Genomic DNA, 121,896 nt, shown 5'->3' with positions numbered 1-121,896 from the left:
TGTTTTCCGGAGGGGGGGGGGAGGAGGACACACAATGAATTTCAATTTTTGTAGGGGTGCAGCTTGATGCTCAAGAGGAAACAGGTGCAGCTCCAATATTGAGGGGGTCCTCCCTCCCCAAAGTGGCAGCACCAGGTGGCTGCCTCTCTGGTCACTGTTAGGATGCTGCCATTCTAAGTTTCCCACAATGCCTTGGAGCACATGAGAATGCACTGCTGAGATTGCACTGAGGAACTGTGGGAAATTCAAATGGGGGCTGCCATTTTATGCCCACGAATGATACATATGACAGGCATTCCAGAACCTTGTGACGATGTTTTAGGGGTGGCTCATAGCCGATGGGCCCTCCTAGGGCAGGAGAACACAGCAGCTGCCCATGGATCCTGGATGCTGACCTCAGCTTTCCACAGGACCAGCACTCTCCAAGGCTGGCAGTGTGATGGGTTGCCTAAACTGTGCTGTAAAGAAATAATTCTCTTTTTCATCCTCAGGAGAAGCAGATCATCTCCTTCTAACTCTCCCTAATTCTTCCAATTTTGATCTGGCAACCTCAGCCACAGAGGATCAAACATGCTTATTGGATCAGCCCTTAAATTGAGAGCATGTGTTCATAAACAGCTTGGACTTGGGAAGGGAGGAGGAGGGGGTTGGGGTGGGTGGGAAGGTGATTGGCAGCAGTTCCTGAGCTGTGTGGCCACATGCCATGCCCAGAGGGCTGCACTCCACACGTAAGGGTGGCCAGCTCCTGGGAAGGAGCCAGAAGGAGAAAGAAGAGGGCTTTGCGGGAAGAAACTGGGGTCAGTGGAAGTCTTCAGAAGACCTGGGAGGAGCTGTGGGTTGGGATGAAGGGAGCGGAGGGTTGTGTGGGCAATAGATAGAGAAGGGCCTCTGCAGAGCTGAGTGAGTTGCAAGGGAAGCGCCGTCTCCAGAGGTTTCTTCAAGCAAACATGTCTTCTCATCTGGTTCCACGATTCATAACCACATGCAAAGGCTGTAAGCTGTTGGCATTGGCAACCTTATGATGTGTCCCCATCCTACCCTTTTATTATCTTCCCCCCAAAATGTCCCCCACCCCTCTCCATCCCCCCATGGTCATTGAGAGCAAACTACAAGTCCTAGCTGCTGCCTGCTTAACAGAATTAAGGTATTAGGTAGAGCAAGAGGTCTACTGTGCTGATTTTGCAGGGAATGTCTGAATCCAATGGGAGAATGAGAACAGAACCTCTTTCTCAGTGATGGACTGACCACAGAAAACCAAAAGCTCAAGCAATTGTCTCCCATTATCCTCTTCCCCATGCAATTGCTTTTCTCTAACACATTAGTGAGCACTAGCAAAACTGACATTCTTTGAAATGTATTTGTATCACTTGTTGCCAACTGATGACTATTTACGTTTTTTTTTAAAAAAAGTCACACCTGTTATGCACTTCAGTTCACTTTAACACTCATACACTTCAGTCATTCAGTGGTGTTTGGCTAATGTTCATGGCTCTTCAAAAGACAGGCAAGATCACAGAAGCATAGAGTTGCAAAGGGCCTTATAAGCCATCTAGTCCTAGCCTTTGCTCAGGGCAGGGAATCCTAGAGCCAGCACGCCTTCAGCAGACAGTCCCCAGCCTCTGCCTGAAGACGCCCCTGATGAAAATCAAGAGGGCAGACTGATGAGATAAGTGGGAGATGGGTAGATGCAGACAGACAGGGAAGCATGTTGTCATTTTGCCTTTTCTGTATGTATAGTTTCAAAAGGAAGAAGGGGGAATAAGATCAGATGTTTAAACATTTCCTCCCCATAGTTTCAACTGCCATCAGTGGGAGAAAGTCACTGCAGCTGGAAGCGTGGGTCACACAAATGTGAAGCCTGGCAACATTTCAGAATTCAAATTCGCAATGTCAAAATGTTTTGAGACGCTTTTAAAAACTAAGCAAAACGCGTAAATGTTGTTTATTCATCCGAAGCAATACTGCTAAACACCACCTGCCAAATTCAGTAGTGCAATTCCATTTTCCCAGTGTGTCTTTGCAAAAGCACAATAGGCTGCAAACCCATGAACAGGGTTGCCAGCTGACCAGAACAAAACGAAACCAGGCCTGATCTTGTGCCTTTAACAGATGGCATAGAAGGGTTATCATCTGCTAATGTCTGCTGTTTAAAGTGCAAGAACATGGATTGATTAAAAAAACCCCAATGGCAAACCAGGATTCACTGAGGACAACAGACAACTGAGAGTATCCAGGGAAGGTTCTAGGCATGGTCTCCCCTCAGCAGCTGAGTGAGCCATCCACACAAACACACCGCTCACTTTCACATCCCCTTTTTCATGGTGGTTGGTTGGTTGCTGGGGAATTTGTTTGCAAACAGATGTCTGCCTGCTGTTTCCTGCCAGGCCCAAGATTTGCCATGGCTGCCACCACCACAAATAGTCCCAACACTTTTGCTCATAGGAGATGCTCACCATGCTGGGGGCAGTGAGGGTGTGGCAGGGTAGCTCAGAGAGGGACTGACGGAATCCTGACAATAGCAAAGAACCAGACACACCGAGAACACTGGAGTAGAAACATAGGTGAGGATGACCACCAGCCTAGGCCATTTTAAGCAGGGTGGCCAGACGCAAAAGGCAAGAGGGCTCCTGGAATGGCAGCTTCCACCTGCTGAAAGTCTCTTCTATGCAACGATTGCAGGTGCAGGAGCCCCCTGCCCTCTTGTGCATTGAGCTACCTCAGCTTTCAAAGGGCGACTAGGCAGTGATTTAAAGCAAGGGCAGGGAACCTTTTTAGGACAAGGGCCAGAAACGCATTGTCTGGGGGCCACATGCTGGCAGAGGAAAAAGTGGACAGAGCACCAAATGTGGATTTTACCTTCTGTTTCTTCACACTCACCCCACTGCCCCCCCCCCGGCTAAGACCATGCCCCCTGATGTTGATGGAGGACAGTTTGCACAATGGCGGAGCATATGCTACCTTTGTGGGGGGGGGGGTTGTGCAGGGGGCAGGGAGTGGAAGGAGCCCACTGCAGCTGCACCAGCCCAGCCCTCACCGCTGCTTCAAGGGCACCCAGACACCTCGCTGGCAGCCCTGTGTGGCTGAGGTTGGAGTGTCCAATCCACTGACCACTGTGGTCCATGCATTGGTCATATTGAGGCTGGATTACTGCAGTGTTGTCCATGTGGGGCTGCCCTTGGACCTGGTTCAGAAGCTCCAACTGGTACAGGCCTGCTGATGGAGGCATCTGAGAACATGGGACGCCATTGTTAAAACAACCGTACTGGAAGCTGCAACTACTACAGAGTCAGGTTCAATGTCCTTGTATTAATTTACAAAGCCCTGATCTGCCCTGTGAACTTCGGGTGAAGGGTCATACGGTCTTTCTTCTATTGTTTTATGCAGTGCCTTTTCTTCTAAAAAAAATGTTTAGGGGTATTCTCATTTTGACTCAAGAAAATCACCATTTTATAGTTCAAATCGGGAAAATAAATACAGTAAATGGATAAAAGTACAAAGATTCACAAAATGTTTAGGGGTTGAGCCCCAACCCCAGAGTGGTCCGCGACTGGACCTAATGGTCAGGGATGCCTTTACCTTTACCTTTTATGTGTCCCCCCAGAAAAAAGCACTGGTTTTATGAATGGTTGTTTTAAATCGCTATGATATTTGTTATGAAAAGAGGAATATAAATGTTTTCATAAATGAATAAGTCAGGATCCATGGGCTGGAAATGATGTTCTCTGCCTCATTTCCCCCTCTGGGTGCTGGCCTGTACCCAGCCATCAACACCTCCTCAGAGCCCTAATTATATATTTTTGTGAGCTTAATTGTGAGCACTTTCAGGAACCAATCTTGACAGAAGAGTGGTGTATGAATAAAATAAAGACGCTCCCTCCCTCCACAAGAGAATGCTCCTCGTGGTCTTTCATCTTTAAAGAACAGCCAGCCTCTGCCCTATCAATACTTCTATGGGAGACTCTCTGCAAACACCTATAAGACCCTAAAATGAGCCCTGCCAGGTCAGGCCAATGCCCATCCAGCCCGGCATCCTGTCCTCCCAGTGGCCAAGCAGGAGAGGCAAACCTGGAGCGTGTCTGGCCACAAGGGCCACGTGAGCTAAGGGTTTGTAGCAGGAAGGTCAGTGGGCCAGCTGCTCTGACAAGAGGGGGGGACCATCGGCTCCCCAAATGCTGCGGAAGTACAGCTCCCGCCATCCCAAGCCATTTGCCATCCTTGCTAGGACTGAAGGGAGTTATACTATTATGGATATGGCTTCAGCTACACAAATAAATAACAACAGCAACAACGATGGGAGTTGTAGTACAGCAACACCTGAAGGACATCTCCTTCTCCTGGGCTGTGGCATCAAAATCAGGGCTCCAGTCTTGCTCCCTCTCCCTCTCAGCTGCCCAGAGATAACATTGCAAACGGCACCCTGCAGACGTTTTGTGCCCTGAAGTTACATTATCTCATACTTTGGACTTGGCTGGGGGTTCCCTTGCCAAAAAAGCTGGCCATTTATTGCCATATAAGCTGCTGTGAACTTCCTGAAGGAAGAGGCGATATATGTGTGATAAATAAATAAGTCATAACTTCCTGGCAGGCTCCAGGCCTGGCTTGTCTTTTGTATTCTGTAAACTTTGGAGCCTGCATCTGTCTGGTACAGAAGCCTCATCCCAAGAGCACTGAAGCTCTTTGAAGCAACCATGGTGGGCATCCCACTGCAGAGGTGTGAGAAATGGCCACTGTATGTGAGACAAGAGGTGAAGTATATTTGAGAGGGGCTATATTTGGCCTTGTTCCAGAATGGAGAAGTTGTGGCCCTCCAGATATGGTTGGACTGCAACTCCCATCACTCCCTGACCATTGGCCATGTTCACTGGGGCTGATGGGAGTTGGAGTCCTTCAACATCTGGAAGGCCACAGATTCCCCATTGCAGGCCTACTTCTTTCTGAGTTGGTAAAAATGTTTTCTTGGGGGGCGTGTACCACTTCTGACTACCAGTGAGGGCTCACATGCTTGATACTTCTTGCAAAAAAACCTTCCTGTTGACCATGGTCACATTCACACTATCCATTTAAAGCACATTTAACTTCAGCAGTCACAGCTTCCCGTAAAGCAGATGTGGGGAATCTATGGCCCTCCAGATGTTGCTGGACTACCACTCCCATGAGCCTCAGCAATTATAGATAGTGGTCAGGGATGACAGGAGTTATAGTTCAGTTGCATCTGGAGAGCCAAGGCACCTGCCCTAAAGAATCCTGGGGACTGTAGTTTACCCCTCACAGAGATACAATTCCCAGTACCCTTAGCAAACTGCAGTTCCCGGGATTCTTTAGGAGAAGCCATGGGCTTAAATTGGGCAGTGGCAATGTGATCCTGGAATAAACAGAAATTCAGCAGCAGAGGGGGTGGCACTTGTAAAGTCTGGCAACTGGGGAGTGGCGTCTAACACCTTTGCTGCTCCCTCTCTCCACTTTCCACAGAGCCAGAAGTTGTGAGAGGCAGTAGCTATGGCCCTCAAGGAACTTACTTCTTCAGCAGCCATGGCCAGGCCAGGAAACTCAGCTGCAGAGGGACTGGCAAATGCATCTGAACTCAGAGCATTTGGAAACTGCATCAGTCGTGGCATGTCAAACGGCTCACTGCTCCTGCGCCACCTCCTGCCTGGGGTGGCATTGACATGCACTAGGTCCGGAATGGGGCAGGATGGGGCGGTGGTGTTATACAAAAATTGGGGGTTGGCTTTTACAGCCCAGCTCCCCCAAGGGACACATTATCCCCTAAGTCCATTATTGGTAAGAGAAGAATGGGTGGAGGCAGGAATCAGTAGAAGAAAAGCAAAGAAGATCCTTATTTCCCATTGCAACAGAGTTCCCACCCCCCAGTAGTGGTGAGGGCATGTGAGCATCAGATCCACAGCAGTGGATGCAGGTACACACACTGCAGTATCTGCCCCCCCCCACTGCTGGGAAGGGCTGTGGCTCAGTGGCAGAACATCATCTTTCATGCAGAAAGTCGCAGGTTCAATCCCTGGCATCTCCAGGCTGTTCTTAACCTGAAGCACCACTTTAGCTAATGGGGCCTCCCGCTGCCACCGCGCTGCTGGAACACAATTTCTGTTCTCATCCTGAAGCAAAGTTCTTAACCCGAGGTACTATTTCTGGGTTAGTGGAGTCTGTAACCTGAAGCGTATGTAACCCAAGGTACTACTGTACTTAGCCAGATGGACCAATGGTCTGACTCAAGCTGTGTCTGCATGGCATTTTGTTCTAGAATCAATGGGGACTGAATGCTTTCTTATCTACTGTTGTAAACAAAACTTGCCCTTATTCCCTTGTGGGGGTCACAAGAGCCCTTATAGAGCCCTTTGTAGGTTCTCCATCGGTAGGAGAAAATAACATGAGGCCAAGCAGAGAATATGGAGAAGCAAAGCAGCTAGTAAGCCTGATCTTTATTAAAGCTGTTGCAACTGGGTGCTCCCCTCACACGCAGGAAAGGAGGAGGACCCCGAACAAAGGTGTGCCTGCCCTTATATAGACTTTTTAAATTGCCCACCCTCAAACTCCAGACCACTCCCAGAAACATCATACATACATCACAGAAGGGCTGTAGCCCAGGACCCCCTCCCCCAATACATCATCCATACATCACAGGGGGTGGACTAAAACAGAATCCTGAGTGTGTTGTTTATCTCCTGTCTGGCAAGTCACCTGATTGCATTATCTGGGTTTTGGCCACTCTTTTTTCTTTTTAATTTTTCAACATTTTAATAAATAACATTATGTTGCACAATGGAATGAATGAGCATGTAAGTTAAGTGAGTTAGTTCTTGAGGACACAAGAGGCCTGAAAGCACTGCACTTCTGGTAAGCATGCTGGGAGAAGGGTGTCTTCTGCTCTTCACAGGAGTAGGAGTTGGTTTCATGGCTTTTTAAAGATGGTGATAGTTTGGCAGGATTTCCATTAGGAAGTCCAGCTGCAATGTTTGTGGCTGAGGCCACTCAGTCTGCAGTCGCCGAAGACAGTCAGCTCCATAGATGACCATGTTTTCAGGGATGACTTTGTAGGTGTTGACATTGCAGCAGGCTCCAATGATGCAGCCGCTCATCAAAATCACGTTCCTACCCACAAATGCTTTGGACTCAGTTACATTGTTGTCACCTATTTTCATTGCTTGGGAATAGCAGCCAACTTCAAAGACATTGTTGGTGCCAATGATCATTGGTTTGGCTCCAACCTCCTCTGTATCAAGAGTAATGTTTTCAGGATAGTCATTTATGATCATTGCCTGTTCTTCTATGAGGTTACCTTCCCCAGTTACTATTGATCCAGCTTCTGCAATGATCCGTGCTTTGGGGTGAATCACAGTCCTAGGCCCAATTGTCACATCACCCTTGATTTCACTCTCAACACAGACAGCAGCTCCAGCAGCAATCTTTACACTCTTCTGCGCCTTCTCTGCCATCTTGACCGCCCTCTCCTTTTGGCCACTCTTTTGTTATTATAACGACTTAATTCCTGAATCTAGGTCACAGGTCACAGGCTCACCCTATTCACACCTTAAATGTGCCCTTAAGGCAGGATTTGTGGGCACAGAGACAATGGGGAGGGGTTTTTTTCATTTCTTCCCTCCTTGCAGAGAAACATTTGGTCAGTTTGGGAGAGTCAAAATGGTTTCAGGACTGTACTGTTTCCGATATGTGGTTTATGGATTTATGTACGTGTTTGCCTTGTACATTTAATTTATATATTTGAGACCTTAAATTCTTATAACACTACACAGGCAACACACAGGCAAGACCTACTGCATATTTCCGCCTGCCTTCTTGAGAAAGCAGCTTTCTTCCAAAAATAAAAGCTCATCGCAGATTGATTCTGCACTACCGCCCCCCAGCACAGATGTAGGCACCTGTGGTAACTGTGGGTGTATCTGCACTGGTCCAGTGATTTTGTGGGTGGGCAAGCACCTTGTATTAAAATAACAGCAATTGTATCAGCTTTCCAAAGCAAATGAATCCTAACTCAGATTCTGGTTCATAGATAAAGACGTCTGTTTGCAGCTTGCAGCTTCTTTCTCTTTGGTTTCCCAGGATGCCAGAGCAAGATTAGGTCTTCATGCTGTCTCTGAGTAGCTGCTCAGTGGAATGCCATCTACCACACCCTGAGCCCCCAAAGGAAATGGGGGGTGAGGTGTGAAATTCAACACGCTGCAGCGCCAAGTGAAGCTGACCCCTAGTGGCCACGTTTGGAATGACGCGTGTTTATTGCAGCCGCCCAGAACCATTCTAGAGAGGACAGAGGGACTCTCAGCGATGGGAGGAGAAGACAGTTGGAGTAACAAAAACCAGAACCTTTGGACTCAATTAAGGAGGGCTGGCGAGATGGAAAATGAAGCCATCCACAGCCGAAGCGGATGTGAGGGGACGTTAAGCAGTGTGCGCAGCTGAAGAGAAAGAGGGTTTGCTGCTACTGTGTGCCTCCAGAGGAATTGCCTACGAGTACAAAGCCTGGCGGGAAGTGGTCCCTCTTCCAGAATGAGGGGGGAATTGCGCCTATGATGGGAAACTCACAAAATAGCTAAAATGCTGCCCTGTGGTTGTGTGTGGGAGCCAGCTTCATTTAATGTAGGGGTATACATACAAGCTTTTGAGTTACCTGTCGTTCTTTATTAGTAAGTATGGAAATGCAGTAGTGAGAGCAAGAGGCCAAGGGCCGCATTAGCTGCAACTATGTTTAGTCACCTCAGTTACATAGATAGCAAGTTTAACACACACACACTCACATGGTATACAATTATTATTATTATTATTATTATTATTATTATTACTACTACTACTACTACTACTACTACTACTATTACTATTATTTTGCTATATGTTACAACTGAGCAGCTGCCCTCAGCCCACATACTGTAGCACCAAGATATTTAATGGTGCATGTCTGGTGATGAGATTGTAATGCAGGAAGCCTCTTCTGTTTTGTTTTCTGGAGTCCAAGGTAGGCTTGGGGTGGGGGCGCTGAGCCCCTGCCTGAAGGTGGGGAGGTCAGAAATTGTGCTGACTTGTGTGTTCATGGTCAGACTCTGGTTCTGCCGACATACACGACCCCTGGCACTGGACCGTCACCTCCCTGGGACAAACACCTTGCAGGGGGATGATCAGGCACGTCACTTATCAATGAAACATGCAAAGAAAAGTGCCAGGGATGTTGATGGCTCAGTATCAATAAATAATAAGACAAATGAAATCACTTCTCCTAAATGTCAACAGACACACCCAAGTGAGCTGCCAGAGCATTTTTCAGAGCTATGGAGGCCATTCCAGTAACAATCAGAGGCAGGGCAGAGACTTGGAGCCAGAATTCCTGGCTTTCTGGAAAGGGAATGGGGAGGGTGTAGTTTCTGACTGATTCAAAAGGTGGGGTGGGGCGTTTGTTTCCCTTGTTTTAGCAGCCCCCTTTTTGTGCTCTTCAATTTAAATTAACATTATTAACCACTGAAGGGGACTGCAGATTAATCTGCAGTCCAAGGGGAGGGAGAGCAAGCTGCTGTCACTTCTTTTAGTAGACACGGGCTCTTTACAGCAGGTGAAAATTCAACAGGTGAAGCACTCTTCTCCATGACAGGAAATGGAAAGAAGCAGAAGTCCTAGAAAAGGAAGAATGGATACAAAAACTTATGGAATATGCAGAAATGGTGAAACGTGCCAGAAGAATAAGAAATCAAAATAACAAACTCTTTAAAAAAGAATGGAAACAGATAAATTGTAAACAGATAAAAACATGAGCAGGATTATTGTAATAACCTGCAGTTTTATAAGAGTATATATTTACAGTAGATAATTAAACAAGTAAATTAAATGAATTTGGATATGCAGAAGATATGAAAAAAATTAAGGAACTACAGAAAGGAGGAAGGAAGTCAGATTTTGAAATGTTGAACGGATTGTAAAATTAATGAAATGTATAAATTTAAAAAGTATAAATAAAAAAGGAAAATATTTTCTTTTGTATTTTGCCTACCACCCATGGATACTATAGGATCCATGAAAGGAAAATATGAGTAATGACCCCAGTTGCTTAGATTTTCAGTAGAGAAAGGAGTGCCCTGCATTTAGTTTTGAAAAAGTTTTCCTTAAAACCACACAGGGCAGCCTAGACGCAACCCTTGACCCTCCTAGGTCCAGAAGTGAGGAGATTGCCGAGGGTTACTTCGTATTGAGAGAAAGAGTGTCGTGCTCACATGGGGTATTTTCTTTATTATTATTTCTCATGGAGGACTAAAAAAAGAGAAGAGAACTTGGCAGAATGCTGCAGAAATGGATGGTTGCCCAGATCTCCCCAAACGGGGGACTGAGCTAGCGCTAGAAAAGTAAAGGTGAGAAAGTCATCAACCCAGCAGGACAGGATGCTCCTCTCAAGTTCTCCAAGCTCCAGCAGGGGAGGCTTTGTCTGCTTGTCCATCCTTTCCTAGTCAAGCCCCAGGGCGGGGTGTCAGCAGGCAGGATTCTGCATTTGACTCTGGCTAACTGAGATCATGGAAAATAATAACAGCAACACACCCACCCTTCTAAATGTTGCAAAACATTTGCTTAGGCAAAAGCCTCGGGGAACATTGTGAGGCTGCCTGGTGGGTATGAGAATCTATTCCCAGAGCCTGCAGATTGTGTGGCCCAAACACAGGTGCCATGGATCCCCACCCCTGACTCAGATGCAAAGCAGCATGGGAAAACATTGTTGCCTTCTGATGCCCTATCACCCCACATCCTGTCTTAGATCAGATCAGACTATTCAGGCACCCACCTCAGAATGGTCTGCACTGGCTGTGAATGTCTCTGCAGGGTTTGAGGCAAGGGACATTCCCAGCCCTGCCAGGAGACGCCAGGGACCGAACCTGGGAGCTTTTGCATGCAAAGCAGAATCTCTACCGCTGAGCTATGGCTCTTCCTCTGCTTTGAATGTCTGTGCACAGTGTCATTCGGAAAGGAAGGAAGGAAGGAAGGAAGGAAGGAAGGAAGGAAGGAAGGAAGGAAGAGGCATACTCCTGCATGCGTGCAGAGTGCCTTTCTCAAAAACTTGGAATACACTGGGTTTTCAGTCATAACGTTTGGCATTGAGATAGTTCATTCCAAAAGTGCTGAAGACTCAGCGGAACATGATTCCAGCAGAATAGCCTCACCAGAACAGTCCTGTAGGGCAGAGCATTATTATCACCATATTTCAGGTACAAGGTCAGGAGGACAGGGGTTAGTTGCCTCAGGGCTCCCTCACACTTCCTTTTGTGCTGTCTTTCTAGACACGGTTCTGGGTTTAAAAGCTCCATTCTGTGATTCTGTGCCAAAGTAGTGTGTGTTTTTTGTCCTGACACTTTCCCTGGGAAAACCTGCATTTTACCGCTCAGTTGTAGCCGTTTGTCTCATGCAGTGGTAAAATGTGGGTGTTCCTGGGGAAAGTGCTGGGACTAAAACAAAAGCAAAACCAGTCAGACAGAGAGCTTTAAAACGCAGACCTGTGCCTGGAAAGCATAGTTAAAAGGAGTGAGAAGGAGCCTTTCATCTCCCTAATGCTACCTAGTGGCCAGCCCGTGGCTCACTGGATGTTGCTGGACTCCAGCTCCCATCATCCCTGATCACTGGCCATGCTAGCTGGGGCTAATGGGAGCTGGAGTCCAGTGACACCTTGGGAGCCACAGGCTCCTCACTCACTGACCAGTGGCATGTGGTCAGTGGACTAGGGGGACTAGGCTACTCCTCTAAATGCTCCTGGTAAATTAGAATATTAAAGTATTAAAGCCTGACACCTCCTTCCCAAAACCCAGGAAGCTTCTGCCCAGCCCAGGGAGGGAGGTGCAGTGGTCATGCGCACGACATCTCCCCCATTGCCCCCACAAGCCTCTGGCCCTAACTGTTCCTCTATGAAAAATGTCACTGCATGCCACTGCCCCTGAGCTAGTGAGGTCATAGGTATAAACACTATCTAAAAACAGGAGCTGGGGATGTGCAGTGCACTAGACAAGGAGCTGCACATCCTCTGCCTCTCCTCTGTAATTCAAGCAGTACCCTTCATCGCTGACATCACCTTACTTAAACAGGGCTATACAGAACTTGCATCCTGCCAACCCAGCTGCCTAGATGTAGAATTTAGAAGCAGGAGAAGAGATGTCTCATTAGTTACTGGTTTAACCAACTCCAATTCTGCCTTGATAAGAGGTAAATTCCTGAATCCGAAGATAAATAAGGGTTTTCCAATCTGACCAAACTTCCTTCCTTATGCTGAATACAGTAAAACTTAATTGGAACAAAGGGACTTAGTCCTGGAGTGCACCTAAGCATGTGCAGAGTACCATTGTCAGTTCCCTCATAACAAGGCTATAGATGTAATGATGTGTGTGATGAAGCATTAGAAAAAGCCTCACTTCTTTTTTAAAGTTTTAAACCAAGGAGACCTCTTAGGAAGCTAGTGTATTGCTTTTATTTTATTGTTCTTTTTTATAAATAAATAATATTCCCAAATCTCAATTTTAAACAGATCGCAATCTGACAGCACTATATGTCTCCTCAGAACCTCATTCAAGAGAGATCATACCCAGAAAAAGTGTGCATAGGATTTTAACCTGGGAGCTGTTAACCATCTCTGCCTCTCAGATGTGGTTGGGACTCCCACTCCCATGAGCCCCACTAGGCATGGTCAAAGATCAGAGATGATGGGAACTGTAGTCCAATGACATCTGAAGGGCTATGTAGGTTTCGTATCCTTGCACTGATTAAAGGAGAGGGTGCCTAGCTCAGTGAGCTATGGCTTCTCCAAATAGAAGGATTTGGATGCCTTGGGCTGTGTGCACACTGTACTTTTAAAGCACACATTTTCACTCAGAGAATCCTGGGCACTGTAGTTTGTGAAGGGCTGGTGGAGATTGTAACTCTGCAAGGGATAATCTCAGGGCTTTATATCAGCTGGAACTCACCGGACTCAGTTCTGGCCCCTCTCAGGTGGGCGCCATTGTTGTTATAAGAGAACAAGGGAGGCATTCGTGGTGATAAACTACAGTGGTACCTCAGGTTACAGACTCCACTAACCCAGAAATAGTACCTCGGGTTAAGAACTTTGCTTCAGGATGAGAACAGAAATCATGCTCCGGCGGTGCAGTGGCAGCGGAAGGCCCCATTAGCTAAAGTGGTGTTTCAGGTTAAGAACAGTTTCAGGTTAAGAACAGACCTCTGGAACGAATTAAGTACTTAACCCGAGGTACCACTGTACTGGATAAACTACAGTGCCCAGAATTCTCGGGGGGGGGGGTTCACATGCTCCTTCAAGCTGAGCACAGTGTGAATGCAGCCTTGCCCCTGGAATCCAACAACACTTGGAGAGTAACAGGAAGTGAGATGACCTGTGAACAGAGCCACTGGGGGCTGACTGATCGTTCAAATGCGTTTAAGTCAGCGAATGTATCACTGGGAAGGAAAACTTGGTGCACAGGGAGTGGGCAGGGTTGTCCAAATCTGGTTATTAGACACATGCGTCTAATACAGTGATCAGATTGTCTAGAACCCCATCGTCATGCAAATGGCACTCTCCTCTATGCGAGCTCCTGGTTATCCGAACACTTTAGGATTTGGGGGCATCCCTCTGCTCCATCAACATCCCCCCCCTAAAAAAACCCCTGTCCAATTCAAACACAGCCCTCTAGATTTTTATTTGAGGGGCGGGGAGTTAAAACCTGACTCGGTTTATTAAATTTCGTTTCACTCGGTTGACTCTTAACTGCGTTTTCATGGTAACGCAGGGCAACCAATCACAACCAAACCCTTTCGACCCAAAAAAATTGGCACAGAGTGCTCGATTTCCTTCAAGCAAGGAAAACCCCAATGTGACATCATCAATTCTTGCAAAACCGGAGAACTTTACCACCGCTTGCAAAACGGAGCAGTTAATTTTTTGGGGGAGAACTTGCTTTGTGTGTGCGCGCGCGCGTGGCTGTTGTTGTGTGTGTTTTTAGGTGTGTGTGGGAGTTTAAAGCCAAATCTAGAACTCAAAACTTTTTCCAAATATTCATCAGAGCTGTTCCTGGCTCCCCTCCAAAATTCGCAGCGCTGGCAGTTTAATGAGATCCATCCTGCCCACCCCCTGTCCCGTCGAGGTGGGGGCGGGCGGGAGGGAGGGAGGGAGACTCCTCCTTTTTGTGAGTCATTCTCGGGCAAGGGAGGGAGGGGAGGCGGCGAGCCTCCGGAGCACTCACGTTCCGGGCGGGTTGGAGAAAGAAGACTTGGGCGAGCGACCATCCGGAGCGCCGGCTGGGATTTTGCTCCGGCCTCTCAGCCCATCCACCGAGACCCCCTTCTCTCCACCCCGCACCCCCAGGCCCAGCTATGTTGCCCCGGGCCCTGCTCTTCCTCTTCGGCGTACCCTGCGCTTGGGGCTTCAACCTGGACGCCGAGGCGCCGGCGCTTTTCCGCGGCCCCCCCGGCAGCTCCTTTGGCTTCTCGGTGGACTTTTACCTCCCGGACGCGCAGAGGTAAGGCGAGGCAAGGGCCGGGGGACACGCTTGGTGGGTGCATATTTTTTGCGGAGGGGCATAGTGGGACAACTTCCACTCTCTTCACATACACCCCCGCATTAATCCGGGGACTCGGATTGTCTGTGAAAATGGGAGTGGAGGTGGGGATACTTGATCGAGGGACGTGCGCGCACATCATCCAAGGTGCAGGAGATTTAGCAAAGCTTGGATCACAAGTTAGAAGGGGAAACGAAATGGAATTGGCTCCGATTGAATTGGCTTCGGAAACTGTATTCTCTCTCTCCACTCCCCCCCCCCCCGCCCCGCACGACTCCACAAATCACGCCTTCCCCCTCCCTCGGCTGGCCCGCCGCCCGTTCCCTCTTCCCAGCCCCACTAAGTGGTTGCAGACCCACCGTGCCCCGCCTGGTGCGTTTCCTCCCAGCCCGCTCCCGTTACTCGGGATCTCCGCCCCGCGCACTCCCCTTGGGCGACGGCGCCGCTGCTGCTGTTCCGCGGGAGAGACGCGCGCTGGCCCAGCCCGCCGCAGGCGAGACGGGAGGATTTTCCGTGCGCGCCCCCCTCGCCTCGCCGCTCTCCGCGCGCCCCCAACAGGCTCCCAACGAAGCATTTCCTGTAATCGGAGCTCCGTCCCGCCGCTCTTGTTCCAGAGATTGGGGGGGGGGGAGAGAACAGAAGAAGGGGGTCGGCTTGGGGTTGAATGAGTTGGAGTTGGGGGTGGAGAGAGAGAGAGAGACGCACAGTCGGTACCAAACCTTTTGTCGGGACCAGGACTAGGGAAGTGGGTCTCTAGCCTGGGACAAAGCAGAGGAGGAGGGTGGGAGCCTGATTGTTTCTCTTCTCTTCTCTTCTCTTCTCTTCTCTTCTCTTCTCTCTCTCTCTCTCACACACACACACACAAAGGTGTGCTTAGTGAAGTAGCAAAGTTACTGTACTTACTTTCCTTGCTCCACTCAGTCTTTTCATATGGTGTTTTGGGGGAATGGGCAGGTGGGTGGGGAGGAATTTGGCAAGGCAAAATGCTGAAGATCCTGCTCTGGATCTCCTCTCCCACATTTGAGAGAGGGGCCTTATTTGCATCTGCTTTGGACGCAGCAGGTCCCAGGTGTTCATTCTTTAGCATCCTCAGTCGGGCTGGGAAAGACTGCTTCTCTGAAACCCCCAGGGGAGCTGCTGCCAGTCAGTGTAGACAGTACTGAGCTAGATGGATAGATGGGCCAGTGCTCTGATTCAGTCGGGTGTCGAGGACACATCCGCATCCTGGTATGGTAATCGGAAAAGTAAGGATGCTGCTTGAGACAGTGGGAATATTGTGACTGAATATCTCTCCGTCTGTGACAAGGAGGGGCAAGCTGAGTAGGGCAGCTCCTCCTCCTTGTGCACACACCAGAAGTCTGGAAGGCTTGCGCAAGTCAGAGGTGGGGTGGGTCATGTGGCCCAAAGGGGAGTACAGGTGGGGGCACATGTGCGTGTATGAGATTTCTTCCACCTCCCAACTGAGCTGCTGCTGCTGGGCAAGTGGGTGGGATGTTCCAGTGGTGCCATTAGACAGAGGTGTCAAGCCCCCTCAAAAAAAAATTCAATGAAAGAGCCAAACCCCCCCCCCCCGTTGGTGGGCATTGCCATTCCAATGTTGTGTGTGTGCCATGACATGTGATTGATTATGTGGGACCAGGGCCGGCTTACCCATAGGCGCTAGGGGTGCAGGGCATCCGGGCGCTGGGCTCTTAGGGGCGCCAGGCCCAGAGTCTGGGTCCGAGATTTGGAGTCCGGGGATTGAAGAGCCAGGCCAGCCGACAACCACTGCCGAGCAGAGCAGAGCCCGTCGGAGCACTGCAGGCTTTTCTGCTGCGGGTGCCGCCCTCCTGCGCACGTGGGATTGGCCTGCCCAGCGCATGCACGCTGCTCACACAAGGCCCGCAGCTTCCCTCCCAAGCCTCTGTGGGAAATGCTCTCCTTGGGGACGCTGGGCAGTTTTTTGCACCCGGCGCTGCATACGCTAAGGACGGCCCTGTGTGGGACAGGGCTTACCTGCCCCTCCAATATTTTATTCAAGTTGGCACCCCTGCCATTAGATCAGGACGTGATTATTGAAATGTTTAATTAAGGGCTTCCCCATTACAACTAATAAATCTGTGGTCTAAAATTACTGTATTTTTCCATATATAACTCAACCCCATGTATAAGACGACCCCTATTTATTCTTTTGTAAGTTCGCTGAGCTGTTCTGTTGAGCAGCTTTTCAATGAGCCCCCAGTAATACACCGCATAGTGGCACTCACTAAATACTCTTTCTAAGCCGGGAAGAGCGGCTAAGCAGCCTCCTCTCTTACATTTCCCTGCTACTGCCGCAGCACCAGCCCTTGCTTACTTAGCATATTAACCCGTATTAAGAGGACCCTCAATTTATCACAAAAAAATTCAGAAAAAGGTCGTCTTATACATGGAAAAATACGTTACCTAACTTCACTTAGGTTTCCAACTAGTGCCACCAACAGTACACATTCAAATATATCATTTCTTAAATTTTATATACTGTCCTTCCACCCAAAAGGAGCCCACTAGCTATGTAGTGGGTTTAGTCCCAAATATCTCCTTTTGGCCCAGCTTTCCAGAAGGACCTTTAAATGCTGGTGCAATACAGTGTGCAGTGGCTTGGAATAAGTTCCATTTAATTCACTGGGACATCCTCCCAAGTAAACATGCATGCAATCAGCTTGAAAATCTCTCAACTTGTATACATGCCTAGGTTTGCACTCTCTTCTAATTGACACACAGGGAATATATGCTGTATACCCTGAGATGAGAGCTGCCCCTCGCTCACAAAAGTGCACCAGAGGAGAGTTGGGAAGGAAAAACTCCACCCTTCCAAGTTTCTTTCAACATCCCCTGATTGTGTAGACGAAAGAATGGTTTCTGAGCATTAAAAGAAAGAAAGCAAGCAGTAACTAATCTGCCATGAGCGGTACTTGGGACACGCCCTTATAATGTGGCAAATGGCGCCTGATGCTTCAGAAGAGCCAGCGTAGTTCAGTGATGAGAGTGTTGGCTTTAAGAGAGCTAAGAAACCCAGGCTCAAAGTCCCCACCCTATAAAGCTTGCAAGCCCAGGTTCCACCTAATGTAGTGAGCCATAAGGTCACTGGAGGAAAGGAGGCCCTTGCACGATTCTGTGTAGTTTGTGCTGGAAATTGTTTAAAGAATGGCCTCCCTCTGAGGTCAGGGATAGGGAACATGTAGCCCTCCAGATGTTGGGCTTCAGCTCCCATCAGCCCTAGCCAACATGGCCAGTGGTTAGAGAGGTGGTGGTAGGTATAGTCGAGCAACATCTGGAAGGGTCATTCCTGTTCCAGGTGCACCAGTCACTGCTTTTGGCCTGGCTGAGATTGCCTTGGTGAACCATCCCACATCTTTTGCTAAGTGCTGCAATCTTTGCTATGTATTTATTCTGCTTTTCCAAGAAACTTGGGGCACCATGCATGGTCCCATCCCCGAAGATTATCCTCACAGCAACGCTTTGAGGCAGGTTTGCCTAAGAGAAGGGGACCACGCCCGAGATAACCAAGTGAGCATTTGTAAAAATTAAGCTCATGTTTTCCCCAGTGTAAGCCCATCACTCTACCCACTGCATTACATCGCACTAGGTGGTGGGGGTGGGCCTCTCACTTACTGGCATCTGGTTCCATGCAGCCAGGGCTGGTTCCGGGTTTGAAAGGGCTCTGAGAATGCCAAGCAATGCTGAGCAGCCTGGGTGTGGACGCTCTTTTAATTTCCCACAATGCTCCGCAGCCAACACTATCCTCCAGATGTCGCTGGACTCTGCGGCTCCTCTCATTGCTGATGATTGGCCACGCTGGTTGCTGTTGATGGAAGGAGGAGTCCAGCAACATCTGGAAGGTAGCAGCTTGGTTACCCAGAGTGATGCTAGGTTGGGGACTTTGCAGGAAATTGGCCTGGTGACTAGATCCAGCTGATGGATGTGCTGGTCCAGAAAAATAACAAGTAAGGGAGGCATCACTTTGGGCCCTGCCAAGGTTTTTTGGGCCCTGGCAGCTGCCCCAGCATGCCAGGTGCTGACACCAATCCCATCATGCCCTCAGGACTTGCCTATCTGCATTCTCTTTGTCAATGAGTTGTTGTTTTTTTGCTTTTTTGCGGGGAGGAAGGGGAAATTAGCTCCTCCCAGATTGGTGAAACTCCCCATGCCCTCCCATTTCCCCCATTTAATCCATACCATCCCAGTAACACTGTCACACAAGCAGAAGCAAATGAGGCGCCCTTCAGTCAGATGTCCACCCGCAGCCGAGGGGCAGAAATGGAACAATGTGACATCATGCCAGATTCCAGATATGAATTGGTGGATGTTCCTTTTCAGGCAGTTCCCAGTAGTGCTTGCACTTGTCTGGAGAAGTTCTCATTGGGCTCTGCCCTCTGTGAGCTTGCAAGAAGCAAATGCAGCATCCTTCCCAACATTACGCTGCTCAGAAAGAGCCCAGTCGTCCTGGGCATCTGGCAGGCTGCCTTGCTTGGTGTTGAGCCCTGGCTCTGAGCCAGACACTGAAACCGCCAGGCCCTCTCTTCTCCCCAAGAGACAGAGATAGATCCCATGAGTCCTGGCCCTTCGTGCCTCAGCAGGGATGGGCTGGCATGTGCAGCAACTTGATTCTTCGGGCTCCCACTTTCTAGGAAGGCTGCCTGAAAGCCAAAGCACGGTGCTGTGTGTGATGTGTTTTCTCCGCCACCACCACCGTGGCCTGGTTTAGGCTTCTCCACAGGAAACAAGATTGTCTTTGGAGTACTAGCAGGGTGTTTCGAGATCTAAAGCAGACTTTGGAGTGAGGATCTTTCAGCTGTGCTTAGCAAGCACAGTGGCTGGCTCAAATGCGATAACATTCCTATATACGGGATGCATTTGCATGCAGGAAATAAGATGCAGCCCTGCTTGTGGATCTTTATGTGTGATGTTTGCACATAGGCTGCAATGTGCATGCAGACTGGAAAGCCACAGGCTGCTTACAGGGGTGGGTGGGACAGCCTTCAGTAGCACATTGCACATATACCAGCCATAATGTGTGCACTGGTTGCATGTTATTTACCCCACACGTGGGGTTCTCTTTTTTGTCACATTTGTAGCGACTCTTGATAATGAGTGGATAGGACAGTTCTGTGGTCCAGTTTGCTTTATCTTTCATCTGGATGCTTGTTTGGTTCTCTTCATGCCAGTAGTCAAGAAGAGAGTGCAATGAGTTTTCTCACTCACACCACCTTGTAGGATGCTGGTGTTTCCAAGATACCAAGCGGCTTCTCTATGAAGGAATAGAGCAGGGATAGGGAACATGTGATTCTCCAGAAGTTGTTAGACTTCATCTCCCACCACCCCTGGTGATTGGCCATGCTGGATGGGGCTGATGGGAGTTAGATTGCAAAAATATCCAAAGAGCCGTAAGTTTCCCACCCCAAGATATATTTGTATGGTGTTAGTGGTGCTGTTGTGACCCACCTTAGATCAGGCCGGGACTGCATCTGAACAGCCACAAGTTCCCCAGCTCTGGAATAGAATAGGGATCTGAGTTAATAATATCTGTCTGTCAAGTGTGGAATGGGGACAGCCTGACAGTAGCTTAGGATCAGGCCTGTGAAGATAAAATGAGGCCGTGGCAGAGAGAGCATGGATGCTATTTTGAGGCCCCTGGAGTTGTTGGCATCCATCTGTCTTGAGAGACAATGGAGGGAGGGAGCTTCCAGGGATGAAATTAAACTGCTGTGTTAGCAGCACTGAAGTGCCCCCCCCCCAGGATGCAAGCCTGGACAGTGTGTGTGGAGGTCCTGGCCTGCCCAGATGATGTTCCCCCTTTCGGCCTTGCTGATGTGGTTCAAAGGAAAGCAGTACAATTGGCACCAGCTGGGATGCAGGAGTTGCTGGAAGGAGGTGTGCAAGGCACCATCCAATCGCCTTAGGGATTCCAATCTGGAAAACCTAGCCTTCTATTCTGAAGATATCCCACAAGGCAGCAGAGGTTTAGGATCAGCATTTCTTTCTGCTTGGTGGGCCAGATTCCCAGGCTGACAAGCCCCACCTGCCCCTCACTTCCCTCTACAACACATGCCTTCTTGACTGTTGGACTCACTATTGGCCCGCTCAATCCACCAGAGCCTGTCTTTGCATGCAGGGCAAGTTCCTAACTCACTGAGGGATTGAGACCCATCAGCTACCCTCACCTGGTTTAGCCGGCCAGTCGAAGCCATTCCTGGGGTGTGGCTGCTGTCGCATGCTGGCAGCTTCTAGGAGCCACAGGGGAGCTGAGTGCAGGGTGGGGACCAAAGGTGGGCAGACCACTCCAGAAGGAGTACAATGTGTCCCCCACCAGAAACACTACCCTAACACCCTATACACCCCTGTCCCTGGGAAAACCTGGTGCCCTCCAGACTATTGTTGGACTACAACTCCCATGATCCCCTGCCATTGGCCATGTTGGCTTGGGCTGATGGGAATTGACTCCAGCAGGTTCTGTGTCTCTGAGCAAGCACTTGGTCTTGCACTGACACCATACATTTGAGCTTCCAGACAGCCTTTGCTCCTTGACTGATTCCAGGGCTCTTAGGCAAGGACCAGCAAATTCAACTGCAATGCCCAACAGCCCTCTCATTTCTGCTGATCTTCCCCTTCCCCTCTTCTCTGTTTCCATACTGCACTTGAGGGGCCCGAAGCTGCAGAAAATCAAGGCTGAGACAAAGAAGTGTCTGCCTAAGCAGCTAGAGCAGGTGTGCAGTGACCACAAGCCCACCATGGTTGGCTCCCTAGAAACAATCCAGCCAGCAAGATGGTCCTAACTGCTGCATATTGCAGAACTCAGTGGGGGTCTCCTGGTCAGGCAGCCCATTTCATAGCATTTTATAATTCTGAGCACAAGACACAAGGTTTGAACAGATCAACATTGGGCCATGAAGATGATTTCTCTGCTAAGTCATTGCTAAGAAGTGGCAACCTTTCCAGGTACTGCACAAGTTCACAATGGCTGGCTTGGCATCTGAGTAGCAGTCACTAATTAATTACGTAAAGTGAAAGGGACAAAGAACATTCCATGCATGTGTTTGTCCAGGCTGTTGCTTGAAATTCTTGGCAAAAGATTTTGGTCTAGGATCTAGATTTGGACAGGAGACAGGAGGGACGTGCATTGAACCCTAAAGAGTTGGCAGTTGGCCCACAAGGATCCCTCAGAGATGTTTAATATCTCTGGTTCAGGGTATTAGTAAAGATGTAGTTATGCTCATTCTGTCTGGGTCAAGGGCAGTTCAGAATTAGCAGAGGATTGTTCCCTCAAAAGGCCCCTCCAAACGTTATTTTCCTCATGGTGATTATCGGGGAGGTTTTGGGCAATTCCTCCTTTAATGTTTCAAGGTGGAGAAACTGCTTCATTTTCAATCAGTGCATGATCCTGTAAGTTTCTGCTGGACTAATGTAAATGTACTAGAAATTTTGCTGGTGGTGATGTTCTGTATTTGTTGCTTTAGTGCAGGAGTACTTTTCCTGACAGCCATAATGTGTATTGTTGCACCAAAAGATGTTGCAGAATATGCAGCAAAAAGCCCACCCACAGCAGCCTGCAGAGGCTCAAAATCACTCTTCTCAAGCTCCTGCTCTACATGTATGTCGTGGTCTCAGCTGTGTACAGTTGTAGGGAAACAAATTCAGCCTCTTATATGTAGGCTTTCTTAACAGCTTAGAGGCAAGCCCTAAAAAGTAATTTGTTTGCTCCCCCAACCCCTGCTTCTTTCAAAATATTTGTTTTTCAGTTTGTGTGTTCTAAATGGATGAGTCCTTTGTAATGTCCTGATGTCGTGTGTTATGGTGATATAGCATCATTCCATGCTTTGAGTGGGGTCTCATTGGCTGTCCTGAATGACATGGCTTGATTTCCTTGAAATGCAGTAATGTCAGGCATTGCTACATAATGGCAACCCATTTTCTCAATGGTACTAGGTCTTCTGTGTAGACACACATGATGCTCTTCACAGAGGTTGTCCCCTTGCTACAGAAGTCCTCTATAGAAAAAAAGAGGACCAAGCCCATGATTCTCCCCCAACTCATTGAAAAAGGTACTTTTCCAGTAAAAAGTCCAAATGTTTCTTGTGCTCCCCCTACCCCCACCCCCCGCAAACACTGGTGGATCTTTGTTCACAACCATTGTAACATAGGATGAAATGTCGGAATGAAACAAGAGACTTAGGGCAAGATGTGATAAGTCCTCCAAGACTCTGGAGACAATTGGAAATAGGTTCTTATCAACTACAGACAACAAACATAAATACATATCAAAAGCTGCTTTATACAGAGTCTAGCTCAGTGTTATTTACTCTTGACTGGCAGAATCTCTCCCAATATCTCCAGCAGAGGTGTTTGCTCAGCTCCGTTCCCTGAGGTCTCTTAAACTGCAGGGGTCTGGATCTGGGACTTATACATGGTAAGCATATATTCTTTCACTGAGCCATAGCTTAAAAAAAAGGAAAAAGTGCAAAACTCTTTGCAGCTCTTGCAAATGTGACCTTTTTATGGATCGCCAAAACAAAGTTCCTTGCCGAGATTCCAGGGCGGAAAGTGACAGCATTAGCTTTTTTATTGCAGGAAGGGTTGGTTGGTGCAAGGGGTGGGTTCTGTACACAGCATTCACTTCCTGGCAGGCTAAGCAAGCCTGGTGCTTCAGCGCCAACTGTCCCTGTTTTATGGTTCCTGTCCCTGCTAAATCACTGTCCTCCTTTTGTCTCTCGGAAAAACACTGAGTGTACATTGCAATACACACACAATAGATCTTCCCCCGCCCAGGGGAAGTTAAGTCTCTGCTTTTGGGAGGAGGATGTGTGCATGTTGAAGTTGGTGCGCGCGCATGTAAATGTATGTGCATGGACACACAAATCTAGTTTATTGCTTCCTTTCCTTCCTTCTCCTCTTCTGTGCCTATCCAGATAGTAAATGTGTCTGAATGTGGCAGCTATTCCAATAATAAGTACAACCAGATCCACTGAAAGACGTTGTATTAAGTTTTTATTTAAGCTGGGGGTGGGGGAACTATGGCAATTTTACAAAGAAACTGCTTCCAAACCAGAGCAAGGCAGCTGCTGCTGAGTATACAAATACACTGTATAGCTTCAGGCTCCACTGGGTCTGGTAGTTCAGTGGGTAGGGTAGGGGCATGTTGCCGTTAAAACCACAAGGCTGTGGGTTCTAGACCCATGGGGTAGAAGGACGGCTGTAGCTCAGTAGTAGAGCACTTGTTTTGCCAGCAGAAGGTGCCAGGTTAGGGTGGCAAGACATAAAAGTGAACAGGGCTCCTGCATTTTTGTGGAAGGAGGAATTTCAGAGGCTTTAGTTTGCCCGGGAAGCTCCAACTTTTGAAATTCCCTCTTCTGGGCAACAGCTGAAGGTGCAGGAGCTGCTGTCTTTTGCATTTGAATATTCAGTTCTAGGTTTGATCTCTGACACCTCCAGGTAGAGCCTGAAAAGACTCCTGGTCTGAAACCCCGCAGAGCTGCTGAGAATCGATGTAGACAATCCTGAGCCATTTTATGGTGGGTGCAGCGTTAGAAACTCAGATATATAAGCTAGGCACCCAATGGCACCTTAAACCAAGGTTATGTTCACCAAAACGGAACATCTAGTTTCCATTTTGGGGCAAGAGGGCTCTAAAGTCATATTTTTCAAAGGGTGGACTGATGGTGATTGATCAGGAAACATCTGGCTTGTTCAGATGACAACCTTGAGCTCAGTTAAGAGCTTTGAGAACTTAAAGAAGAAAAGTCACTTGATCCAGGGGCCGTCCACATATATATTGTTCTATTCCTAGTTTTTATTAAAAGTTTTTTTGTGTTACAAAACAAACAGAAAAGAGAAGGTACATCAGTTGTCTCCACTTTCGATTTGTAGTTTTTTCAGAGTTGGTTCACATTTAGTGATTGACACTTTTGCCATATACATCTTGCATTTGAGGGAAGGAGACATGGGGTATTGTTCTTTCGTTCTATTGTGTATTATTAGTGTAGGGCGGTTGTGTCAGCATCACATTGGTAGGTCCTTTGTTTATGTATTTATTTATTTATTTATTTATTTATTTGTATTGATAATGCAAGAGGTTAGGGGGTCCTGAGCTTGGCTGGCTACGTTCAGTTGATTGCAGTGTGACTTGTTTGCAGGGGGGAGGTTGTTGCCGACCTCTTTTTCTTAAAGGCGACTGCTCCTAATCAGGCTGCACAGAAAAAGCATTTTGGTTCCAGAAATTCATTCCAATTGTGCAGATAAAATATAATTGATAGAATTCTACAGGGTGGGGCATTAGTGTGTGAAAACAGTGCAGATCCAATGATCCCCAGATAGTGGAGATGTCAGGTGCCATCCTGGTGCCCAGGCATCTTCACTTGGTCGCAAGTGGTCAAAAGCCAGGTGCAAAATGCTTGGCTAATATCAAACACAGGCCAGGGTTAGAAACTGGGATACAAAAGCTAGGAGCCATATGGCTCCTGGGACCTGGATTGCGGGTGCTAAAACAGAATGTTTAGTTACCATTTGTGTGTGTGTGTGTATGGGGATTTCTTTTTTAAAGACAGATAGCAGTATTTTTATTTTTTGCTGCTGGATGATTCAGGGGGTCTGCAGGGTAGCGCAGCAGCAAAAGATTAATCTTTTACTACCCCCCAAAAAAGCTGATTTGAGTGGCAGTGCGGCAGCAGCAAAAAACAAAGACTTGTCTTTTGCTGCTGCGCTACGGGTGAATCAGCTGTTTTGCGGGGTAGCGCAGTAGCAAAAGATGTGTCTTTTGCTGCTGCACTACCCTGCAGACCCCTTGAATCACCTGCCCAGGCAGGTGGAGATGCTAGGTGCCAGCCAGTCGCAAAATGCAACTACCGCTCGGCTAATTTTGAATGCTGATTATTGCCACCCAGAGGGGCTACAGTGCATCAACTTAAAACCCAGACCATTTGTGATATGAAACATTACAGGAATTCAGCAGTAGGGTGCACAGATTGGAAATTAAATGTGTCCTGGAACCTTTGCAAGCACAGTATTGAAAGCAGGTCCGTGTGGTCAACCCAATATAGCACTGTGGACACAAAGCATCATGAATGTGCAATAAAAAGGGTTTCCAGAGGAGACCTTTGTCCTGCACAATTCCGGTTAAGTTATTGAGTGTCAAAAGCCCTTAACAACTTGGGACCACTTTACCTACGGGATCGCCTTGTCTTACATGGACCCATTTGACCACTTCCATCGGTGGAACTGGCACTATGACAGGTGCCACATAATCCCCGTTCCACATTTGTAAGAACTCAATTCTTTACCGTGGCAGCGCCTGCATTTTGGAGCTCCCTGCCTATTGAGACCAAGCAAGCGCCTTCAGTGTCCTCTTTTTGGCACCTGCTAAAAACATTCCTGCTTGGACAAGCCTACCCAGATGCTTAGGAAGTTGGGGCAATTTTAATTTGATGTAGTATTTTAACTTTTGTATGTTTTAAAGTGTGGCTGTACATTTTTCTTGATTTTACTATTTTACCTTTTGTAAAATGTTTTGAGGGGGTTTTCTTTGCAATCAAGCAGTGTATTTATGAAATAAATTAAGTGCAAAGCACTGTGCACAACATTGATGAGACTTGTTTCTGAGATACTATATACTACTATCTTAAGGAGAGCAAGACACGGATGGGGTTGTTTGGAGTAGATTTTGGGGGCTGCCCAAGAGCAGATGGGATGGGACTAGGGAAATCCAGTGGTACCAAAGGTGCAGTAAAGAGCAGTGGCTGAAGCAGAGGGGTCTTTTGCAGGGCAGTTTAAAGTAACAGAGGGGAGAAGTGACTGTCACATTGGTGTTGGTGGCATCCAGCCCCACTGCAGAAAGTCTGGCTAATGTGGTTGAGTGACTCCCTTCCTCTGATTCAAGGGGGAGAACCCTTCAGAGTTGGCAGGGGTGGAGAGAAGAGAGCTTTGATGGCTTTCTGTCTGCTCCTGGTTTAGTCTAGAGCCAGCTTTCCTCTTTGCTCATCAGCCAGGGGTGTGCCCCTCCCTCCCTTGCTCAGCTGGCAGGACCCCAGACGGCACCAGGCCAGAGGCAGCTTTGAGCCCCCCCCCTCTCTCTCCAGTTGAGTTTGAGGAACGCAGGGTCCCTGGTTGATGTGTTGAGAGACCAGGAAAGGTAGTGACACTTACAGTAAGGTTCTTAAGTCTTGTGCAGATCACCTTTACTAAGTGTGGGTGGGTGTTATTGAAAGTTTCATGGACATTTTGGAAGATGTACAGCAGCTTGGATGAAACAGTTCTCACTGACTGCTTCTTCAACACATTTCTGGAAAGGAAAGGAAATAAGGAGAAGGTTTATTGTTTTAGATGTTGCCATCAAAGAAGGGACATTAATCAGTGTCCATTTCCAGGAAAGGCTGCCGTAATGGAATGAAAATGGTCTAGGCTGCTGCTCCAATTCTATCACAGAAATGTAGGAAGCTTCCTTGTACTGTCCCATCTAGCTCAATACTGTTTACTCTGACTGGCAGTGGCTCTCCACACTTTCAGGTGTGGGGCATTCCCAGTGCTGACTGGAGTTGCTGGGGATCCATCCTGGGACCTTCTGCATGCTAAGCAGATACTGTACTGCAAAACTATGGCCCGGTGTATCCTTGATGCTTCTTGCATGCCTGCGACGTGCTCACACTCTGGCTCCACCCTGACAAACAGAACTGCTGCAACAGGCAGGACTTGTGGAGAGGCAGTATCTCTTCTGCCTCTCAAGAGACTCCTCAGCTGCGGCCGAAGGTCAGCCTGCATGGGAGGTCAGGAAAGGACCTCTTCCTGACCCCTGTCCATTGGCTGACCTCTCCCACTTCAGCCCCTGACCTCTGCCACCCATTCTCATCTTCTTGGTTGAAATGCAAGCCCTCTGGCTCAGCCTTGTGACAGCTTCTGTATTTTTTCCGGTGCCAAATGTCTGTGGCTGTTTGCTTCATCTATGCTCACCAGCCCCAACTGACTTCTTTGCAGGGACCCAAAGGATGACTTGGCAATGGCTGGGCTCACAATGCTAATCATGCCGGTGAGATTTCAGTTGCTCTGGAATCAGACCCCTTCTGTTGTCTCTTAAAAGGGTTCTCCATGGCAAACCCAGCTTGACTTGCTCAGTGTCTGGATTGGCTGCAAAGGGCTTAGGTCCACGCTTGGATGCCATCGTCTCCGGGGACCATGGGAACAGCAGCACCCCATATCCATTTATTTATTTATTTACAGTGCCACCAGCGCTTGACAAACCCAAGCAAAAAGGCAGCTCTCTTCCCTTAAGGAGCTTACATTCTGATTCATAGGGTTGTCGAGTTGGAGGGGATCCCAAGGGCCAACTCCTTGCAATGCAGGAATCTCAGCTAAAGCAACCATGGCATATGGCCATCCAATCTCTGCTTAAAAACCTCCCAACGACGGGGAGTCCACCACCTTCCAAGGAAGTCTTTTCCATTCTTGAAAAAGTTCTTACTGTCAGACAGTTCTTTCCAATGATTAGTCGGAAGCTCCTTTCTTTCAACTTGAAGCCATTGGTGCAAGTCCTACCCTCCAGGGACGGAGAAAACAAGCTTGCTCCATCTTCCATGGAACAGCCATGGAGATATTTGAAGATGGCTATTATATACCCTCTCAATCTCCCCTTTTCCAGCTCCCTCAACCATTCCTCATAAGGCTCTGTTTCCAGACCCTTGATCATCTTGGTCGCCCTCCTCTGCACACGGTTCAACTTGTCAATATCCTTCTTAAATTGCGGCACCCACAACTGGACACATTATTCCAGATGTGGTTGACCAAAGCAGAACAGAGCAGGGCAAGGGCGAGGGAGTTGGGGCCCTCCAGACTACAGCTCCCATCACTCACGACCACTGGCCTTGCTTGCTGGGGCTGATGGGTGTTGGAAGCTGGGCAGTCCTTACCTTTACAGTGAACAAGTTGCTTCCTCAGGTGACAGATGCTGGGGGGGCACAGCAGATTCCTGCACAGGCTCTGTTGAACAGTGGCAAGCAGGGCAGACCAAGATCAGAAGGAAAAGGAGGTGGTAGGCAGCAGAGCTGTGGAGAGATGCACATCTGTGAAAGATCCAACTTTGTGGCCACAGGGTAATGATATATGTGCCAGTACAAGCTGACCCTTATTAGCTTCATCTCCTCAGATTTGTGAAACAGATGGAGAATTGAGAAGGTGGTACATATACACAGGCCAGCTCACTGAGGAATTCTCCTTTAGGAACAAACGATGCCAGTCTTCTATAAAATCAGACCATTGGTCACCCTGATTCTGCCAAGCTGTGCATAGGATTCCATGGGTCATGGCTCTCAACCAGGGTCTGCGCTCCTTTGGAGAATTGAAGATGTGGTGGAGACTGTCATAGCTCCAAGCTATATCTAGCACAGTACTGTCTACAACAGCCTTTCCCAACCCTACCAGGAGATGCTGGGGATAAAATTTGCCGGGGAATCAAACCTTTGCACTCTTCCCACTGAGCGGTGTCCCTGCATCTTCCTTTTTACAGCTCCAGCCTAGCATAATCCACATTCCTTTTCCCAGGGAGACGGATGTGGAGTGCCAGCTTGGGTTGCTGCCTCCATTATCATCATCAAAGGCCTCAGAGTGGGACCAGCTGCCTCTCCAGCAGGTTGCAGATTAACCAGCCCTGCTTATTGTTGGCTATTGATTCACCCACCTGAAAATAGAGGCTGCCTTCAGAGGTCTAGGGAATGGCCATGGCCTGAGGGCTGGTGCAGCCCCAGACTGTCAGATTTGTTTGGACTCCTGGCATTTGACCAAATGGTCCCCAGCAGGAACATGCAGCAGGAAAGGAAGGCAGAGCCACTATCAGATTTATTTCCCCCTTCAGTTGGCTGCCTACGTATGCTTCTTGACCCTCCTTTAATAGTGAATCCTGTATATTGGAAGCCACTAGAATCCTATCTACCTGCACAAAGCTGGCAGCGTGTGTTGCATACGTTGCTAGAAGGTTGTCTTTTTGCCTTCTGGTTTATTAAGAGGCAGGAGCAAAGGACTCTGTGCCTTTAATGACCAAGGCCAGTGTGGTTCTTTCTCCAGCAGCTGGCCCATGGGTCATTGCCCCTGCACCCCATTGTCTCTGCAGCCAGGCTGCAGCCGGCCCACCTGTGGCTCACGGCACCTGTAGTTCTGAGACGAGATCTCCAGATATGCAGTCCTTATCTAGGTTTGAGCCCTTCAGCCATCATGCCTCACCTGTGCAGTAGCCTTGAAAGCATGTTGCAACAAAACTCACCCACAGCACTGAGTCAGCAGGGTGAGGAACAGATTCATTGTTTTTCCTCTGTTGACAGCAATCTGTGTGTTGCACAGGGATAGCGGGGAAATGGGGGTGGGTGGGATGGGAAAATCTTGCAATGCAAGGGGTGCAATCTATCTCTCACACACACACACACCACTCTATATTTCAGAAACTTGTTTGTTTGCAGTGCGTTTGGATACCACTTGAGCTACTGTAACCAACTTTTGCATTACAGTTCCCAAGAGCAAGAAACAGGTTGTCAACTGCATCTGGATACAGCTGGGCACCATTTTGAATGAAGATAAGGGACTGAACCTTTAGAAAATGCCACTGATTTAAAAACTGGCCTGACTTCTTTGGTTTCTTAGAATTCTTAGACCATGCTGGACACAAGGTGCTACATTTGTGTGGTGGAGAGAGTGAGAGAGATTTCTATGCCAAGCTCAGATGCTTACATGTTGAGCACAGTGGTAATCAACCACAGCAGTAGTCAGCTAGGAAGGTTTCTGCTATTGCCAATTCTGCTTTTGTGTGTTGCTGCTGGACATTTCAGACAATGTGTCTTGCATTTCATGGCCTTTTGGCTTCACCATTTATCAGTTTTGCTCTCTTCCATACTCACACATATATGTCCCTGCCAGTTGAGAGTAATACCTTATGCATTTAATGACACATGGCTTTGGTCCACAAAAGCTCATGCCGCAATCAATCTGTGAAGTCTTTGAAGGTTGCTGCAAGATTGCGTTGCATGTTGGCTGGGGCTGATGAAAGTTGGGAGTCCGACAATATGTGGAGAGCCACAGGTTTCATATCCCAGAAGCCTCTGCAATGTGCAGAAGATCCTTGATAGATGTTCAGAGGTTTCATGCCCCATGTGTTTCCTCTTGAGGCTTTGTTGTTGTTGTTGTTGTTGTTGTTGTTGTTGTTGTTGTTGTTGTTAACACCTGCAACATCACAGTTTCCTCTTCCTCTTGAATCAAGATACTTTGACTGAGCTGGAAGTTTGAAGGCAAGAGAGAATGAGGGACTTGATTTGGGCCTGCAAAAAGTTAAATCTACCAGGACAGTGGTGAAGCTAGGATGCCGGCGGAGGGGGGGGGCAGTACTGCTTCCTGGAGGGCAGAAGGTTACCCCATCAGGCCAGAAATGGTTAGCCATCCCAGCTCTGGGTCTTGCTCCTCTAGGTTATGTCTGAGCCACAAGGGACTTTGCTTGCTTCCTGTTGACTGTAGTTGCGTGCCTCTCTAGATGTTGCTGGACTACAACTCCCATCTCCCCTGGTTATTGGTCATGCTTTCTGGGACTGCTGAGAGTTGTACTTCAGCAACACCTGGAAGGCCAAAGGTTCTCCACACTTGATAGAAAGGCTTTGTAAGTAGAGCTCACTGGGGAAAAGAGACAGTTTTAGCTGAAAGTCTCAAATGTTCTGCCTGGGACCTGGCATGTCTGCAGTGGAAGGAAATTCCATAGCAAGGGGGCTGCCAGTGAGTGTGATGCTCATGCAAGCTGTTTTGGGCCCAGGTGTCGTACAAAATGCATGTGCTAAAGGTCATTGTTGCAAGTGTGTGTGTGTGTGTGTGTGTGTGTGTGTGTGTTGATTCAGCCAACACCAATCTTGTTTGAGCTATTCTTCAAGTGTGTGTGTCTGTACATGCACACACATACACACCCCTTAGACTGGATTATGTGGTCAGAAAGGCAGCATTGCTCTGACAACACATAAGGGAGAGAGTAGTTTCTCAGGAATGTGAGACCTGAGCCTTTCAGTGGCTTTATAAATCTACAAACAGCACCTTGAATTGTGTCAAGAAGGCAGTCTGGGAACTTATGTGGATGTTGCAGCAGTGTTGCAGGTGCATTGCCAGATCTCTTTGTAAGCAAACTGCTTTTCCGTGGGTGGCTCCTCGTGCCCTGTTAACACACAATATAAAATGTCCTGCTTCTGAATACCAGCTGCTGAAAACTGCAGGATGGAACCTTTCGCCCACCCCTGCAGATTGCCACATAGATCAGGTAACACAGAGAGCAGGGGTAGCCCATATTCTGGCCATTCAGATGTTGTTGGACAACAATTCCCCCAACCCTGGCTGGGGCTTAAGGAAGTTAGAGCACAACATGTTGGCTATTCCAGATGTAGTCCATCCATTACCTGCCCAGCCTGTCTGGAGGGCCACAGATTCCCAATCCCTAAAGAAAGAAGTATCTGATCACTCAATGCAGCCTGATATTCCCAGCACTGCAAAATATTTACAGGCAGCTGCAGTGCCTGTGAGATTGGAGAGCAGGTGGCTTGTGAGCAGTACAGTGCTGAAGGAAACAAACAGTGCTATGTCTTATGCCCCCCCCCCCACTCTCTGGCTTCCTGAGGATGTGACAGGGTGACAGCCCCCAAAGGGTATTGTTGTGTCATTTGTTGGGAGGGAATGTTTTGTGTTTGTGTGTAGCAGACCAAACTGGTTCACACATGCAGCTACTTTGTTATCTTACCACTTGACAACACAATGACTTGTAACTGATGGGAATAAACAATGCTGTGTCATTTGAAATCTCTCTTTCCACCTGCTAAGAAGCTAAGAACTCAAGAAAAGCCCAGCTGGATCAAGCCCAAGATGGGCATCTGGTCCAGTGTCTTGCTCCCGCGATGGCCAACTAGATGCCTATGAGAAGCCTACAAGTTAGGACTGTTCAGTGCAACAGTCCTCTCCTCCCTTGTGATTCCCAGCTTCAAATAATGAAGACAGGAGGTAGCTAAACCTGTCCTCTGAGCTGTCCTGGATGTTTGCCCTCTGCCGGCTGAGGAGTAGCTTACTCCCAATGCCAGTGACACCTCTTGACCCTGTTTTGTATGATCGATTCCCCACTCCCAGAAAAAGGATGGACTAACACAGGGGTCAGCAAACTTTTTCAGGAGGGGGGCGGTCCACTGTCCCTCAGACCTTGTGGGGGGCCGACCCACTGCCTCCCGAAAGGCCCCCCCCCGCCTATGCCACTCACGCCGCAGCCGCTGACGCTTCCTCGTTCTCTGCGGGGTACAGAGCCCACACCACTGGCCTGGGCAGCAGAGGCAGCCTCCACACCGCTGCCGCTTCCTCCCGCTTGACCACCTTAGCGGGAAGGAAGGGGCGGCGCCCAGAGGCGTCCACAGCTTCTGATTGGCTGCAGTAGCTTCCTGCAGCCAATCAGAGGCCGTGCCGCGTCGTGGAAGTCAGTATCTGCACAGTGAGGCCTCTGCGCCATGCCTGATAGGCACGGGGACTGACCGAGGGGGCAGCAGGGTCCGCAAGGTTTGCGGGCTGGATTAACAAGCCTGGTGGGCTGTATCTGGCCTGGGCTTTAGATTGACGACCTCTGGACTAACATATCCCATTGCTTATTTTGGTGCTGAGAGGATAAAAAGGAGCAGGTTCTGCAAACAGAGATTAGATAAAGGCCTTCCTACCTACCTGTGAAAATATCATCAGAGAGGCTAGTTGAGGAAGGGAAGAATCAAGTGTGTACCTAGCCATTATCCTCGGGTTCCCTGTTCCTTATGGGACTGCAACTTCATGGCAGGGGCAGATATTTCAAAAGGCATGTTTGTGTTGTAAATGCAACCCCCTTTAAAAGCCATTCTGCTCCAAAAAAATTCTGGCGACTATGTAAACTAGTGATCTGCAATACTTATCAACAGGATCATGGGTCATTACTCCCAGATGAATTAATCTGAAATAGCTAATACTCCTGGGGTCTGTACTCACAGACCCTACAGGCAAATCCCTGATAGAATTTGGGGTGAAATTATTGGATTTTGTGGGGCGTGGTTGAACAAATATACAAATGAACCAAGACAGACTTGAGAGAAAAAGTTCTGGAGTTGTTGGGACTTAACCAGTTTTATTACCCAGAGAAACGAAGTTGACAGTTGAAGACTGTGAAGCTCCTCAGTCATGATCTTCTTCCATTATTTTTTTTTGTAATTTCCCTCCTCCAAAATCCACAGGAATTAGGGCCCATGACTTCACCCTCCTGATGTAATGAGCTCCAGTCTCTATCTTATGCATTCCGTGAAAAAAACACACCTTCCTTAGCTTGACTTACCGTTAGCTTTCTTTCGCTGATGTGTTGGGAGATTGAATTTTGATGTCCTTCATATTTTTTCCTGCAAAAATTGCCCTCACTGAAAACATATCCATGGATGCAGAACACAGGCGGCTTGTTCAAACATTACACTGAATGCAGGTACAAGCTGTCTCTGCACAAGTGTTTGTGTGGAAGGGCGAACACTTCCTGATTTGTACAGCTCAGCTATTTGTGTAAATGGCACACTTGTTGAATGTTACATGTGAATAACTACAGCCATACAAATCAACTATTGTGCACATAGATTGTACACTCGTTGAATGCAATGTGAGAATAGCCCTGGTTTTTGGTGCCTTTCAGTAGAGGTCTTAGCTCCCAGTGGGGTTGGTTTTCCTTTAGTAAAGAGAAGCCCCACACAGTGTATTAGTGTTTTCATCAAAACTCTGCAGATGTTCCCATTCAGTTTAGCATCTCCAGGTCTCAAGAGCTTATTGGCCAAGCCCCCACAACAGGACAAACCCACACTCCATGTTAGAAATCAGGGGTAGGCAACCTAAGGTCCGTGGGCCGGATGCGGCCCAATTGCCTTCTCAATCCTGCCCGCAGACAGTCTGGGAATCAGTGTGTTTTTACATGAGTAGAATGTGTCCTTTTATTTAAAATGCATCTCTGGGTTATTTGTGGGGCATAGGAATTTGTTCATATTTTTTTTCAAAATATAGTCCAGCCCACCACATGGTCTGAGGGACAGTGGGCCGGCCCATGGCTGGAAAAGGTTGCTGACCCCTGTTAGAAATCATGAGATGCCTTCCCACCCAAGTTTCTTTGGGTTTCCCCTCTTTCACAGCCAAGGTGGAACTTGAGCTGGGCAGATTCTCTTGTTAGGTTTCTCCATGGACATTTGGTTTGTCCTGTGGCTGCAGTTTGGCTTCTCCCTGCATGGACGCCTGCCAGGGAGAATGCTCAGCTGATTTTGTGGGGGTGGTTTGGGGGTAGATGTGCCCCTGCTGTCTCTCCTTCCCTTTCATTCCTCCTTTGGTTCTGGAGGCAGGAGTGGTGGTGTTGTTTTTTAAATCATTCTGCTGGTTCTCACTGGTGTGAGTTTCTCCAGCAGACTTTGAAGTCGGGCTGGGAATCCTGGCAGGCTTCTCTTTATCCCAGTTACTTTGGTCTGGGCTACGAATCAGCAGTCGGCTCCCTGCAGAGATTCGAAAGGGGGGAGGTGGTTTTGGGTTCCCACCGATTCCCTCCTAGCAGTCGTTTGCAGCGCTGCGGATGTTCTCCTTGCTCTGTGCCACCCGCCCCCTCTGTTCCGATCTTGTGGGGCTCTTGCTGCCACTGCTGGGTATCTTAAGCTCTTTCCCAGGCCTCTTTCTGGGCCCCAGGAGGGTGGCTTCACTGCCTGCTTGCAGCTGCTGAATTGTACACCTGGCTGCCTACACAAGGGCCCTTTGTCCTGCACCAGGGAGCTCTGAAGAGTGGGTGGGGGTGGGGTGGGGGAGGGGAAAGGGAGACTAGGGAGGCTGCCAGGAGGTGGGGAACAGAATGGGAGAGAGGAACCTGGCATGGATATCGTTCCAGGCTAAATAAGCCGGAAGCAATAATTTGAGCCTGCAGGTAAAACAAACAGACCTGCTAGTGGGCTGGGGGCTCTCAGGAAGACCACTGAGATGCATCATTACAGAACACAAGGAGAAAGGCTACTAAGGAGTGGGTTTCTCCTATCAGAACTGCCAGCAGCTCACAGTATTTCTTTACTGCAAGCCCACATTGTTCTGGACTCCAAAAATGTATCATTCCATCTATTCCCAGTGTTCAGGTTCAGGTGTGAGTGCCATTCCATTTGTAGCCAAAATGACACTGTCCTCCCAGGAGAGTGTTACAGGAATTTATGTAAAGGTTGCGGGGGGTTGCCCCTCCAGCAGACATAATACACACACACACACCATCTACCAAACTCAGCACAATCACTCCTGCAAATGTCCCCGCAAAACACTTCATGACAGTTTTTTGCCTATCTCTATTCAAAGGGCCTCCCGCTGCACATTAGCAAATCCAACAATTCACTGATAAATGTGTCTGTGTACTGGCTCACTGGGAAAACTTTAGAAAGTCATATAAAGTCGCACCAGTATGGATTTGCACCATTCCAACTTTGTTCTGTTCAGGAAACGAAGGGCTACCAAGGGGGGACTTATTATGGGATGTGAGCAGCCATAATCCCTCAAGCCTGAGACCAGGTACTCAGCAGCCACTTGCACAAGAGATCATCACTGGCAGGTGGGTGTCAGACAGGCAGTCATCCCATGGACAATGGCAAACCACCCAGGAATGGATTAGGAGTGTGATAACCTGACCAGAAAACCAGGAACTTGTAAATATTCCTACTGCATCACTTGATGGGTGTGTGGTGGTGGGTAAGGGAGGTTGGGGGCAAACCTGATGAACCGGTTTCTACCAGAAAACCCCTCACTGTTTGTGACATATTTATGATGTATCTGTGATGTATGCATGATGCTTCACCTGAGTGTTCATGAGGAAGAGGGAAAACCTATGAGGAAACAGTGACAGCTGGAAGGGATTTTGCGGGGGCACAAAAAGGCAAGTTGTGGGGCTCCAATTTATGGGAGGGGAAAGTGGGCCCCAAAGGTAGAAACTCAATGAGCCTGAGGCAATCTGTGGGTAGCCCCTTCGGGAAGAGGAGTTTAAGGGTAGGAGGAGCTTTGCATCTGGCTTAGACTCATCCTTTTGCTTCCTGCTCCCTTCCTTTCCACAGTGCCAGTGTCCTCGTGGGAGCACCCAAGGCCAACACAAGCCAGGTGGACGTTACAGAGGGGGGTGCTGTCTACTACTGTCCCTGGCCCCTTGGCGAGAGCAGCTGTATACCCATTGAATTTGACAGCAGCAAAGGTAAGCGGGATGTGTGGGGTTGGGAGGTGCCAGTGGTAAGAGCTGGCTGGCTACTTGCCCATCCTCACCCACCTCCAATTTTTACTCTGATTTTCAGTCATAATAATAATAATTTATTTGTACCCTGCCCATCTGGCTGGGCTTCCCCAGCCACTCTGGGCGGCTTCCAACAAAGATTAAAAATACATTAAAATGTCACACATTAAAAACTTCCCTGAACAGGGCTGCCTTCAGATGTCTTCTAAATGTCAGGTAGTTGTTTATCTCTTTGACATCTGATGGGAGGGCATTCCACAAGGAGAGCACCACTACCAAAAAGGCCCTCTGCCTGGTTCCCTGTAGCTTTGCTTCTCGCAGTGAGGGAACCACTAGAAGGCCGTCGGCGCTGGACCTCTGTGCCCGGGCAGAACGGCTACTCCAGATTCCCCGAATTCCCACTTCTTCTTTCTTCCCTACTTAATTCAGAAAATAAAGGCAACTGTGTCAGTCTATAAGAGCAATTACAAAATCCATAGTAGGACAAACCCTCTATTAGGCCAACCAGAATTGCATGCAAGCTTTTGAGTTCCCCAGAACGCTTCATTGGCTTGGATGGTGAACAGGGGAATGCAGCCGGCTTCTGTTTATGGTCACGGTCTTAAGAGGTTTGTTAGACTGTGATCAGAGGTGCCTGCCCAAATTCCCCTTGTCAGAAACACCAAAGCCCAGCTCCATACTCAAATCAGGCAACTGCAGGGGCAGGGGAGTCTTTAGCATAGAATCATAGAATCATAGAGTTGGAAGAGACCACAAGGGCCATCGAGTCCAACCCCCTGCCAAGCAGGAAACACCATCAGAGCACTCCTGACATATGGTTGTCAAGCCTCTGCTTAAAGACCTCCAAAGAAGGAGACTCCACCACACTCCTTGGCAGCAAATTCCACTGTCGAACAGCTCTTACTGTCAGGAAGTTCTTCCTAATGTTTAGGTGGAATCTTCTTTCTTGTAGTTTGGATCCATTGCTCCGTGTCCGCTTCTCTGGAGCAGCAGAAAACAACCTTTCTCCCTCCTCTATGTGACATCCTTTTATATATTTGAACATGGCTATCATATCACCCCTTAACCTCTTCTTCTCCAGGCTAAACATGCCCAGCTCCCTTAGCCGTTCCTCATAAGGCATCGTTTCCAGGCCTTTGACCATTTTGGTTGCCCTCCTCTGGACACGTTCCAGTTTGTCAGTGTCCTTCTTGAACTGTGGTGCCCAGAACTGGACACAGTACTCCAGGTGAGGTCTGACCAGAGCAGAATACAGTGGCACTATTACTTCCCTTGATCTAGATGCTATACTCCTATTGATGCAGCCCAGAATTGCATTGGCTTTTTTAGCTGCCGCGTCACAGCATATGTGCTGCTGGGGTGCAAAGATCCGCCCAGCACCCCACAAGCGCTGCCATTGTGATCTTTGGTAAATGAGTGCATAAAGTCCTTTAGTGAAATAGTAGGCATACATTTTGGTAATACCTACGTATATATGTATTTTGTTTTTCTAGCTCAATCAAAATTATTTATTATTTCATAACAGGTAGATAGTTAAGAGCTTAGGCTGCTTCAGTGGTGGGTGCCTGGCAACCCCCAGAATTCTGCGCCCAGGTGCCCTGCACCCCTTGCACCCCTGTGCAGGGATTCTTCATGAATTTATTTGCGAGTGTGTTGTCAGGGACCTGTGTATTCCTGACACATAGAGCTTATGAGTGTGAGAGTGCAGTCCTGGATTAAAGGCACAGGAGCCAAATCCTAGGGGCTAAGGTCCCTTTGCCCCCCCCCCCATTAAATATTTGAGGTTGATGGGCATTGCCATTCAAATGGTGTGTGTGCACCGTGACATGCACACACCCCAATATTTTATTCAAGTCACAGGGTAGAAGAGTCATGCAGTCCCTAGAGAGCTGGGGTGATGTTGTGGTTAGGAGAGTCAGACATTTGCAAATTAAAGCAACTGTGGTGAGCACCACACACACCTTGTAGCTAAGCACACACTGCAGGCTGTTTGACTGACTACAACAGGAGCAGCAGGGAGAAAGAGTGCCTCTGTGGCAGTATGGGCATCCACGGGGGTCAACCCCTGGATTAAAGTGTTGGACCCAAGTTCTGATGAGACCCAAATTCTAAGTTCCCCTGCAGCCATGAAGGCAAATGTGGATGATCAAAGGAAGTTGCCTTACACCAAGTCAGACCAGTGCTCCATGTAGCTTCAGTATTCTCTATCTCAGGGTTTCTCCAATTGTTGTTTTTTTGGACTACAATTCCCATGATCCATGACCACTGGTCCTGATAGCTAGAGATGATGGGACTTGTAGTCCAACAATAGCTGGAGACCTAGGTTTGGGAAACCCTGATCTACACCGATTCTCTAGGTTTTTGGGTAGGACTGTTCCCCAGCTCAACTTGGAGGCACTAGGGATGGAGCCTAAGACCTTTTCCATCAAGAGCATGCGCACTACCTTCGAACAGCTTCCCTTCCGCACAGCTGGGCAAGCTAGGCTGATGATAGGCTGGTCACTGTCTCTCAACCCATCCCACCTCACAGGGTTGTTGTGGGCGGGGGGGGGGGGAGAATGGTGTACTGTGAACTTCTGCAGGAAGGTTGGAGTGAAAATACAACAAAAACACAGAACTAATCTTGAATAAAGAGATCAAAAGCTGCCCACAGGCAGAGTAAAGTGCAAATGTTGACAGTTCAAAGGCATTCTGTGTTGTGGGAGAAGGAACGGGTCCAAACCAGGGGTCAGCAAACTTTTTCAGCAGGGGGCCAGTCCACTGACCCTCAGACCTTGGGGGGGCGGACTATATTTGGGGGGGGGATGAATGAATTCCTATGCCCCACAAATAACCCAGAGATGCATTTTAAATAAAAGGACTCATTCTACTCATGTAAAAACACATGCTGATTCTTGGACCGTCTGCCAGCTGGATTTAGAAGGCGATTGGGCCAGATCTGGCCCCAGGCCTTAGTTTTCCTACCCATGGTCTAAGCTGCCCCCACCCGTGTAACTTTGTGGCTCAGAAAGGCCTGGACTTCAGTTGGCCTGGCCTGGCCTGGGGCTTTCCTGTCTGGCCGCATGGCTCTGTGTTGACTTGGCTGGTCCCCAGTGGCCGTGGGCCAGAGAGAGTTTCCTTGGCTCAGCTGAGAACAAGAGATCAGATTCCAGCCAGAGAGCCAAACAGGCCATTGCTCAGGGAGCCCTACTTCTGCGTAGGCCTGAATCTGGGGAACTACTCTCCAGGTGGCTGGTAAAATCTTGGGTACTGGTGTGCTGTGAGCAAGAGAGAACAATACTTTTCTTTTTTAATCCTCCCATCAGTGAGCATTTTATTTCCACAGAGGTTTCTTGTTTTCAGGCAGAATTGCTGAAAGCAAAAAAATGAGTCATTACAAGGATACTAATTTCTGGAGCTTTTAAATTGAATACTTCCTCCCTCCCCAGAAACTACAAATAGGGCAATGCAAAAAAAGTGAGCTAGAAAATCTACAGCTGAGCTGGGGAACCTGTGCCCCCTCCAGATGTTGTTGGACTCCAACTCCCATCAGCCCCTGTCAGCACGGCCAGCCGTCAAGGATGCTGGGAACTGCAGTCCAGCAACTTCTGGAAGCCACAGGTCCACCAGCCCTTGTCTAGGGCAACTGATTGGTAAGGCCTTTTGTTTTCCTACACAGTCTTCTCAGAAGTAAATCTCAGTGAGGTAAATGAAGCCTATGCTCAAGTACCTGAGTATGCAGGATAGCTCTTAATGAGACTTTTAATCTGGGGGTCATGGGTTTGAGCCCCGTGTTGAGCAAAGAGATTCCTGCATTGCAGGGGGTTGGACTAGATGACCCTGGTGGTCCTTTCCCAGCTCTACGATTCTATAGTTCTGTTGAACTGCAGCCCTGATATCCATATTTGGAGCCCATATAATCCTTGGAAGGCGAAGAACTTTGTTAACTGAATAAGCAAAATGGACTGAATGTCTTATAAGAAAGAGTAAGGGTTGCAGGTTCGGTGACAAAAACACAGGCCAAATTCTTATATATACAGTATGTCATGGCATTTTGAGATATGTGTTCCTGGGTTTGATCTCATGCCCATTTGGGATGAGGGAGGGCTATGTTTTGTTTTGAACTGCATTCACAAATGAAACAAAAGTATCACAGCAGCTGTCAAAGTAGCATCCAGAGGTACCACTGTACTGAGCTAGGTAGACCCAACAGTCTGACACAGTCTATGGTAGCTTCCCATGTTGTGGCTTCCTCGTGTGTCTATGGAGTAAAACAGATTTTTGAAAACTTACTTTCTTGAGGGAATCCTTTCCACATCTGTTTCCCAGCTGAGGACTCCTTGCACATTGCAAAGGCTTGTGGGTAATGGTCTGGGGCTCTGTCTTAGGAGCACTGGTCAGCCTGCTCTCTCTCATCGCGGCCCCTGCTTCCTTCGGGCTCTGAGTTGCAGGAAGATCAAGCATGGCAAGGAAGCACGTCTGCCATTGCCAATCATCTTCTCACTGCGGAAACCTTGAGAGACATCCAAGGCACCTCAGAGTTTCCTGGACTGGAGTTTGAAGAACCACTGGAGTGGAGATCACACCATTAGGGAGGGTTGTGGGGCCTAAGTGGTTTTTGACTAACAAGAACAACCTCCCCCCTCCCTGGTCCTGCCCTCCTCCTCCTCTTCCAGTCTCCTCTTCCCCACCAGATGGGAACAATGGGAAATCTTGAAGGGGAAAATGGGCAGCAGTGCTATGTTATGAAATATTTTCTCTTTCTGAATAAACAGGGGAGGAATTTCTGGAGCATTGTTCACAGTGGCGGTGTGGGATTTTTGAAATTGCAAACTGCAGGGATTGTTGATTTTTCAGGCAGTGATGTGAATTAAAGAAGGGTGGAGGGGCGGGCTGGAAATGCCCACGTGGAACCAAATTGTATTTTTGGCAGTTCCTTTAGTTTAGAGTAAATTGAGAGAGGGAGAGAATTGGAAATGCCCTTAATGGACGAGAAGTAGCTTGTGTGACTTGGCATTTGTTTTATACCTGGTCTTCTGGGGTCACTGCCTGACGGTTTCTTTTGCAAGAAAGGGATTAAGTGGTGCTCGTTCCTGCAAGATCTGAGGGTATTATCACTACATCCCATTGGATTGATATGAAGGGCCTTGTATGAACCAGAGCCAGTGGGCTGGGGATGCCTCTTCTGGTCTGGATCAAAACCAAAGGCAGCAACTGCTGGGAGAATAGCAAGCTCACAGCCTCAGATCAGGCTGTTTCCCACAAGCTCCATCCCACCCCCTAAATGAAAACGGGACGCCCTCTTCCCTCTTAGCACTCCACATGGATTTAATACATTTTCTGCATAAGCTGCTGATCTGGACCTGATTGGAAAAAGTGGAGAAACATTCAGGGCTGTAGGGGGACAACCTTTCTGTGGGTGGGCAATTCTCTGCAGCAGGAGTGATGGCAGGATCCTGTCGCACCTGAGGCTGAGATGGGGCAGAATTTCTAGAATTTCCTAGGCTCTCCTCGGAGGCCGGAGCCATGACTAGTGCAGGGGTGTATGGGCTGCCACATCTGAGGGTGACCACAAATCACCTTCATTTAGTTAGTTTCTGGCAGTTGCCTTGTGAAAGACAGTATTTGTTGTATTGGTTATGGTTTTTTATAGTCCCTCCTCCCAGTGCCGCCCAGTAAATATAAAAATACAATACAATATGCCAACAACATACATATTGCAATATGTTGGTTATTCTTTATGCTTTTATTTAGTTGATATCATGACCTATAAAACACAGAACCATTAACACTGATTTTCATGATTTAAATTAAAAGTAGTGTGTCCTGGCATGCAGTTTGGGAATTAACCAAATGGGGCAATGATCACATCTTAGGAAAACAGTGAAAAAGTGGAGATTTTGGAAGTGTTTGTGGTGGTGGGATGGAGCCAGAGAAGGCAACAAGTCAAGTAGATGGGGAAGACATAGGAGGAGTAGAGGCTGAAGAGGCCGGGAGCTGCAGTGCAGAAGTCCCAGGTTCCCATCCCAGCATCTCCAGCTAAGTCTGGGAAAGATTCCTTCCTTGTCTGAACTCCTGGATGGCCGCTACCAGTCTGAGGACAATATCAGGGTAACAATAGTGCTTAGTGTTCAAAGTGCTTTGCGTTACCTTGAAATCTTTACAACATCCCTGTAAGGCAGGCCAGCATTGTTATTCCCAAAATTATAGAAAAGGGACGGGCTTCCAAGACTGAGAGACAGCAGTTCACCAACAGCCAACCAGCAAATTCACAGATCAGCTGAGAGTTGAACTGCTCATAGCTCATGTTCTGAACCATTATGTTCAAGTGCAGACTTGTGGGGAGTGATAGAAAATGCAGTGCAGAACCACCGTGGTACGCGGCGCTTGCTGGGCCTGCTTGCCTTCCTCACTGGTCAAAGAACCAGTGCTCTGACTTGGTATAAGGTGCCTTCCTATTTACTCTCCCACCAAGAGGCCAGGAATTCTCAAATTATATGCTGTGCTCTGAGAGGAGCTGAGTTGTGCCTCGGTGGGGAAGGGGAAGGCTGTTTTTAAATGCGTCCATCAGTCTAGGCTTCTTGTTCTCACTCTCTTTCTCTGCCAATACAGTGGTACCTCCAGTTGGATCCTGAGGTTTCTGCGACCAGAGGGACCGCTTCCGCACATGCGCGCGTGGCAAAAACCCAGAAATATACTTTCGGGTTTGCCGCGTACGTATCCCAAAGTTTACGTAAGTGGAGGGATACGTAAACGGAGGTACGACTGTATGTGAGTAGCGGCATCAACTCAGTCTCCTCATATTGCTTTGCACCTGATGGATGCTGGGGATTCCCAGAAACATCCCCCTTGCCCCCAAAGAATGGTCCAGTCCCAGAATCCTGATGTGCCTGGCCAAAGGGGAGGTCAGGATACCTGGGGCCAATAGTCCTTGGGTTATCCCATAGAAAACACAGGAAAGCAGCATAGCAACATGGAAAGCTACCTTGTACTGAGTCATATCATTAATCCATCTAGTTCAGTGTTGCTTACACTGATTGGCAGCAGCACTTCAGGGTTTCAGACAGGAGTCTTTTGCACCTAGGACTTTCTGCATGCAAGGCAGATGCTCTTGCCACCAAGCTACAATCCTTGTTCTAGGGGCTGACTGAAATGATAGTGTATATGATTTACATCATCTGTCTCTGCCCACCCACCTTCTTTCAACAGTGAGAGTAAAATTTTATCCAGAATGCTGGAAGGAAGCTGTGTCCCGGGTATCTGAAAGCCTTTGAGGAACACTGATCCAGACCCCTTTGTGTTCTCTGTCCAGCAGGATCCCGCATGGAGGACTTTAATGGGATGGTGGAGCAAATGGAGTTCAAATCGCTGCAGTGGTTTGGAGCCACAGTGCGGTCACATGGCAGCTCCATCCTGGTAAGAGCGGAGTCGTGGCATGAATTTGGCAAAGCGCATAAGCAATTGGTTGACCGGGGGAACCCGGACCATCTCCAGATGGTCACAGTTTTGCAGGAAAGATTTAAGCGCATACGAGAATTCTAGGTCTGCATATTGGAAATGGATTGAAGTGCTCTGTCACCCTAGCACAACAAATTTGCTTTTGGGAACTTTTTGCAGTTTGGGTCATGACAGAAAAGTGTGATGAAAAATGTGTGATAAATGAATGACTAATGGGAAGATGTTTAAAAGACCCCACAAGAAGATCGAGATGAATGCACATTGCCCTATAACCTCGCTGCAAACAAACCAGCATGAAGGCTCAATAAAGACCGGATATAATTTAGCCTTTGCATAAATGTTGTGGAAACACGTCAGGATGAATGAGCAAATAGCTTGTCGCCAGGGTGGGGTGCGGGGCTCAGTAACAACAGCCCATGCCGGTTCAGGTTTTGTCTTTAGCTGCTTCTTTCTTCTCATCACAGGACCCCTCTGCAGCATGGAAGCTGTGAGAGCTCCTGCCTCAGTGGCTTCTGGAGCTGCCATAGCTAAGTTCTAGGCACTCCTGGCTTGTGTGCTACACAGATGTGATCTATGTGCCTTCAGTGGCCCAAAGTCGCATGTTTCTTGAATATTTGATAACCAGGGCTAACGGTGCCTCCGTATTGGCACTGGTGAAACCAGATCCCTCTGAACTGGAGAACGAAAACTGTCACTTTCCCAATTTTTCGCTGGGTTCTTTTAATTAAGGCTGCTATTAACCACAGGAGGGGAGAAGGCTCCTGTGCTCAGGTCATGGATGCAGATTTCTCAGAGCAGGCCACTGGTTGGCCACTGTGAGAACAAGATGCTGTTACACTGTTGAGTAAACATTCATAGGATTGCACTGTAAGAAACCCAGAAATCTCCAATGCGGCAACGCCATTTCTTCCCTTCTAGATTTCTTGCATATCTAAGTCCACCCACCCACACAAACACACAGAGGCCAGGTATTCCCAGTGTCAGAAACCCCTGTTTTGGCTGCTGTTGTAATGCTGTGTCCTGTTGTGATCAAAGTCCATTGATAAAGTTTGTGACAAACTGATGTAGACTTGAAGGAAGATGTCATACAATAATACTGATCTTCTTCTGTCTAAATATGATGTCTGGCTCCTCTAAAAAGAGATGGGTGAGCAGGGGGAACTTGATCTCCTTATTAATCCCCTCCCAACCAAGTTTTATTTTCTTTCTTCTTAAAAAAAAATGTCCTTTTTGAAATGCACACCCCAATCTCCCCAGTACTAAGAGTGTCAGATGCTCATTTCCAGGTGTTGCTTTAGGGTTGCCAGAGGTTTTTTTGGGGGGGGTTGCTTCCCTGCAGTTTATTATTTACCTTGCTGAACTTCAAACTGTGCTTTGAACTCCTCAACTTTCCAAAATCTGTCATATGGGGGCAGGGCAGGAAGGATGCAGCTAGTAAGAACTGCAGGAAATGCAAAGTGTGGTGGTGGTGGTGGTGGTGGTGGTGGTGGTGGTGGTGGTGTGTGTGTGTGTGTGCAGGTGGGTGTTGGCCGTTCTTCAAGCAACCCTGTGGCCTCACTAGGACACCCTGTTTTTCTCTTTGGTTTCCCCCAAGATGCTCCCTGTAGTCCTTTCCAACTAGCCTGCTGCAGGGCAGGGCTTCCTCCAGTCTTTTGACATCTAGGACATACCTTGTTGCTTTCTTTCTAAATTAAAATGAGAGGCACACTTCACTCCAACCTTACTTTATTTTGCTTGAAACCTTTTTTTAAAAAAGGCACCCTTCATCCGATTTGAATACAAGGTTAGTTTACAGAACACAATCAATTAAAGTACAAAATGCAAACAGTGCGTATGTGACAGGAACATAGACAGCTTCCCCCACTGCTCTGGCTAACTCAGGACTCTCTACACCAGCTGGCAGCAGCTCTCCAGGACTTCCCTGTCCCTCCTGGAGATGCTGGTGTAGAGAACCTGGGATCTTCTACATGCCAAGTAAATGATCTACCAGTGATCTATGGCGCTTCTCCAAATGGTGGGTGGATATCTTGGGTCCCAGGACAGCAGGAAGGCATCCTCCTTGCAACTGAGGGGAACCTGGGTCAACATTGCCTCCTGGCCTGGAGCACCCCTCCTCTTTTCCTACTTAGAGATGGGACTCTGCTTTTTGTCCAGTGTTGGGGCTTCTAGGATTCTGTTATGCTGGTTAACTACAGCAGAGGCTGCCTTAGGAAATTCTAATGCATCCTGGATTCTTTCCTTTGGGACAATGCCAGTGCTTGTGTTGGTGCAGAGAGTGACTGGTGAATGTATCAAAGAGTGTGCCTTAAATCACCAAGGAATTCTTCCACCTTTTTCATGGCTCTGACACAGTTTGGGACTCTTTGCTGTAGACTCTACAATGTAGAGCAATGTCCTGATCTGGCCACATGTGGATAGAGATGCTGGAAAGGGTGGTGGCCGCAAGATAGGCCTGGATGTTGCAGGGCAGTCATCTGCAGAAGGTGGCACATCTCTACAGAGGTCGTTGGCATTGCTGAAGCTGCAGTGTTTGACCCTTGAATTGTACAGGGCTAGTCTGACTCCAGCTGTGAGAGCTTTGGCCACAAGTCAGAAGACCATCTCGCTCCCAGCTTCTGTACATTAAAACTGAAAGCTCGTGGTTGTAAGAACTTTGTAACATTAACATTAAGAGTCCGTGCATGAGGTTGCTTGTTTTCATCTTCCCTCCTGACCCCTTTTCCTTTTTGTGCCATAGGCCAGAGAGAAGTGTGGGGGTAGAAATGCTTTGCATGAATGAAGACTGTGGAGCCCTTTCCATTTGCTTACCAGGCTCATCTTCTTCCTCTAGGCCTGCGCCCCCCTGTACAGTTGGCGAACCTACAATGACGAGCCTGAGCATGAGGTTGTGGGCACCTGCTTCTTGTCCATCAACAACTTCACCAAGTTTGTGGAATACGCACCTTGCCGCTCAGGTAACAAGGGGCTCTGGAGAGGGTTCCTGCCTGGCAGGGGTTCAGCACTTGCACAGGACCTCAGCCTTTCTTTCTTTTTAAGAAAACTGTATTGAATTTGTGTAGAAGTACATTAGAAGATTCCACTGGACACCACAAAAAATACATATAAAACCATAACAACCAACCAGCACATCTGCTGAATAAAATAAATGGTTGGTAAACATAAGGGGGACCATGAGGTTTATTAAGACAGTTGGCAACCCTTTCATGCAGAGGTTCCATTCCTGACCCCTGTGCACATCGACCGAGTGCATGGAAGTCCACCCCTTTTATGACTTTTTGTGACATTTTCAGTCACTTCCAAGTTTGGTGCTGTGTGTGATTACATGTCTTTCTGACATGTGCTAATTGGTCATCGCCTGTATAACTAATGGAACATTATCTTTAAGGTAACTTATTGAATGTGCCCAAAAGGTTGCATAAAGGAGGGGCTGACCACGTTTTCTCCCCTTGTTCATCTTTAAACTGGATGTCTAAATCAGTTCCCTATGATTTCCTCAGTCTTTGAGAAAGAAGGAAGGGGACACAGTAGTGTCTTTGCTGTGTTGGTTCTGGGTTCCCTGATCAGTAGCTATTCCTCCATGGAGGTGCATCAGTGTGCTGTTAGGCTTTTTATTTTACCTTGCCTTAGCTGTGTGCCACTGTGCAGCTGACTTGCGCCTGGTGATGGGCAATGAAGGTATGGGAGCTGCATGTGGGGTAAGGTTTGCCATCCACTGGACTAGGGAGCTGGAAGAAGTATGAGTGACTATAGAGGTCCCTTCCTTGTCCCTTGTACTAACCCCTTTTAATGAGCCGTCCCTCCTGCTGAAAGAACACGGCAGATGAACCGAAGGGCCAGCCAGCCAGCTGCTTCCTAAGCATAATCTGGAGCAGTAGGAAGTGGGTGTGGGAAAAGCTGGGAGCGTTTCCCTGGGGACACCCATACAGTGATCACCAGAAGGCTGCTGTGCCACCAGCAGAGCCCCCCCCCCATAAGAAAAGCCCTGTTGGATCAGGCCAAAGACTTAGTCTAGCATCCTGTTCTCACAGTGGCCACTCCAGTCTCTAGAGAGCCAGAAGAAGCAGCTCTTGCTGAGTTTACTGCATAGCTTGAGGTCAGCTCTGGAAGAGGGACTTCTGGCAAAAGCATTCCTGGTCCCCCACAGATGCACACAAGCAAGAGCTGTCCTTCGGAGCTCTGAGGGAAGTCATATTGCTGAATTGAAATGAAGAGGAGGAAGATTATGAAGATGAGTTCAGCTTATATTCTGCCCTTTATCAAAAGATCCCAAGACAGTGTGCAACATAACACATTACAGAGCACCAATAATAAAAACAATAACAGACAGCATAGTAATAGAATACAGCCAATTTGCCCCTTGCTGTGTTGTATCTTCCACCTCACCCACCAAATTATTGATGCTGAAGGTTTGCTGTTGTGAAGCAAAGGGAGAACAGGCTAAAGCAGGGCAGGGTGGGCACAGCAGCCGGGGTTCTCTTATTGTTGTCATATTCCCCCTAGGGCCAAGCTGTTCTCTTAAGATGAGAATCCTTTCCCAAGGAATTATTATTATTATTATTATTATTATTATTATTATTATTATTTGCTGTGGCCTCTTGATAATTAGCATAATTAAGCTAGGGGGCGCCTGCCTGAAAGGAGAAGCGCCTGTGGCAGAAAGAGAATGCTGAACGCGCAGCTTCAAGCCCCAGACTCCCACTTTGCCAAAGGAAAAGACTGTTCCCATCTCCAGAGACCATACTTGGTGGATAATTCACATGTCATCAGAAGACGTACCCCACCCTCTGATTGGGTCGCCCCATCCACTCTGGGTGGCTTCCAACAGAATATATAAAAAAGAAAACAAAAATCAGACATTAAAAATGGAAAGTCATTGTTGTTTATCTCTTTGCAGCTGATGGAGAGTGAATAATAATGGGGATTCCTCTTCCCTGCTCAGGGCTGGGATTCCCTGCTGGACCTCTGGTGCTTCGTCACAGCTGTAGTACTCCTTCTAAAGTATATGCCTGAAAGTCTGGCTGTGATCAGGCAAATGGCACTTTGCCCATGCTCTAATGCTGTCTTGGTTGCCCATATTTTGTGAGGTTTTTTTGGAGGTGAAAGGCTGGATCATTTATTTTATTGTAACAGTTCTGTTGTTAGAAGCTACTCACAACCTGAGGCATATTGGCTTCCTGTTCATGTGTTGTCTGACAGAACAGTTTATTTAGGGAGGAATCAGCATCACACACTCACAATCATTCTGTCAGTGCAAGCATTTCACCCCCTTCTCTCTCTCCTCCAAGTGCACTGATCTGGTGGTTCTCCAATAATTCATCTGTAAGCCTGTGGACAGGACCACCTTCTGATGGACTGGGATATTTTTAATAGCATATTTATTGTTTGGTGATTTCTGGCTCCAATTAAAGGGTGGCTTCAGTTTGGTGGGTGAGGGGAATAGGACCCTGTAATTGGAAGGGATCATTTTGAATGCTGGTTGCAGTAGGCCCTCTACCCCACCATGCGTCACACATTTATTAGTCATGCAAATATGAATAAATATTTGCAACAGGCAAATCTGAAGCTTACCAGAACATATTCAAAAACTCCGATTGCCAATGCATAATTCAGCTGCAAAAGGCATGATCCTCTCTTGTATCCTCAAGCTTCTATACTGTAACTTTTTCCAGCACCTCTGAATTTCCATTTCCACCCCCCCACCCCTTTTGTCTTTCCTTCTCCTGCCAGAAAAGAGCGGGCTCAGATTTCAAGGCTACTGCCAAAGTGGCTTTAGTGCTGAATTCACAAAGGTGAGTTTCCATCCCTGCCAAGAACATGGGCGGAACATGGGTTCCTGTATTTGGGGGTTGGGACAGAGATAGTCTCCTTGGCATGAGGGGGGCTGGCTGTGGATACATAACAGGCACTGTAGACGCATCCACATGGCAGCTGTCTGCAGCCCCAGCTGTAATGCCAATCTGGAAAACAGTATAGCCTGTGAAGCCCACAGGAGGGTGAATTGTATGAGTTGTATGGGTAAATGCTCCTGTGCTTAGGTCAGCCTTCCCCAATCTGCTGCCCTCCATAGGTTTCTGGAGTACAACTCCCACCTTCCTCAGCCATGCCGGCTGGGGCTGATGGGAATTGGAGTCCAATAACATCTGAAGGGCAGGGCAGAAGGCCAATTATTTCCCCTCTCTGTCAACCCAACTCTATGGGACACCTGGCTGCCGTTTTCCTTGCTGGTGGTGCTCTGGTTATATAGAACAGGGGAAAGACGTGCTGAGAGTTTGCAGGGTTCTGCTTGGGAATTCCTTCCCTATCAAGCCTGTGCACATATATGCATCACCTGTGGCCGTCTGCATATTCTGCACCAGTCTTGTACTTGATAGCTCCCCTGGTCACCCCAGGCAACCCAGGACTCCATGCCGGCGAGTGAGAGGGCTTGTAAAAGTCTGGTAACTTCTGATCTACAAAGCTGATCTAATGTTACCTAAAATATTGTTTTCTAAGACAATTTCAAAAATGCTTTTGAGTATTGCTGCCAGTCTTACAGCTCCTCAACTATGTTCAGCTGAGGCTTGCCAACACGTACCTCCTGAGACTGGTCCAGTGCCTAAAGCCCCTGCTTTTCTGACTGCATCATTGATGGCTCCTGTGTGACCTTTGTGAGTCACAGCCTGGTTGCTAAGAGAGAGGGTGCTGAGCTGAGGGTGATCCAATGTGACCCGGGTGATCTCTGAGTGAAGTGATGGGGATGTCAGTGGGTGGGTGTCAAGAGGGAGCGTGATGTAGCAGGTATGGGAAGTGGAGTCGTTCAAATCCCCTGAACAGCCACAAAGCTGGCTGGGTGATTGTGGGTCAGCTACCATCTCTTGGCCCAGCAAACCTCACAGGGTACTTGTGAAGATACAAGGGGAAAACTTAAGGCAAAGATCAGGTGAACTGGGTCAGATACCTCTGAGGAAAACTAATGTTTTTCGTTGTCTTGGCAGGCTGGACGTGTTCTCCTTGGTGGCCCCGGAAGCTATTACTGGCAAGGTGACCCCCTCCCAGCTTCTTTGTTTCTATTATGAAAAATATTACTATTTTGGCAATATTTATTTGATCCTTATTTCACTGGTCCAGCTGATTGAGATTTATATATTTATTTAGCTGATCGAACAGCTCCTTTTCAAACGCACCTTCTTAACCATAAGGGCTAGCAACATACTCTTTTCTTTTCTTTTTTCTTTTAAGGAAAAGAAAATGAAAGCTTGAGATTCCCAGGAAGAGCAATTTTTCTGTGTTCCTGTGGAATCACAGCATATCCATAAAGCTGGTCACTGCCTCAGATTCCTTGCACGTGGGGATATTGACATCCCCATTTCTCCCCCCATCTCCCACCTTCCTGTCCCCCAAATTCAGGATAACTTCATTCATCCATCCATTTAATGTTTATCTGGCCTCTCCTCCAAGGAGCGAGAGGTGGCACACAGAATAACTTCCTGTTATGTTGTTATTATTATTGTGGTTTTATTGTCAGTGTTTATTATATAGTATGTTCTTTAAAAAATGTCCTTGTATGTAAACAGTCCTGAGATCTCTTTTGATGAAGGACTGTTTAGAAATTATTTGGCTAGGTTTTACTCACAGTAGGTCTCCTGAAATTAATGGAAGTGTGTTTAATTAATTAATTAATTAATTAATTAATTAATGGAAGCTGTGTGTTTGCATAGCTTTTTGGAATGCCACCCTATCTAAATGAATTTATCCTCACACCAACCCTGTGAGGTAAGTTAGGCTGAGATGTAGCCGACTTGCCCAAAGTCACCCAGTGAGCTTCCTGAGGGAGTGGGGGATCTGACCCTTGACCTTCTCAGTCCTAGTCCAACCCTCTAACTGCCACCCCCCTTTCCCTTCAGGCCAGGTGCTTTCAGCAGCACAGGATGCCATTGTCGAGGTATATGACCCAAATTATTTAGTCCTGGAGGCTCGAGGTCAACTCAAGACGGGTCAGGCTAACTTCAAGGCTGATGACAGCTACCTTGGTGAGTGCTGGATGGAAGGAAAGGGTTGGAGAAAGAGAATATCGTTGTCTTAGGACTGTGCTGGAGGTGGGGTCCTGAAACCCTGTCATTCATTACCATTGGCTGTGCTGCCTGGGAGTGATGGAGGAGTTGGATGGAGACAGACAGACCGACAGACAGACAGACAGACGGATAGATAGATAGATAGATAGATAGATAGATAGATAGATAGATATTAAATTTAACAAATTCTTTTAAAATACAATTAGAACATATCTCTCTTATCAGTCGTCCTACCATCCCTTGTGCTCCTCCCTTTCCCACAATAAGAGCAACGGTCAGGAGAGGCTGTTGATTGATCTTGCAACAGCCCAGACGTCCAGCAAGTGCAGGTTAAGGAGGAGATGAACACCTAGAAGGCCGCAGGTTCTCTAATCCTTGTCTTAGGGTAGCATTTGCTTCCTGGGAGCTGGTTGCCTTTGCCCATTCTGTGCTTCATGGTTGGGCTGAGCAGGTGGTTCTTATGCTTCGGCACTTGCTCAGTTCAAAATCTGGGCCCTGTTAGAAAGGGGTGGCCTCTGATCAAGCCTTTGTCAAAGGGCAGTGGACCAGAGGTTTCCCTGAACTTCAGAGTCAGCAGATCTCTGCAAGATCCAGGGTTCTTGAGTTCACCCCTTGTTTCATCCATGAGATGGGGGTGAGTAGTGTTCATGGGAAGTGTTGATATTATTCACAAATAATAAGCAGAATGATGCATAAGCATCTCTTCAGGGTCAGCAAAGACATCCTGGGATACCCCAAATGCTCTGGAATTAATCTTACTTAATAGATAGATGTTGTTACATCAGCGTAGCCACACTATGATGGTGAAATTTGTCACTCTGTGTCCTTTATTTCAACCCAGTCACAGAATTTTTTCACCTCCTGCTGATGCTTAGGAACATAGGAAGCTGCCTTTTACTGAGTCAGACTATTGGCACACTTTTCTCGGCACCAAGTGGCAGCTGTGCTCCCAGATTTCGGGGGGGGGCTCTTTCCCAGTCTTACCTGGAGATGTGGCGGATTGAACCTGGGGCCTTCTGAATGCAGAGCAGAGGCTCTGCCACTGAGCCCACAACCTGTCCTTTTCCATTTCCCTGCAGAAATGACCACATGCACTTACCTTTAGAGAAACCCAGAAGGGGCCTTATCCCATCTCCTCCAAAGGGAAGGATTTTGCCTCCTAGCGATGTTCAGCCTGGGGCCAGATTGCTGACTAACTAGTTGGCATTATGGGACCTATGGCAACCTGTGGTGGCATGCTGGGAAGTGGAGTAGCGTTTTCTGATGGCTCTGGTAGGTGTAGAATGGCATGCATCCCCCCCCCCCCACTTAATCATGTTGTTTCTCCTTTCCCTCTCCCTAGGCTACTCTGTGGCGGTCGGTGAATTTAGCGGAGATGCCACTGAAGGTACCAATGGGCTTATTAGTAAGGGAGGATACTTTCAGCATGGGTGGTAGGGCTGGTTTGGAGAGCAAAGAATCTAGAATTGTAGAGGTCCTCTAGTCCATCCCACTGCAATGCAGGAATCTCATCCACGAGAGACTGCCATCCAAAATCTCCTAAAAACCCTTCAAGGAAGGAGAGTCCACAACCTCCTGAGGGAGACCATTCCACTGTCAAACAGCTCTTATTTTCAGAATGTTCTTCCTGATGTTAAGTCGGAATCTCCTTTCTTGTAACTTGAATCCATTGGTACAAGTCCTCCAGGGCAGGAGAAATCAAGCATGCTCCATCTTCCATGTGACAGTCGGGTTTATGTGTACCTTGTGTCAAAAATATTTACCTCCATTGCATTCTGAGTAAATCACACACGTCAAGATTTCAAAATGTTGTATAATTCTACCCCTCCCCCCAAGACAATAAATAGGTTTTCAAATAAATTATAATAACTTTATTTCTATTTTTTGTTAGAAATTGTGGAGGGAATATTGGAATGCAAAATAAGAGTGCAATTATGAGGGCAGTAGGAGAGAGATTGGGGTTCATATTATTATTATTATTATTATTATTATTATTATTATTATTATTATTATTATTTTTTTTTTATAACCCACCTTTTCCCATGACAGGGACTCATAATAAGGGCTTGGGATTAGTAAATAGTGCACTGCATTATTATCTGGTTTCTTAAAGGTCATACTGTATGTATGTATTTTCCTCCTCTCCCATGAGGGCTCTTCCAGGGTCTATGATCTGTGCCATATTCTGCTGTTCACAGTGTGCTTGCAGCAGTTCGGACTCCTGCTGCCACTGATTGCATTGTGTTCCTTTGCTCTCTTGCAGACTTTGTGGCTGGCGTTCCTAAAGGAAACCTGACTTATGGATATGTAAGAGCCAAACCTGTGCCTCCTTTCTCCCCACTCTCTGTGTGTACTGTAACTCTTAGTCTTCCTGGCAACCTTTGCATCATTTGGCTGAGTGTCCCTGTCCCCCTGCCTGCTTTGTAGAGCTGGAACATTGGCCATACAGTAATTCCCTTGAAAATGTGCTCTAGGGGCTAGCACAGAATTTGGCAGCAGACCTTTTGTGGATGGCAGGTGGGTTGTCAGGAACTTCTGTAAAAGTGCTCCAGATGCCCCTCACCAACATCCTCACCAGGTGCACAAGATGCTGCCTCAGGTTCTTCCAGCTGCAAGCTAATCTACAAGAGTGTTTATTTAAAAAATTGCTATACAGCTTGGACCTTAAAAGAACAACTTCCTTAGATCTCCACTTCTGCTCATAACCAGGAACATTCTCTTAACAACTTCTGATATAAGTCATTGAGACCTTCTTAATGCCTGATCCACAAACTGGAAAGTCCTTCCCCCAAAAATACTTTCCAGGGGCTGAAACAGAGCAGTTTCATTGGCTAGCCTAACCCAGTGCTCTTCAACCTTGGGTCCCCAGATTGTGTTGGACTACAACTCCCATGATCCCCAGCCAGTTTAGCCAGGCTAGGGGTGATGGGAGTTGTAGTCTAACAGCATCTGAGGCCCCAAGGCTGAAGTACACTGGCCTAAACCAACGGGATAACCTCTGGGATGTAGCTGGACTACAATCCCCTAATCCCTGAGGACACTGGCTTTGACCGATGGAAGGTGGAGTCCAGCAATCTCTGGAGGTTTTGCAACCAGGTTGCTGAAGGCTGCCTGAGAAATAACGTATTTTTCGCTTTATAGGACGCACTTTTTCCCCCTCCAAAAATGAAGGGGAAATCTGTGTGCGTCCTATGGGGTGAATACAGGCTTTCGCTGAAGCTTGGAGAGCGAGAGGGGTCAGTGCGCACCAACCCCTCTCGCTCTCCAGGCTTCAGGAAGCTATCAGCAAGCCTGGGGAGCCCGCGGGAGTTCCCGCAGGGCTCCCTAGGCTGCAGATAGCAGCCTGCTGCCCAGCACGTGGGCACCCTGAAGCAGAGTGCCCCTCGCGCCAGGCAGATATCCGCAGCCTAGGGAGCCCTGTGGGAGTTCCCGCAGGGGTCCCTAGGCTGTGGATAGCAGCCTGCTGCACAGAGCGCGGGGCGCACTGAAGCAGAGCGGCCCACGCTTCGGGCAGATATCGGGCAGCCCCACAAGCTCGGGGGACAGTGGGGAGGCGGAGTGCCGCCATACCGCTGTTCCCCGACCTGGTTTGGATTCCCTGACCTGGTTGGGGGGGGGAATAAAGGAATTTTTTCCCCTTTATTTCCCCCCCAAAAAACTAGGTGCGTCCTATGGGACGAAAAATACGGTACTCTTTATCTCCGTTCTACTTGAGTTACTAATGGATAGATAGGGGACCAGACCCAGAGGGTGAAATTCAAAGTAGCATTCAGGAAACTGCTCTATTGGCGCAGCCTGATGGAACCACCTCCTTTTCTGGGGGTTATCCCAAGCCCCCACCCTAAGCCGACTGGGGGGTGGGCACTGGGGAAGGGAAGTGAACCATGTTGTGCTAGTAGGACTCTCTGAATCCAGCCCATAAAGTAGTACTGGTAGCATTATTTATGTTTTTATTTTTTTATTTTTTAAAGTTGTTTAAAAGCCATTTGAAATCTCAATACATTCTTCATTTTTCTTTGCAATGTAGCAAGCAGTCAGTTGCTTCTGAGTCAAGGCTGGTCTATTAGGGCACTGCTCCACCAACCTCCGTCTCCCCCCAGTCAGGGGCATCATGTGTAGGGGGTGCAGCCGGGGTGAAGGCTTGCCACATTTTTCTCGGGGGGGGGGGTGTGTGTGCATTTGGCTCCTCCTTTTGCGAGGCTGGAATCTGATCTGAATGCTTCGCTGGGCAAAGCAGGCAAGGCTGTGATCAAAGGGCACATTGCTGTTGCATCCCTCTCACACCGCCCTGCCATCCCCGAGCTGCTTTGCGAGGCTAGGATGGTGCAAGGGCTGTGCCACCCAGCTGAGCTCCACCCTGTGCGGGCAGGCAGGTGGCACAGCATGGCCCTTCTTGACTCCAGTGGGGGATCACTCCAGCAGCAAGGGCTGGGCTGGCGCGGCAGGCTCCATTCATCCTCTGCCCACCCCACCCCCTGCACGCACGCCCCGGGCCCTGGCAAACCATGCTATGGCTCTGCCCCTAGCCAGTCCCCACCTGCTTATAACCAGTCCTGGGGGTGGCAATGGGCCACCAAATTCCTTTCTCCATAGTCTCAGTGTTGCCCTTGTAGAACTCAGGAGAGAGGTGGATGGAGACAGAACCAGAATTAGGTGGCTCTGCCAGCCTTGTGCTCTGGCTCCAACCACTGCTGGCCTGCCAGCCTTCTGCCCTACCCGTCCCTGCTCCTTCCCAGAAGTTCCGTGAGAGGCATGTCTGGCCACATCTGGGCTGAAGAGTCCTGTGCTGGTGCTTTGTGGTGCCATGGCATCAACCGGTTGTGCTTTTGGGTGTAGCCCCATCGCATTTCCCCTTCCTGTGTGGTTAGTGGAGGGCCCCACTCACAGGAAGGTGCAAGTTAAAAGTGGGTGTCATCCCACCTGGGGACGCTGGTGTGTTCTTTGGCTCCCGTGATCCCTTGCCATTGTGACTTTTCCCTGACACGGGACACACGAGTTCACGGTGAGCTCAGTGCCTCACACATGACACGCCAGCCTGTCTCTCCTCCTCACCCTCTCCTGATTCGGCACCACTCAGCTGCATGTTTGTTGTTGACCCTGTGGGTTGCTATGGTAACAGGTGCATTTCTAAAGATGAGGGAAATGTAGAGGCCCGAAACCAAACAAATCTGATTTCCCTGCGGCCGTTTGGCTGCGGCCAAGAACCAACCCCATGATGTTGTTGTAGAGGTTACTTTGGGCTGCAATTCTCTTCGCCTCTAACATGTGACGTGGCCTTCCTTCCTCCTGGTGCAGCCTTTCTCTCGGTGACCTTGCTGTGACACTTAGTCGCCCACAGAGCAGTCTGAGAGGAACCTCAGCCCCACTTCTTGAGCAGAAGTGGTGCTAAGGGCACCCTCCTCCCAAAGCTCCCGCAATACAGCATCCGCCAACTCATTTTCTGCCACACTGTGGGATCCTTTGGGTGAGGTTTATTTCTGCATTCTAAGTTTGGGGCTGTAGTGCAGGAGGCATCCAGACTCAAAACAGATATTTTTACCTCAGGGCTGTTCTCTCTCTCCCTGCTGGCATTCCCCACAGTATAGCATTTCTATACTGTCCTCTCATAAAATATCAGGGCAGTGTACAGCAACACAACACAACACAATACAATACAATACAATACAATACAACAAGCAATCATTAAACTGACTCACGACTCAAGAAAATTCTAATCATTCACACATATATAACATAAACATGAGCTCATGCACACACATATATGAGTACTACCAGTGTTGTGAAAAACTGCCTATGTGGATGAAGGAAGGGAAAATGTCCTAGTGATAAGAGCAATTAATTGCAGTGATTTGAATAAATTATTAGTATTATTTAAAGAAAATGTTTCTATTTTGGTAGCCAGGACTCCCCAGCTGTGGAAGGAGAATGTGTACATGGCCAGAAGCGAGACCCCGGGTCTCGGGAGCAAAGACTCCTCGTTTCCCTTTTCATCCCTGTCAGGAGAAGTTGGGTTGGCTCCTTTGCCACAACAAGCCTTTCCCAGCTGAGTCCCTTGAGTACTGATGAACTATGACTCCCTTTATCCCTGGCCATTGGTTGTCCTGCCTGGGGATTATGGGAATTGTAATCCAGCAGTGCCTTAGTGGAGGATTCTGGCTGGATCACTTTGGATCAGTCTAATGAGACTGAAGACCTCTTATTTTCTCTTCCTTTCTTCTTTCCTTCTTTCCAGGTCACAATTCTAAATGGAAGTGACATTCGGCCCCTGTACAACTTTTCTGGAGAGCAGGTAAATGGCTGCACTGTTCACACTGAAGCCAGGAAGGAGGGTCTTGATGCTGCAGCTGGGCCATGCCCAACCTCTGACAGAGGCCCCAGAGCCCTCATGCCAGGCTCCATTGCCATCCCTTAGGGTGACACCTGCAGGCCACACCTGCGTTGAGGTCTGAGGTTCATTCCAGGAAAGGACAGGAGCAAGAAAGAAGAAGCATATGATGGTTCCTGAGATCCACTGTGTTGACTAGTCCTATTTCCTCCCCACTCAAAAAACCCCCTAGCTTTCAGGCTACCTGGGGCCTTAGCAGAACTTTGTCTGTGCTGTGATTCAGTGTATCAAAAGTACAGGATTTGGATTGATTGGGTGCAGGGTGTTAAATTTGGTTTTCCGTACAGAGTGTACCCTGTATGTGCTTATCTGTCTGAACAGAAGTGTTGTTGCACAGCTGTTAGTCAGGGATGATGGGAGTTGTAGTCTGACAGCAACTGGAGGGCTCCCAGTGGGAGAAGGCTGCCCTGGAGAACCCCAGAAATTTTAGGAACTATCCTGTCTTAGAGGTGTGCAGGTACCATGATGGGTCTGGGGCCCCATCTGCCCAATGCATTTAAAGCAGAATTATGCCACTTTGAACAGTGTAGTTTATGCTGCAAGTTGTCAGGAGATCTCAATTCCCCTCATAGGGCTATAATTCCCAGAGTTCCATTGTGAGAATTGTTGCTCTGGGAGGGAACACACGTTTCCTAGCAATTCTTGGCCTGCTTAACAAACACACCTCCCAGGATTCTTTGGGGAAAGCGACCATGAAGATGCTTTCAATGTACAATGCAGATGTGGCCTGGGTTTGAGGGGTCTGTGGGGAGTCAAGAGTCCCGCCCTGAGCAGACAGTCTGTCACGATTGCAGGATGCCTGCCCCATGTTGACATCCTTCAGCCTCACCAGCTGCCTGTCATTTCCCTCAACAGATGGCTGCCTATTTTGGCTATGCTGTGGCTGCCACTGATCTCAACGGTGACAGGTGAGTGTTGAGGAAGGGTGACCACAATCACTAGTTTTGTGTGTGTGTGTGTGTGTGTGTGTGTGTGTGTGTGTGTGAGAGAGAGAGAGAGAGAGAGAGAGAGAGAGAGAGAGAGAGAGAGAGAGAGGCTTTTCTCCACACTAGAAGAAGCTGTGGGAATGTTTGACTATGTTTGAGTTTGGGAGATTTTGGGTGGGCTCTGTCTAGGAAGGAGGAAGAGAGTTGCCATGGATAGCAGAGGGAAGGGGCAGTGCAGACCCCATGGAGAGACTCTGGCCATGGTTGAGGAGGGGGGCTTTGTGCCTCTAGACCCTGCTGCTCTCCCACTTCCACTAGTGCTTCTCTGAACCCCGGCAGTGAGCTCTTTGTACCTTTTGGATCCAGAGTTGGTGATTTTAAGGCTCTTGCTCTTTCTCCTCCCCCCCCCCACCATGCAGCCTAGATGACCTACTGATTGGTGCCCCCTTATACATGGAAAAAACAGAAGATGGTCGTGTGCAGGAGGTGGGCAGAGTCTACATCTTCCTGCAACAGCTGTACGGCATGGAGCCAGTGGCGTCGGCCGCACTTACTGGTCACCAAGAATTTGGTCGCTTTGGCAGTGCTATTGCTCCCCTGGGAGACCTTGACCAGGACGGCTACAATGGTAGGGATCGTTGACAAGGAGGTGCAGGGGGGGCTGCCCCAGATATTGGCATCCCACCTTTCATCAAAAGTTACCAAGTTCCTAACAATTTTCTTGCAACTTGTGAGCATCCATGAGGACATTTTCATTTTATTGCTGTTGCTAAATGTCTGCCCTTTCTTGAACTTTTTCACTTTGACAGCAGGATTAACCAACAGCTTGTTAGTTCTAGCCTCCCTTTATTTCACAATGCCACACAGGCGTTGATGCCAGATCTCTGTTCCACTCAAAGCAGTTTTCCCGCCCTTCCCAGATTTTTCATAGCTGAGGTTAAGGTACTCTGGTTGATTTTGGGGAGTTTTTTATGAGTTAAGATTGGAAGCGCACCCCAATCAATGCCAAACTGCATCTGCATGTTGTATTGTTCAGGGCATGCTTCCTGAATGGAAGGAGGCCAGTGGAGAGTAGCAGTTCGCACAGAGATGCAACAGGCAGCCCCCTTGAAAATGGCTGAGCCTTTCCAAGGAGTGGGACTGGACAATCTCATCTCACCTGATGCAGCAGCACAGTAGCACTGTGGTCCAACTGCATCTGAAGAGCCACAGCTTTAATTTGTTTGCTTTCTTGCAGCCCACTAGCAAGCCCTGGGATGTGGTTTTGAATCTGCAGAGTCCTGATCTCTTGAGCCATTATATAGCTAAAAGTACAGAAGGGTCAAGCCCATCATTTCGACATTTGAGCTCATGTACCTTTAACAGTTGTGTAGGTGGGATAATTTGGGCAAGAGCAGCTGTTCAAAGCAGTGTGCACTTACTGAATTCACCTTTTCTCTACTCAGCTGTTATAGGTGCTGGACCCTTGGTGGTTGACTCCCCCTGCAACACAGGCTCCCATTAGGGAACCCTCTTGAACCAGCCAGACAAGTGTCTCACAAAATAACAAAGATCAAGTTTAATGTGGTACATTGAAAGAGGAGGCAGCCATCCATTCGGCAGAATATGTGTGTCTGATTTGGTTCCCCGCCCTAGACATAGTTTGCATACTCAAGATAGCATACAGTAGATTAGTTTTCCTTTAATGTCATCGGCAAATCAGAGGGGCTCCAAAATCATTAAAGAGCAATGATTCCTCCTGCCCTTTCAGAATACATTTATGAGCAAGGTCTGGATTCTGATCACAGCCATATGCAACCCAGGACAAAAGTTTTATAGGTATTTGTGACCCATATTTGTGTATGTAGCTGAATAGGAAAACCCTACATGTGATTTGGCTGCCATCTGCTGGATGAGGTTCATACTGCACATTTGCATCGTGCAATGTATGCCTGGGCACACCTTGGAGCAGGTACTGAAATTCCTGGTTTCTGCTACAGTCCTGCACAAGAGGCTAAGGCCTGGTGCTTTTCTTCTTCTCCATTGTTTTAATTTATTGTGTTAAAATATTTCCTTTTGTCTCACCTTTTAACTCAGAAGTTTCTAAAGCAGCTAAGAGAGAAAAGGCAGCAAAAATTAAAACTAATTGGAGCGAAGTGTGCATTCTTTTGTACAAATCCTGCGAAACTGTTTCTGAGCTCCTGTACTGGGGTTCCCTGGGCACAGGAGTTAGGGGGATGAGGGTGTGGAGTGAGAAGAGGTTACTATGTGTTTTTATTACATTATTCCCCACCTTTGCTCCAAGGAGCTCCAGGTGGCATACCTGGTTCCCCCCTCCTCTTCCTATCCTCACAACAACCCTGTAAGGTGGGTCAGGCAGAGAGACAGTGTCAGGCCAAGGCTGTTCAGCAAGCTTCATGGCTGAGTTGCAATTTGAACCCTGGTCTTCCAGTCCCTGGTCTGACATACTAATCACTATACCATATTGGTTCTCAGTGTGGTTTTTGGTTAGAGTACTAATGGAGGCAGCCTGGGGAATTTGGGGGACAACTCAGCAGAGTGAGAAGGAGGGTCCCTTAATCCAGTTGGCTCCTTTTTGAAAGAAGCGAAGTAAGACCCTTCACCGTCTAAAGTGGGGAGGGATGGGGGGCTCTGTAGGACCAAGACCAGCAACTCAATTTATCTAACTGTACCACTTGCCAAGAAAGGCTCCAGCGGAATGAGTGGGCAAGACCAAGAGTGGGTCCAACGGTCAAAAAAACAGTTTCTGCATGTGCTGTTGAGGGAAGTGAGGGGCAGGTGGGGCTTGTCCACCTGGGAAGGGAGTCCATCTAGGAGAAGGAACACTCTGGTCCTAAACCTCCGCTGCTTTGTGGGGCATCTTTGGGAGAAGAAAAGACTAAGGATTAAAACCTACACAAATCTGGAGTGGAGTCTCCTGCAGCCCAGCTGGTGCCAAACTTATTGCGCTGCTTTTGTTTGGACCGCATCAGTGAGGCTGAGAGTGGGGTTGTGTATGGGCAGCCCAGGACCTCCATACATACACACTGCCCAGGCATGCTCCCCAGGGAGGTCATTTCAGTGCTGCTAATGCAGTAGTTTGACTTCACCCCTGGAGGTGCACTCCATTGTCTCTTGAGCCAGACAGATGCCAGCAATATAACCGCTTCCAGTTCTGGAGGTTATAACCCAGTGTGCTCTCCTCTCTCTCAGCCTTTCTGGCCTTCCCCTCAGCTCAGCTCACAGCTCAGCAGTGGTGATGGCAGTTCCCCTCTGGCCGCCTAACTACCACCCCTCTCTCCCTCACCCTCCAACTTGCGCACAGGCAAGAGTTGTCAGTCACAGCTGGCTGTGCATGCGCTCAAGGGCGCTAGCATGACAACAGTCTCAAGCAAACGGGAAGAACTGGTACCTTATTGATGGTGGTTAGTCTGTCCTTCTTTTTTCTTTATTCCAATTGTCACTGCATTGCTTTTTTTAACCCCTGCTAAAAATTCTTTTCTTTAATCAAGCCTGTCCAGATGTGCATTTGACATGTTGTTTTTAACAAGTAATTGTGCTTTGTTATTTCTTTTTTTTTTAACTGCTGGTTTTACTTCTGTTTTGAAATGCTTTAGGCCAACTTGCTTTCAAGACATGGGCATTTCTTTAAATGAGTGTTTTGTTTAATGTCAAGGGTGGGGAACCTGTGTCCCTCCCGTCGTTGCTGGACTCCCAACTCCCATCATCCTGACCCTTGGCCATGTTTGCTGGGGCAGCTGGAGGTTCAACTCCAAGAGCAGGGGAGGCAACCGAAGGCTCAGGGGCCGGGTGCGGCCCAATCACCTTCTCAATCTGGCCCGCAGACAGTCCAGGAATCAGTGTGTTTTTACATGAGTAGAATGTTTCCTTTTATTTAAAATGCATCTCTGGGTTATTTGTGGGGCATAGGAGTTTGTTCATTTCCCCCAAAAAAATATAGTCTGGCCCACCACATGGTCTGAGGGATGGTGGACCGGCCCACAGCTGAAAAAGGTTGCTGACCCCTGTCCAAGAGCATCTGGAGGGCCAAAGTTCACCTGCACCTGTTTCATGCCAGCCACTTAAGAGGTGTTTGTAGATCGAGTGGCATCTACGCCTTGTCAAATACCTGAATGAATGCTGACGCTGGAATTTGTTCCTGCAGATGTGGCCATTGGGGCCCCGTTTGGTGGCAAGGAGCAGCAAGGCATGGTCTATGTGTACAATGGCCGGCCTGGCGGACTGAACCCCAAGCCTTCTCAGGTGTTACAGGGCCACTGGCCAGCTGGCCAGACTCCAGACTTCTTTGGCTTCTCCATGCGTGGGGCTAAGGACCTGGATGGAAACGGCTACCCAGGTGAGGACTGAGTGTGAAACCACAAGAAAGGCTGCAATGGGGCATCTGAAGCATCAAAGAGCCATAGGTTATCTTTGGTAGCTTTGCATGGATGAGGTCCCAGGTTCTGTCCCAGCTCTCTCTGGCTAAAGGCAGAAATCCAAAGGGGACCCAGCAAACTCTTTATCCTGTAGAGCAGGTTTAGCCAAGTTGTTGGACTCCCAAGTCCCGTGTCGCCCACTGGCCAGGGATGATGAGACTCATCGTCCAGCAATATCTGGAGGGCACTCTGTTGCCTGACCCTGATACAGAGGCAATATGGTTCTCTGTGCAATTGAGTAACAGCTTAAGGAAGTCCAAATACTATACACAAGTGGGATCTGCAAGAAAACGTTGCCACGTGGAGTGCTCCTGTTCACTGTATCAGCCAGCCAGCCAGGCTCTCTAGGATGCTAGGCAGTTCCTCCCACCCGGGTTCCCATTCCACCCCCTTCAGCATTCTGTGGCCATTGAGCACGCTCAATCCTCACTGAACTGTCTGAGGTTTCTTACAGCTTTAGTGGTTTTTATTTTAAGATCTTTGTGCTCTTGATACCTCCCTTGTGCATGTATGGCGCCATTTTGGCTCTGTAGGCAGCGGCACTCAAACCCTGCATGTTGGAAATAGAGGGAATTATTATATTCCTGATGATTGATCAGATAATCCAACAGCCAGTTTGGGCATCTTGTATCCTAAGGAGCATGTTAACATCCGGTATAAATATAGGTCTTCAGGGAGGCAAGCCTCAGAATGCTCTGAAAGGCAGAGTGAAAGCAAGAAAGTGTCCCAGTGGTATTGTAAAAGCCCTCTGCAATGGCATTTATAAACACCCACTTTATAATGAGCATTTAATATCAGGTCTCCAAAGAGACTCTCACTTGAAGGGCACCAGTCATGCAAGGAGGCTACCACCCTTGTCTATGTTCAAGTGGTCCATTGATACTTATCTTCGCAAAACTTGGGCATAAGGGCATTATCTGCCCCTAACCATGCAGCTGTTGATTTGCCCTTATCTCAGAGGACTTTGCAAGGAAGAGCAATAAAGGAGGCTTCCTCTGAGCATGTGCTAAGTGGTTTTCCCCATAACCACTGAGAAACAATAGGCAATGTGACACATAAGCAGCTTTGAGCTAAGTTTCTCTTTTGAAACCAACCCCTGGAAAATGGTATCAAAATCTGCAACAAGATAGAGCTCATTGCCTGTCCACTACTTTCTCTTTCTCCACCCTTCAGATCTGATTGTGGGAGCCTTTGGAATGGACACAGCCCTGGTTTACAGGTAGGCACTGTGCATAAGGACTGTGGATGGGGATGCAGACAAATGCATCTCCCCACCCCTCGATTTGGGAGAGAAGAGTTTGAAAGGTTCAGAAAGACAGGTGAAATGGTAAACACATCACAGTTCTTTCTCTCCCTCCCTCTCTTGCCTACCTTCACAGGGGCCGCCCCATTGTTCATGCAAGCGCCACTCTCAGCATCTTCCCCACCATGTTTAACCCTGAGGAGAGAGCTTGCACCCTAGAGGGCACTGGAACCCCCGTTGCTTGGTGAGTGATGTTGGAAGGAAACCACAGTGGAAGGTACAGTCCTGATGGTCCCCAAGTGACGGTGGCAACTGTAGCTCTGTTGGCCTTATTCTGAGCTACAATTCCCAGTCTTCTGGGGTAAGCCATAGGGAAGGACCATAGCTCAGTGGCAGAGCACATGCTCTGCACACCAAAGGTCCCATGTTCAACCCCCAGTATCTCCTGGTAGGACTGGGAAAGAGCCCTGTGCAAAACTCTGAAATAGGCTCCTGCTGGTCAGTGTAGACCACACTGCGAGGGGGTGTGGCCTGATTTGGTGTCAGGTAGCTTCCTGTGTTCCTGTGGCAGGTGAGCCATTTCAAAAGCAGTGTCTTTCCACACTGTAAAGGAGTATCACGAGCAAAAGCTCCCCACCTCTCACCAGGACGCTTTCTGGTGTTTACCCGATGGGAGAAAGGGAAGAGTCCCATGCGGACAAGCCCTAAGAGGGCTGTGACTGTTAGACCCATCTGAGATCAGTGCCAGGGCTTATCTCTCAGTAAGAGAGTCTTAGGACAGGAGGCCTTTTCCTATTAAACCTGCACTAGCATGTGCATCCTGGTGTCTGCGTTGTTTTTTTTAATGGTATGCTACTGTAGGAGTGTTTAAAAAAACCCAACAGTTTGTAAAATTCCAGAAACGCTTAAAATGTGGGGGGCTGTCCTTTTCAAAAACAATGTCCATGGATCTACATATTAGTGGGCAACAGTGCTGGGAGCTGGAAGGAAGCCCCCCTGTGGGTGCTTGTAGCAGCTGTCATAACCAAAGAGCTTCTACTGTTACCTAGAGGCTTCTCACCACATGGAACCTCATTCACAGGCTCCTGCATGAACAAACGCCTAGGAGCCCTTACCTCCGTGCTTGCACTAACTCATTCACTCCAGGCAAAGCAGAACCAGGAAGCAGATAGTCTTGTGACATTTTACGGCAGAGGTGAAATAAGCTGTCACAATGGAGATCGGTTTCATGTGGTCTCCATGTGACAAAAATAGCATGTGCCTTCCAGATTTGCTCCAGCTAAGAAGGGGCTGTATTGATCCTCTAGCCATGAAAGGGGCCTGGGGGGATATTTATGAACTGAGTTTTTCAGTTGCTCAGCAACTGGAGAGAAGTGGGGGTTGCCCTGGCCACCTGCCCAACTTGACTATGAATGGGTGATTGTAATAGGCTGGTGACCCCGCTGGGACCACATGGCTGGGAGGAGAGGCTGAGTCATCCAGAAAGGAACACACCCCAACCACCACCACCCCACCATCACATGTTAGCCGCTCTCCCCCCACCCCAACTCTTGCATCAAGAGAATCTGCCTCTTGAATGAGCTTCCTGTTCCACACCTTGCCCTCAGTTGCCCTGAGGCCAGGTGTATTTTGTTGCCCTCTTCTCTGCATTTCAGTTTGTTCTGCCTTGGAACACCTGTGTCCCTGGGAATAAGGCCCAGATTCCCCTTGCTGCCCCATCCCGTTTCCTTCCTGGCAGAACTGACAGAACGTGGCGCATCTTTCCTATCTCCATAGCCATTCCTTTTTAAATAGGTGGCATTCCTGCGTGCCACTGGATCTCCTCTATCTCCCTCCCCCCGAAGTTCTGTTTCAACTCCAGCTGCATCAGAAGGCACCCTGTCCAGAGCACCAGCCTCCTTTCCTGGCAGCGATTTCCATTTTTATAGCCCCATAGTGCTGTACAGTGATTAAAGCAAGCAATCCTTTGAGGTAGGCCCTTAACAAGTAATAACCAAGGTTTCAGGACTACAACTCCCATCAGCCGATTGGCCATTCCAGCTGGGGCTGATGGGATTTGGAAGGCACCATGTTGACTACTCTTGCCCTTAAATAATGTCATTCTACTGTAGCGGAGATGTAGGTGAGCCCCTGACTGAGCAAGGATCTGAACCCAGGGCATTCACATTCCAATTTGACCCTCCCTAGACTGCACTGCCTTTCACTCATTTCTTACAATGACTCATTGCTCCCCCCTTTCTCCCATGTCAACAGCATCAACCTGAGCTTTTGTCTGAATGCATCTGGGAAACATGTGCCCGACTCCATTGGTGAGTAATATGGGGAAGGGGTGGCATCTATGCCACTGACAAGTGCTGGCATCAGGAAGTTGTCTCAAGAGTCTAGCACAGCTGGTCCACAGGCATCTGGTTGACCAGTGTGGTGTAGTGGTTAAGAGCAGTAGATTCATAATCTGGGGAACCGGGTTCGCGTCTCCGCTCCTCCACATGCAGCTGCTGGGTGACCTTGGGCTAGTCACACTTCTTTGAAGTCTCTCAGCCCCACTCACCTCACAGAGTGTTTGATGTGGGGGAGGAAGGGAAAGGAGAATGTTAGCCGCTTTGAGACTCCTTCGGGTAGTGATAAAGCGGGATATCAAATCCAAAACTACTACTACTACTACTACTACTCTTCTTCTTCTTCTTCTTCTTCTTCTTCTTCTTCTTCTTCTTCTTCTTCTTCTTCTTCTTCTTCTTCTTCTTCTTCTTCACTGGGAGAACTGCATGTTGGGCTAGAGGAGGCCTTTGGCCGGATCCAAAGGGCTTCTCTTATGTTCCTATGAACCTTCAGCATCGAGAAGGCCTTGGAGTTAGGCCAAGATCAGCTGGAGGTCAAGCCAAGTTTTCAGATTCTGGAACCCAGAAGCTGGGACAGAAAGCATGGCGAAAGCAGAAGGCTACACAGCAAGAATGGGGAACCTTGGCCCTGCAGATGTTGCTGGACTCCACCTCCCATCACCCCACAGGCAGAATGGCCAGTGCTCAGGAATTATGGGAGATTGAGTCCAGCAACATTGAGAGAGGCACTGGAGGCCAGCAATAAAGCGAGATGAGCGTCGCAACCCCAGAGTTGTCTGCAACTGGACCTAATGGTCAGGGGTCCCTTTACCTTTAAATTGATGTGTAACAAATCTGAAAATAGTATTCTCATCGTAAATTTCTTTCAGTTGTAATGAAAATGGGCAGGAAGAGCATCTGCCACACTTGTAGTGACCCATAGGCCCCAAATGACCAATGATCCGAGTACAGTGCAAGAGTGTCCCTTCCAGATGCCAAAAATGCTGTAACTCTGAGGAAGCATCGCAGAACAATTAACAAAGCTGAATGATGTTTGGGTGGTCTGGTAGAAATCCACCTCTATTATTGCATAAGCAATGAAATGTTGCAGAATATGCCTGCAAACAACCAAACCATCAATCTGAGCCCTCCCTGATTTTGCTAAGAAACCAAGAGTTATATCTTGTGGGTGATCAGTACTTCTTCTGGGACTGATGTGGGAGCCCCTCTTGGGCTGCGTTCTGGGGCATAGGGCTATCACAGCTCAGTTGACCCCATCTTCTTCTCGCCTGCATGCGTAGGGTTCAATGTGGAGCTGCACCTCGACCACCTCAAACAGAAAGGGGCAGTGAAGAGAGCGCTCTTCCTGCGTTCCCGCCAGCCCCACCTAGTCGAGACCCTCCAAATCCGCAACGGTGCCAACTCTGAGTGCCGCGAGATGAAGATCTACCTCAGGGTGAGTCTCAGTCTGTGCCCACAAGCTCTGCCTTCTTCTCTTGGGTGTGGCTGTTCTTCAGCATATTTCTGCACTTCATTGCAAGGAAAGTTATGGCTTTGTGCAGGGGTGGGTAACCTGTGGGTTTGCCAGATGTGCTGGACTCTGCTTCCCAGCACCCATATCCAGGGATCTAAAAAGGGTTCCCACAGTAGCTGGCGTGTGACTGCACCTGCAACTCCATGCAGCCCTCGCAGTTTGGCTGAAGAGTCAGAGGAGCACCTGTCACCCCATGGCGCAGCAAGCATTTCTTTGCAGCATGGGATCCATGCCCTTGGTGCCTTATCCCCCCTCTGTCTCTTTCTCCAGAACGAGACTGAATTCCGCGACAAGCTCTCCCCCATCCACCTGTCCCTCAACTTCTCGCTGGATCCAGAGGCCCCGCAGGACGCACATGGTCTGCAGCCCATTCTCAACTACCTCACGCACAACCACATTGAACAGAAGGTACTCTCGGGTTGGAGGATTGCTCAGCAGTTGCTCCCAGCATTCCATGAACACATGTTTGGTGCTATGGGATACAGAAAGGGCTTCTCTCCTCCCTGGCAGGGTAGACTGCAGTGCAGCGACACTCAGCCTTTCTGGGAAGATAATAACCCAAAAGCATGTAAGGTCTACAAGACAGGGAAACCTAATGCCCTTTGTCTAGAATATGTCCCTATTCGTTTCAAGAAGAACTGCAGGCTATCCAACGGTTAATGGTCACTTTCAAAACACGACAGCTCAGAAGTAGTGGCTCAGTCTTGGACACAACAAGAAGCCAGAATTCCGGGACTCGGCAAGAAAATGCTGCCAGCATCTTTTCCCTGCCTGCACAGGAGGAGATGGGAAGCATGCAAGCCCAAGACTCACCGCAGCTTATGAACATAGTTCTACGCCATGGTTTAGCTGTTCAACCAAATACAGCTTTTGTAGTTTTGTAGCTTATGTTATGTCAGCATAGTAATAGGTTAACGTGATCCTTTTAGTGTCGGCAAACAGGCAAAGAGGTGTTTTTGTCTTTTTTGCCCACCAGGCCCAGATCCAGCTGGACTGTGGTGAAGACAATGTCTGTGTCCCTGACCTTCAGCTTGACGTTTTTGGGTAAGGCTCTCTCTTGCCTCGCTCTGTGGCATCACAAACATGGAAGAAGCCAGGCAGTTTGGGTGCTGTTTGCATTCTGTTGCTTTATCCACCACCCAGAATATTCAGGCAGATCCCCCCTCCCCCTTGCATCCTTGTTACACATGTTGAACCCGCTGCTTTCGTGGCTTCAGGAAGGGATTGTAGCTCTTGGCACCCTCTGCAGAAGTCCTGATCTCCCTCCTTTCTTCCAGGGGTCTACTCTCTTGCTAATCAGATATTCCCTCTTACCAGCGCATCTGCATCCAGCACGGCCATGTGGGAACACCAGAACATACAATACAATACATGCACACCTTTGGCATTGGGGGGCTGGGGATCAGTGATTTCCCTTGGAAGGGTTCGCCTTCAGCAGTTTGGCTCCCTCTGCTGTTGTAAAATGGAAGTGCAATTGGACGGGATAAAAAGATGGCCAAAACTATGCTCTTCTTATTACCCACAGCAACGGCTCCTGCTTCTCTGCTGTTAGCTGATCTCGTGCCTTTCCCATCTAATAGCACATGGACATAGATTATATCACTTCTTGTGTTGTGTCAGCAGCATCTTGCACACTGCTTGCCCATATGTAAATGTTTTAAAAAGTAAGCTTTCTAATAATAGAGTAATGTAAAAGAGTAAGAATTGCAAAAGGCATCGTATAAACAGAAGCAAGCTATGAATTAAGGGGAGGGCATGTGTTCATCCAGCACCAACAATCCCTTCCTATCTGAATCTGTCTGCAATCAATGGGGTGGGCTGTAGCTCCATGGAAGAACATCTACTTTGCATTATGCCTCTGAATCCCAGTTGCTGGGAATTCCGGGGGGGGGGGTGTAGTTGCACCTGCGTCCTCCTTGCAGGTTTCCCACAGGTATCTGGTTGGTCACTGTGAGAACAGGATGCTCAATTAGATGAGTCATTGGGCTGATCCGGCAGGACTCTTCTTATGTTCTTCTGCATGCAGAAGGTCCAGCCCCCGGTGTCTCCAGGCAAGGCTGGGAGAAACTCCCAGAAGAGCTGCTTCCAATCAGTATAGACGTTGCTGACCTGGGCCAGTCACCTGACTTTGTAGAAGGTCGTTTCCTACCTTCCTAGAGATCCTGCTGAACACATTCAGTGCCCTTCTCCTACCTTAACAAGGTTTCCATTCCAGGGTTGAGAGACCTGAGATCTCAGTTAAGCAAATGCTAAACACTCAGTATTGGGTGCATTCAAGGAATGCTCTTGGAGGCCTTTGTTATGGGAAATATATATATATGGCACTAGTATTAAGGACACAATAGGTACTCCTTTTTATGCAGAGAGATCTGTGTCTGGCATGCACACTGAACATACAGGCCCATTTTCATTTATAATCCTGTGTATAATGCGAGCTGCCCAGAGGGGTGGGGGCATAGCTGGATAGCTCAGTTAGTAGAGCATGCAACTCTTAATCTCAGGGTTGTGGGTTCAGTCCCCATGTTGGGTGGAAGATTCCTGCATTGCAGGGGGTTGGACTAGATGGCCCTTGTGGTCCCTTCCAACTCTGCAGTTCTATGAATCTACCTGAGGCACTTCTGGGACTCTCTTTGTTCCATATGTCAATCCAAAATGAAGGGTGGAGGAGAAACTGAATACAGTTTTTGCCATTGTTTTTTAAGTTCAAAGTGATAGAAGCTTCATGTGTGAAAACAACCAGAGTTGCATGGCCTGAAATGGCTGCTCTCTATATTGTACCTCCTAAAAATGGGCACCCCTGGATCTTCGCTGATATGTGTGTCTCTCCTTCTCCTTCTTTGCTGGGTCTGTCGCAGGGACCACACTGTTGTCTACCTGGGAGACAAGAATGCGCTGAACCTCACCTTCCACGCCCAGAACCGCGGTGAGGGTGGTGCTTATGAGGCTGAGCTCCACGTTACCATCCCACCGGAAGCAGACTACATGGGGGTTCTGCGGAATCATGGGGTACGTGCCTCCGCTGGGGGGAACCTCATCCTTCTGCAGGCAAATTGCCTTGCAACCCCTCCTGGCCAGGGGGGAGTGAACTTAATGAAGAGGCTGTCCTTTCCCAAAGCTTGGAACTGAGATACAAGCACAATTCTCAATTTTTGGGAAAGCAGATATATGATGGTGGGTTCCTGAGTATGATTATTTTTAAAGGGGGGAAGAAGAAGAGGCAGCAAGTTTATCCTTTGTGGGTTTTTGAAATAACATAGGAAGTGCTTTTGCAAAAAGGTCTAGTCCTCATGGGGTAGAAGGTCTGTGGACAGATCTATGCTAGAAATTGACAATAGGTTTTGCAGCTGCAACTATTATGGCCCCCTCTTGAGGGATCCAGAGAATGCGGTTATGGTGAGGCTGCAATGCTTGATTGCTTAGATTGGTATATTAAAATGCTCTCAATTTTCTTTTTTAAAAAATAAAATAATGTCCCTGATTTCCTCAGAGAGCAGACTTTCTGAGTCAACCTGTGGGTGGGGCTGGGATGATGACTCCACCCACCACCCCAGTCTCTGCCAACCGGATGTCCTCCAGATGTTTTAGAGTACAGCTCCCCGCGGTCCCAGCTAGTGTGGTCCCTTGCACCCTTGGCAAGGAGGTGCATCAATGCCATGCTCTGGGGGGAAAACACACTTTACTGCAATAGCCACATGAGAACTTGCTACATTTGATGCGACCCAAATACTTTAAGCATCTGTCGTGAGGGTGAGGCAATGCACCAACCGCTGAGCTCAAGCAGAGGCAAGTCCACCCTCCTCTTCTCACCCTTGTTCCCTTCTGTCTTCTAGAACCTTTCCAGCCTGAGCTGCCACTATGACACGGTGAATGACACCAACATGGTTTTCTGTGACCTCGGCAACCCAATGAAGGCAGGCACCAGTGTGAGTGTCTGCACTCCATGGCAAGGGGGTCTTGTTAGGGGCAGGTGGTTGGAGGACTTTTCGAGCCACTTCCCTGGCACTTGGGGTGTGCTGGGATGAGAAGTCAACTGTGGTGAAGGGATCTATGGTTATGCTCATTGGAGCAAGGCAAAACTAGCAAGCTGTGATCAGAGCCACTGTAATCTATTTGTGATAGGGGACACAGCGACAAAGTACGAGAGAGCTTCTGTGTCCTTTGGGAAACTGCAAGCAGGGAGAGTGATGGCACTCATAATAATGGGGGGAGCGTATATATGGGGCACAGTGGCTTTTCCTCCAAGTGGGAGCTATTTGTTGGGGGGCATTCATCCCACCCGTGTGTGAGGATTAACCAATTAGGGTAGGGCTAGCTAAGCTCACCCAGAATAGGAAGGTTGGCTCTACCATAAGGCAGAGTGAGGCCGCTGCCTCAGGTGACACACAGCCATTGACAGTGGAGAGTGGGGGGGATGGACACAGATACTGACTCTTCTCTTTTCCGTATCTCGCCTAGCTCTGGGGTGGCCTACGCTTTACTGTGCCTCACCTTGATGCGAAGAAATCCATCCAATTTGACTTTCAGATTCACAGGTAAAAATGAGCCAGAGAATTCCCCCAAATTCTCCCCATAGCTGCCCCTGTTACCTGCCCCAGGACGGCACATTGCAAGGAAGGACCAGGGCTAAATGGGTGAGATGATTTTTGGGGAGGCTTGTCTACAGAGCAGGGATTGGCAGCCTGTTTCTGGACTCCCATCATCCCTGTCCATTGGCCATGATGGCTGGTGATGATGGGAGCTGGGAGCCAAATGACACCTGGAGGGCTGCAGGTTCCCCATCCCTGTGACAGAGGAACCGCAGGATTCCCCAGGGCAGGATTCAACTAAGTGCAGAACACGATCCTCTTGTGCAAAGGAATTCCCCCCTCTCTCCCCTGCGCCTCGTTAATCCTTTCTGGGGACGGGGGCTTTTTGCCCAAGTGGAATGTGTCCTCGCACTCTGGTCATGCTTCTTCCTTCCCTGGGTTGATGACAGAGGGGTGTGCATGCGTCTGTGTAAAAACTACAGAGCTACAATTTCCACCCATTGCTCTGCCCACTTTTGTCTCTGGCCCCACCTGCCTTGGGGCTGAATGAAGGTCCACAACCCCTTTCCTAGCTGCTTCTTGTGTACTCTTCTTCTGTGCAGTGCTAGTCCTACATACAGTCACATATGACTATGTCTCTTTCACTACAGCAAGAACGCAAACAACTCCCACAGTGAGGTGGCTTCGTTCCCCTTGCGTGTCGAGGCTGCCGTTTATCTCAAAGCCCAGGGGTGAGTGTGACGCCAGAAGCAAAGTGTTTGGCATGGTCATTAATTGTTTTAATAAGAAGGTGTGAGGCCCCCACATCTCCTCTTCGGTCCCCAAAGGGTAAATTATAGCTCTTCCCTGGTGAAGCCCTGTCTCTCTTTGGGAGGGATATACACTCATGAAGTGAGGTCTGCTCGTTCATTGAGACTTTCCCCTCTGCCTCCCTCTTGGCTCGCCCTGGGGGTTCCCTCAACCCTCTAGCTCATATTTGTGGGTGGTGTGGGGAGAGGAGAGGGGGGAGAGCCCTGGTTGAGCTAGAGGAAGCCCCTGCGTTGGCTTCTGCGCTCAGGACTATTTAGCTGAATCTCACCCGATGCTCAGATCCTTTGTAGCAGCCCCAAGAAGCAGGTCTAGGAATCCTGTCTCTGAAGTAGCACTACGACAACGCTCCAGACGCTTCGGTTTAGCTGGTTCACACTCAATCTGTTTTCCCCACGGGAGGCTGGGCTAGTCAGAGGATATCTGTGATCGAGGGGGGGGGCATAAGACAACAGGTGGTCCTTTAGGAACTTTGGACTTTGTGAATTAATTCAAGAACCTTGAAGCTGCCCTGCAGTGAATTGGCAACCAGCACAGTTCTCTCAGCAGCAGAGGGTCGTGCTGCCAGTAATTCTTATTTACTTCATTTAATCTGCTCCTGTGAGCCACACAAGCTGTAGCTTCTGCATCAGAAACTCTTTTGTTTCAGTAAGTAGACAAATCCAAATACACATAAAGCATATTAACAAAAATGTTTGATGTTTTATAGTGTTTTTAATATTTTGTTGGGAGCCACCTAGAGTTAGGTTAGCTGCCTGGAACAATTTATGGAGCAATAAAAATATTTCAATAAATAAATGATACCAATGCCAGAGATCTTACAATTTGATATTGCTGAGGAAAAGTGGGCTAGGAAAAGGATCTTCATTTTGAAATTACCAAAGAGAGATTTTTTAAAAGTTGCAATAAAATCCGCTGTTACGCCAGAATACAATACAACTGATGAGGGCTTTGGCCTTCAGATTTGCAACACTAGTTTTATTGCAGTTCTGTAAAGTTTTGTAATTTTGCATTTTTTGCCATTTTGAATAGCCTAAATAATTCATAAGGATTTTGCTCTGGCCTGTTTAAAATCGCTTTTTCTTCTGCATGTCTGAGTGCCTTCCTTTCCCCTTCTATAGAGCATCCATGCCAGAGACAGTGTCCCTTCCAGGGACTGGCTTGCTCCCAAGTCGAGCGCTGCAACGAGAACAAGACGTGGGCCCCGGCGTGTGCCATGTCTATGAGGTGGGTGTTGTCCGCTGAGGACAAGAGTGCAAGGGTGGTGGCAGTTCATGCATGGGCAGGATCACTCTTGCTTTTGGAACCATACCTTTGCTTAACAAGCAAGGAGGAAAAAAGATGAAATTCTGAATCCTGTGCCCAGTGCTGTATTCTGTGTTTCTTCTGTGTTCCTGAAGAATTATGGCATGCACACTATCTCATATTCTTAGCTTTCAAGGTTTCACAAGGGAGAAATCTGTTGGCAGCACTGATAGCAAAATGGAACCTCCAGCATTAGAGGCAGTGTATCGTTGGATAATGGGTGCTAAAGGGCAAACTGCAGGAGAGAGTGTTTGCTTCATTCCTGGAAGCACCTGGCTTGCCACTATTTAAAACAGTACCAGTCTGTCTCTCCTCCTTTCTCTGTGACCACTGGGCCTGTCCACCATGTTTAGATCATTGTGCTTTTCCCCCACCCCCATCCCTGCTGCCGCCTCTTTGGGGGAGGATCCTGTAGCTCAGTGCTGGAGCATTTGCTTTGCCTGCAGGTGATGAGAAAGCTTCTCAGTCCTTGCAACCCCCAGAGAGCCATTTCCAGCCATAACCGACCACACCAAACCAGATGGGCTCATAATCTGACTTGGTGACGTAATGCAGCTTCCGATGTCCCTGCAATTTGTTTTCTTCCCATTTGTCCTGCAGTTTTTGAATGACGGGCCAAGCGCCATCAGCGAGGGGATCCTGGACATCAGCTGCCCACTCCGGACTCAAGGGCGAGCTGTGCTGTACATGACACGCTACGTGGCGCAAGCCAACTGCACCTCCAGCCACCTCCTCAACCCTTCACGCCTGCAGGTAATGGTTGGTCAGCGGGCGGGAAAAGAAGCGCCTCTGCAGAGGACTGGCCTGGGATGTGAGTTTGGGGCCTGGAGCTCAGCCTCTGCAACCAGGGACAGTGCAATTCCCTATCAGCACAGGATTAAAATGCTGAGTAGTAGGAACATTTTTAGGTGGGTGGGGGAACTCAGCGTTCACACTGCAGAATGGCAGCCTCTCCTCCAGACAAGCCTATTTATTAAGCATTCATCCTGATTTGGTTGCATAAAGCCTACAGAGAAGTTAGATTATGTGTATCCTTTATTGGGCGCTCATTTTAATTTGTTTGTAGGGAGGTTCTATGACATTGAGCATTCATCCTAATTTGCCTTTGGGGTGTTTCTACATCTTTCTGTTAGTCATTTGTTCATCTTAACACTTTTCAATGCATTTCCCCATTACTTTCCAAACTGCAAAAATCCAGTTTCTGGGGGTTTTAAGTGGATTTGTTGCCATAGAGACAGGTCGCCTTGATCCACTTTAATTATTCAAGCTTCTTGGTATTTTCTTGACTCCTTCCTGAAAACTCTGACAATCTGATGGCCCTCCAGGTTCTGAACCTTCTTCGTAACTCATCCCCATCCTGTTCTGTGCCAGGAACCTTAATGCTTTGCCCCTTCCCCAACATTTCTCCAATAGCTTCTCTTGCCCCCTGGCATATATTTGGCCTTTGTAACCTGCCTCCATTGGTCGGCTGGAAAAGAAAAAACCGTTAAGCACGGTGTCTCCATGAGATACTGCATGCCTGCTTCTTGACACAGACAGACCCAGGAGCTGAGTTTCTTTTGAACAATGGGATGGGGAGGGTTTTTTGTTTTAAGTAAGAGAGGCTTGACTACCAGAGAAGGAGACTGCTAAACCTCAATGAAAGAATCAGCTGTTTTCTTATAAATTCTGTGCATCTCCTGTTGCACTCCTGCTCAGTCTGATTCAGCAGAACTTGTGAACATGCAAAGAAGCAGAATGTTAGTTCAAGGATGGAACTCGGTGATGGCCACCAGCAAGGAAGGCTTTAAAGAGGGATTGGACAAATTGGTGGAAGGTATCGGTGGCTCCTAGCCATGGTGGCTGTGCTAAGGCTATGCCTCCGTCATCTGAGGCAGAAGGAGTTGTTGCAGAGGAAGCTTAATGTGGGGGGAATGGCAGTGGGGTCGGTGAGTGGAGTGAGCAGAGGTGCAGCATCTAGAGCATATACTATGTCAACTGTATCACTGGGTCACAGCTAACTATAGAAAGGCTTGTACAATGGGCTCGTGACTATTGATAACTTATTTAGAAAGGTGCCTTCTTTCTCTCTTAGCTGGAGCAGAGCTCAGCAGCTTCACCTTGGCCAGAGCAGCACTATGTGCAGAAACAAGATGGAGTTTTGAACACTCTGGTAAGCCTTTTAGCTTCTTCAGCTGGAAAAAAAATCACCCAGAGTGACCTACAGCAATCAGTTAGCTGCCCTCAGACTTTCAGTCTAAAATACATAACATGTAGGAAGAAAAATGTAAACTTGAGCACTTGCTCTTATCTACAGAGCGCTTACAATGACCACCTGGAATGCGAGAGGAGAAGCCAAAGGTTGCTGGTCCAGCTGAGCTGATGGAGTGGTCCTGCTTCCCTTCTCTTCCTCCTGCTGCTGCTGCAGCCTGACAAAGCCCCTAATGCAGTGTTTCTCAGCCTGGGGTCCCCAGATGTTGTTGAACTACAACTCCCATCATCCCTGAGTTCTGGCCTTGCTAGCTAGGGATGATGGGAGTTGTAGTTCAACAACATCTGGGGACCCAAGGTTGAGAAACGCTGCCCTAATGCATCCCTTCCTCATGCTCTTCCGCAGCCTTTGCTCACGTAATGATTTCATGGGATTCTAAGATCTCCGTCGGTATGAAAAGTTGTGTACAGCCCTTATCATTTCCCTTCCCAGCTATAGCTTTAGAGCAGGGTTCCCAAAGTGTGGAAGCAGCAAGGAGAGGAGGCTCTGCTGCCCTCAGAGGAGGAAGAAAACTGCAGCTGGGCCAAGATGGGGAGAAGAGACCAACAAGGCGCTTGAAAGGAGTGGAAAGTCAGTACATGGGAAGGAAGGAAGCCATGAGAAAGGGGGGGAAAGGCTGAGAGACAGCACCTGCACAGCACATTGCAGTTCCTAAGCAACCGGCAGAAAAATCATTAAGTGGTCTGCCAAGACCCTCAACAATTTTCAAAGGGTCGTGGGTCAGGGAGAAAGTTTGTGAATCACTTAGACATGATGACTTTCCCCAGGAGTTACGCTTTAGTTGTTAGAAGCACTGTTGCTGCACCCGATCGCTGCCTGTGGCCCTAGTGGCATAACTGGGTTTCTGGGGGTGTTTTCAGCCTCAGGCTCTCTTCTGACTATGGTTCCTTCTTGTGCTGCAGAAATGCAATGACGAGGAGTGCTTCCAGCTCCGCTGCCACATGGGGGCGGTGCAGAGACAGAAAAGTGTCAGCTTGCGCCTCTATTTCCGCATCTGGTCCAAGAGCTTCCAGCTGGTAAGCACAGCACCTGCCAGGAGCCTCTTCCAGGCCTCACTTTACAGCTGCAGATTTGATTTCGGGGTTAAGAATCGACTTGAGAGAGGGGAAGAGATTGCTGGGTGCTGGCTGGCTTTCACAGCATCTGGTGTATTGTGCTGAAACCCCTGCCAGCTCTTCCACCTTTCCCAGACCCTCTTGCCTCCACTGGAAGGACACACCACACTTCTTGACTTGGCTCAGTGGATCCACATGAGATCTATTTATTTATGATAAAGGCTTATATCCCGCTTTTCAAGCAAACAAGCCCCAGAATGACTTGCAACTGATGATAAGAATCAAAGCACTTATTTCTTGGTGGTGGAGCAATGAAGAGAGGCATGCAGCTGGTGTGTCTGTCTGTCTGACCCTCTCTTCCACATGGAAATGCTGTTTGCCTAAATAAAATAGTCACTGCAGGAAGCCAATGGCCTTCCCTTCCCCATACATTTACTTTTGCAGGCTCATCCCTTGGGAAGAGGGTATGTTTGACTCCACACTAGGTCTCTTCAGAGCCAGCTGGCCACATACTAACCCAGTGCATCCCAGGGTCTGGCCCTCACTTTTATTTTATCCCCTTTACACATTTGCAGAAAGAGAATAATCCCTACACCATACAGTGCGAAGCTGTCTACTACGTGCAGAAAGTGCCCTACAAAATCCAGCCTCTAGAGAAACCCACCGCTTACCTCAAGGTCAGTATTCATTACCATTAACTATTGTTGATGTTTATTGTTATAAATCCTTGGTGGCGGTGACAATAATAGTAGTATCCTGCCTTTCAGGATGCAGATCTTTCCAAGGTAACTTACAAATAGCATTAGAATCACAAAAACCTAGCATGTCTTCAGGATCCTCACCACAGAACAGTTGGAGGTAGATGGAGAGGGGGACAGGACAGTTTAGCTGGAATACATTTTGTTGCTTTTCAAACAAGTAAAAATTAGGCTGCAGTCCTGGATCTGACAGACTGGCCGGATCATTATGACAACAGCCAAGCCTGACGGGGGGGGGGGCGTTTCCCGCTTGTCAGTCACTTGATGTCACAATGACACTGGGTGACTCATTCTTCCATAGTGCTGTGCTGCAGAAGCCCCAGTGATCAGCTGATGGTCAATGCTTGCAAAGCACTGTGCAGGGAGCTTTGCAGGTGCTGATGGTTAGCTGATCTATGGTACCTGCAACCTCCCTTTGGGCCAGTTACGCCTTTGCCTGCCCAACACCTGCCATCATATATGACATCAGGGGACATGATTTGCAGGCTACTTGGGGGGCTGGGGACCCAGTTAGGCCCACCAGCCAGGGCTGCTGCACACATGTACTTGGGAATAGGTCCCATAGAACTCAATTGGGCCTTCTTTCAACAAGCTGTTGAATCATGCTGTTGAGCAAAGAGAGTGTTTTGCAGATCTTTCTAGATTGGATCAGGGTCCATCCATGGAATTCTGGTTCCAATAGGAGGCAGCCAAATACCTCTAGATAGAAGCTCACAACCAAGGAATGGCTGCCTTTGGTGTTCGTTCCCTGTGCCTGATACTGAGGAGACTGTTCCTGTACATGAGGGTTCCACTTAACTTGAATGGTTGGCAGCCTCTGGATGCAAGACAGGTGATAACCTTATTCCTGCTTCCTTTCTGCTGACAGGTGCAAACATCACTGCACTGGCCCAAGGCAGAGACCAGTCAGGGGGTTCCTCTCTGGATCATCATCTTAGCCATTCTGATTGGATTGCTGCTCTTGGCGCTGCTCATCTATGTTCTATACAAGGTGGGATAACTGAGTTGGGAGAAAGTGGGGGGGGCAAGGTTCAGAGTTGGGGATAAGGTGTTAGAATCTCTGACACACCATCTGCAAGTAGGACTGGAATGACTAAATTCATCAGCTTAGGATGCTCCACGTTTTTATGCTAGACTGCTAAAAAGCTTTGCTTTCAAATGCTTTTTAACAGCAGTTTCTTGGCCTTACAGTTGCAGAGAGCAATATGAACAAATAATAATAAAATTCCAAATGCCAGATGAACACTGTGCAGGATTTCAAGTGGTAATAATGGGGTGCGGCTTCAGCACTCTGGACAGCTCCTAGCCCCTCCTTTCTCTATTATTTCTAGTCCCTGCAATACCCACCCCGCACCCTCATAGACACTTTGAGTCATTTTTGCACATTGCACAGAGCTAAATTCAGGTTTGCCATTGCCTGCATGCTCAACTGAGAGTTGCAGCTACACTGCAGTTACCTGGCTAAAGCACCTCCAACAGTTGCAAATGTGTGTTTTCTGCTTTCTGTGCAACTAAAAGTGTCGTGTGTGATGTCATGTATGATGCAGGCAGCAAGGAGCAATGCAATTCTGCCCTTCACATGTAGCTGCCACTGCAAGGAATCTGGAGCAGCTGTAATGTGTGAGCCTCCCCCTCAGTCCCTAACGTTCCTAATACTTGGATTGTGGAAATGAAAGACTTAGTGCAAACAACAACAAGAAGGAAAAAAGCATGGCACGTGTGAATCCATCTTTGGTCGCTTGATGATTACAACACGCAGTCACAATTTGCATGTGAGAATGTGTTGCTGCAAGTCCAACTTCTGTGATTGCCCTGCATTTTGATGTAGTCAGTTCACATATTCAACAGAGACTTAGTGATTTGTACACTCGTGTGAAGGAGTCTTAAGTGTGCTTAATTTTCATGATTTATTCTGACTGCAGAGTTTTGGTTTATTTTTATTTCCTGTCTTTTTGCTATTTTGCAAAAAAATCTCAATAACTTTTGTGTTCGGATCTTCACTTTTTGAAATATGGCAACCCTAATTTCTGTGACCTGTGCAAAAACCTCTCTGCTTTTACCCTATGGGTGTTTCTAGTTTGGAGATCTGTCTGAAAACTAGCAGGCAGGATCTATAAGATGCAGTGGGCTAGAGTAGTGTTACAAGACTCACTGGATAGATTGGTGGAGCAGTCCCGCTCTTGTTTTGTACAGTTATGGGTAAACTATGCTGGGAATGTCTCCTGGGGGAGTTTTCCTTCTTTTGGTTGTCTCCCCATCACAATGAAGGTGAGTATCTAGAGATGTGCACAAGGCATGTTCATTCCAGTGGTGTTTGCCCCGGAAAAGATTCCTGGGTTGTACCTTTTACATTATAAGCCCTGATCTTGTCTCTGTGTTTCCTCCACAGCTGGGCTTTTTCAAGCGCTCACTTCCTTATGGCACGGCTATGGAGAAAGCTCAGCTGAAGCCACAAGCAGCTTCAGAAGCCTAGCAGGCCCAGCCTCGCCCTCCATGTAGGTGTGTTGCCGCTGCTGCCCTGCAAAGAGGCACCAGGATCGTCCGCTGTGAGCACTGAGAAGGGGAGCACAGCCAACACCAGCAGGGCAGGGCCACAGGCACCGGGCCCCACGGACTGCTGCAGAGGCCAGGCACCTCTGCTCCTCACAGAGAAAGAGGCTGCAGGCTCTCAAGGCCCAACGCCCTCCCTCTCCCCCCATTTCCCTGGGGCTTGGATCCTACAAAACCCATCGTGCCCTGACTGGGGATTGCAGCAAAGGCATTTGCTCCCAGCAAAAAAGGGAATACTTGAAGCCGCTGGAGCGGCCGGTGCTGGTCTGATCTCAGGCCCCCTAGTGTCAAGCTGTCTGTTCCGTCCATATGTGGGGAAGGGCGCAGTGCCCTGGACAGTTTCCAAGCTGCCAGTCTCCTCTGATAATAACCACAGCTTGGCTGAAAGAGAAAAAGAAGCACAATCACCTCCCGAGTCCAGCTCTTTCTCCGCCACAGGCCGGAACGAAGGATCCTGGGCTCTCACTTCCGGTCTTCCCCCCAGCCTGCTTCCTGTGGGGGATGATGTGGGACAGAGACTTAAGCTGGGAAAGCCAGGTGCTCCCGCAATGCCAAAGATTTGCCACGTTTGGAAGCCAAGCCATCACCCGGTGTCGGCCCGGACTCGCCGACGGTCTTCGCACTGATCTCCAGAAACCGCTAGAGATTTTATTTTTCAGATGCCACTTTAATTAAAAGAGGATGAAGAAATGAGAATGAAGAAATGAGGAAGCTGCCGCTGCCTCATGGCAGAGACAGGGGTTGCCGAGTTTAATTTAAAATGTTCATGTGCAATAAATGCTTCCATATTTTCCACAATGCCTCTTTTCCCCCCTAATTAAGGATGACAAACGGCAAGGGGTTGAGAATGGATGGAAATTCCACTGTTCGTTCTTGTAGGTGAGGGTGGGAATTCTGATGAAAAAAAGCCTGAAGAGTGAGATGCAGGAAGGGGTTCAGTGAGAAACACCCCTAATAAGGGCGGCTCCCAACAGAATAGTAAAAACACGATAAAACATCAAACCTTAATGCCTTCAGGTGTTTTCTAAGTCAGATAGTTGTTTATTTCCTTGACATCTGATGGAAAGGCATTTCACAGGGCAGGCGGCACTACAGAAAAGGCCCTCTGTTTGGGGGTGGCTGTGGGGGTGTTGCTGCCATTTGTGGCCACTGAAATTCAGTCTGTTGGGGAAGTTTTATATTTTCCCGTCATTTTAAGATCCGTATCTGGGCTTATTGATCAGGTTCCAGGTTTGTTTGCAAGTTGTTTGAAAAAATAGCACTCTTATTCTGAGTGTGTGTATAAAAGCTCCCTCTTCCTTGACTGCTGTGGCAAGAGTCCAATAACCAAGGAGAAACACCCCCCCCCCCAAAAAAAAATAGAATCCCAGAGTAAGTGGCAGCTGTGGCCCTGTGGGGGTGAAAAGGGTTCACTTCTGCAGACAGGGCCTGGGGGTTACAGACGCTTCAGGTTGGGGTTTTTTGGGTTACGGACGCACCAAAACCCGGAAGTACCGGAATGGGTTACTTCTGGTCACGCATGCGCAGAAGCACCAAATCGCAACCCACGCAGACGCGGCGCTGCGGGTTGCGAACGTGCCTCCCGTATGGAACATGTTCACAACCTGAGCATCCACTTTACAGTGTAAGCTGGTTGTTTAGATTTCAAATGGAGAATCGTGTTATACCTACTAACTTTTGTTGTGATGTCTCTAGGGCTGGGCGATATATTGATATGTGGATATATCATTCAAAACCAGCTTAAAATCTGTAGTGACATCGGTTTCATAATTTTCTACCTGGCAATATGAATCATGTTTGTGCTATGCAAAAATCACAATGTGGGAAAAATCATGAAGCCAACCAATACATCACATCATTTAGCTGGCAATATGATGAAAACCAGATATCACCCAGCCCTAGATGTCTCAAGGGAACTTACTGTGGACATTTTTCTAGACTCCATTAGAAACAGGAGGAGTGATTATGTAGTATGAATTTGGATCTGAGACTCAGGTCCTCCACCTGTATGCCACATGTCATGTCAGTGTTGCCTAGGAGTGTCAACTGGTGTCTTGTAAGCTAATAGATGAACCAAGGGCCTTGCTTGCTGATCACCACCTACTTTGGTTCTGTGTTTGCATCACTCAGTTTTCTCCTTAACCCAAGTGAAGCCAGAACATGCCACAGCCCCCTATTTGCTGCATACCTCCAACACAAAACAAGTGATTCTTGGGTGCAGAAAATAAATGACGACATATTTATGTAATTAATGCTTTTATTAAACAAGGTCTGAGGTGAGAGGTTTGCTGTGCACAGACACCATTTGAGGGGAGAAAAAACATAAAAGAAATGCAGTCCATCCTCCTGACCCATTTACTCCACAAGTCCCATAGGAATGAAAAAGACTCTGCCTGGCTGCAATCCTATGGGTGCTTACATGGGAATGAGCCCCCCAAGTAATCATGCATATATAGGCCTATGCCTTAGCTCTACAAACTTGGGCTCACTTTTGCATTAAATGTGGACTATTGGGGTTGTTAAATGTTAAGTGCCCCAGTCTAGTTTTTTAAACCACCACTTTGGCCCTGCAAAGGGGGTGGGAGTTACAAAGCCATCTCCCACATCAAAACCATGCTGGAGGCAACTAAAATGTAAGGTGTGTTTTAAGAATGAAATGCACACATTTCTGCCCTCATCCAGCTAGATTGAGTGATACTGCTGCTCACATTCATTCCCTCTCTCTTAGTTTGGGGGAGTGAACGCACGCAGTACTTTTAAGGCCACAGTTCCTACCAATGCTTATTTTTATTTTTGTGTGTGTTTATTACTTAAAATATTTTTAAAAAAGCAAGCCCCATTGAATTCAAGTAGAACTTCCTTCCTAGTAAAAATGCACAGGGTTCATTGAGAAGTTCAGCTATGTCTACTGCAGGAGGAGCAACAGTGGAAGCACCACCACCAGCCTCCTAACAGAAAGGTTACCTGATGTCATGCAAACCAGCTGGATGGGCGATTCAGCATCACTTTAACTTGTCAGCTGTGGAAGGTTAGGACCAGGAAGATTTCAGCACTTTCTAAGTTTGTGTGTGTGTGTGCATCTTTGGGAGGACCTATGAGTTGGGATTGGGGAGGTGATCCAACCGAAATCTCCTGTGGGTTCTACAGAGGCTCATCAAGGATTCCACAAAGGGGCAATCCCATCATGGTAAAAGAATCAAGCAAAGACAAAAGTCCTTGCATTGGAAGTTTATGTAGAAAAACATTCCAAGGAGGCAGAGAAAATTACCTTTGGGGCTGTTTCCATGTAGGAGACAGGACATTGCATCAAGCTTCATTACCCCTGGGTATAAGGCACCAAGGCAGCTCTATATTGCCCAAGGTTCTCTCTTTGGCTTACAGCAGGATTGGGAACAAGTAGCCCTCCAGACATTATTGGACTCCCATCGCCTGGCTGTTGCCCATGCAGGCTGGGGTTGATGAGAGTTGGCAGTCCAACAACATGGGTTGGCCACAAGCCCTGCCTGCCTGCTCTGTGCTATGAGAAGCTTTGCCTGCTGATTTCTACCATTCAACCTGTAGTTGAAGGTATAAGAGCAGTCCTAGCTTCTCTCCCAGCACCCAAAAAGTCACTGGTAATAGTTCTTGAGTAAAACAGGAGTGTCTACAGACTTGGGGGGGTACTTAAAACATAAATCACTTGTGTATATAGTCAGGGTAAGGAGAATCTCAGCTCTTTAGGTAGGGAAACTAGGGGAGAGAAAAATAGATGGAGAAACAGGGGGAGATGGCTTGAAATCTGAGTAGGAGCAACCACCCTGCAACATTTTGTTGCAGGTCCCCCTTGTGATATCTGATGCCCCAGCAAAGGTTGAGAAGAAGAAAATTGTCCCACTACCCCTTCTCCTGCCCCTTTCCCTCCCCAATCCTCCCATTGACCTTTTGACCTGGCTAGATAAAAGAAGGCTCATTGGATTTAAGGCACTCTAAACTGCTGGAGGTGGTTCTTTTTGGATGCAAACAGCATCTCAGTTGGACAGCACATCTGAGGACTCAGACACCAGCTTCCCATCCCGAGTCTCAATCTTCTTGATGACAATGGCCCTCGACTTGGTGACTGCAGAGCTCTCCAGTGGGGAAGAATTCATGGAGTATCCACCACTTGAGTATGAAGAGCTGTAGCCACCCCCATAACTACTGAAGCCACTGGACAGACCACCTGGGTGGGAACAAAGGAGTTTAATATTAGAGACAGAGTGGTGTTTCCAAACCCTAGTCAGGGGAAGAAGCTGCCCCAGCTAACAACATCTATAGCACATAAGAGCAGCCCTCCTAAACCAGGCCAATGGCCCACCTAGCCCAGCATCCTGTTTGCATGGTAGCCAACCAGGTGCACCTGTGGGAAGTCTGCAAGCAGGACCCGAGCACAAGAGCACTCTCCCCACTTGCAATTCCCAGCAATTAACAGCAATCACTCCGAAAGTGGAGGCAGAACATAGCCATCATGGCTAGCAGCCATTTACAATGATGAAAACTAAATGTATATGCATATGCATTTTGTTAATTTGTTCCCAGAACAATGTGAGTCATCCATGCAACAGTGGGGCAGTCCTGTTAAAAAGTTTCCTCTGGGCATCCCAGGGTCCCCTTGGTCAGGACTCTGGGACAGAACTGATTTCAGGGCAACGGTGATGCTTCTGGGATTCCCCCCCCCCCCGCCCACCATAACACAATCTGCATTGGGGAATTATCAGCCTTAATCCCCCCCCGGGGTGATATTGCTGCTCCTATTATTGGCAGAAACTGGGGAATACATGACACAGGGGGCCTCCCAGGTCCTTCAAGCATAGATGGTGGATACATCCAACATGGTGGCTACATTTTCAAAATTTCCACCTATCAATGAAGGTTGGTTAACTGGGACAAATAGTGCCCTGCCCACTGCTCAACCTGCCAGGCAGCCCCTTTCAGCCATTCCAGGAGTTGCACTGGCTGTCAACTTCCTGCCCAGTTTCCTGCCCAGTAGAACTCAGAGGAGGATGAGGACCAATCTAGGAGGAGTTGGCTTTGCCTCTCATTGGTAGCGCTGGCTATATCTGCTTTTCAACTGGTGTATCACCAGCAAAACATTGTGATATAGAAAAGGGAAATCTAGTTGCCATGACTCTTCCATGCCTCAAAACATAACGCTGTGGATTCATCCTATGCCTCTATTTCAACGAAGTCGCAAAGTCTGCTTACCTGAATAGCCGGTTGTTTTGGTCTGAATGCTCAGGTTCTGCATCCCTGACTCCAGCCTGCCAAAGTGGGTGGAGGGGAAGACAAAGCAAAAACAAAATCAGCATTCCGGGGCAGAAGAAGCAGGGACAAAAAATGGAACTGCTAAAAGCAAAAGTCTACGTGGAAGTGGAAGCATTTGTCTATGTGCCGGCAATCCCAATTGCTGCATACCCATGTAAGGACAGAGCACTGGAGCATATGCTGCTGCCAGAATGCACTACTGGTTGTGGGGGGTGGGAGGAGAGGGGGCTCCAGAGAGCTGGGGGGTTTTGCAGGTGTATTCTGCAACATGCCATTGACAAAATAATAGTGGTGAATTTCTACTGGACAGTCCAGTCCATTCTGCATTATTGATCGTTACACTGTTGCTTTCAGGAGGGGCACTCTGGCATTAATAATCAGTGTAATAAAAGGAGGACGAAGAAAAGGCATCCCAGAGGAATTGCAGTATAGTTACTACAGAAGGAAGGGGACATGCACAAACTGGAAACAAAGCAGTACATTAGCCCCCAAAATTTTTGCAGGCACAAGCAGTACTGGAAACTAGATCCCATATGACCACCCAAATGCCACCAAGAGCACTTTTTAAAAGAAGTACACATGTCAGAGCCCTGTCTTGGCACCCACCTGTTCTCTTCTCCTTCCAGAAGCTTCCTATAGGTGGCGATCTCTATATCCAGAGCCAGCTTGACGTTCATCAGCTCCTGGTATTCCCTCAGCTGGCGGGCCATGTCTTGCTTGGCTCTCTGCAGGGCAGCCTCCAACTCAGACAGTTTGCTGCTGGCATCCTTTACGGCCAACTCCCCACGTTCCTCAGCCTCAGTGATGGCAGCTTCAAGATTAGCACGCTGGGGAGGAGAGGAAAAAAGGAAGAGCCCAATGGTTTTTCCATTTGCAAGAGAGACATTCAGCACTGCCTGTTAAAATCCCAAAAGCCAGAAGCAGCGGTGCAGTGCTCCAGAGTGCATATAGGTATGTGCATATGTGTGTATGCCAAAGACTCAGTCCTATTTCTGCCTCTGGGTCCCTGTCTCCAGTGTCCTGGAGCTGCCCAGTCTGCATGAAAGAAAGGGGAGTTTTTTCACCACTGAGAATAACACAGTCAGGATTGAAAGGAGGCGAGACAGCCACTGAGGACTGGCTCCTAGGGTCACTCTGGAAAAGAACACTGAGGAGGAGCTGTTCTGTCTGCTCCAAAACCAAGCATTTAGGAGCACTGAAAACACTAGGTGCTTCAGTTTCAAGGGAAATGGTGTGCTGCAAGTTCTGCCAAGAGCAATTGAACTTGAAGAAAAACGCAACCAATATGATATTGGAGCAATCAAAATCATTTGCCTATGTACAGGTAGGTGGTTGAGTTCCATGAGGTCAGAGGCCTGCCTCTTTGGCTAATGTTATTATATATGGCACTGTATCAATCACAAACATTGCCTCCTGACCTGGCCTTTCAGACCCTCAATTTCTGACTGTATCCGGTTGATGATCCTGTTGAGCTCATTGATTTCATTCTTGGTGTTGCGCAGGTCATCTCCATGCTTGCCCGCCACTGACTGGAGCTCTTCATACTACAGGGAGGAGATAAAAAGAGACAAATGTGACATGTGTTGGGAACAGCTTCCAAAAAGGTGTCTCTCAGTAAAAGGCGAGGGTCAGAGAATCTCGAGAATCCAGCAAGGGAAGACCTTTGCAGACACTCAGATGGAGTGCCCTGTTACTACTGCCATGACAGGCAGATTAAACACTTAAAACACACAGCGCACACACAAGGGCAACCTCTTAAAACATGGAGATATTTAACCCTCCACAGCTGTGACCCTCCCCCAGTGCCCTAATGCTGCAGTAAGACTGAGAGGGGGGGTCTTCCACTGGTGAGCAGAGGGGATGCTGCAGGTTGGGTGGGTGGGGCCCTTCTCTTCCCCACCAACCAGGGAATAGAGCAACTTTTCTCAGATGTTCTCCAGGTGTTCTTGAACTACAACTCCTATCACCCCTGACCCCTGTCCACTTGCTAGGAATGATGGGAGCTGTAGCCCAACAACATATAGGGACCAAAGACTGAGAAAGGCCTATTGACCTATTGACATTTCAGAGCAGACATGAGTCTAACATAGCATACACACCATACATTTAAAGCACATTTAAAGCACTCCCGCCCCTTTAAAAAAGGAATCCTGGGAATTGTAGATCTGAGCGGGGTAAGCTACAGTTCCCAGCATGTCAGGATGTTTTAAATGTTATGGTGTGTAATGCAGCCCAGGCACAAAACAAATTGAGGGGGTGGCCAAGTCATTGTCTCCTAAGCTACCTAAGACGTCCCATTGGAAGGGCTAAACTAGGATCAGCCCCTGAAGTTCTTGGAGAACAGGTACAATATGAATGGGGCAGGTCCTCTGCATATGCCTCCTGCAACTTCCAAGAAAACTGGTAGTACACTGGAGTGGCTAAGAGTATGAGTCACAATGCACAAATACTTCCTAAATCTCACTTCAGCCACAAACTCTCCTCATCTGGCCTTAGGCAAGCTATTATCTCTTAGCCTCACCTGCTTCCGTCTGCAACACAAGGATGATCATAGTAATACAGGGTTGTTGTCACTGAGATAATATATATGTTATGCACATTGCTCATACTTTATGCCAAATTATGATGATTAACGTGATTGATGTCAAAGGGCAACTTTCCACCCACCATCATCTCAAATACTGAAGCTCACCAGCATGCGTTTGGCAGCCCCACTCCCCATCACCCACCCCATTTGCAGATTCTAGGATCAAGGCAGCTCACTTCCAATTAAATATAAATCCATCAGACAACAGAAGCCAGGAGATGCAGCACATGGAATTCAGGGGCAATTCAGAATAGAATACACCGACCCTTCTCAGAACACCATTATGCAGGTCATGCCAGTAAACGGCAGTTGTTTTGGCAACCCTACCTTATGTAAAAACTCACAAAATTCAGGATCCTTTCTAACAAATTTCACTTGCAAAGTTAGCTAACCTATTGGAAGCACACTAGCCCTTGGTATTCTTGCCAGCAGTCTATACATACATTCCCCCTCCAGATGTTGCAGATTTCCTCCATACTCTGAGTCCAAGCAGATTATTTTGCTAGGATTGTTGCTTTTTAATCTGAAATTATGGGGCAGTGTTTATCAATTTACCATAAAGGTGGTGCAAAAAAAGGGTGGAAGTATGTTTCAATATAGTCACGCCATTTCAATTACGTTAGCTGACACTGGCTGTCTTTCACTAAGGAGAACAGATGTAAACTTGTTGGTAATTCAGGGTTTTAGAAGGCAAAGATTTACATCCTTGGCACTGTGGGAAGTTTCACTCTCCCTGGCCACATGGCATGAAAGTGATGTGAGGACTGTGATGATAACACAGTCAATAGTTCGCAGAGCACTGGGGGTGAACGAGTCAACCTATTGCAAACATAAATATGAAAATCCTCAAGCTCATTCACATGAAGTTTCTCACCATTTACTGGGGTTTCATGTCTAGCTAGAAATACCAACAAAAAACATGGAGAAACACAGATCAAAAGGTTCCCCCCCCCCTCGTAATATGCCAATTTGCACCCTAAACAGGAAGGATTCCTAGCCCAGCCAGGAGTAAGCAAGGCAGGGGGGCTCACCTTGATCTGGTACATGCTCTCTGCCTCAGCCCGGCTCTTGGCAGCTATTTCTTCATACTGTGCTTTGACCTCAGCAATGATACCATCCAAGTCCAAGCTGCGGTTATTGTCCATAGACAGGACCACAGAGGTGTCGTTGATCTGAGACTGCATTACACGCAGCTCCTGCATTGAGAGAAGGTTGGAGGCAATTTGGTATTACCATCATTAATCATGATCAAGAAGCAAACAACCATGATGAACCAAAAAGGCCTTCAAGAACATGGGGCATTTTATCATGCTTGGTGGACATCTTTAAAAAGCTTTAAAAAATTGATACAAATACATTAATACAGAATATTTTGAGGGTTGATATTCAACTGAAGCCAGAACTCCTTCTGCTGGGACTAATGGGATACACAACTAGAAAAAGATTATGGAAGATTATTTCAATATTTGTTCACAGCAGAGATTATGCTATATGCACAAAGATGGAAGGACTTACTATTAACTACTATGGAAAAACGGTTATTGAAATTATTGGATTTGTCAGATATGGCAGAGTTGATGTGTTTAGAGAAAAGTCATTGTTGACATTTATAAATCATCAGGAACCTCTTAGGGACTTTTTACTGTGAAAAGGAAAATGGAACTTGTCTGGATATCTGGGTTTGAAGACTAAAAAAAGGTTGGTTTATGGAAAGTAGAAGAATTAGATGTTATTCTGGAGCAAGTGTTTCACGTAAGTCTATATACAGCTGATACAGAATCAGAAGTCTTGTCCTTTCCTTTCCTCTTTTTCTTTATTTCCTCTCAGTTTTTATGTTAAAAAATGCTTGGTACTTGATGTTAAGTTTTGTACATCATCTTTTGTTTTTCAAGCTTTAAATAATAAAAAAAATTCTTATGCAATGAACCAAGAAAGGCCTCAAAGTACACGCTCTGCCACAAAGGCACAGCCCTCTTCTCTGCAAGAGGTTTCAACAGTTAGGATCAGGGCTAGGGATGTTGGGCTGCCACACCTATCAGATCCAACCAACATGGCCTGTTGTCAGGAATGATGGGAGCTGGAGTCTAATAACATCCAGAGCGCCCCAAGTTCCCCATCCTGGTTCTACTCCATCACCTGTACTGAAATTTCCTAGGCCATGTTATTAGTGGTTAGAGCAACGTTTCCAAGAGTCCAGCTTCCTGGAAGAAAGCGAAACACTTTGCCCAACAATGCCTTCACATATGCAGCCCAATAAGATAAGCTTTGCTAAACCTGAGCCACTAGAAAGTCAACTTAACGGTATTGGAAGGAGGAGTTTGTTCATGTCTCAACACACTAGTAAGAATAGCTAAAACCTTATTAAGACCAGGGCCCAGGAAGCTAAAAAGATTTTCAGCATTAGACATGGAGGTGGAAAAAAAGATTTGCTATAAAGTTTAAAGACCCTGATAGCCTCTTTACACAAGAAGTCTGGAGGTGGCAACACAAGAAGAGGCCTTTTTTGCAGTGGCTCCGTGTTTGTGGAAAGCTCTCCCCAAGGGAGGTTCGCATGGTGCCTTCATTATACACTTTTAGGCTCCAGGCAAAAACGTTCCTCTTTAACCAGGCCTTTGGCTGATTGACATACAATGCCCTTTCAAAGCGTGTGGGGTTTCTTTTGCGGGGAGGGGTATTGGGTTGTTCTTGTTTTTATTTTGCTTATGTATTTTGTGTTTTTATATTGCGATTTTATCCTGTGCACTGCGCAGAGACCTGTGGGTATAGGGAAGTAAACAAATTTAATAAATACCAGTAATAATTTCAGTCCAATGGATATGTCTGGGCTGCCTATTCTTATTTTACAGGTTCCCCCTGGTATTTCCAAGCAGAATAGGAGGAAAGCCCATAGGAACCTGCTTTGTCCTGCACCAGACGCTTGGGTCCATCTAGTTAAGTAATGCCCATGCTGACCAGCTACAGGGACACGACAGGGATTGCACCTGGAAGCCCTGGCACACTGGCCACTCTGTTTCCTTAAAGGTGATGCCTACCTCATCATACAACTGCCTCAGGAAGTTGATCTCGTCTGTCAGGCATTCCAGACGGGACTCCAGCTCAACCTTGTTCATGTAGGCCTCATCCACATCCTAAGGAGGTAGAGCACAAGCCACCATTATAATTAAAGACCTCTACGAAGTTGTCACAAAGCATAATAATCACTAGCTAGGAAATCACTCACCTTCTTCAAAAGAACAAACTCATTCTCCTTCTCAGTACGATGGTTGATTTCCTCTTCATACCTAATGGGAAAAGGAACAGGATGGATTAGTTTAGGTGACAAGTGAGCCTAGAATGGCTTCATTTAAACCAAGGCCACATGCTTTTGGTGCAATAACTGCTTTGGGAAGCATGTGTGGAGACACTGTATTTGAGCATGTGCAGAGTGTGCATATGCCCTCTCCTAAGAAACTAAATATCCCACATGCAACCCCACATACACTAGGGGTTAAAATCAAAGGATCTCTAAAACAGAGGAATCAGACATCATAAACTTCCTACCAAGGCTCAGTCCCAACAGCTTTCACTTCACAAAATTAGGTTTTAGCTGGTTTAATTCACAAACCAAAATTAAGGTGTCACTCAGCTAGCATCCAGTTCAATTAACAAGCAGAGCCGCATCTGGATGACCACATGATCTCCATCCCCAGGTGCATAGGATTGCAGCCTCTGTCTTCAGGTGCAATCCAATCCCAGCTGTGTTCCTCTTTATAAACCGCCCCCTTTTTTCAACATGTTAGTCCAGTCTGTTTTCTCTTCCTCTTTTGTGAGGCAAGGTGCATGAGTGATAGACACCAACACAGACATAATATATGCCAAAAATGCATGGAGACGGAGATCCTAATCCTGTCCTGGAGATTGCTCAGGAGTGGGTTGTGGTCTAATCACCAAAGGCTGCCCGGCTCCTCCTCTGGGTCAGAGATGTCTCCTTGGAGTTCCAGGTACCACACCCCTGCACCCTCCCAGTCCCGGGAAAGCTTGCAACCCTGATGAACAGTATTCCCTTCACTGTCAAGTGTGTCTTGAGAGGCAGGCAGGGTGTCCATATGTGTCAGCCTCATTTTGGAAATAGTCAGACACTTGCAAGACTGGTTCGTTCACCCTGCTGGTGGTGCACTGCAGCAGCTGTAGTTGTGCTCGATACAAGGAAGAAGAACAGCACGCTCAGGTAACATGGTGTGTACACTTGACTGAAGATTCAAGGGGGGGGGATAAAGCTACCATGTGCAGGTTTATGACCCAACCATTTTAAGATTCTGCAAAAATGTCTTCCATCCGTTACTTCCTCTTAAAGGGAACAATTCATTTCAAGTGTAGCATTATTTAGAGATTGTTTTTTGTATGCTTTTTAATTCTCATTCCTCCAGAAGCTTTGAAGCGTCTTAGAAACATAGGGTTGAAGATCTTAAAGCAGTAAAATAGTCACCATACAATCTGCCCTTCTCATGTTGTAAGTTTCTAGAGCCCCACTCCACCTTCAGAGTGACCACAGGTGTGTGAAGAGGAATGTGGGGGAAGAAGATGACAAGAGCATTTATTTGCTCCAACACAGTTGCTCCCTGGAAAGAATTCCTCTCCTCCCATCTTAAAGTTATATTAGCACCAATCAGGTTCCTTCTTCGGCAGCGTTTGCCAACATTCCTGATTAGAGTGGGGAACCTGGTTAGCACAGACTGCAACCCAGAGACTGGGACTATTACATCTGCATTAATCAGACATATGGGCAGCAAAAGGTCATTGTCAGGAAAACAGATCCCAAGCCATCAGACACCACTGCCAACTTTAATATAGGGAGCCATTCACATCATTGGTGTGGACTAACAACTTTTATGTTAAAAAGAAGAAATGCAGTAACTTCAGGAAGCCAAATAGTAGAGCTGATTCCAGAGCAACTATGGAATTTTCACAGCCTTGACAACAGGTGTGACTCAGGTTTAGCTTAATGCTGTTTAGTCAGAGGAAGATTAAATAATGAAGGTGGAATAACCCAGCTGCCCCCCACTCACCTAGTCTTGAATTCTTCTACAAGGCCCTGCATGTTGCCCAACTCAGCATCCAGCCTCACTCTCTCCTGCCCTAAGCCATCCAGCTGCCGGCGCAGGTTGTTGATGTAGGCCTCAAACATGCCGTCCATGTTGCTTCGGGTGGTTTTCTGGTTTTGCAGGAGACTCCATTTGGTGTCCAGCATCTTATTCTGCTGCTCCAGGAAACGAACCTGGACGCAAGGGGGGAGAACAGAAGGGATTCCATCCAGTTAAATACTCAGCACAGAAAGCTCACTACTGTAGAAGTCTGCAGTCTCTTCCACCTGTTTCATCAGATGCCAAAATGGTGTAATCTTCTATCATCTCACAGTTGGCACACCCCCACCATATATTTAAAGCAATGGCTTCCCAAGGAATCCTGGAAGTTCACCCCCAACACAGAGCTACCAACCACACTAAATTTCAGATCCCAGTATTCTTTTTTGCAGGGGGAAGACTACCAATGGCTACTAGCCGTTGTTGAAACACCAGTGACTGAGAGGATCTTGCTGCTTCTGCAGATCAGAAATGACTGAAGGACATTCTTAAAAGGCCTCGGGCCAAATAAAAGACCTTTAGACTACCAGCAGGACTCTAGTTAGGAGCTTGTTTGACAGCTGTTGCCCAGGTTCATCAAACACCATAAACAGATGGACAATAAAAGCAGCCTAATTTCAGCCTAAGATGTGTGTGTGTTAATAAAGGTTGTCCAGGATACAGGAGAAAGCTTTTTAGTTTGAGTGCCTACTGTTTGCCAGGTCTTCCCCTTTTATACATTTGGCCTTGCATTTTTCATTCCTTCTCCCTCATATCCTCCTGCAGGGAAGAGTGCGGGCCCATAATGGAGACCACTTTCAAAGCTCCCTGTGAAAAGTTGTTTTCCACACAGCAAAAGTTTAGCCCACTATCATGGATCAGAGAACTTTATGAAGGCAAACTTTTCAGCAGCACCAACAAACCGGCGGCGGGGGGGGGGGGGGTCTGATCAATATTACAAGCTGCAAAGCCACATAGCAACAATTGCCAGAGGAAGCAATTAAAAGCAACTGCCACTTGCTAACCATTTTCATACTCTCCGGCAAGGGAAGCACGGCAAACTTCGCATTTGTTTTATACCACTTCCACAAGCCTCGCTTTCTTTCCCCACCACCATTAGGGTTTCCATATTTCAAAAAGTGGAAAATCTGGACACAAAAGTTGTTGGGCTTTTTCTGCAAAATCTAAATAAAAAGTTTTCGAGCTATTTTAAAGGAAATTTGCCAAAATCTACACTTCCAACATGGGATGCCATATGTCCAGATTCTCCCGGACATTAAAGCGATTTACGCCCAGGCACCGTTTCCAACAGCCGAAACCTGGCTATGTTTGGGAAATTCCAGCAGCCCTAACATGCACCAAAGATTCTGGGAGTTGGTAGTTTGCCGAGAGTAATCAAATTTGAATTAGAGGTTCATTGCCCCGATGCCAAAGAACTACAGTTCCATGGCTGTTGTGGCAAAATGCTTATTAAAGCCAGATTTAAGCATATGAGATTACCCCTGGTGATAAGACGTACGGGTGAGTTGGCATTGCTGGTGTTTAGGTTGTGTGCTTAATCTGAGGCAGCGCTAACTAAGACTTAGACCTGGAAGCCATTTTTATAGGCAGAATGCAGAAGCCCTGTCAGATGGCAAGTAACAACAATGGCGTGAGTGTCTTTGTGTATACCTTCTAACCACAAACAGTCCAGCCCTCAGTGTGGAGAGAGCTGTATTTGGGCTCATCCACACTTCCGCTTGAGCCCTTCCTAGAAAACAGGTTCAAGTGGTTTTCCTGCTCCTTTCTCAGGGAAATTCCACTCTCTTGCTCTAAATTACACCAAACTTCAATCTGGGGAAAATTACCTTTTGCTTTGATTGAGTGCTAAAGAGCTATTTTCCGGGGGGGCGGGGAGGGAGCAGTGGGACTAGAGGAAGTGTGGATAAGCCCTCTTGTCTAACCTTATGGAGCCCTTCATCTCTGTAGGCTCCAGACATGAGAAGCTGCAGCAGTGTTCAAGCTAAAAAGGTGTGGAGCCAATTGGTGACTCCTGTATTATTTATTATTAACACTAATAATTACCCGAGTCCTGTCTGGCTCCACTCAGGTACCATCTGGTGCACATTCAAACACCACACCTGGTCTCTTAATACACCCGATTTCAAACTCTGCATCTTTTTGTAGGAAACAGAGGCCTGACATGAATTGAATGCAAAGGAATCCAATTAACTGAAAGCATTCCTGGAAATTCAGAGACAATACAAAAATTGGAAGGGCCCCGTCCAGGTGTATCAAGGAGCCTGCCACAGGCTCCATGCAGGAACTTTTGCAGAAAACTATTATAGGCAAGGAGGACCTTCCAAATTTTGCAATCCAGTCTCTGATATTCTATACTAAAAACTTGGCATAGCCAGGAATGCACATGGAATTCAAGTTGGTGGTTCTCTCCCTCTTCCCATTCTGCTTTAGCATAAGTGTGCCATACAGAAATAAGGCTTCCACTTTCTAACTCTGCTTATAAGAGTTCAGAAGCTGGCTGCAGGATCAAAGTTTGTAAGCTCCCTCTCCTCAGCTTCACCTCTCATACCTGCATATTTCCTCCCTCCTACCTGCTCCTGCAATGGCCCTGACTTTGGCAATTGGTTCCATCAGGCTGAGGATAGTTAATGCTAGGGAAAATGCTTTTACTCTTCCTCCTTTGAGGAAGTCTGAAGGCTTCTACCCACTAGTATTCAAGAGAGACATTCGGAAACCCAGCTCACAGGAAGCTGCCCTATAGGAGTCAGACCCCGGGGCAGGACCAAGGGCAGTCCTCTTCACATTTTCACTCCCAAAAGGAGAAAGAACCACGGGAGGGTAAACAGGAATCCCACTACCTAGAGTGCATGCTGGGGCCCCAAGATTGCAAACAGCCAAAGAAGAATCCACAGGGGAATGGATGTCTAAAGGGGACCCATACCACTGGTTAGCAGGCAGCCTTTCAAAGCTTGCTTCTAATGATTAGCCAGCTCAGTGTTAGTCCAGGGTCAGTGAGAATGAAACTTTTGAGCAAGATTCAGAGCACAGAGGGAATTGTGAATGGCAGCAGCGGGAGACAGCCCAATCCTGCAACCACTCCTGACAGATAGACTATAATTAGAGAGTGGAAACATTATGGCAGCACCTGGCAAAATAGCTCCTGAGAAGTAAGCAGCACAGAGTTAAACGGAGCTTACTCCCAGGTGGTTGCATAAAGGTTTGCAGCCTCAAAAGGCACCTTTAGGAAAGCCCCATCTGTTGGCAAACAAAATTGCTCATAACCTTTGACTATGGCCCCTGCAGAAGGGGGCAGCTTGCCCTTCCATCCAGGGACGGCATTCAATGATATATGGCGAGTCATTGATAGAAAATGTGATTGAGGACCTTACGGTTTCCTCTCTTTCCCTACCCACGTCCTTTTTAAGCAGGAAAGTAGACAGAACTTTTTTTGTGTAGTCGGCTCTCACACCTGTAGGAGGAGCCTTCGCTTGTTCAACTGGTCTGATCACACACCGGACCAGCTCTGATTCCCCCACCACAGGGGTGAGCAAAGTCCAGGAAACTTTCAGCCCATGAATGTGCTCTTTAAAAGCGATCTTTAGCCTCTTCGTTTCCAACACAGATTCCTGCGCACCACCCAGGAGTAGAATCCAGGTTTCACTTTCTTTGCCTGCACAGCAAAGGCCTCTCTTGTGCTTCTCCTTCACTATAAAGACTGCCATTTGCCGAATTCCCTTTCCTCCATCTCACACCTGGGTACACACACCCTCCTTCATTAAGGATAGATCAGCTGACAGAAGAGGTGCGAACTTTTACAGAGGTTCCCTCCCAGGTCGATTCTAACCGACTGCTTGGGCTGCCCCCCTACAGCTTTCCAGCTCCATCCTCCTCATGCAACCAAGCATGAAGCTCACCACTTAATTTCCCCCATCTTATCTGGGATTGTACGCTCCTCGGAGCCAGGGACCCCTTTTCCCTGTGTAAGGCGCTGGTGGTGCCGCGTCAATTAACCCCACAATAACACACAACCAAATCAGGGAGTCCTCTAGTCCCGTCCCCCCCCCCCCGCTGAAACCACTGGGCTTCCAGCGGGTCTCTCCCGCCCCCGCCCGAGGCCCCACCTTGTCAATCAAGTTGGCGAACTTGTTGTTGAGGGTCTTGATCTCCTCCTTCTCCTTGGTGCGCACTTGCTGGATGTTGGGGTCGATCTCCAAGTTGAGCGGCGCCAGCAGACTCTGGTTGACGCTGACGGCCGTGATGCCGCCGCCGCCGCCGCCGCCCAAGGACGAGCTGCTTCGGAAGCCCCCGCCGCCGCCGAAGCGGCTTCCCCCGTAGCTGGAGGAGGCATAGGAGGTGCTGACTCGCGAGGCGCCGACGGGGCCCGCCGTGTAGGAGCGGCTGCTGAAGGAGCGCGCGGGGCCCGCGGAGGCGCTGCGGAAGGACGAGGTGGACGTCGTGGTGGTCCTCTTCATGGTGGCGCCTTCGGTTCGGGGTCGAGCGGAGCGGGAGGAAGGCGGGCGGGCGGGCTGCGAAGGGCGGTTCGGGCGGCGGGCGGGCGCGCACCTCCTTATATGCGCTGCCGGGCGAGGGGGCGGGCGCCGTCCTGGCCGAGCGCGGACTCGCTGCACCTGAGTGGCTTTTGGAAAGCAAAGGGGCGGAGCCCGGGCCTGCCTCGCCACGGCGGGGGCGGGGGGGGCGCACCTGTTTTAACCCTTCTCTCGCTGGAAGGTAACCCCGAGCAGAAAAGAGAAACCCCGCGCTCAGCCCGAGAGGCTTCCCTGCGGCCGAGACGCCCAAAGAGGGCAGCAGTTGCCCGAGTTTGTCCAGGGGACCCGCCCTTCTCGCCCTTGGGGACTTGCACAAAAAGGGCCTCTGCAGCTGGAGCTCTTTAACGCGGCTTTCCCCGGACATTTCGACACCTGGGAGGAACGTTTTCAGGTGTGGCCCCGCTCTGTTAAGTGGAGACCGGGGGTGTATGTCTGCGCGGACTTGTAAATGGGAGCAAGGCAAGACAGTGAATATTCAACTTCCACTGGGAAGTAAAATAACAACTTAAAAGGAATAAGCTCCTGAACAGCAAAGCAAAACACCTGTTCAAGATAAAAAATGTATATCTTGCCGGTGTTAATAGCCATACAAGTACAAAAGATTCCCCCCCCCCCCGATAGACCATATTAGAAGGAAGGAAGACAATTTTAGTTAAAGCTTTGATATTTGTCTCTGCTTTTATGCTGGTTTTCTCCCCATTCTTGTTCTTCATGGAAATAACTCCTTTTATTCGCCATACTTTATGTATTCCAATAAAGTTGACGTTAATAATAATACCCCTAAAAAATGACTGAGGGGACAAACACAATTTCAGATTGCCAGCCACTGCCTTTAAAGAGCAAATTAGGGGCTAAAACAGATATGAGGTGGGATTTCTGTATGCAGATCTTCCCTTGTTAGTTTTCAAATTTATTTCAACGCAGAGACGGGCTTGTCTTTTGTGCTACAAACTGATGGTCCAGAAAGTTATTTGATGTGCAAATCTAGCTGCTAATTACCAACTCTGACAAAAACGTACCTTGTAAGAGCACAGGCAGCATTGCAGATTTACAACACAATCCTTTGCAGATTTACCTGTAAGCAGCATTTGCTTTTTGTAAAAACTGAGGTGCTGATACTAATATTTTGATAAACATGCTGAGGGTGCCAGTACAAAATGGCTGCCATTGACAACACAAACAAGGCTGGCTGAGTGCCCCTTTGCCCCTTAAGCAACCAGAGATTGTGGCAAACATGGGCTTAGAAGCACTGCAGAGCCTCAGTCCCTTTCCACAGTGGTCAGGGCAGCCACAAGGCATTTGGGCATCTGAGGCAGACCCCCAAACAGCAACCCGCTTCCTGCGAGGGAAGAAAGACCAACCTTGGGATCTGCTGCCCCTGTGGCTCCTGCCACCTGAGGCTGAGGCAGTTGCCTCACCTTGCCTCATGAGTGGGCCAGCCCTGCCAGGGATCACCATCAAGGGCTGAAGGAAGCCAGTGCCTCCCTTCCCTGCTGAAGTCACTGACGGGAGAATTCCCCCTGCAGATTCCATGGGGTCCCCAGGTTGCATGGGGAACCCACTTCACAGAGCAGTCATGAGGATGACTGAGATCACGGTTGCATACACACCATTCACTTAGAGCACATGACTTCCCTTAAAGACTCCTGGGAACTGTAGTTTGCTAAGGGTGCTGGAGGCTGTAGCTCTGTGGGGGGTAAACTACTGTTCTAAGGATTCTTTGGCAGGGGAGTCATGGACTTTAATTATGCTGTAAATGCATGGCATGTACAGTATACAGTGGTACCTCAGGTTAAGTACGCTTCAGGTTACAGACTCCGCTAACCCAGAAATAGTACCTCGGGTTAAGAACTTTGCTTCAGGGTGAGAACAGAAATCGTGCAGCAGCAGCGCAGTGGCAGTGGGAGGCTAAAGTGGTGCTTCAGGTTAAGAACAGTTTCAGGTTAAGATTGGACCTCCGGAACGAATTACCACTGGTGCCTGTACCGAGGTACCACTGTACAGTCATAGTCTGTGAAGCTGACTTAGTGATCATGTAGCACATTTGATTCTTACAGCTGAAAGCACTGTACAAATGCTAAAGATTCTTATTTATGGCACAAATTTATAGTTCCTATCAGTGGAGCCATCAGGACAAGATTTGGGGGGCAGAGACCCAGCAGAGTGAGCAGGGAGTGGGCCAGCTCATCCCATTTTGATGTAACACATTACTAGCTAAAGAGCACCCTCCTCCAGTATGGGTTTCAAATCCCAGGCATCTCCAGCTAAGTCTGCGATAGATTCCCTCTCTGGAGCCCTGGAGAAATGCTGGCAGTCAGTACTGAGCTAGGTGGAAAAGTGGTCAGACTCACTATGGGGCAGCTTTGCAACTTACCTAAACTACTAAGTCCAGAGTCTGAAAGGTTCTAACACGGTGTTTCTGTAACTGTACACTGAGCATCACTAGTGCGCATCAGAGCCACAGTCCACCGCCAGCTTTGGTGGGCAGATGTTAACAGCAGCAGCAGCTCCCCATAAGTATAGGGCAAGTACACATGTGGGAGCGTGGGTGCTGTCTGCCGGCTAACACCCCTCCCAGCTGCCCCTGAAGGGGGTTTGAGTGCAGTGCTTTTTGGATTCCTAGCAGCTATGCAAGATGGCGCAGTCTCATAGTTTCAATTGTTCTGTGCAAATATTACTTCTTTTTTTCCAATTTTCCAATTTTTTAATTACTTTTCCAAAAAAAACCCCAACAAACAAACATACATACATCCTGTTTGTAATTAAACCAAACTTGGTAACATTGTTAAGTGACTTCCTCAAATCCCCCTGATTGAATTTCATTATATATCATTTTAACGGTTTTCCCAAATCTATCTTCTCAAAGAAAAATTATCTTGGTCACTTAACATCTTTCATTCCTTCTATCTGGCTTAAGACATCCTTACATTTTTAAATCCTAGGCCGATCTTGTATTTGCAAGCTTTTCCAATTAGGTTATCTTAACATATTTAGCTAAATAGTCTTTAAATTTTATCCATTCTTCCTGGTACTCCTCCTCCTTCTGGTCGCGGACTCTTCCAGTCAGGTCGGCCAGCTCCAAAAAGTCCATCATCTTCATCTGCCACTCTTCCACTATTGGTACTTCTTGTGTTTTCCATTTCTTTGCTATCAAAATTATAGCAGCAGTTGTGGCATACAAAAATAATTTAACATCTTTCTTGGGAAATTCCAAACCTGTTATTCCAAGAAGAAAGGCCTCTGGTTTCTTAATAAATGTATATTTCAACATTTTTTTCAGTTCATTATAAATGTTCTCCCAGAAGTCTTTCACCTTGGGGCAGGCCCACCACATATGATAAAAAGTACCCTCTTTTTCTTTACATTTCCAACATAAATTACCACTGTTGTGGTATACCTTTGCTAATTTTACAGGAGTCAAATACCATCTATACAGCATTTTCATTATATTTTCCTTTAACATCATACATGCAGTGAACTTGGCCCCTTTCTTTGTGCAAATATTACTTCTGCCTTCACCATCAGTTTTTAAACTTACCTAGCAAGTGCTAGAGGAAGTACAGAGGAAGGAAGAGGCCCATGTTATTTGGGCTCTGTGTATAATTATTATTATTATTGCTCTTAAAAATTTATATACCACTCTTCATCGGTAGATCTCAGGACAGTTCATAACATAAAAATACAAGATAAAAACACAAAATACATAATAAAAACAATAACAAAACAATCCCCAAACCCATTAGAGGCTACAACTGCTAATGGTCTGTTTATCTGGCGGCAGCAGGAGGAGGTGAAGCAGTGGCTGAGGCTGGTTACCTCCAGGCATCGCTCCTGGTATGCCTTTTAAATGCAAGCAGTTAACCAGCTGTGTTTGGATCCCTTGTTCTGGAAACCATTTCCTCCAAAACCAGACAAGAAAGCTAATCTGAAAGGAGTAATCTGTTACTTTAAACACATGTTTAAACACAAGGTTTAAAGCCTTGGAATGAAAGGGGATTTTTGCAAATGACCAACATCTAGCCAATTAAGGCATCTAAATATCTAGTTCTCTTTAACTCACTGATCTGTGTTGTTTGCATGCAGTCATCTCTCTTTGTATCCCAAGGGTATAAGCTAAACAAGGAGCTCCAGTCCCTCAACCCTGAAACTGCATCAGATGCTCTACCTTGAGCAATGTTAAGCAACAAAATGCAAAGTGATAGCTAATATGGTTTTTAGCCAAATGGCATGCAGATAAGTCCTGCTATGATTTGTCCTTTTTTCAATGTGTTGTTCTTGGGGTATACTTGTTCTTTTTAGGGAGACTTGTTTTGTTTTACTTGATGAACTGGGATGCTCCCTATGAGGTTTTGGGAATCAGCTTTGATTCTGTTGGTAGGTGAGGGATAGTGGGAGGGCATTTGCATTGCTTCACGTGAAAGATGGGGAGGAAATGGTTGGTCTTTTTGTTTTTTCAGCTGTAGGATTTGCCCATGATTTGGGGTTGTTGGCTGTTTTGAGTATTTTGCTGAAGTGAGAATAGAGTGGAGGGGGTGCAGCGCTGTGTGCAATGAGAGTGTGATTCTTGAATGAGTGGGTATGACCATATATTACTTGAATTCCTGATTTCTGTTATTGCATATAATAGCAGATGTGCTTGTATATAACAGTCATGTGAGGTATATAATGATGTTGCAAACCACTCCAATCTCCAAGCAGGGCAAGATTCCAGGGGTTCCAGGGTCCGTGTTTCCTTCGGAATGAGGCACAGCAGAGACTCTGGTGTTTATATGATATATGGTTTATTTGCACATATATACAACCTGAGCCTATGATGGAGGGGTTCACAGCATCAAAACCCCAAGAGGGTCCTGCTTATCCCATAGCCAAAGCCTTGGATTCCAGCAGAAGGGAAGCATGACGCTCTCTTTGCCTTTCCAGCCTGCCATCCAGCTTCCAGCTCACGTAAGTCTCCTTGTTGGCCTTTTGTCTTTCCAGCTAACAGACAGCTGAGGGAGGGAGGCACAGAGCCACTCCCTTTGTCGCCTTAAGGACATCAACCTCAGTCTGCTCTCAGCCAGCCTGCCACCTGCCTGCATTCATATTTACAACCAGTCCAAAAGGTGGCTTTGCCTGTCATTGGCTCTGACACCACCTACTGTTGGTCTCCCTGCCTTCTGCCCTATCAGCCCCAGCATCAGGCACCAGCCACTTCTGCACCTGAACCACTGATCTGCCTTGTGGCAGAAAATTCCAAAAGTGAGGAATGAGGTTCCCTTAGGACACCCCTCCCTCCTCAGGTTCCCCATTTAAAACAACAGTGATGAAGAAAAAATAAATGGGGTGGGCCTACCACTGGGGGTTCTGCCACTCCACCTTCACTCCTTTGCTGTTTTCTGCCACCCCCAGAACCCCTTGCCATTGGGAACTTGAGCACAGAAGATAGGAATGTGCTTATCTCTTGCCATGACTAGGAAAAGTCTCTGCAAACAGCAAGAAAGATTGTGAGTCCTATGCAGGCTCAGTGTGGGAAAGAATGCAACACACACGCAAAGCTGGGTGCAAAAATGTCTTGTGCCCACACAAACAACAGCTCACTCTGCAAACATTGATGGTTGCAAAGGCTCTAATTGCAACACCTGGGAACAAGGGGTATGTTCTGTTACTGGGGTGGAGAGCTGTTTTCCCCTGTACTCAGATTATTACATGACAATTAAATGTTTCCTTCTTGCATGTTTGCTATATTAATGCTGCATGCACACTATACCTTAAATTAAAAGCACATTCAAAACCCATTCCCCCCCCCAAAGACTGTAGTCTTTTAAGGGGTGCTGGGAATTGTAACTCTGTGAGGGGTAAACTATGGTGCCCAGAATTCTCTGGAGGGATAAATAGCTTTGAACACCTATAATACACACCTATAGTACACAGCCATAGTCTTCAGCCTCAAGCAGCTGTTGCAGAGATGTGTCTACCATTTGTATAGCACAGAGTTGCGTCTCAACTGGCCACTGTCTTAAAGAGCAGCTGGAGGTGAAGAGCACAGATGGGAAACCTTTTTTCAGCCAGAGACCACTTGGCCAACCCTCATGCCAGTAGTAGGCATGATCAAGTCAAACCATGACACACACTGGTAGACCCTCTGTGCCCAGAATTTTTGAGAGAAACAATGTGCTTTGCAAAGTTATAGTGTGTACACAGCCTAGAAGCTTCCCCAGACTCCAGGGGGTGGGTTCTCTAAGACAGGGGTGAGAGACCTCTAGAATATGGGCATAATCTGACCCACCAGACCCCTGAATTTGGCCCTGCCTCTCTTCCTAATGTGAGTGTGTGTGTAAGCCCCGCCTACCACCAGTATGTGGCCCATACTACTCCCCTCCCCATAGGGAATTAGGCTTTGTGGGGAAGAAGGGATGCTCCCCTTCCTTGCCCAGGTAAAATGGGCTTGGGGTGGTGGTAGTTCAGGAGATATGGAAGCGCAAAGGCAGCAACTGACTGTTCTGTTCTTTTAATGACTGTTCTGTTCTTTTTAAGGCTCAACCCCTTAGATTTTGTTGGGAGAAGATATGATTATTTCAGGGCCAAATTCATCTGGTTGCTATGTGAAAATCTATTTGGGCTTGGCTCTGAGCAAGATGCTGGGCTCCAAAGGATGCGCATACACACAGGTGGGAACAATGCACACAGAAGTGGAGTCTTGTGGTTTGGTTTCTTTGCAGCGCTGCCCAACATGGAAGAAATTAGCTGTTTACAAACAAGCGAACGGTGGCTTGGCTCTTCAAGCTGCTGCACCACGAACAGCCTATGAAGTTGCAGCTGCTGCATATGCAGTTCCTTCCAACACGGGCATCTTTGTATCCACACAGATGGTTTCACCGAAGTGCTGGATGTTGGTGGAACTTCTTCAGCACTGCTTGAGGTTGGCCATGCATTGCGTAATTGCCTTGAGTAAAATGTGCAGGAAGGAAGGAGGGAAAATAAAATATGTGCTGAGCAGGACCAGGACAACATTTCAGAGCTTTGAAGGTTGCTAAAATGGTGAATCATAAAATGGTGAAGATATGTCCCCTGAGCCAGATTTATTGTGAGTTGTGTCCTTGGGCAGGTCCAGGCAAGAGGTTCTGATAGACTAGATCTGCATTCCAGCCTGCCACAAGCTTTCTGGAAGTTGAGATCAAAACATGCCACATTATGTATCTGCCCCTTATCAGCTGTGTTGTGTGAATCAGAGGGGTCCTGTAAAGTCTGGGGTGAGGAAAAAAAGATCCTGGGATGTATTCACTCCAGCTGTTTTTGCAGGATATGTCCCCAGAAAAGCTGCTGCAATTTCATTGCAAACCTACTATAGTGTCAATGCTACACTTTTGGTCTTTAATGTGGCAGGTCCTTTTTTAAGGGGGACTCACTGCCCCATGGTATTCTATGTCAGGTGAGGAACGTCTGCAGGCCTGCAGGCCTCCTACCTGGTCCTTGAGCCTCTCCTTGCCAGGCCACACCCCTCAACAGCCTTGCTTTGCATACTCCTTGAATACTTTTGCCTGACTGGAATGTCTCCTTAAAACACAAAAAATTACTTTATACTATGGTCTTAAGTTGTATAACCAATATAACTAATATAACCAATTAAAAAAATTAATAAAGGAGAAAAGATTGTTACAAAAGCTAGGACATAACCAACTAGACAAAACCAGAAACTAAACTACCAAGAGGCATCTATGTGCAGACCCCACACAAAATGCAAAGATTTAAACTAATAAAAAGAGAAAAACTTTCAAAAATCCACTTACTGGAGTACACCCTAGGGATTTCCCTTTGATGCCTGAACTATTTGCATAAGCAATAAATCCTCACCAGTTTCTTGCAAAGGTATCTTTGTGCTCATTTCCTCTAGCAACTCTTAGTTGGCGTGTAACTTTCTCTGCTAGGGCTGCCTGCCAAACCCTTTTATTCTATGCTGTTAAATTAGCTCCTTAAAATTCCTCCAAAAGTGGCAATAGCTATATGCGCAGCTAGGATATCAATACGTATCCTATCAGGGGTTTATCTGCCAGGTCCATGTTATCATCTGTAAACATATTTAATAGCACAAGCTAGCTTGCTTTCTTGAACTCTGACAATACCTTTTGCTTGCCAGGATGGAGAATGGAGAGGTGTGTGTGAATATGTGTAGAAGCCAGCTTGCCACAGAAAGACAAATTCAGCCTTTGCTGTTCCACCCACTTGTGGCTCTCCGGATGTTGCTCAGAAGGGAGTGTGACCCTCAGGCCGGAAACTGTTCCTCACACTTGTTCTGTGCAGAATGCAAAAGCAGCAGGACTGGCCCAAGACATTTTGCTGTCTGAATCAAAGGGCAGGATGGTTTGTGCCACCCCATGCCACCTGCCGAAGCTGCCTGGACTGATAGCTGAATCTCCCTTCAACACTGGCACTGTGCCTGGGGCCTCTTCCACTGACCCGGAGGGCATCTGGCTGGCATAGAGGTTGCAAGGCTGGTAGCATGCCTGCCAAGTGCCCCGTTTTAAGCGGGACGTCTCCCCTTTCTTTGAAGGCACCCTGGGCTCTGCCTTTGTCTCTGGGCATCCGATTTTGCACAGCCTGCAGAGGGGGGTCACAGAAGCAGTTCCTGGGGCAGCAGCGGCATTGGTGCCTACCAAGACAGCACCCTTTCTCTTTCCTACATCAGCCCCCAGGAGAGGGGTCTGTGTGCACGTGCAAAGTGGAGGAGCCTCAGCTGCCAATGGCCCAACACAGCTTCCTCCACAAACTACTTGGTGTTAAAGTAGCTCTCACCTGGGGTGGAGAAGTGGCTTCCTTCTGCCACAACAAGTGCGGCAGCAGCGTGCGTGCAAGTGGACCAAGGTGGCCTGGGCAGGCAGGGGGGAGTGGTGGGCCATGGCAGCAGCATGGTGGGGGGAAGATGTCCCAGATTTTGGTCAGAAAAAGTTGGAGGGAGGCATGCACAGCTCTACACCCCTCGGCACCTGCCACCTGAGGTAGCAGCCTCACGCTCTGAAACAGGAGGGTCAGCCCTGAAGAGCAGATATAACCAGGAGCCCTGTCCATTTCCAGGTCTGCTAGCTGAGGAGGGCTCCAGGTGGCTTCTTGAAGCAGCAGTCTGGGGCTACTTCCAAGCTGGCAGGTTTGCCATGTGAAAGAATAAAGTGGGAGATATGGTGTCAGGATAGGGAGCCCTCTGTACTGCCATGATTTTGTGGGAGGGATGCAAGCACATGGCAGAACCTGGGGCACCTGTTTCTTTGTAGAGGGGGTCCCTGCTATCTCCAGGCAGGACTGGGAAAGGCTTCCCATTTGAAAACCTGGAGAGCTGTTTGGCAGCCAGTGCAGACCAGCCATTTGGACCACAACTTCCATCACCCCTCGCCACCAATGGCAGATGGTCAGGGGCGGTGGAAATTGTAGCCCAACAATATCCAAGGCACTAGGCTGGGGGAGCTGGATGCAGAAAATATTTGACTAGCTGGACACAAGTCTTTTCCTATGTTCCTAAGAAAAGAAAGCATTTTAGGCATCGGAATGTGAATTGGCACGTACCCCTAGCGTCTGCAAAGTGACAATGAGAAAGGGAGTACAGCAGGAAAGTCAATGTGACATTCATTCCAAGCCAACAGCAGCAGGTTCATGAAAAGAAATAAATGAAGCAGGTTTCAAGGGTTAGGAGGTATTTGGTTGGTGGTGGGGGGAAACGACTTGTCTGTTCCACCACAATTTAGATATCAGAATTAGCTGTCGATCTAGCAAAACGCTGAAAGAATCTGCTTTTAATGCCAGCACTCAGCTGAGTGTGCACAATATGTTCCTTGCCCAGATTGATTTTGAACATTTTTTTAAAAACTTCCGTTCTTTAAAAAAAAGTTTTACAATTGTTCATGTTTGGTAGAGATTGTGACTTTGAGATGCTCCAGCAGAAATGTACATTTAACACAGGGCTGGGGAACCTGTGCCCCTCCAGAGGTAGCTGGACTCCAGCTCCCATCATTCCTGATCATGGCCATGCCGGCTGGGTCTGACAGGAGCCACAAGCTCCCCAGCCTTGATCTATGTGTTTCACATGCAGAAAGTTCAGGTAAAATGGAGAATGTCGCTGAGTCCGAAACCCTAGGGATGGAGACAGTTCTGACCGAGATGGAACAATTGTCTGACTTGGCTTAAGGCAGCATTCTATAGTCCTAGGAAATGCAAATATAAGCAACATTAGAACATAAGGGGAGCCCTGCTGGATAAGGCCCATCTGGTTTAGCATCATGTTCTCACAGTTGGCCACTCAGATGTCTCTATGAAGCCTGCAAGCAAGACCCTTCACTTCCTACACCAACCATTTTCCCCCTACAACTCACCCCCCACCACCACCACCACCATGGGCCATTCCCACTACCTCCCACCTGGGTCTAAAATGGTCTGCAGATTGAGGACCCACCCAGGCCCACTCATTCTCCCCTGAAAATACTCCTGCCTCTGCATTTCCCTTACAAGGGAAACTCAGGACTGGGAGCTCCCAAAGTTTAGCGCAGTCCTGAGAAAGGCGTTATTTCACCTATATTCTGTCAGCGTGATCTGTCTGTAGAATTAGAAGAGCTTGCAGGAGGATCACACCCAAGACAAAACACACACACCAGTGGTGGTTGGGACATGTTTTGCAAGTCATGGGCCTGTGCAATGGGGGAGGCCCCTTCTGGCTTTATCTTCATGGATCCCAGGACCCAGGTACCAAGGGGCGGGGGGGGGGGGGAGAGACTTGGAAATGCAGACATGTTGGAGTCTGTCTATTGTCAGGCATCAACCTATGCCTAGTGCGGGAGGTTTCCAAGGGGTTAAGGACCTGAGTGAGGGAAAAATGCACCTCAACCTGTGTGCCCCTCTGCATTCCTGAGTTGTGAAGCAACTGTCTACTGCCCTGTACCATGAAGTTTTTGCTTTGCTTCCCACGCCTCATTTACTTTGAAAGCAGCAGCAAAACACTTTGGAATCAAGCTGTACCAAATTCTCCTGCTTGCTCTCAACCAAGTGTGCAATTTGTCACTTTTGTGTCAGAACTGACAGCAGTGTGTGTATGTATGTATATAGATTTTCAGCTCCAGAGTTGAACTACCTTTGAGTGAAAGGAGGGTGGATTGGGGCCTACAAGTACCACCTTCAAATTTCACTTGCCTTGGGCCAATTACCTGACTGGCAGTTAATGTTCCAGCACCAGGTCACCAAACAACCGCAAAGCATGTGCACCTGTGGCCCGTGGGGGTTAAAACTCCACATTCAAACTTTCTGTGGTGCCCCATGTGAACTAATGAGAGGGGATGCCTTTATCTGTTGATAACCACATTTCTCTCTTATCCTTCCTCCTAAAAGAGCCCAGGGTAGCACAGGTAGCAAAATCTCTTGGACTAAAACGTATTTTAGGGAGTCGAGATTTAGAGGTTTCCCCTATCCCTTCAGGTTCTAGGATTCCATTGCCGAATCTAAAGCCCTGAGTATAAAGGGTGATGGTTGATAGAACATTACCATTTCAGCACCTTCCCTCTCCTCAAACACATGAAGACACTATTTGCTGTTTGTTTTCTCTTATCCACTAGCAAAAAGGGGAACTTGATGCCACTAGGAAAAAGAAGAAGTAGAAGGAACTGCAGTCAAATTGAAATCCACAAGGCCATAAGTTAGGTAATGTGTCTTTGTTCTGGCAAGAATCTATCTGATTAGTCCAGATCAATATTTAAAATGCATCATGCGCCACCATACACAACAAGTACAGTAAGCTCAATTCATCAAACACACACACACACACACACACACACACACACACACACACACACTACACTGCATGCATGTAGCAAATAAACAGAGACACATATCTTTAAAGCACCTTCACAGCACATGTTCTCCCCCCCCCAGGAGCTTGGGAACTGTAATTTACCTCTCACAGAGCTACAATTCCCAGTTCCCTTCACAAACTTTGGTTCCCAGGATTCTTGCGGGGGGGGGGGACTGTGCCCTTCAAATGCACGTTGTTGATGTGACCCAAAGTCACTCTAGATCGGTATGCGTAGTAGAGCTCTTCCCCCTGGCTTAGTCTCCTATTAGACTGACTCTGGACACATGACTCCCAGCACAAAGCTACCATAATTCACAGGACATGGCTTCTGGGCCCAGCACCCCACTTTGGGTACCTTTGTGTCTTCTGCAGCATGGGAGGCACTCATGTGGTCCAATCCAATATGACTGTGTGTTGCATGCGAAGGACTTAAGCACATTGGAGGGGGACAGATGGGTAGGGAGCCAATTTGTGAATAGTTGAATTTATATAGCTATCTGGTAACATCCGTTCTCCAGGTGGCTCACAAAACAAATCTAAAACCTAGCAGTGGAATTAAAACCCAATTAGAATGGGAAAGACCCAATGCCTATGTAGTCAAATAATTTACAGGCAGCCTCACAGGCCTTTTGGGAAGCCACTGGCCCTTCCCACTATGGGTGACAGGAGAAATTAATCCGTAGATCTGAACCATTTTTAACTCTATGCTATTCCTGTCCCACATTCAGTTTTAAGGTGTTGCCCGCAGGACTCTTTGTAGATTTGGTTGTAGCAATGGACTTAACACAGTTACCCCTCTGGAATTATGGAGCCAGGTCAGTAACGCTGATAACTAAAGCAACCACAATGCAGAGCTTATGTGATCCATTTTTCCCTTGTAAAACTGAGCAACTGTGCTCAGGGAAGGAGCCAGAGAATGAACGAATGGGGTAATTAAGCTTTTGTGCCACAATAGTTCTCTGGACAAAAGAACCTGGATTGTACCCAGCCTGTCAAGGTCCATGACTTGACTGGCCGTGCAGTGCAAGCAGCAGCCTCATTTGCTGGGAGTGAAAGACCTTCCCAAATCATTAGCTGGATGTGCAAGGCTAAGCCTAAAAAAATGCTAAAATAGTCTAGCCTACACTGTGATTGTAAAGAGAGGTTGGAGAAACTACTGTACAAGAATAGAAGGAAATATGTCCTGGGTGGGTATTATCAAGAAAGCTGGAATATCTCCAATGTCTCCTGAGAGTATAAACATAGTGGTGATTTCTAATAATACTCCTAAGTACCACAGTGCAGTTTTCATGTACAAAGGAGTATACATATGGACAGCCTGTTATCATGTCTGGCGTTAAAGTGGGCCTTTGGCCACTGACTTGGACTTCGCAAGATCTAAATGAAAAAATAGGATCACGCATTTAAAGCTCTCATTTATATCACTTTAACAGGCATGGCTTCCCCAAAAGAATCATGGGAACTGTAGTTTGTTAAGGATGCTGGGAATTGTAGCTCGAAGAGGTGGGCTCTCTGGAGAACTCTCAGCGCCCTTTTAAGGGTGCTTCAAATGTATAGTGTGGGTGTGAACTAGGTTTCCATGCGGAGATTTCCCTCTCAACAAGTGCAGAAGGCCTTTTGCACCCTGCCTCCTGCTAGGACTCTGTGTGCACAGAGAACCATTTGGGAAGAAACAAAGTTTTTAGTTGCAAATGAAGGACTGACTGTTGATCACAGACAGATCATAACTGGAGCAGGGTTTACTCCCTGCAAACACACACACACACCTTTGCTCTAAATTTACCCGCAAATGGCTGAAATCTGTGACTTACATAATTGGTGCAAATTTGCATATATCCTTTGACACAATATTTCTTCTGATAGGCACTGGAAGGGGTAGGAAAAGAGTTACTGAAAACTCTGCCCTTTGAAGTCACGCTGAACCCTCATTCTAAGATTTTCCAAGCGATTGCCTATAAAAGCTGGTCTTTGCACCCTTAAGGGCTAAAAATGCAACTGTTTTTTCAATGAAAGCTGAGATTCTGACAATGCTCACTTCTCTGCTCACTGCGGTGACGGACTCTTACTCTTGGAACAAGTCACCCTTGAACGTAATGGATGAAAACCTCTTTTGGGATCCTCCTTAGCTCTCCCTAATTCATGCCTCAAGGGGCGGGGGAGAAAGTTAAACCTTTGCTGACTTTTCCTAAGTCCTATCTCAAAAAGATTTTTTATTTTTTTTGCAGTTTGGTGCCTTTGTAGACGGCTTACATCTGTACTTCTGTAAATGAATTAATCACCATTTTATTTGTCTGAATGGAATGAGTCCAGATAAGGTCTGTCTCACCACTTCCAAAGCCAAATTTCTTGCGAAAAGAATCAGTCTGTAATAAAGGCCTTAAAAGGTGACCCCGGCCACACCTGCAACTATGAGCAAACTTACAGGAGGCCATCCATAGGTGACTAATCTCTCAAGACTGTATTCAGAAGGTGGGAACCAGGGGGGTGAGAGGAATAAAGACTGACCTCATAGCCACAAAGTTTGAGGCTGCCAATCCTATTCACACTTATATGTGAGTAAACCTCACTGAACACTTGGGTTTAGGAAACATATCTCAAAGCTAAATTAAAGCTTGCGGGAATTTTAACCTGTAGATCAACCAACTACAGCTTTAGTTGATTCATTGGCAAGGTTCGGTTTTAATCATTGATGGCAAATTGTAAATTGGAGAGCTACATACTCAGCACCCATTTTTTAAGGAATGTTTTTGTTTCAGATTTTATTTTCTTATTTATTAAGTTTCTAGACCGTCCTTCATCTGGGCATCCCAGATGAAACTCATAATGTTGAGATGAACAAAATGTTACAGTCTAGCAATGAGCCATAGCTTTCATTTATAACATTTTAAGCTACATTGGGTTTCATTCAATATCTCAAAAAGGGGCCTCTATTATGATGCTGGTAATGCAATAATTGATTGAAAGTGAACTGATTTTTTAAATCTCTGAAAATACAACTAGTGTCTTCTCAGAAGTAGGTCCTGCCAAGTTCTATGAAGTTTACTCCAAGGTAAGTGTAGGCAGCCAAGATGGAGAATAGGAACCAGCTTGCAGGTTGGATCCTGAGCTCCCCCGGGGCCATTTTGACAAGTGGACAGGGCTGCCCCCCATCAATCACCTAGTGTCACCATGATGTCAGGTGACACAACAAGTCTGACTTTGAGTTCCTAATTTGGGGGGGGATCCTTTATAGATGCTGCTCAAGCTATGCTTGCAAAGGTAGATCCTTTATATTGTCAAACTAGCACTTCAAAGGAAGAATCGAGAGCGGACTCTAAGTGTACTTCTGATTATTTGCAGAGTGACAGAAAACAGTGCCAAATTCGGGAAGCACATCTTTTTGATGCAAAGAATCAGGAGCACACATATAGTAGGCTTCTTCATTTTAGCCACAGCTTGAAATTCCAAGCCAAGTTTCCCATGCTGGACATCAGATATGACATCAGGCAAAGGAAAGGTGGGCATGATTTGCCCAAAACCCACTGACAGTGTAATTAGGTTGGGTGGAATTGTCCATCACTTGGCATCCATACTCAGGTATGGTGTTTTGTATATGTGTTCATTGCACTGCAAAATACCATCAGAGGAGCCCTGCTGGATCCTGTTCTCACAGTGACCAACCAGATGCCCCTAGGGGAAGCTCGCAGTCAGGACCTGAGTACAGCCACACTCTGCCCCACTTGGGATCCCCAGCCTCTGGCATTCAGAGGCTCACTGCCTCTGACAGTGGAGGTGGAGCACAGCCATTGAATTCGCTTCAAGATGCTTCACAGGAAGCAATTCCTAATAAATGAAACAAACGAACAAAGAGCAAGGGGTTGCTTAGAATGGTAGGTTTGAAACTGCACATGACATGCACATCAGAGCACACAGCATTCTCAGGCACACCCTCCCGTTACAAAGAGCAACCGTGAGGTCCGCCAGGCCTGGCCCATATTAACTGTGCCTTAAGAGAGGGTTGGACAGATAGGGGATTGGGGTCTACTGGCGCTCTAGGTGATTTGCAAGGCTGGTGGCAAAGGTTTCTGATTCCCAGTTGTTTAGATTATTTGTTTGTTTTATTGTATCGGTTTTTAAAATAGTTTTAAATCGCACCCTTACTCCACAGCATAGAGCAAAGGGTAGCTTTCAACAATAGTAGATAATCCCCACACATACCGGTACACTGTAAAAAAGAGTATAAGTTTCAGCACCACCCCTCCTCTCCCCCCCTACTTCCCCGACCTTGTACTGTACTCAACACCAATGACTCATAACAAATGTAACTGATCTGTAGAAAAGACCTGAAAAAGGAGACAATGCACATACAGTACTTCTGTAAACCAAGAAAATCTTTAATAAAAAACATTAATCTCAGTGATCACGGGTAGGAGGAGGAGTTACGCTAAGACTAGACCATGTCATTACAGAGGGGGCAGGTTTAGTCGTTGTCTGAGGACTATTCCTGCCTCCGGGTCTGGTCTTGACCGGATGGATACTAGAATCAGCAAGGGATACCCACATGACCTTAAGGTACCGCTGTACAATGCCAGGTCAATGATTCATAAGACCACTGCCATCCATGACTTGATCATGGATGGAGGACTTGACCTGGCATGTGTAACAGAGACTTGGTTGGATGAAGCAGATGGGCCTGTCCTTGCCGCTGCTTGTCCACCAGGTTTCTCTTACGCACAGCAACCCAGGTCATGTGGGCGGGGAGGGGGGGTTGCAGTGATTTTTAGGAAGTCATTAGTTTGCACCAGGCGTCCTATTGGGAACACCCAGTTTTCCGAGTGCATGTTCTGGAAGTTGGGCAATAGGGGCAGTACAGGATTCCTTTTGGTGTACCGACCTCCCCGCTGCACCAAGGATTCCCTGCCCGAGCTGCTTCAGGTCATGGCGGATGCTCTCCTGGAGACACCTAGCTTGGTTGTCCTAGGGGATTTTAACATCCATGCCGACACGACCTTACAAGGGGCCGCTCGGGACTTCGTGGAAAGCATGGCCTCCATGGGGCTGTCCCTGAATAAGTCTGGCCCAACCCATAGCCGTGGACATGCCTTGGACCTGGTGTTTACCTCTATGGATGTTGGTGATTTGACACTAAGTAAAAGCGAAACGAAAGAAGTGCCATGGTCAGATCACTTCCTGGTGCAACTGGACTTCTCTGCGACCCATCCCCTCTGCAGGGGGGTGGGACCAATTCGGATGGTTCGCCCCCGCCACTTAATGGATCCAAATGGTTTCCAGAGAGTGGTAGGGGATGCTTTATCCCATGTTGATGGTCTTTCAGCTGATTCCCTGGTGGCCCGCTGGAATGTGGAGTTAACCAGGGCTATTGACTGTTTGGTTCCGAAGCGCTCTCTCCGATTGCATGGAGCCCGGACAGCCCTGTGGTTTTCCACGGATCTGAGGGCAATGAAACAATCATTGAGACGGCTAGAGCGCCGGTGGCAGATAACTCATTCCGAATCTGACCGGACACAGGTTAGAGCTCAACGTTGAGCCTACCAAGTGGCGATAGCGACGGCGAAGAAGAATTTCTTCACCGCCTCTATTGCATCTGCAGAAAACAGCAGCAGGAGACTTTTTCAGGTGGTTCACAATTTAGCGGAACCACCTGCAACATCGGGGCCCAGTACGGGCCACATGTTCTCCTACAATGATTTTGCAAAGTTTTTTGCAGATAAAATCGCTCAGATTCGAGATGAAGTAGACTCCACTGTGGGAGCAGGGCCGGGGCGGGAGAGTGCTAGAGTTCTGTCTAGTCAAGTTGAGTGGGATCAATTCCAATCTATTACCTCCGAGGATGTGGACAGGCTGCTTGGATGAGTGAAACCAACCACCTGTCTCCTGGATCCTTGCCCATCCTGGCTTATAAAAGCTAGGGGAAGGACTGGGCGATGGGCTTCGTGGGGTGGTGAATGCTTCCCTCCGTGAGGGAGCCTTCCCAGACCCGCTGAAAGAGGCGGTTATTAAACCGCTTCTTAAAAAACCATCTTTAGATGCGGCCACGATGGCCAACTATTGCCCAGTCTCAAATCTTCCATTCTTGGGCAAGGTGATTGAGCGAGTGGTTGCCGAACAACTCCAGGCACGCCTGGAAGAAGCAGACCATTTGGATCCCTTCCTGTCGGGATTCAGGCCTCATCATGGGACTGAAACTGCCTTGGTCACACTGGTTGATGATCTCCGGCGGGCTAGGGACAAAGGTGAGAGGTGTTTCCTAGTTCTGCTGGATCTCTCAGCGGTGTTTGATACCATCGACCATAACATCCTTCTGGACCGTCTTGAGGGGCTGGGAGCTGGGGGCACTATCATACAGTGGTTCCGCTCCTTCCTCCTGGGCCGTGTTCAGAAAGTGGTGGGGGGGATGAGTGTTCAGACCCCTGGGCTCTCACTTGTGGGGTGCCTCAGGGTTCTGTCCTCTCCCCCATGCTTTTCAACATTTACATGCAGCCACTGGGAGAGATCATCAGGAGGTTTGGGCTGGGTGTTCATCAGTATGCGGATGATACCCAGCTCTACCTCTCTTTTAAATCAGAACCAGTGAAGGCGGTGAAGGTCCTGTGTGAGTGTCTGGAGGCGGTTGGAGGATGGATGGCGGCTAACAGATTGAGGTTGAATCCTGACAAGACAGAAGTACTGTTTTTGGGGGACAGGAGGCGGGCAGGTGTGGAGGATTCCCTGGTCCTAAATGGGGTAACTGTGCCCCTGAAGGACCAGGTGCGCAGCCTGGGAGTCATTTTGGACTCACAGCTGTCCATGGAGGCACAGGTCAAATCTGTGTCCAGGGCAGCTGTTTACCAGCTCCATCTGGTACGTAGGCTGAGACCCTATCTGCCTGCGGACTGTCTCACCAGAGTGGTGCATGCTCTGGTTATCTCCCGCTTGGACTACTGCAATGCACTCTACGTGGGGCTACCTTTGAAGGTGACTCGGAAACTACAACTAATCCAGAATGCGGCAGCTAGACTAGTGACTGGGGGCGGCCGCCGAGACCATATAACACCAGTCTTGAAAGACCTACATTGGCTCCCAGTACGTTTCCGAGCACCATTCAAAGTGTTGGTGCTGACCTTTAAAGCCCTAAACGGCCTTGGTCCAGTATACCTGAAGGAGCGTCTCCACCCCCATCATTCTGCCCGGACGCTGAGGTCCAGCGCCGAGGGCCTTCTGGCGGTTCCCTCATTGCGAGAAGCAAAGCTACAGGGAACGCCCTTCCAGCAGATGTCAAAGCGATAAACAACTACCTGACATTCAGAAGACATCTTAAGGGAAGTTTTTAACGTGTGATATTTTACTGTATTTTTGGTTTCTATGGAAGCCGCCCAGAGTGGCTGGGGAGGCCCAGCCAGATGGGCGGGGTATAAATAATAAATTATTATTATTTATTATTATTATTATTAAAAAACAATAGTAGAAAATCAGAATTAAAGCAACTGCTTAAGAACAGCAAGAACAAAATGACCTTTCGCACCTAAGTTAGGCTGCTGAAATGAGGAACACTTGCCAGGAGTGGACTTTTGTGTGAAAGGGTGGTGAGCAGTACTCAGTGCACTTCTGGTATTGAAAACAAAGCCCTGGCTCTGAATGTGCTCAGAAGTACCCTGCTCTTTATTTCTAACAGCCCCTCATATGGCTCTGTGGTTGTCCTGATCCACAGGCCCCATGTGAGTGGTTTCATGCAGGGAAACCAAAGAAGGATGTCAAAAACATGAGAGTGATCAGTTCTAGTGCTTAATTAGAAGAATCATCTTATAACAGAACCTGCAAAGTCTTGCTGCAGTTACAGACTCAGGGTGAACACCAAAACAGCAAGCAGTTGTCATGACTTGTCCACACCTGGGAAAGCATTTAGGCATTACTTATGCAAAAAACAGCCAAATCAGTTTGGCCAGAGCCTCTCATTAGTCCACCTGCTAATGGATAGCTCCCTTCCCTATGCCAATAACCAAGCATCCCAAGCCCACAGATAGGCACCACATCAAAGCAAGCCAATTAGCATATATCAAAGCAAGTGCATAAAGATATGTGAGCTCATTCTTGCAGCAACTACCAATTAGTCTTGGGGTTAAATTGACTACCAAGATGGCGTTTACAGGCCTTCTGGAACATTTCCACCATTTGGTTCTACATAGTGGTGGGTAGATTCGGGGGTGGGGGTGGGAACCAAGTAGATCAAAGAAACGTGATGTCTTCCCATCCCTGCCTTAGGATATGCATCTCCTCCCACCTCAAATCCAGCAACGGACATAAGCTCCATGGCATACATGTAAAGATTCTTCAGTGGGCATGTCAACATGGAAATTGCCTCCAGAAAACCACCTGCAAAGCCATCTCCCTGCAAACAGAGAACTTTTCAAAGCCCAAGTAAGAAGCCCTCTTTCTTGGGATGACTCAAAAACCTACTATCAAGTAGCTGCAACATTCTGAAGACACCCTACACTTTCTCTTGTGTTAGAACCCTGTATGACACCTTTTACTGATCACTTGCTCAGATGCCCTATGGCAGCTATGTTTAATTGATTCACACTAAGCTGGAAAGAAGTATGGCCACGGAATGCAAGCTTAGGGCCTCCCTGATACCTGCTATATGAGTGCAGGGAAAATACAAAACTTTTAGAACCTAGCTGCTAATAAAGTCAGTGGCAATAACAAATGTTCAAAACCTTTTACCAAAAAAACTCCATGAGATATGGATCATAAATGTGTCTAAGACTGCCCCAATGGAGTCCCGCTCCAATGTTCCATAGTCATTTGGATATGCCAGAATCTGGAGAAAGAAGAGGCCAAATTTTGGCAAATGCTTAATCTCAAAGGCTGGATCTGGCCAGGCAGCAACAGTAGATTCTATATTCTCAATTTCAAGTTTCCATTAAACTTGTTCAATATGCACTGGCTCCCTGCACAAATATTTTGGAAGATAATCAACAAGAGGAGTGTGCACAGTAAGGATCATGCGGAGTGAGTTTGTGTACATATAACTTGCATGTACATAAACCTGTATGTGTGCCTAAAACCCCATCAATGCATCGAGATCAAAAGCTTTGACTGGTGCATCAGCCTGTGCTCCTTCCTAAAATGGCAGATCTGGTCATAGTGATACATGCCTTGGTCAACTTCCAATTTTATTACTGTGATGCGCTTGACATGGGGCTGCCCTTGGCAAGTGTGCTGAAACTGCAGCCAGTGGCGTAGCTAGCTGCTCAGGGGCCTGGGGTGGTGCAAATGCCCTGCACCCAGGGGTGGGGCAAGCCGGGGCAGAGCACACTGCGCAGAACCTCCACGGAGTCCGCAATCCCCACGTTGCCATTTAGGGCAGTGCGGAGCCTGCAGGTACCCGAGCCACTGCGTCACTCCCCAGGAGAGACATGTGGCTCAGGCGCGCTGCAGGTCAGGCCCCGCGGTCACCCCCCTCAGTGATGACACCCGGGGTGGCCCACACCCGCCGCACCCCCCCTTCCTACGCCACTGACTGCAGCTGCTGCAAAATGCACCAGCCAGATTGCTTGCTGTGAAGGATCTGTGTGGTTCACTCTGTTTCTCATTTTCCCAGTCTTACATCATTGGTGGATTCTTGTCATTGTCTTGAACTCTGCTCCATTTGTTTAAGGTTTAGTTTTTGTTTCTTGATGGAGTTTGGTTTTGTCAATGTAATCACCACCACCATCCTTATTTATTTGTATGCCACTTTTCCATAGTTAAACTGCTCAAGGCAGCTCACAACATGGAAAGATCTACATGATTACAAAAACAGAACCAAGTTTAAGTAGTCGTAAGCAATGAACAAAAACATCTGAATAAGTAAGCAATAAAATTAAGCAATCCTCACATAATTCACAATAGGGTTCAACAATAAAGGTACAAAATTTTATACCAATAGGGCAAAAAAACCTGAACCTGGGAGAAATTCCTAAACAATCCCCATTGTCTCCAGGCCTCCTAAGCAGCAGCTCCTGCAAGATTTACAGGTAAGGCTCCATTGAGGTTTTATATAAACCACTTTTTTGCCAGGGCTGGGAGCTTGTTAAGACCAAAGATCACTATCATTTTCTTAAGTAAATAAAATAAAATAGATCTAATTATCTGCACAGGGCTTTCCTCTCTATGAAACATACGAGATGGGATGTCACTCAAACATTCAAACCACTTCAGTCACATCCTGGCAATAAAAACAAAGGTCCAATAAATTCATTCTAGGGT

At 47.7% G+C, this 121,896-nt stretch overlaps 3 protein-coding genes and 1 long non-coding RNA gene across 6 annotated transcripts; 2 read left to right on the top strand and 2 right to left on the bottom strand.

Moving 5' to 3' along the window:
* Positions 1-6,452: 6,452 nt before the first annotated feature.
* On the top strand, positions 6,453-8,628 carry LOC310754441. Its single transcript, XR_014543830.1, has 2 exons — positions 6,453-6,852; positions 8,077-8,628. It is a non-coding gene; the product is annotated as an uncharacterized lncRNA (long non-coding RNA).
* Positions 6,727-7,485, bottom strand: LOC310754438 (dynactin subunit 6-like). Its single transcript, XM_083596274.1, has one exon. It carries the CDS (start codon positions 7,449-7,451, stop codon positions 6,918-6,920), a length of 534 nt encoding a protein of 177 aa, XP_083452400.1. The 5' UTR covers positions 7,452-7,485; the 3' UTR covers positions 6,727-6,917.
* A 5,547-nt stretch (positions 8,629-14,175) lies between the features above and the next one.
* ITGA5 (integrin subunit alpha 5) lies at positions 14,176-83,154 on the top strand. Of its 3 annotated transcripts, none has more exons than XM_083599755.1 (30): positions 14,176-14,495; positions 36,629-36,762; positions 44,093-44,193; positions 47,066-47,189; positions 49,963-50,024; positions 51,210-51,255; positions 52,119-52,244; positions 53,629-53,673; positions 54,550-54,593; positions 58,519-58,575; positions 59,527-59,579; positions 60,017-60,225; positions 63,742-63,933; positions 65,186-65,231; positions 65,392-65,499; positions 67,509-67,564; positions 68,872-69,026; positions 69,375-69,512; positions 70,081-70,148; positions 71,960-72,110; positions 72,935-73,027; positions 73,560-73,636; positions 74,281-74,361; positions 75,559-75,664; positions 76,343-76,495; positions 77,817-77,894; positions 78,896-79,009; positions 79,624-79,725; positions 80,675-80,797; positions 82,196-83,154. In XM_083599755.1, the coding sequence occupies exons 1-30, from the start codon at positions 14,350-14,352 to the stop codon at positions 82,277-82,279; spliced, it is 3,072 nt and encodes a 1,023-aa protein (XP_083455881.1). In that variant the 5' UTR covers positions 14,176-14,349; the 3' UTR covers positions 82,280-83,154. The 3 variants fall into 3 exon arrangements, with proteins under 3 accessions (XP_083455881.1, XP_083455880.1, XP_083455882.1); XM_083599754.1 differs by having other exon boundaries at positions 44,090-44,193; XM_083599756.1 differs by lacking the exon at positions 14,176-14,495 and adding an exon at positions 36,461-36,501 and having other exon boundaries at positions 44,090-44,193.
* Positions 83,155-84,595: 1,441 nt separating this feature from the next.
* On the bottom strand, positions 84,596-100,117 carry LOC310756268 (keratin, type II cytoskeletal 8-like). The gene is made up of 9 exons (XM_083599980.1): positions 99,444-100,117; positions 95,269-95,477; positions 93,444-93,504; positions 93,256-93,351; positions 91,255-91,419; positions 89,055-89,180; positions 88,243-88,463; positions 87,577-87,632; positions 84,596-86,554 (listed from the first exon to the last, which is right to left on the bottom strand). Exons 1-9 carry the CDS (start codon positions 99,792-99,794, stop codon positions 86,364-86,366), a joined length of 1,476 nt encoding a protein of 491 aa, XP_083456106.1. The 5' UTR covers positions 99,795-100,117; the 3' UTR covers positions 84,596-86,363.
* Positions 100,118-121,896: the final 21,779 nt, after the last annotated feature.

Source organism: Podarcis filfolensis (genome assembly GCF_964270895.1).
Source record: "Podarcis filfolensis genome assembly, chromosome: 2".
NCBI lineage: Eukaryota > Metazoa > Chordata > Lepidosauria > Squamata > Lacertidae > Podarcis > Podarcis filfolensis.
The sequence above is the reverse complement of the archived record's forward strand: the minus strand, read 5'-3'. Positions and strand labels throughout refer to the sequence as shown.

Bases quoted from the DNA above. Each gene is read 5' to 3' on its own strand.
- LOC310756268 (XM_083599980.1), bottom strand. From the start codon at position 99,794: ATGAAGAGGACCACCACGACGTCCACCTCGTCCTTCCGCAGCGCCTCC. The intron at 91,420-93,255 runs GTAGGCATCACC...CTCTCAATGCAG, and splicing joins TGAGGCAGTTGTATGATGAG to GAGCTGCGTGTAATGCAGTC. The intron at 86,555-87,576 runs GTAAGCAGACTT...GTTCCCACCCAG, and splicing joins CAAAACAACCGGCTATTCAG to GTGGTCTGTCCAGTGGCTTC.
- LOC310754438 (XM_083596274.1), bottom strand. From the start codon at position 7,451: ATGGCAGAGAAGGCGCAGAAGAGTGTAAAGATTGCTGCTGGAGCTGCT.
- ITGA5 (XM_083599754.1), top strand. From the start codon at position 14,350: ATGTTGCCCCGGGCCCTGCTCTTCCTCTTCGGCGTACCCTGCGCTTGG. The intron at 52,245-53,628 runs GTGAGTGCTGGA...CCCTCTCCCTAG, and splicing joins GGCTGATGACAGCTACCTTG to GCTACTCTGTGGCGGTCGGT. The intron at 69,513-70,080 runs GTACTCTCGGGT...TTTGCCCACCAG, and splicing joins ACAACCACATTGAACAGAAG to GCCCAGATCCAGCTGGACTG.